Source organism: Tachyglossus aculeatus, chromosome 10, assembly GCF_015852505.1.
Source record: "Tachyglossus aculeatus isolate mTacAcu1 chromosome 10, mTacAcu1.pri, whole genome shotgun sequence".
Taxonomy (NCBI): Eukaryota; Metazoa; Chordata; class Mammalia; order Monotremata; family Tachyglossidae; genus Tachyglossus; species Tachyglossus aculeatus.
In genome coordinates, this window is record NC_052075.1 from 43,953,112 (window position 1) to 44,087,127 (window position 134,016).

General features: G+C 46.1%; 5 protein-coding genes across 5 annotated transcripts; 2 read left to right on the forward strand and 3 right to left on the reverse strand.

Annotated features, from left to right (window-relative positions):
- Window positions 1–2,858: 2,858 nt before the first annotated feature.
- Window positions 2,859–23,330, reverse strand: ZC3HC1 (zinc finger C3HC-type containing 1). Its single transcript, XM_038753192.1, has 10 exons — window positions 23,097–23,330; window positions 20,913–21,024; window positions 16,680–16,830; window positions 15,482–15,565; window positions 12,696–12,823; window positions 10,317–10,471; window positions 7,364–7,607; window positions 6,920–7,135; window positions 6,167–6,373; window positions 2,859–3,292 (listed from the first exon to the last, which is right to left on the reverse strand). Exons 1-10 carry the CDS (start codon window positions 23,255–23,257, stop codon window positions 3,224–3,226), a joined length of 1,527 nt encoding a protein of 508 aa, XP_038609120.1. The 5' UTR covers window positions 23,258–23,330; the 3' UTR covers window positions 2,859–3,223.
- Window positions 23,331–35,289: 11,959 nt separating this feature from the next.
- On the forward strand, window positions 35,290–78,011 carry KLHDC10 (kelch domain containing 10). The gene is made up of 9 exons (XM_038753136.1): window positions 35,290–35,455; window positions 66,128–66,349; window positions 66,982–67,136; window positions 68,254–68,402; window positions 69,836–69,920; window positions 71,385–71,451; window positions 72,169–72,216; window positions 73,804–73,943; window positions 75,299–78,011. The coding sequence occupies exons 1-9, from the start codon at window positions 35,323–35,325 to the stop codon at window positions 75,506–75,508; spliced, it is 1,209 nt and encodes a 402-aa protein (XP_038609064.1). The 5' UTR covers window positions 35,290–35,322; the 3' UTR covers window positions 75,509–78,011.
- Window positions 78,012–81,162: 3,151 nt separating this feature from the next.
- On the reverse strand, window positions 81,163–109,428 carry LOC119932862 (low affinity vacuolar monovalent cation/H(+) antiporter-like). The gene is made up of 26 exons (XM_038751985.1): window positions 109,353–109,428; window positions 106,080–106,146; window positions 105,934–105,986; window positions 100,254–100,397; window positions 98,566–98,693; window positions 97,789–97,897; window positions 97,536–97,652; window positions 97,306–97,367; window positions 96,437–96,550; window positions 96,125–96,280; window positions 94,521–94,706; window positions 94,316–94,320; window positions 93,360–93,584; window positions 91,893–92,070; window positions 90,986–91,121; window positions 90,460–90,601; window positions 89,862–90,045; window positions 87,934–88,033; window positions 87,418–87,536; window positions 87,238–87,275; window positions 86,897–87,003; window positions 86,375–86,523; window positions 85,938–86,032; window positions 83,014–83,092; window positions 81,877–81,985; window positions 81,163–81,437 (listed from the first exon to the last, which is right to left on the reverse strand). The coding sequence occupies exons 1-26, from the start codon at window positions 109,426–109,428 to the stop codon at window positions 81,364–81,366; spliced, it is 2,952 nt and encodes a 983-aa protein (XP_038607913.1). The 3' UTR covers window positions 81,163–81,363.
- Window positions 108,972–121,407, reverse strand: TMEM209 (transmembrane protein 209). Its single transcript, XM_038753135.1, has 15 exons — window positions 121,386–121,407; window positions 120,025–120,161; window positions 119,683–119,741; window positions 118,698–118,829; window positions 117,680–117,921; window positions 116,890–117,091; window positions 116,071–116,246; window positions 114,585–114,656; window positions 114,147–114,243; window positions 113,118–113,243; window positions 112,612–112,709; window positions 111,657–111,771; window positions 111,464–111,561; window positions 110,954–111,027; window positions 108,972–109,933 (listed from the first exon to the last, which is right to left on the reverse strand). The coding sequence occupies exons 2-15, from the start codon at window positions 120,159–120,161 to the stop codon at window positions 109,879–109,881; spliced, it is 1,683 nt and encodes a 560-aa protein (XP_038609063.1). The 5' UTR covers window positions 121,386–121,407; the 3' UTR covers window positions 108,972–109,878.
- Window positions 121,408–128,022: 6,615 nt separating this feature from the next.
- Window positions 128,023–132,063, forward strand: SSMEM1 (serine rich single-pass membrane protein 1). Its single transcript, XM_038753268.1, has 3 exons — window positions 128,023–128,244; window positions 129,744–129,810; window positions 131,525–132,063. Exons 1-3 carry the CDS (start codon window positions 128,062–128,064, stop codon window positions 131,989–131,991), a joined length of 717 nt encoding a protein of 238 aa, XP_038609196.1. The 5' UTR covers window positions 128,023–128,061; the 3' UTR covers window positions 131,992–132,063.
- Window positions 132,064–134,016: the final 1,953 nt, after the last annotated feature.

Below are 134,016 nucleotides of genomic sequence, written 5' to 3' on the forward strand. Positions count from 1 at the left end.
TCGAACAGCTGTTTGCCTTGTTTGGCTGGGAGGGGGAGTTGGGCTCCCAAGGCCCCGGATCAGTCTGGGTCTGTGACAGCCACAGCAGGAGTTGACAGGTCGGACAGAGAATCTACCCTAAGGGAGATGTGGCATCTTTAATAAGTCTATTAAAGGCAGTTAAGCTGCAAGCAAAGCCAGGAGATCTGGAGTTGAAAAACTGCACAGGTCCAGCAGCTAGCTAGGGCACTGGAGATTTCTGCAGGGATCCTTCCTTCGGCTAGGAGCGAGGCAGAGCTCCCTGCCTTCACCAGGAAGGAGAAGGCTGCGGGGTTAAGCTGTCTTGAGGCGGCTTAATTTAGAAGCAGCATGGCCTAATGGAAAAGGCACAGGGGAGTCAAAGGTCCTGGGTTCTAATCCTTGTTCCCTCACTTCATTCAATAGCATTTATTGAGCGCTGTGTGCAGAGCACTGTACTAAGCAAAGTACAAGTTGGCAACATATAGAGACGGTCCGTACCCAACAGCGGGCTCATTAATGTTTTTTTTTTTTTTAATGCTATGTGGTAAGCACTTACTATGCCCCAGGCACTGTATTAAGTTCTGGGGTGGATATAAACTAATTAGGTTGGAGCCCACATAAGGCTCACAGTTTTAATCCCTATTTTACAGATGAAGGAACTGGGGTACAGAGAAGTTAAATGAGTTGCCCAAGGTTACACAGCAGATAAGGGAGTGGAATTAGAACTCAGGTCCTGCTGGCTCCCGGGCCCGGGCTCCATCCAGCAGGCCACACTGCTTCTCACTTGGCTGTTCCAGAGAATTTGATAATCCCTTGGAATGCTGGTTTCTGGAAAACCCAGGTCACTTAAAATGCAGGTGGATGTAGGGCTCCTGAAAGTGTCATTCACTTTCTTGATGGCCCAAAGGAGAGTTCAAGTTAAGGACCAAATAAGGAAAGGAGGTTATTTTAGATGACCCCAGTTGATGGTGGGATAGCTAGGGTGGCCTGGGTACAGGCTGAATGGGTTCCTCCCTTCCCTCACAGGCTAATTTATTGATTGACTAGAGAATCAATCAATCAGTCCTATTTATTGAGTGCTTACCGTGCGCAGAACCCTGTACTAAGTGCTTGGGAGAGTACAATTGGGTAGACACGTTCCCTGAGCACGAGCTTACAGTCTAGAGGTGAAGAGGCCCAGAGGAAAGCACAGGCCCGGGAGTCAAAGGACCTGGGTTCTAATCCCAGCTCTGCTACATGCCTGCCGTTTGACTTTGGACAAGTCACTTTACTCTGTGCCCCTATTACCTCATCTGTAAAATGGAGATTAAGACAGTGAGCCCCATGTGGGACATAGTCTGTGTCCAACCTGATTAGCTTGTATATTCGCCAGCATTTAGTACACTGCCTGGCACGTAATAAACTTTTATAATCAATCAATCAATCGTATTTATTGAGCGCTTACTATGTGCAGAGCACTGTACTAAGCGCTTGGGAAGTACAAATTGGCATCACATAGAGACAGTCCCTACCCAACAGTGGGCTCACAGTCTAAAAGGGGCTCACAGTCTAAATTTGTTATTTTTATAACAAATACAATTTAACAAAAAAGAATAAGAGGGTTCTCCCACTGTCACCATTGTTTGTTTCTGAGCTGCCCAACAGGAGCTGAAGAGTTTGAAGTGGGACCAGAAGCAGCCCCTCCACCAGCCCTCCCCTCACCTTCCATCAGTCTCAGCGAGCTTCTACAGGCCCTAAAATACAGGACCTGGGGTAACAAGGACTCTTTCTGGTGCCGAGAGAGGCAGAGAATAAGCCCCATAAAATGAGGAAGATCGTTTCCAGTCTGGGAGCATCCCATATATTCCTGAAGCTGGTGGATTTGCTCCAGGACCTGCCAGGGACCCTCCCGTGACTTGATCTTCCTGGAATGTTCTGCTCAAGGGGTGGCAGGGATCCACGGAGGAGAAGCGTAAAGGAGCCCGGCTCACTAGTCACTAGACAGAGCCTGTCCGGGCTATCAGCCCTGCAACTAGATGTGACCCGAAGTGGCTTGGATCAGAACCTGATTAGAAGGTCACCTGGCCCTCACTTGTTTGGGTCTGTGGTACCTGGACAAAGGAAGCATGACTTAGGAATTGAGGAGTGGGTGGAAAGTGTGAATAGGGTGAGCTTCTGGGGTCCCTTCTGGCTTTCACAGGGAGAAGAAGCGTGGCCTAGTGGAAAGAACCCAGCCCTGGGAGCCAGAGAACCTGAGTTCTAATCCCAGCTCCGCCACTTACCTGCTGTGTGACCTTGGGCACTTAACGTCTCTGTGCCTCGGTTCCCTCATTTGCAAAACGGGAATTCCATACTTTCTCCTACTTATACTATGAGCCTCATATGGGACTCAATCTTGTATTTACCCCAGCGCTGGGTACAGTGCTTTGCTCAATATGTGCTTAATTACAAATGCTGAATTGTACTTTTCAAGCGCTTAGTACAGTGCTCTGCACAAAGTAAGTGCTCAATAAATACAATTGAATAAATGGATGAAATGCCAAAAATAATAACAGTAATAATAATTGTTATTATTATTTCAAATCTCTCTAGAATGTAAGATCAGGGAGAGTGGGACCAACAATCAGCTGAGAACTTCTTACATCAACCCTGACTCACCAGGAGTCTTTGGGAACCACTGACAGAATCTGGGATGGTCTCATGCCCTGAAGAAAAGTGACAAGCCCATATCCCTCACTGGAGCCAAAAACAACGCTTTTCAAGTTCAGGAGTCCGGACTCCCAAACTTGAAAACCACAATTTTGGCTTTGCTTCTTGTTCCCACGGTGTGTCCTCCATATCAGCCTCCAGAGCAGGGAAGTGAGCTGAACCCCCAGAAGTAAGAAAAACCCAATGAAATGTTTTATTATCTTCTACTGTCACAATTCTGGGATGGAACCATCAAGCAGTCCTGGTTGACAGGGCACTGGGAAAGGTGGTTAGGTCTTTGGTTCATAGTCAATGGTCCCACTCTTCAGCCAAACCAAAGCCCTCAGAGGATGCTATAACCTACCCCTTCCCCTCGGTCCACTGATATAGGTCTGCTCAGGAAGACGGAAGCAGGACGGACGGATGGGGACACACACACACACTCTCTCACTCTCTCTCTCTCTCGATAACTGGTGTTCCTCACGCTTACGGGCTTGGGATCTACACTTCTGCTGCCTGAGGAAACCTTGAATTTGAGAAGGGAATGGAAATATCTTCAAGAGGAGGACACAAATTCCCACTGTTGAAAGATCCGGAACACCTTCCGTGATTTCTGAGAGAGACTCTGCAGGCAGAAAAGATTGATATTGGACGTTAGTTCTTCCCCGAGGACAAATGGCAATTTAGCCTTCGGGCCAGGTGAGTGGGTTCCTGTCACAATGAAGGCGATTTATACGCTCAAAATGTAATACGGTAGAATCAGTTAAGCCTCAATAATTCTACACTATGCTAAGCGCTGGATGCAGGACTATTACCAGACCTATTACAAGCACAGGAGCATGTCTACCCACTCTGTTGTATTATGTTCTCCCAGGTACCTAGTACAGTGCTCTGTACCAAGTAAGTGCTCAATAAATAGCATTTATTGATTGCTGGCGAAAGCTACTTCCCCAGGGCTCTGCCTCGCACTACATTTAGTTTGTACTTCAATTTGTACTTCCCAAGCGCTTAGTACAGTGCTCTGCACATAGTAAGCGCTCAATAAATACGATTGACGATTGATGATTTAACAGGGAGAATCATAAACATCCCCTAGCCAGGACTGCTTCAGGAATGGGCGATCCCAAAGCAAGAACTGGTATCGAAGGACTATGTTGTTGGTGATTCAAAAATCTCCCGGCCCTCACCCTCAGAGAGGGAGAGGCAGAGGCTGCTGCTCTGTGAATATTATATATTATAAATTACATATTCATAATGTCTGTCTCCCCTCTAGACTATAAGCTCGTTACTGGCAGGGAACATGCCTGCTAATTCTGTTGCACTGTACTCTCCCAAGCACTTAGTACAGTGCTCAGCACACAGTAAGCACTCAATAATACAACTGAATGAACTACTGACTACCCCAGACAGGGCAGGAGGAGGAAACTGTCCTTCCTTAGGCTGCTTGTAATCAGCCCAACAGGTGTCCGTTCAGGGGACTTAGTTACCATGGTGCTAGGTATTCAGAAACACACCACTGCTAAGAAGGAGGAGGAACCTAAGCTAGAATAACAATATAAATTTTCATCTGAGCTCTCTGGTGCACAAGCGTGATTCAAACAAGAAAAAAGTAGTCCCTATCTTCACCTCCTCCACTGCAGACGGAGCGGCTAAGGAGTGGGAATTGTTGGAGGCCGAGAACAGCAGGTCTGTTGCTGTTCTGGATTCCAATTTCCAATTCTGAGCAACAGTTCAGTTTCCCTTACTATGGAATAATAACAATTATGGGAAGCATTGTGGTCTAGTGGAAAGGGCATGTGCCTGTGAGTCAGAGGACTTGGGTTCTAATCCTGAGTCCACCTGTCTGTGTGTCCTTGGGCAAATCACTTAACTTCTCTTTGCCTCAGTTACCTCATTTCTAAAATGGGGATTAAGACTGTGGGCCCCATGTGGGACACGGACTGTGTCCAAACTTTTATCTACCCCAACGCTTAGTTTAGTGCCTGGCACATGGTAAGCAAATAACAAATACCATTAAAAAAATCAATAATTTTTTTTAACACAAAACCCTTGGGTTGCTTCTTCTTAGGGTTCCAGAAGGTGGTTTCAATGAAAGTATCAGCAGCTGCAACCTTTCATTCATTTCATTCAATCGTAATTATTACTGGGTGCAGAGCACTGTACTGAGTGCTCGGGAAAAACCTCTTTGGGGTTCTGGGCAGTGCTCTTTGCAGGGGTCAGGGAAGAATAGCGTGATGTAGCCTTGCCTCTGGGGTTTGATGTTTGCACCGAAATTTTAGAAATTTCACCCAAAGAGCAGAGGAAACACTCTACCCCATTAAAAAGTAAAACACTCCTGGCTTTTGATATTTCTCTTCTTCCCGCTGAAACCTAAACGTGCGGTGTCATCCCAAAGGACCATTACCCTGAGCTCTGACTTACACCCTCTGATTCTCGGTTCTTCCCACCCACCCTTGGTCTCTGCAGCCCCACGGCACCTATCCTGGGCTGGAGATTCCATGGCTACATGACGTTTGGCCAGAGGAAGGCTCTTCCTCCACATACTGCCTCCGGGCGAATGTCATGCTCCCCTTTCTAAAGATGGGACGATCGGAATACAGAGTTTGGAAGTGGCTCGCCCCGGGCCGCACGGAGTCCGGGGGGCCGCGGGCGATGTGGCTCCATTCCGACTGGCTAGAAAGGGCTTAGAATATAACGTGGACCCCGATAACGGAAAACGCCAGCTGTGCAGCAACACAAGGCCGCAGCAGCTGAGACCGCGGCGGCTTCTGTGCTCTCCCCGTCACCCCATCCGTTTCACCGGCGGCGCAGAGAACTCGCCGAAGCCCTGATGGATGGCTGCTTGCTTGCCTTCCCTGAGGGAATTCAATCGGTTCTGTGTCTCTCCCAAGGTGAAACCAGATCCTAGGCGGCTTGGTTTACAAGAGCCCGAGGCAGGCATGGGGAAATCTGTAAACTCAGACTTTCTCCCCACGTAAAAAATAAGAGTAATAATGGTATTTGTTAAATGCTTCCTATGTGCCAGGCACCGCACTAAGCCCTGGGGTGGATACAAGCAAATCGGGTTGGACACAGTCCCTGTCCCACGTGAGGCTCACTGTCTCAGATGAGGTAACTGAGGCACAGAGAGGTAAAGTGACTAGCCCAAGGTCACAGAGCAGACACGTGGCGGAGCCGGAATTAGAACCCATGACCTTCTGATTTCCAGGCCCATGTTCTATCCACTACGCCACGCTGCTTCTCTAAACAGTAAACGGTACCTGCCCAGCTCCACAGACCTCTAGACCGCAAGCTTGTTGTGGGCAGGGACTGCTATATAATAATGATGGTATTTGTTAAGCGTTTACTACGTGCCAAGCACTGTTCTAAGCGCTGATATTGTTATATTGACCTCTCCCAAGCGCTTAGCACAGTGCTCTGCACATAAGATGCGCTCAGTAAGTACGACTGACTGACCGACTGCTGCTTCCTCAGCACAAATCGCCCCTGGTGCTCTCACCATAGAGTCTGCGTCTGCCGGCGGGTGAGACGACTTATGGGCCAGGAGAAGGTTTAGCACAGCCTTCCAGCCGGGTTCAGCTGCCATGCAGATGTCTGACTCGTCCCCGCTGCTCTCTTGGACGTCCCCGCCCTGAGCCCCGTTGACCCAAGGACACCAGTCTCTGTGCTGAGAGGCGGGGTCGAACATGCCGCGGGAAGATGTGTCCTGTGGGGGAAGAAAGGGAACGGGATTGGAAGATAGGGCTCGCCATATCATTTCAAGGAGCTACTGCCAAACCTGCAACAGAGGACGGAGCTTGCTGACCTGCAGGCTCGGCCCCGCGTCACGGTATTGCCCCGTCTTCCCATTTCCTACTTCCTCTTTGCACTCCTCCTATGTTTTCCCCCTCACCTCCCCGTGCCATCACTCTCCTCATGGCTGCAGGCAAACCACTTCACCAGTCCAGTCTTCTCTGGGCAGTTCCCCTTACGCATCCTTCCCTGCCGCCTAAATGTCGGAGACGACATCCCACCTGGTGAGCTCCCTTCCTTGGTCCTGGCCTCAAGACTCCTCCCTCAGAGCCTCCTGGGCCTCCATCCCTAAAGGATCGTGGTCCCGCCCTACCGCCCACAACTCTCGAGGGAGGACGTTTCCTTGTCCTCGATGCTGTTCGCCCAGGCGGGGGCCCAGGCCCATTTCTTCGGTGGTTTCCTATCTTTCCTGATGTGATGTTCCCCATCGCTGACCTCGAAATCACGCCCGTCGACTTACCGAGCTGCTAGAGGAGCAGAGGCGGGCCCGCTTGGCTTTCCGGAGCGGGCTGGAGGGCACTTCCACGCCGGTGGTATCTCCTTGCCCCATGCTGCGGGTCACAGGGCGGCTTCTGGTGGCCGGGCTCGTGGCCTCCGGCTCGGGCCGATCGATGGGGCTGGAGCAGTCCCAGCTCCGGGTGCGGGTGAGGACGAAGCCTGGGCTCTTTTCCGGCGCCTGCAGAGGAAGAGGGGGTGGAGGAAGTACGTGAAGCTTGCCACCTGCCACGGCTGGGAGCGGAGGTTAAGTCCGGCCTCTTGGTGGGGGATCCTCATCATTCCCAAGTAGGGAAAGTAAAGGTGAAGTCACCCAGGATCCCCAGGAAGGTCTCCAGCCTCCCCACTGGGTCCGCTCCCGGCCCAGAAGTACGGCAGCTAACAGACCGCCCGGGATCCGATGCCTCACCTGCTCGGGCCCAAAGGGGAACACGGTATCCTGGCTGCGGGTCATCATCCTCCGTGGCGACTCAGGGACCAGGGGAAAACGCTCGGGGTGCCCATCCGGGCCTGCCGGCTGGGGGCCGGTCAGGCCACAGGAGACTTCGAGGTCGGACAGGGAAGACTCGATCTGTTGGAAGCCCCAGAGCCCCACTTTCCTCACGCAGCGGGAGCACATAATAAGCGAGAGGTGCGTGGACTCCGAGGAAGAGCTGGGGCCGGGAGACAGGAAGGGGAAGGGCATCCGGTCAGTCCAAGAGTGAGGCTCTTTCCTAGCATGTCGCGCTAATACAGATCTCTGGGTTGGCTGGCTGCAAAGTCGTCATTTCTGTTTCGCTCAAAGGACTGGAACTTACTATTATCCGGTCAGGGATCTTAAGGGCAACTCCCCCCCCGAAGGCCCTCATTTTATTATCAAAAGCAGCATGGCTTAGTGGCCAGAGTACAGGTATGGAAGTCAGAAGGACCTGGGTTCTAATCCCGGCTTCATCACTTGTCTGCTGTGTGACCTTGAGCAAGTCACTTCACTTCTCTGGGCCTGTTACCTCATCTGTAAAATGGGGATTGAGACTGTGAGCACCATGTGGGACAGGTACTGAGTCCAACCCTGTTTGCTTGTATCCACCCCAGTGCTTAGTACGGTGCCTGGCATATAGTAAGTGCTTAATACCAAAATTATGAGCATTATTATGAATTCTCCAAGGGCTTATGGTGGGGCGGGGTGGGGAGATCTCTTAGGGCCTAAAGGCCCTAAAATCAGAGGCTGGGAACACAGGTGGAGGTGAGTTAGGAAGAACAGCATGGTCCAGTGGAAAGAGCTTGGGCCTGGGAGAAAGAGGACCTGGGTTCCAAACCAGGCTCTGCCACGCGCCTGCTGCGAGACCTTGAAAAAGCCACTACTTAACTTCTCTGTGCCTCAGTTGCCTCATCTGTAAAATGACGACTCAATATTTGTTCTCCTGCCTACTTAGTTTGTGAGCCCTGTGTGGGACAGGGACTATTTCTGACCTGATTGTGTCTTCCCCAGTGCTTATAAAAATGCTTGACACAGAGTGAGCACTTAAATACCACCACAATTATTATTATTATCATTGTCAAATTGCCTAAGATTCCAGCCCACTGAGGTGTCAACTCATTGTGGGGGGAAGGGGGATGGACAGGGAATTTGGGGATTCAGTCAGATTTACACCATGGGGGACACTTTTTCATTCCGAGCAAGGAGGCAAAAAGAGCATACAGATTTTTTAGGGGACGCGAAGACTTGGAGGGGACAGACTTCGAAATGTTAACAGGCCAAAAAGTCACCATTTTGGCCCCGAAACTCTCAGGTCTTACCACAATCTTGGGATGCGCAGATTTGGGGGTCCAGCTCACAACCCGTGGGGATGATCGCCCCAATGTAGGAGGAACCGAAGACTCACATCATACGAAGCCCCGGGACAAAGCAGAGTCTTATTTTGTACTTAAAAAAGTAGACCCAAGTGTCCTATAACGGGAGGGTTGCGTTCGACCACAATTTTGCATTAAAGAAAACCCGTACTGTCGTTACCCGTCCCGACACTGCACACGGGTAATTTCTCAGATAATCAGGCATGTTGAGCCCAAACAGGCTCGGGTTGTCGGAATAACGTCTCCTAATTCCCAAACAGTGTTCTAGCTAAAACAGGGAAGCGCACAGGCCCGGGAGTCAGAGGACCTGGGTTTTAATCCCGGCTCTGCCAATTGCCTGCTGTGTGACCTTGGGCAAGTCACGTAAGGCTCTGTGCCTGTTTCCTCATCTGTAAAATGGGGTTTAATACTGATTCATTTATTCATTCATTCAGTCGTATTTATCGAGTGCTTACTGTGTGCAGAGCACTGTACTAAGCGCTTGGAAAGTACAATTCAGCAGTAGAGACAATCCCTGCCCTCAATGGGCTTAATTCTACTTAGACTGTAAGACCCACAATAATAATGGCATTTATTAAGCGCTTACTATGTGCAAAGCACCGTTCTAAGCCCCGTATAGGACAAGAACCATATCCAACTTGATTACATTGTCCAATGCTTAGTATAGTGCTTGGCGCATTGTGCTTAAATACTACTACTAATAATAATTATTATGGTACTTGTTAAGTGCTTACTATGCGCCAAGTACTGTTCTAAATTATTATTAATAATAATAGCACACATTGAGCGTTATGGAAGAACTGGGGGCAAACTATCTGTGGGAGACAGTGATAAAAATAGAAAGTAGGGGAAGAGAGTCCTGTAAATTGAGCCAGATGCCAAAAGGAGGACGTAGGCACAAAGCCTGTGAACTATTTCACGGAAACTATTCTAATTCCACAGGCATTTTCTAATTCATAGGTCCCTTGTGTCCCTCTCGGATCCTTTTCTGCACAAATGAAAAAAACACTCCTTAAAATCTTGGAGTCGAAGAAAAGTGTGTTTTAAATACGCTGGGGCTGGAGCTGACAATCTCCCGTTTCAAAGGGAACCTTTGCCAAGCAGAGCAGCTGGAAAGGAAACACCAACACGGGAGCCCAGAGGACTCCAGCTGGTGTTTTGTTTGGTAGTTTTTTTTATCAATTAAACTGATTTTCCCCCACCCCCCCCAAGATTAGACAAGGAACTCCTCTGAATGCTACGTCTGTGGATTCGCTCACGCCCAGCTGGGCTGTCTCCGCTTCTGGCAGATGCCAGAACTGTGGCCTCAGTGTGGGAACTGGGAACTCCTGGGTTCTAATCCTGACTCCAGCTGTTCCACTTAACCCTCTCTGGGCCTCACTTTCAACACGGATTGCAATCGCTCCCTCCTTTAGGGTCCTCATAAGGATGAACAACGAGACCATTTCCACCAGGACAGTATTATTTGGGACTACTGACTTTCTGGAGGAGGTGTTGTGTGCGTGGGTTTGCCCGAACCTGCCGCCACTGACCTACATGCCCAGCCACAGAGAGCCAGGACACAAGCAGTGATGTGGACTTGGACGTCCGACCCCAGTTTGACGGCAGCTTTGTCCCCGTCAGTTCTGTGCTCCAACTCATCCTCAATCAGATGCAGAAGGCGGCTGATCTTGTCCTCAGTTAGGCCCTGCAAACAAGCCACAGTCAGAAACAGAAGGTAGCCCGGCCTCCTGTGAGCAGGACAGTCCTAGTTAGAGCCTCAGTCTACCTAGAGGTCTTCCATCTCAGCAGAGACAATGAAAAAAGCAGTTAAGACCATTCCCCCTCCCTCACCCTTGAGCCCAGTCGGATTCCTAGGGAGGGAGGGAGAGTCAAAGTAACCCTCCAGGGCAGGATTAAGAGACTGTTGAAAGGAAGGCTTTCCTTGCTGCAGGTGGGTTGAGAGGATTTTTGAAGGGCTCTTAAATTTTTCCTCCTAGCTGCAGGTGGGAAGAGAGGATTTCGGAGGGGCGGCTGAATCGTCCATCACCGTGAAATTCCTTCCTCGTCGGTGAAAACTGCAATCCCGGGTGCAGAAGGGAAGTGCAGGAATCTCAGCCCCTGACAGCAAATTCGTGGCCCTGGCAGGGCACCTGGATCTGTTCATTGTTAGAGGAACAATAGGCCTTGACTCTGGTCGGGATTTTTGTTACTAAGAATAATAAAGAACTGTGGCGGGACAAAAATTCCTCCTTGGCTGGGGAGCGAATGACATTTGCAATAAACGTCGGTTGCAAAGGTTAATGGTCTGGTGCTGAAACTCTTGACAACCTCTCAAAGAAGAGAAGTCATTAGCGGCTGTTTCCAGCATTGATGCTTGCCTTCGCGAGGGATCCCAGAAATGATCAGACGGGATGGCAAATATGTGGTTCAAAAACCAGATGGGCCAGAGCATTGTGCAGTCCCGTTCCTGGGGTCGACGGGGCCTCGCTGGCCCTTCGCCCGGGTCTGCCAATCTTCTCTTAGGGACTGTGCAAGGGGTCGTGTGAAATGGCTCCGCTGAAGCTACGTCCTCCGGTGCCCAACGGCTGTGGCCCTTTGGAGATGAAACCACGAAATGACGGGATCTGGGCTGAATTTTTAAGTAATGTGGCCATAATAATAATGATGATGATGATAGTAATGATTATGGTATTTGTTAAGCGTTTCCTATGTCCCAGCCACTGTACTAAGGGCTGGGGTGGTGTCTCTATCTGTTGCCGAACTGTACTTTCCAAGCGCTTAGTATAGTGCTCTGCACACAGTAGGAGCTCAATAAATACGATTGAATGAATGAATACAAGCCCATCGGGTTGGACACGGTCCCTACCCCAAGTGGGGCTCACAATCTCGAGCCCTGTTCTACAGGTGCGATAACTGAGGCTCAGAGAAGTGAAGTGACTTGCCCAAGGTCACAGAGCAGACAAGTAGCGGGCCGGGATTAGAACCCAAGACCATCTAACTCCCAGGACCCAAACTCTATCCACTGTGCCATTTATTTTACTCACTTATTTATTTTACTTGTACATATTTACTACTCTATTGTATTAATGTTGTGCACATAGCTATAACTCTATTTATTCTGACGGTTTTGACACCTGTCTACATGTTTCGTTTTGTTGTCTGTCTCCCCCTTCTAGACTGTGAGCCCGCTGTTGGGTAGGGACTGTCTCTATATATATGTTGCCAACTTGTACTTCCCAAGCGCTTAGTCCAGTGCTCTGCACACAGTAAGCGCTCAATAAATATGACTGAATGAATCATCATCATCATCATCAACTGTATTTATTGAGCGCTTACTATGTGCAGAGCACTGTAGTCTCTCTGAATGAATGAATGAATGTGCAGAGCACTGTACTCAATGAATGAAACTTCCCTCGCCATGAAATTCCTTCCTAATAAAGGATAAATACGACTGAATGAATGAATGACTTGTACTTCCCAAGCGCTTAGTCCCGTGCTCCGCACACAGGAAGCGCTCAATAAATGCGACTGAATGAATGAATCATCATCATCATCATCATCAATTGTATTTATTGAGCGCTTACTATGTGCAGAGCACTGTACTCTCTCTGAATGAATGAATGAATGTGCAGAGCACTGTACTCTGAATGAATGAATGAATGCCATGTTGCTTCTCTCAGACGGAGAATGGGGTCCAACCACCTCAACAGCCCAGTTCAGGGGCAACAGGTGATTTGGCTTTTTAAGAACAAGCTGCAATATTCCCTCTCCTGGGCCTGAGCCGTAAATTACGTCCACATGCTGTACATGCTGTACAGTGCTCTGCACATAGTAAGCGCTCAATAAATACGATTGATGATGCTGGGCAGAGGGAGGTGAGGAGTGGAGAAGACCACTTTGCCCCAGAGGAGGAGGAGAGAAAGACGTACCATGCTTTTCATGTCATCAGGCTTCAGGGCAGGCAGTTGGAGGTCCAGGTGACAGAGGCTTTGGAAACGTTCAAGGAACTCACTGAGCAGGGCATGAGGCTCATCCAACAGCAAAACTCCAAAACGATCTAGGGCAGAGAAGAAAACTGGATGCTTACCCGGTTCGGTTCTTAACGCGTCCCTTCTCTGCTGCTGGGAGAGCTCTGGCTTGGATCTCCCTGCCTCACCTGGCCAGCTATAAGCTACATTATAATAATAATAAATAATAATGGCATTTATTAAGCACTTACTATGTGCAAAGCACCGTTCTAAGCGCTGGATAATATTTGTGAAGCACTTACTAAGTGCCAAACACTGGGACAGATACAAGGTAATCAAGTTGGAAACAATCCCCGTCCCACATCATCATCATCAATCGTATTTATTGAGCGCTTACTGTGTGCAGAGCACTGGACTAAGCGCTTGGGAAGTACAAGTTGGCAACACACAGAGACAGTCCCTACTCAACAGTGGGCTCACAGTCTAAAAGGGGGAGACAGAGAACAGAAACAAACATATTAACAAAATAAAATAAATAGAATAGATATGTACAAGTAAAATAATAGAGTAATAAATATGTACAAACATATATACATATATACAGGTGCTGTGGGGAAGGGAAGGAGGTAAGATGGGGGGATGGAGAGGGGGACGAGGGGGGACACATGGGGCTCAATCTCCATTTTATAGATGAGGTAACTGAGGCACAGAGAAGTTAAGTGACTTGCCCAAGGTCACACAGCAGACGATTGGCAGAGCCAGGACTAGAACCCACGACATCTGACTCCAAAATCTTGCCACTAGCCCATGTTGCTTCTCGTTCCTATGCCAGTTAAAGGAATAGTATGGATTTTTAAGGGTTTTACCCAATTTAACCCCATTTCTACTGCCTATGCCTTTTTTCAAAACAGGGTGAACCTGAAAATTTTTAAAATGCATTTTTAATTGCTTTTTAATTTATCGAATGTTCTTTAACACTTTTACTGCCAAACTGACAAGTCAATTTCTGTGGCGTCCCAAATCGGTCAGGGTCAACTTAATTTAGAGCATTTATGGGATGAATCACTGCTATTCCACTGTCATCAGTAGAATCAATATCCACTGCATTTGGAAACGTGACCCCTGGAGGGTCTGGTCTATTCTAAATGCCTCAGGTATTTTTTTTCCCCAACTGATTTGCCCTTCTTCCTTCTCTATCAAATGTTTGGAGTTGCCTTGGGCTATTCTTGGGCTATCCTTTTTTCATTTCACAAGGCGTATGTTGTGCAGCTGGGTTTGTCGGGGAGTTGAGGGTGAATGAACGGACAGAGGTTAGACAAATAATCTGAGATTGGATCACACGAGCTACAGCAGCGTGGCTCAGTGGAAACAGCCCGGGCTTTGGAGTCAGAGGTCATGGGTACTTTGGGAAAATCATTTAACTTCTCTGTGCCTCAGTTACCTCATCTGTAAAATAGGGATTAAAATTGTGAGCCCCCCGTGGGACAACCTGATCACCTTGTAACCTCCCCAGGGTTTAGAACGGTGCTTTGCACATAGTAAGCGCTTAACAAATACTATTATTATTATTATTATCAACCCACTTTTGGAAGACTGCATGAGAACAAGACCTTTGGGCTAACGTTTGCACGTTCCTAAGGTGTGAACAAAGTGCAAACCCAGGTGGGCAGAAGAGAATGGGACAGAACTGGGGTTGAGTATTGGGTGAGTCTGTCTTAAATGGGATTAGAAATAGTTGAGATTGCCTTGGCTGTCCTTAGATGGAAAAAGTCATCATGCGTTTCCGCACTTGACAGTGCATTCCTTATACACTGTCATTACTTTGGATTTACAAGACTGGATCATCTAATAAGTTCTCAGAAGTCTGATCATCTATAAATTGGGCAGGGAAGCTGTGGCCATTCTAGGTTACCGTGACACCTCGGCTCTTGTTCAGAAGAGCCTGACAAATCTAGAGAAGGGAGAAATCGAGCGGACTCGACACTGAGACGACATTGACTCGACGTTGTCAGCTTGAAAAAGAGAACTGATTGATTGAATGATTGATTGAAAGGTTCCTTTGGTGGTTTCAGATAGGCATTAAAGATGGGATAAAGGCAAAGAACAGATACTCCTGCTGCAGATAATTGCCCAACTCTCTCTAAGAGGATTCTGTTGGTTGTGGGCATGTTGTCCCCAGAAATGGAACCGGGAATTCCGGCGTCCAGGAATTCCACAGAGTTCTATAAAGGGGAACTCTCCTGCAGATCCCCACAGTGCCCATCTCAATTGAGGAGACTCTCCCAGAAGCGGGAGGGGCATAATAATATTTGCGAAGCACTTACTGTGTGCCAGGCACTGTTCTAAACGCTGGGGTAGATACAAGCAAATCAAGATGGAGCCCCTTACACAGGGCTCCCACTTTTAACCCCCATTTTACAGATGAGGAAACTGAGGCCCAGAGAAGTTGCGTGACTTGCCCAAAGTCACACAAAAGGCAAGTGGCGGAGCTGGGATTAGAACCCAGGTCCTCTGATTCCCAGGCCTGTGCTCCTCCCACTAGGCTATGCTGCTCCTTTCTCTATAACTGGTGACTTACGGGGACCGGCCTGGCACCTGGAGAGGCTCTAGAAGAAAACTGGGTCAATTCTCTATATTCACGTTATTCATCGGACCATCCCTAAGAGAATGGCTTGCCAAAGGAGAAGGGGGAGATGAGAAGATGGCAGGAAAAGGCTGGGGGGCGGGGGGTCCTCAGGACTACATACCTGGGCACGGACTGTCTGGCCAGAAGCAGAACTTTTCGTGAGCTGTACACAGGGCTTTCTTCAGCTCCGTACACCGTTCCTTATCTGAAATTCATGCGGATAACACACATTTATACGATAAACAGCATACCAGTGGCATACAGTCTCCTACCTTAGGAGATTTTTGCAAAATTGTTCAATGCCCAGAGGCTTCTGGTACCAAGATCACACTATACTCATTCAAATGCTTCATCATCATCAATCGTATTTATTGAGCGCTTACTGTGTGCACAGCACGTACTAAGTGCTTGGGAAGGACAAGTTGGCACCATATAGAGACAGTCCCTACGCAACAGTGGGCTCACAGTCTAAAAGGGGGAGACAGAGAACAAAACCAAACATACTAACAAAATAAAATAAATAGAATAGATATGGACAAGTAAAAAACTGTTCAATGCCCAGAGGCTTCTGGTACCAAGATCAATCAATCAATCAATCATATTTATTGAGCGCTTACTGTGTGCAGAGCACTGTACTAAGCGCTTGGGAAGTACAAATTGGCAACATATAGAGACGGTCCCTACCCAACAGTGGGCTCACAGTCTAGAAGGGGGAGACAGAGAACAAAACCAAACATATTAACAAAATAAAATAAATAGAACAGATATGTACAAGTAAAATAAATAAACAGTAATAAATACGTACAAACATATATACACATATACAGGTGCTGTGGAGAAGGGAAGAAGGTAAGATGGGGGGATGGAGAGGGGGACAAGGGGGAGAGGAAGGAAGGTTGCCTTTAAGGCAACCACACTTAAGCAAATCTACCCTTAATGGGTAGCAATGTCACCACTAGAATCCCTGTGAGAATCAATCAATCAAACGTATTTATTGAGCGCTTACTGTGTGCAGAAGTACACAGTAAATAAAATAAAATAAAATAAATAAATAAAATAAAATAAATAGAATAGATATGTACAAGTAAAATAAATAGAGTAATAAATATGTACAAACATATATACAGGTGCTGTGGGGAAGGGAAGGAGGTAAGGCGGGGGGGGGGATGGGATGGAGAATGAAGGGAGGAGAGGAGAGGGGAATGTTCACAACCACCCCATCCCATTCCAGGCCTGGCTCGAATCTGGTGGTCGTGTGTTTCTCCCAAGCGGCATCTTCGAACGTACAGGACAAGAGAATCTCGATACTTTCCACTTACATTTGTCAAAGTCGAAAGCGGGCTGCAGACTCGCACAGAGGAAAGCCTGGCAGCTGGAGCACTTGAGCATGTCACACTCAATGGTCATCCAACCGTACTTGGCACAGACCAGCGGGGACAGCTCACGGGGTTTGCCTGCCCATTTTAGGGAGTTGCCATGTTAAGGATGGTAATCAATCAATCAATCAATCGTATTTATTGAGCGCTTACTGTGGGCAGAGCACTGCACTAAGCGCTTGGGAAGTCCAAGTTGGCAACATATAGAGACGGTCCCTACCCAACAGTGGGCTCACAGTCTAGAAGGGGGAGACGGAGAACAAAACCAAACATATTAAAAAAATAAAATAAATAGAATAGATTTGTACAAGTAAAATATATAGAGTAATAAATATGTATAAACATATATACATATATACAGGTGCTGTGGGGAAGGTAATGAGAAGAGAGTCAGCCCTCGCTGCTCACGGGACAAACTCGGAGAAAAAGGTTGGATGGGCATCACTCTGAAGAAATTTTGGGCAGCACTAATGTTATTTTGGGCCAATCAATGAGTCAATGGTATTTACTGAGGGCTCATAAAAATAATAATAATAATAATAATAATAATGGCATTTATTAAGCGCGTATTAAGAGCTGGGGAAGTTACAAGGTGATCAATTTGCCCCAAGTGGGGCTCACAGTCTTAATCCCCATTTTACAGATGAGGTAACTGAGGCACAGAGAAGTGACTTGTCCAAAGTCACACAGATGACGTGGTGGTGCCAGGATTTGAACCCATGACCTCCGACTCCAAAGCCCGTGGTCTTTCCACTGAGCCACGCTGCTTCTCTGTGCAGAGCACTGTAATAAGCACTTGGGAGAATACAATGCAACAGAATTAGCAGGCACGTTCCCTGCCCACGAGTTCAGGGGGAGCTAGTTTTATGTAGCATCAATGAGAGGAGAATGGATTCTTTTCTGAAGGGCTGTTGATTTGACTGATGTTTTGGGTGGGAATAATGCTCTCCATCAGATTGCTCCCTCTTATTTGGTCTCTTCTCCCACTCCACCCCAGTTTACAGTCTTCCTTGCTCTCAAGCCAACCTATTCACATCTTCCTCCCTCTGATGCCTTGCTCTCCCCTTTCCTCCTGCTTGGAACTCCCCCTTCCCTTCAGATAGGCAGTGTGGACTACTGGATAATAATAATAATAATAATAATAATAATAATAATAATAATAATAATAAATGATGGCATTTGTTAAGCACTTACTATGTACAAAGCACTGTTCTAAGCGCTGGGGGGATACAATGTGATCAAGTTGTCCCACGGGGGGGCTCACAGTCTTAATCCCCATTTTTACAGATGAGGTAACTGAGGCTCAGAGAAGTGAAGTGACTTGCCCAAGGTCACACAGCAGACTGGTGGTGGAGGCGGGATTCGAACCCATGACCTCTGACTCCAAAGCCCGGGCTCTTTCCACTGAGCCACGCTGCTTCTCTGGATTCTCTGGATAGAGCACAGGCTTAGGAGTCAGAAGGCTGGGTTTGAATCTCCGCTCTGCCACTTGTCTGCTGTGTGAACTTGGGCAAGTCTGTTCATTATGTCTGTTTCCTCTTCTGTGAAACGGGGATTAAGACTGTGGGCCCCACGTGGGACATGGACTGTGTCCGACCTGATTAGCGTGTACCTACCCCAGAGTAAGCGCTCAATAAATACCATAAAAAAAATCTGCCAGGTCACAACTTTCGCCATTTTCAAAGCCCTTCTGAGATCTCATTTTTAGACTGTGAGCCCACTGTTGGGTAGGGACTGTCCCTATATGTTGCCAATTTGTACTTCCCAAGCGCTTAGTACAGTGCTCTGCACATAGTAAGCGCTCAATAAATACGATTGATGATGACTGATGATCTCATCTACTCCAGGAAACCTTTCCCAGTTCCTTTTTCTTCTGTCAGGGTCAGGTCGTCTCAGTACCCACCTCTACACAGTCACCCACAGCTCTTTTGTATATTCTGACTTTTACTACATTCGACTATATGTTGCCAATTTGTACTTCCCAAGCGCTTAGTACAGTGCTCTGCACATAGTAAGCGCTCAATAAATACGATTGATGATGATTGATGATCTCATCTACTCCAGGAAACCTTTCCCAGTTCCTTTTCCTTCTGTCAGGGTCAGGTCGTCTCAGTACCCACCTCTACACAGTCACCCACAGCTCTTTTGTATATTCTGACTTTTACTACATTCGACTATATGTTGCCAATTTGTACTTCCCAAGCGCTTAGTACAGTGCTCTGCACATAGTAAGCGCTCAATAAATACGATTGATGATGATGATGACTACTTCAGCCCTTACTCATTCAAAGATCTATCTTTCTATTCTCATCTTCCTCCTACCTCATCCGCTAAATTGTGCAATCTTTGAGGGCAGGAATTGAGTCCTTAACTCGATTTTACCCTGTTAAGCTTCTAGGACGTAGTATGCCCTCAATAAATTCAACTGATTAACTGACTACGGCTGTGCTCAAAGACTGTTCCTGATAAAAACTAAGGAGAAATGAATGTTTCTTCGATCACAAAACCGGGGAGGTTTGTGCTTGAGTTGCAACACGTGTGGGGTGGGGCGGAGTGCTGCAGAAAAGCAAAATGGTGGATTATGTTAGGTCTTAAATATATAGCATTTTCTACTGTATATCAAGAGGAAACACGGTAGGACAATACAAGAAGCAATATTAACCCTCGGACAAACAAGTTCACAAACGTTAACGAACTGGGATTCAGTTGCGGGGCAGACCTCACCAGTATCCAGAAATTCACAGCAGGAAAGAAAATTACCGAAACTACTCAAAACAAACCCTAAGCCACTTCAACAGGATTAAGCCAACCCCGCAAACCAATCCAATACACCCAATTTTTAATTTCTAGTCCATCCTTCCCTCAAAAATGCACACGACTAGTAAAACACAATGCGTCATTCTTCTTTGTTATTTGCTTGGCAAAAGTTGTCATTTATCCTAGATGACTGGAGAAGCATGAAAGGCTGAAAGTACTCTGTAAATCTTACAGACATATCCTAATATATTTAGGGAATTTTTTTAACTATCCAATTTTTGGTATTCTTTGGGTTAGACACAGGAAGAGTTATAGGGGGATTCTTACCACTGGATGATTTGGGAAGGTTGCACAAATCCCATTCTTTGACTATTTCTGAAAAGAATTAGGTTTTGGGGAGTTTAAGTCAGAAGCGCTTGCAGGTGAAAGGCTAGTCTCAGGAAGGTTGAGAAGTGTAGAGTTTGGAGCACTGAAGTCGTTTAATGAAGATAATGGTGGCAGTTGCATTTTAGCTAATCTTCTACTCCTGTTCCACACACTCAAGTCTGTTCCCTTGCTCATCCCTCCAAATCCTTAAATCAGTCAACATTTCCTGAACATTCAAAGTGTACCACGCTAGACACCTTTCATCTCACCTCTCCTCTTAGAGAAGCGGATCGAGAGGGCATACACAGAGATGATCCCAATCGAATTTGGGAAAGCTGAAAGATTACCCCTTCTTCCCAACACCCCCCATGCCACCCAACACCCACCGCTGGCTGGCTCCACCGGCAAGGGGAAATGAATAAGAGCAAGATATATACACTTAAATGTCCTTTTTTCGTTTGAGCTCAGAATACTCAAGCCAAAAAACAAAGCAGGAAATTGAAATATTTACTCTGGCTGCTATAGTACTGGAACGGAGGCTCACAAGTCAGCAACCATTTAATGGAGTCTTGCAGGCATTTTTTTTTTTTTTTAATTTGGTGTTTGGCCCCAACAGACTTGAAGTTTTTCAATATGTGTCAGACTTGGGCTGGGTTGGTCCTTTAAAAAAAATAAATTGGCTTGGGCAGAGCTACACCTATCCTTAACTCTTCCCCTCCTGCTATACAAGGAGGAATGAAATTTCTACCACTTTTCCTATGTTAGCCCACCCTGGAAATCTTGCTGGAAGGAATATGTAGTATGACATAGGTGGAATGAAAATATCTGAGGATCCCTGCTCTTGAATGTGACTGCCTTTGACTTTTTATGATCAAAATCATCACCCCGCTGTTTTTCTTTTGAAGGAGGAGCGGGGGTCCAAAAAATAAGAAAAAAAACCAACAAACCACCACCACCACCAAACAGTGGAGGTTGATCTTTGAAGAATTTTGGGGGCATGTTGAGAAATTCGGGGCGCAGAAAGCTCACACTGATAAGGAACAAAAAGGATATAGTAAATGTTTCCACTCTGTTGAAGAAGGCGTCTTTGCTTGTAGCTTCAAACGGAGGTTGTTCCGCTTGGGGTGATCCATTAACTGATTCGGACACGGCAGTTGTGTCTTTCCTAAGAGAAAGTGGCATATCAATGAGCAATCCTCAGTGTGAAGGTGCGGGCTGTGCATTCTGCAATGAGAGCCCCAGCAATGCTTCAAACTTGTCAATGGCGAGAGAAAATCCCTATAATTCGAGTCTGTACCGTCCCCTGGTTGGGTTAGCTGGAAGGGATGGGTTCCTTTTCATTTTTTATCTGTTAAGCGCTCACTATGTGCCAGGCACCGTTCTAGGTGCTGGGGTAGACATAAGACAATCAGGTTGGACACAGTCCGCGTCCCACATGGGGTTTACAATCTTAAACCCCACTTTACGGATGAGGAAACTGAGGCACAGAAGTGACTTCCCCAAATTCACATAGCGGACAAGTGGCACAGCAGGGATCTCTCCGCGGACCAAACTCAACAGACCAGGTCCTTCCGACTCCCAAGTCTGTGCCCTACCCACTGGCCCACAGGGCTTCTCAAAAGGGAACCGAAGTCAGAGAAAACTGAAGGCAAAAAAAACCTTTAAGGGCCTTTTAAAGGATGCTGGAAAAATCCATTGGTGGCATTTACTGAGCGCTTACTGTGTGCTGAGCACGGCACCAGACACTTGGGAGAACACAATACAGAGTTGTTAGACACAACGTGGCTCAGTGGAAAGAGCCTGGGCTTTGGAGTCAGAGGTCGTGGGTTCGAATCTCGGCTCCGCCAACTGTCAGCTGTGTGACTTTACACTGTGTGATAATAATGATGATGGCATTTGTTAAGCGCTTACTATGTGCAAAGAGCACTGTTCTAAGCACTGGGGAGGTTACAGGGTAATCAGGTTGTCCCATGGGGGGCTCACAGTCTTAATCCCCATTTGACAGATGAGGGAACTGAGACCCAGAGAAGTTAAGTGACTTGCCCAAAGTCACACAGCTGACAATAATAAAAATAATAATAATGGCATTTACTAAGTGCTTGCTAGGTGCAAAGCACTGTTTTAAGCGCTGGGGAGGTTACAAGGTGATCAGGTGGTCCTACGGGGGGCTCACAGTCTTCATCCCCATTTGACAGATGAGGTAACTGAGGCCCAGAGAAGTGAAGTGACTTGGCCAAAGTCACAAAGCTGACAATTAATAATAATAGTAATAATAATGGCATTTATTAAGTGCTTACTATCTGCAAGGCACTGTTCTAGGTGCTGGGGAGGTTACAAGGTGATCAGGTGGTCCCATGGGGGGGCTCACAGTCTTCATCCCCATTTGACAGATGAGGTAACTGAGGCCCAGAGAAGTGAAGTGACTTGCCCAAAGTCATGCAGCTGACAATTAATAATAATAATAATAATAATGGCATTTATTAAGCGCTTACTATGTGCAAAGCACTGTTTTAGGAGCTGGGGAGGTTACAAGGTGATCAGGTGGTCCCACGTGGGGCTCACAGTCTTCATCCCCATCTTACAGACGAGGGAACTGAGGCCCAGAGAAGTGAAGTGACTTGCCCCAAGTCACCCAGCTGGCAATTGGCGGAGCCGGGATTTGAACCCAAGACCTCTGACTCCCCAGCCCGTGCTCTTTCAATCGTATTTATCATATTTACTGAGCGCTTACTGCGTGCAGAGCACTGTACTAAGCGCTTAGAGAAGCGGCGTGGCTCAGTGGAAAGGGTCAGAGGTCGTGGGTTCAAATCCCGGCTCCGCCACTCGTCTGCTGTGTGACCTGGGGCAAGTCACTTGGCTTCTCTGGGCTTCAGCTCCCTCACCTGTAAAATGGGGGTGGAGGCTGTGAGCCCCACGTGGGACCACCTGATCACCTTGTATCCCCCCCAGAGCTTAGAACAGTGCTTTGCACATAGTGAGCGCTTAACAAACGCCATCATCATTATTATTATCATTGTTACCTGGAGCCGGTTCCTACCGAGCGTTGGGCTCCCAGGGTTTCCCGGCTGGCAGGCTCCCCAGCGCTTAGAGCAGTGTTTTGCACGCAGTCAGCGGTTGCTAGGCGCTGTCACTGGTGCTATTATTGTTTCCCAATCGGGGCAAAGCGGTGAGGTGAGGTGAGGTGAGGCGGCTGGGTTGTCCTGCGCGCATGCGCCTTGGCCCCCGGGAGGCGCTCACCGGTCGGGGCCGCCGCCGCCGCCGCCGCCGCCGCCGGGCTCGGTCCGGGGCTCGGTCCGGGTCTCGGCCCCCGCCGCGATGCCCCCGCCGATGAGCAGGCGGACCTTCTGCGGGGCGCCCAGACCCACGGCGGCCGACGCTCCGCCGCCGGGCGCCGCCATCTTCGCCCCGCGCCGGAAGTGCGCCCCTGCGACACTTCCGGTCCGCCCGGTGACGTCACCGCGCACGCGACGCCGCGGCCGTCGACGACCGTTGGGGTTTGTTAAGCGCCTACTATTCATTCGTTCATCCACTCAGTCATTCGTTCACTCATTCGTTCATTCATTCATCCGTTCGTTCGTTTATTCGTTCATTCATTCATCCACTCACTCATTCATTCACTCATTCGTTCATTCATTCATCCACTCATTCGTTCATTCATCAATTCACTCATTCATTCAGTCATTCGTTCATTCATTCATCAGTTCACTCATTCATTCATCAATTCACTCATTCATTCAGTCATTCGTTCATTCATTCATCAGTTCACTCATTCATTCAGTCATTCGTTCATTCATTCATCCGTTCACTCATTCGTTCAGTCATTCGTTCATTCATTCATCAATTCACTCAGTCATTCGTTCATTCATTCATCAATTCACTCATTCGTTCAGTCATTCATTCATCAATTCACTCATTCATTCATTCATCAATTCGCTCATTCGTTCAGTCATTCGTTCATTCATTCATCAATTCACTCAGTCATTCGTTCAGTCATTCATCAATTCACTCATTCGTTCAGTCATTCATTCATCAATTCACTCATTCATTCATTCATCAATTCGCTCATTCGTTCAGTCATTCGTTCATTCATTCATCAATTCACTCAGTCATTCGTTCATTCGTTCATCAATTCACTCATTCGTTCAGTCATTCATTCATCAATTCACTCATTCATTCATTCATCAATTCGCTCATTCGTTCAGGCATTCGTTCATTCATTCATCAATTCACTCAGTCTTTCGTTCATTCGTTCATCCATTCACTCATTCATTCAGTCATTCGTTCATTCATTCATCAATTCACTCAGTCATTCGTTCATTCATTCATCAATTCACTGTCATTCGTTCATTCATTCGTTCATTCATTCATCAATTCACTCATTCATTCAGTCATTCGTTCGTTCACTCATGCGTTCATTCATTCATTCATCCATTCACTCATTCACTAATTCATTCATTCTTCCGCTTGTTCATTCATTCATTCATCAATCCATTCACTCATTCATTCATTCTCGTATTTATTGAGCACTTACTGTGTGCAGAGCACTGTACTAAGCGCTTGGGAAGTACAAGTGACTTAGTCATTCGTTCTTTCATTCGTTCATTCATTCATCCAGCGCTTAGAACAGTGCCTTGCACATAGTAAGCGCTTAAGAAATGCCATTATTATTATTATTATTATTCATTCATTCGTTCAATTGTTCATTCGTTCTTTCGTTCGTTCATTCATTCATTCATTCATTATTATTCATTCATTCGTTCATTCATTTGTTCATTCATTCGTTCATTCATTCATTCATATTTATTGAGCTCTTACTGTGTCCAGAGCACCGGACTAAGCGCTTGAGAAGAACAAGTTGGCAACATCTAGAGATGGTCCCTACCCAACAACGGGCTCACAGTCTAGAAGGGGGAGACAGACAACAAAACAAAACATATTAACAAAATAAAATAAAGAGAATAGTAAATACGTACAAGTAAAATAAACAGAGTAATACGAACATATATACAGGTGCTGTGGGGAGGGGAAGGAGGTAGTGCGGGGGGGATGGGGAAGGGGAGGAGTGAAAGAATGAATTAAGATCAGAAGGAGTGCTTCTAAGAATTCGCAGATTTGGAGATAAGAATTTTTCTTCTGGAACTCTGTTACTTCTGGTCCAACGTGATTGACCTTCAAAGTTCAGGGGTAAGAGTTTAACTTTTTTTATGGCATTTGTTAAGCACTTACTATGTGCCAGGCACTGTACTAAGCTCTGGAGCAGGTACAAGATATCAAGCAGGACACAGTCCACGTCCCAAAGTGGGCTCACAGTATTCATCCTTATTTTACAGCGGAGTTAACTGAGAAACAGAGACGTTAAGTGACTTACCCGAGGTCACACAGCAGACAAGTGGCAGAGCTGGGATTAGAATCCAGGTCCTTCTGACGCCCAGGCCTGTGCTGTATCCCCTAGGCCATGAAACTTTTCATGAAACTTTTTTATCTGGCATTCTTAAATGGATACAGTCTTTGGCATTTCCTTTCAATTTCTTGGATGGAAGTTCCAACTGCGACATTTAATTTAATTGCAGTATTTCTATCTAGCGTTGGTGCCCAGAGCCCTCAGGCAATGGATGTGTTTACAATTAAATCTAAAAAGTAAAGTAAATGTGCTTATTCGTATAAGAGGGAAAGGAATAAACCTGTTCATTTGGTATATGCAAAAGGATTATCTATTAGTAGTCATTTAGGACTTGGAAGTATGTTTTGTCTAGGAGTGGGGCGGAAAAGGGGAGATTTTAGGTAAACTTGCTAATCAGGTGAGGTATAACTCTGCGGTCCTGCTCCCTTGTAACTTGGCCAAATTCCAGCAGGGGAAATTCTATTCTCTGAATTTTCCAGGCTGTTTCCATTAGAAACAGCAGTACCCTAACATATCCTGAAGCATTTCTTCACAGCTTTTAAAAAGACCTCTAGACAAGATTGTATTTCTGTGGTTGTACACGCAGATTTCTCCAAGAGAAATCTCAAACTAACCACGCCTCGCTCCTCAAAATGCTCCAGTGATTGCCCATTCGCAGCCTCATCAAAAAACTCCTTACCATCGGCTTTAAAGCACTCAATCAGTTCGCACCCCTCCTATCTTACCTTCCTGATTTCCTACTGCAAACCAATCCACACACTTGGCTCCTCCAACGCCAACTTACTCCCTCTACCTCGATTTTATCTATCTTGTCCTCATCCATCCCCACCAATGGCCTGGAACTCCCCTTTCATATCCAACACATCACAACTCTTTCTATCTTCAAATCCTTATTAAAATCCCATCTCCTCCAAGAGGCCTCCCCCGAACTAAGCCCTCATCTCCCTTACTCCGTCTCCCTTCTATGTTGCCCTGGCATTTGGATCTGTCAGCACGTGCTCAATAAATATGATTGATTGAAACTGTTTCAGGACACCTTCCATAGACATAATGATAATGACGATGACGAAATCTTCAGCTAAGAACAACTGCGACTTCAGGACTGAGAATTTGTGTAAAGAAATAGACTGTGCTGATAATGGCTTGCCCAGCACCACTTTCACTCTCTCTCAACCGTGTCGGTTGTGTTTCCACTGCAGCTCTGAGTTTAACAAGCTTGCATCAATCTAGGCACCAGAGGATTACAAAGTAATCCTGGAGGAATTTACATGGATAAAGACAAGCGGACAGACAACTTACACATAGGCACAAGACTAGATAAGACATATGCATAAAACTAGATAAGACTATCAATCGGTCAATCAGTGGGATTTATCCAGTGCTTACTGCGTGTGCAGAGCACTGTGTTAAGCACTTGGGAGAGTACAGTACAATAGAGTCCGTAGTCATCATCCCTGCCCACAAGGAATTTAAGAATGAGTCTAGAAAGGGAGACATATTAAAATAGGTTACAGGCAGGGGAAATGGCAGAGTGTAAGGATATGTGAATAAATAATAGTAATTGTGGTATTTGTTAAGTGCTTACTATGTGCCAGGCACTGTACTAAGCGCTGGGGTGGATACAAGCGGGTTGGACACAGCCCCAGACCCATAGTCTCAATCCTTATTTTATAGACGAGGGAACCGAGGCCCAGAGAAGTGAAGTGTCTTGCCCAAGGTCACACAGCAGACAGGTGCTGGAGCTGGGATTAGAACCCATGACCTTCAGACTCCCAGGCGCCGCTTTTTCACTGGGAGTGGGGTGAGTCTCCATCAAAGTGCTTCAGGAAGAAAGTCTTATTCATTCATTCATTCATTCAATCGTATTTATTGAGCGCTTACTGTGTGCAGAGCACTGTACTAAGCGCTTGGGAAGTACAAGTCAGCAACATTTAGAGACGGTCCCTACCCAACAACAGGCTCACAGTCTAGAAGGGGGAGACAGACAACAAAACAAAACGTGTAGACAGGTGTCAAAACTGTCAGAGTAAATAGAACTATAGCTATATGCACATCATTAACAAAATATATAGAGTAGTAAATATGCACAAGTAAAATAACTAGAGTAATAAATCTGTACAGATATATATGCAAGTGCTGTGGGGAGGGGAAAGAGGTTGTTGTACGGCAATAATGATAATAACGGTATTTGTTAGGTGCTTACTATATGCCGGGCGCTGTTCTAAGCGCTGGGTGAGATGATAATAGTAATAATAATAATCATGGCATTTATTAAGCGCTTACTATGTGCAGAGCACTGCTCTAAGCGCCGGGGAGGTTACTTATAAAAGTCAAACTGAATAGACCAGATTGATACAGCAGATAATCGTGTGCTGTCCTAGGTGTGTAGGAGGGCCTAGGGAAAGGAACAGAGGTGAAGAGGATGATTATTACAAGGTAGATGCCTGACTGGAATAGATAATAATAATCATGACAATGGTATTTGTTAAGCGCTTACTTTGTGCCAGTCACAGGATGAGAAAAGGTCAGTGAGAGCTATTAGGAAGAGGGAGAGCAGGTGAAGAAGGATTTATGTCAGGCATTGGTGAGATTTTTTTTCCTTGAACGGGAGTGGGAGGATTGGTGGGGAAATGGGTGGAGTGGATGTCAGCTCAAGTTTGGTGTTCTTTAGTACTTCTGCTATAGCCTATGCCGCTTTCCTGCCTCCGCAGGTTCTTGTCTGGGGTCTGCACATTTTAGTGCCCTGCCAGTTGAGTGGAGGTTCAGGAGGGCATGGGAGAGTATTGGAGATTCCCACAACAGCAGGGGGGATCCAAAGATAGAGTGAGGGTAGTGCTAAATTTTTGGCAGGGCTTGGAGTAGGATGAGAAGTGACTGCCCTGGCAGGCTAGGCAGAATGGTTTGGTGTGCAACCTTTGGGCAGGCATGTTGGGTGCGGCTGACGTTCAGTTTAGCAGCTCAAGGTCAAGATTTTGGATTTGATCATCATCAATCGTATTTATTGAGCGCTTACTGTGTGCAGAGCACTGTACTGAGCACTTGGGAAGTACAAATTGGCAACATATAGAGACAGTCCCTACCCAACAGTGGGCTCACGGTCGGGGTGAGACGGCAGGGGTCTGAGAAGGAAAATGACGTCGGCAGAGAGGCACTCGTGGAAGGTGATCTTGATGGCGTGATTTACCATGGATGGGAGTTGGGTTGTTAATATGTTTTGTTGTCTGTCTCCCCCTTCTAGACTGTGAGCCCGCTGTGGGGTAGGGACCGTCTCTATATGTTGCTAACTTGGACTTCCCAAGCGCTTAGTACGGTGCTGTGCACACAGCAAGCGCTCAATAAATACGAATGCATGAGTGAATGAATGAGAGAGTGGAGGCGGCAAGCTCAGCAAAGGAGGAACTAGCAATCGCCTAGATTAGAGCGCTTGGAGTGAGGGAACTATTTCCAGCCCAAGGCCTTCAGACCTGACTGGATCTGAACTCATTTCTAGGGTCCCTTCTAATTCCAGTGGGAACATAGGGACTTCCACACATGTGATTCAACGTGCACAGAACAGTGGCCTAGCTTGGCCTTAGGAAGTCTGAAAAAAATAGAGAAACAAGGGGAGGAAGAGAATGGCAGGGTGAAGTTTGGTCACCCTATCCTGGCTTCAGTCAATCAGTGAATGCTATTTATTGGACATTTACTGTGTGTGGAGTACAGGACAAAATAAATGCTATTGATTTTATTTTGTTAGTATGTTTGGTTTTGTTCTCTGTCTCCCCCTTTTAGACTGTGAGCCCACTGTTGGGTAGGGACTGTCTCTATATGTTGCCATATATGATATGATATGATATGATATATGATATGATGATGATGATGATGGACAAAGTGCTTGGGAAAGTACAGTACAATTGAGCTGGTAGACACGGTCTCTGCCAACAAGAAGCTTATAATTTACCTGTATATATGTATATATGGTTGTACATATTTATTACTCTATTTATTTATTTATTTATTTATTTTACTTGTACATTTCTATCCTATTTATTTTATTTTGTTGGTATGTTTGGTTCTGTTCTCTGTCTCCCCCTTTTAGACTGTGAGCCCACTGTTGGGTAGGGACTGTCTCTATGTGTTGCCAATTTGTACTTCCCAAGCGCTTAGTACAGTGCTCTGCACATAGTAAGCGCTCAATAAATACGATTGATTGATTGATAGTGGGGCAAGGCCCCGCCTGCCTTCCTGCAGTGTGGATCTGATCGGCGAGGGGCTCGACGAAGAACCCCAACCCAGGATAAGGTGATTGATTCAGCGAGGGAGGGATGGCTTCCTCACCGGTACAGCTGTCAAAGAAAATAACAGCCTCCTTTGCTAATACCTTGGCATAAACTGTTTTTAATTCCAGGTAAGACGGCAAGCGCCTCAGTTGTCAGTAAAGCTGGTTTTTCCCCAAGAGGTTTTGAAAATCCGTGTGTATCGAGAGCAAAGACCAGCCTCAGTCCCGAGACTTCAGGACGAAGAACCCCCCAAAAAGCTCAACTTGGGCACCATGCTGCAACCGGTCACGGATTGTCCTTCATGTACAATCCTTTGTGTGCTTTTTCTTTGTGCTGCAGCCCTGTCCACCTCCGTACTTTCTGCTCTCCATGATTTAGTGGGAACACAAGCAAGCGTAAGACAAATCTATCATTTTTCAGGATTCCTGCTGGACGGGGCCGCTTAGTGGAACAGACTAGGTGATTCTTCACTCCTCTTAACGCCAACCTGCTCGCTGTATCTCCATCGCGTCTATCTCGCCGCCAACCTCTACCTCTGGCCTGGAACCGACAATCACTCTCTCTCCGGCTTCAAAACCTTATTAAAAGCACATCTCCTACAGCACCTGTATATATGTTTGTACATATTTTTTACTCTATTTATTTATTTATTTATTTTATTTGTACATATCTATTCTATTTATTTTATTTTGTTAGTATGTTTGGTTTTGTTCTCTGTCTCCCCCTTTTAGACTGTGAGCCCACTGTTGGGTAGGGACTGTCTCTAGATGTTGCCAATTTGTACTTCCCAAGCGCTTAGTACAGTGCTCTGCACACAGTAAGCGCTCAATAAGTACGATTGATGATGATGATGATGATTCTTAGATCAGAAACCTTCACCACGGGTGGCATAGCCTGAGCAGACGGAACTGGTACTAGAACCCAGGTCTCGTAATTCCCAGAGCAGAGCTCTTTCCTTTGGACCAACGGCAGGCCGCATCTGGATGGAGCCTCTCCGACAGATTTGGGATCAATCGATCAATCAATCGTATTTATTGAGCGCTTACTGTGTGCAGAGCACTGTACACAGTAAGCGCTCAATAAATACGATCGATTGAATGAATGAATAAATGGGTAGGGACCGTCTCTGTTGCCGATTTGTACTTCCCAAGCGCTTAGTCCAGTGCTCTGCACACAGTAAGCGCTCAATAAGTACGATTGATGATGATGATGATGATTCTTAGATCAGAAACCTTCACCACGGGTGGCATAGCCGGAGCAGACGGAACTGGTACTAGAACCCAGGTCTCGTAATTCCCAGAGCAGAGCTCTTTCTTTTGGACCAACGGCAGGCCGCATCTGGATGGAGCCTCTCCGACAGATTTGGGATCAATCAATCAATCAATCAATCGCATTTATTGAGCGCTTACTGTGTGCAGAGCACTGTACACAGTAAGCGCTCAATAAATACGATCGATTGAATGAATGAATAAATGGGTAGGGACCGTCTCTGTTGCCGATTTGTACTTCCCAAGCGCTTAGTCCAGTGCTCTGCACACAGTAAGCGCTCAATAAGTACGATTGATGATGATGATGATGATTCTTAGATCAGAAACCTTCACCACGGGTGGCATAGCCGGAGCAGACGGAACTGGTACTAGAACCCAGGTCTCGTAATTCCCAGAGCAGAGCTCTTTCCTTTGGACCAACGGCAGGCCGCATCTGGATGGAGCCTCTCCGACAGATTTGGGATCAATCGATCAATCAATCGTATTTATTGAGCGCTTACTGTGTGCAGAGCACTGTACACAGTAAGCACTCAATAAATACGATCGATTGAATGAATGAATAAATGGGTAGGGACCGTCTCTGTTGCCGATTTGTACTTCCCAAGCGCTTAGTCCAGTGCTCTGCACACAGTAAGCGCTCAATAAGTACGATTGAATGAATGAATAAATGGGGTAGGGACCATCTCTATATGTTGCCGATTTGTACTTCCCAAGCGCTTAGTACAGTGCTCTGCACACAGCAAGCGCTCAATAAATATGAATGAATGAATGAATAAATGGGGTAGGGACCATCTCTATATGTTGCCGATTTGTACTTCCCAAGCGCTTAGTCCAGTGCTCTGCACACAGTAAGCGCTCAATAAATACGAATAAATGAATGAATAAATGGGTAGGGACCGTCTCTATATGTTGCTGATTTGTACTTCCCAAGCGCTTAGTCCAGTGCTCTGCACACAGTAAGCGCTCAATAAGTACGATTGAATGAATGAATAAATGGGGTAGGGACCGTCTCTATATGTTGCCGATTTGTACTTCCCAAGCGCTTAGTCCAGTGCTCTGCACACAGTAAGCGCTCAATAAATACGACTGAATGAATGAATAAATGGGTAGGGACCGTCTCTGTTGCCGACTTGTACTTCCCAAGCGCTTAGTCCAGTGCTCTGCACACAGTAAGCGCTCAATAAGTACGATTGAATGAATGAATAAATGGGGTAGGGACCGTCTCTATATGTTGCCGATTTGTAATAATAATAATAATAATAATAATAATGGCATTTGTTAAGCGCTTACTATGTGCAAAGCAGTGTTCTAAGCGCTGTACTTCCCAAGCGCTTAGTCCAGTGCTCTGCACACAGTAAGCGCTCAATAAATACGACTGAATGAATGAATAAATGGGTAGGGACCGTCTCTGTTGCCGACTTGTACTTCCCAAGCACTTAGTACAGAGCTCTGCACACAGTAAGTGCTCAATAAATACGACTGAATGAATGAATGAATCAATCAATCAATCGTATTTATTGAGCGCTTACTGTGTGCAATCAATCGTATTTATTGAGCGCTTACTGTGTGCAGAGCACTGTACTAAGCGCTTGCGAAGTCCAAGTTGGCAGCATCTAGAGACAGTCCCTACCCAACAGTGGGCTCACAGTCTAGAAGGGGGAGACAGAGAACAAAACCAAACATACTAACAAAATAAAATCAATAGAGTAGATACGTACAAGTAAAATAAATAAATAAATAGACTAATAAATATGTACAAACATATATACATAATGAATAAATGGGGTAGGGACCGTCTCTGTTGCCGATTTGTACTTCCCAAGCGCTTAGTCCAGTGCTCTGCACACAGTAAGTGCTCAATAAATACGATTGAATGAATGAATAAATGGAGTAGGGACCGTCTCTATCTGTTGCCGACTTGTACTTCCCAAGCGCTTAGTCCAGTGCTGTGCACATAGTAAGCGCTTCACAGATGCCATCGTTATTATTATCAATACGATCGAATGAACGAATGAACAAATGAATGACTGGGAAGCAGCGTGGCTCAGTGGAAAGAGCCCGGGCTTTGGAGTCACAGGTCCTGGGTTCAAATCCCGACCCCGCCACATGTCCGCTGGAGGTTGAACTCACGCAGGAGTGTCCCAATACATATATTTATGTATATCACCTGTATATATGTTTGTACATATTTATTACTCTATTTATTTTACCTGTACATATCTATTCTATTTATTTTATTTTGTTAGTAAGTTTGGTTTTGCCCTCTGTCTCCCCCTTTTAGACTGTGAGCCCACTGTTGGGTAGGGACTGTCTCCATATCATCATCAATCGTATTTATTGAGCGCTTACTATGTGCAGAGCACTGGACTAAGCGCTTGGGAAGTACAAATTGGCAACATAGAGAGACAGTCCCTACCCCATACTCCATATACTCCACATACTCCATATGTTGCCAACTTGTACTTCTCAAGCGCTTAGTACAGTGCTCTGCACACAGTAAGCGCTCAATAAATACGATTGATTGACCTCGGGCAATCACTTCTCTGAGCCTCAGTTCCCTCATCTGTAAAATGGGGATGAAGACTGTGAGCCCCCCGTGGGACCACCTGATCACCTTGTATCCACCCCAGCGCTTAGAACAGTGCTTGGCACATAGTAAGCGCCTAATAAATGCTATCATTATTATTATTATTGTTCTATCCACCCCAACGCTTAGAACAGCGCTTGGCACATAGTAAGCGCTTAATAAATGCCATTAAAAAAATACCATCATGATGATTATTCTATGAGTGGATCGTCCAGCGCTTAGAACAGTGCTTGGCACATAGTAAGCGCTTAATAAATGCTATCATTATTATTATTATTATTATTGTTATATCCACCCCAACGCTTAGAACAGTGCTTGGCACATAGTAAGCGCTTAATAAATGCTATCATTATTATTATTGTTATATCCACCCCAACGCTTAGAACAGTGCTTTGCACATAGTAAGCGCTTAATAAATGCCACTGAAACTAATACCATCATGATGATTATTCTATGAGTGGATCGTCCAGCGCTTAGAACAGTGCTTGGCACATAGTAAGCGCTTAATAAATGCTATTATTATTATTATTATTATTATTGTTATATCCACCCCAACGCTTAGAACAGTGCTTGGCACATAGTAAGCGCTTAATAAATGCTATCATTATTATTATTGTTATATCCACCCCAACGCTTAGAACAGTGCTTTGCACATAGTAAGCGCTTAATAAATGCCATTGAAACTAATACCATCATGATGATTATTCTATGAGTGGATCGTCCAGCGCTTAGAACAGTGCTTGGCACATAGTAAGCGCTGAATAAATGCTATCATTATTATTATTATTATTATTGTCATATCCACCCCAACGCTTAGAACAGTGCTTGGCGCATAGTAAGCGCTTAATAAATGCTATCATTATTATTATTATTATTATTATTGTTCTATCCACCCCAACGCTTAGAACAGTGCTTGGCACATAGTAAGCGCTCAATAAATGCCATTAAAAAAAAATGCCATCATGATGATTATTCTATGAGTGGATCGTCCAGCGCTTAGAACAGTGCTTGGCACATAGTAAGCGCTTAATAAATGCTATCATTATCATTATTATTATTATTGTTCTATCCACCCCAACGCTTAGAACAGTGCTTGGCACATAGTAAGCGCTTAATAAATGCTATCATTATTATTATTATTATTATTGTTATATCCACCCCAACGCTTAGAACAGTGCTTGGCCCATAGTAAGCGCTTAATAAATGCTATCATTATTATTATTATTATTGTTCTATCCACCCCAACGCTTAGAACAGTGCTTGGCACATAGTAAGCGCTTAATAAAATGCTATCATTATTATTATTATTATTGTTCTATCCACCCCAACGCTTAGAACAGTGCTTGGCACATAGTAAGCGCTTAATAAATGCTATTATTATTATTATTATTATTGTTCTATCCACCCCAACGCTTAGAACAGTGCTTGGCACATAGTAAGCGCTTAATAAATGCTATCATTATTATTATTATTATTGTTATATCCACCCCAACGCTCAGAACAGTGCTTGGCGCATAGTAAGCGCTTAATAAATGCTATCATTATTATTATTATTATTGTCCTATCCACCCCAACGCTTAGAACAGTGCTTGGCACATAGTAAGCGCTTAATAAATGCCATTAAAAAAATACCATTATGATGATTATTCTCTGAGCGGATCGTTCGCGCTCGGCTATCGTCCCGTCCTGCCTGATCCCGCGGCGGCCCGTTCGATGGCTCCGGCGAGCGATTACTCCGGCCTTATTTCTTTGCGGAGGGGGCGGGGCAGGGGGAACCGCGTCTCCCCCGCCTTCCAAGACGGCGGCTTCCCATTGGTGGGTCGGGGCCGAGGCGGCCGCCCATTGGCTGTAGCCGGGGCGCTGCCTCCCGCCCCCTCGCGCATGCGCGGCCCTCGCGTCGCTCTCGGCCTCAGAGGCAGAAGGGGCTGGGAGGGGGAAGGAGGGCGACATGTCGGCCGGCAGGGGCTGCGACGGGCCCCGCCGGCGAGGAGGAGGAAGAGGAAGAGGAGGAGAAGGAGGAGGAAGGGGCACCGGGCTGCTCAACCGCTTCGCGCAGCTGCTTGGGCGGCCGCCCCTGCCAGGTCAGAGACGCGGCCCCCTCAGGCCGGGCGCGCATGCGCACTGCGGCCCCCGCCGACCGAGGGGGCGCGCGCGCTTTCATTTACCTCACGTTCTTCAAAAGCGCCATTTAACGATTATTAATAGTCATAACGTACTCACTCATTCAGTCGCATTTAGTGAGCGCTTCCTGTGGGCAGAGCACTGCACTAAGCGCTCGGGGGAGTACGGAGCGGCGACATATTCATTCACTCATTCAGTCGTACTTATTGAGCGCTTCCTGTGGGCAGAGCTCTGGACTAAGCGCTTGGGGCAGTACGGATCGGCAACATTTTCATTCATTCACTCATTCAGTCGTACTTACTGAGCGCTTCCTGTGGGCAGAGCACTGGACTAAGCGCTCGGGGGAGTACGGATCGGCAACATATTCATTCATTCAGTCGTACTTATTGAGCGCTTCCTGTGGGCAGAGCACTGGACTAAGCGCTCGGGGGAGTACGGAGCGGCAACATACTCATTCATTCATTCAGTCGTACTTATTGAGCGTTTCCTCTGGGCAGAGCACTGGACTAAACGCTCGGGGGAGTACGGATCGGCAACATTTTCATTCATTCATTCACTCATTTAGTCGTACTTATTGAGCGCTTCCTGTGGGCAGAGCACTGGACTAAGCGCTCGGGGGAGTACGGAGCGGCTACATATTCATTCACTCATTCATCCATTCAGTCGTACTTACTGAGCGCTTCCTGTGGGCAGAGCAGTGGACTAAGCGCTCGGGGGAGTACGGATCGGCTACATATTCATTCATTCACTCATTCAGTCGTACTTAGTGAGCGCTTCCTGTGGGCAGAGCAATGGACTAAGCGCTCGGGGGAGTACGGATCGGCTACATATTCATTCATTCACTCATTCAGTCGTACTGATTGAGCGCTTCCTGTGGGCAGAGCACTGGACTAGCGCTCGGGGGAGTACGGATCGGCAACATTTTCATTCATTCATTCACTCATTCGGTCGTACTTATTGAGCGCTTCCTGTGGGCAGAGCACTGGACTAAGCGCTTGGGGGAGTACGGATCGGCTACATATTCATTCACTCATTCACCCATTCAGTCGTACTTATTGAGCACTTCCTGTGGGCAGAGCAGTGGACTAAGCGCTCGGGGGAGTACGGATCGGTAACATGTTCATTCATTCACTCATTCAGTCGTACTTATTGAGCGCTTCCTGTGGGCAGAGCACTGGACTCAGCGCTCGGGGGAGTACGGATCGGCTACATATTCATTCACTCATTCATCCATTCAGTCGTACTTATTGAGTGCTTCCTGTGGGCAGAGCACTGGACTAAGCGCTTGGGGGACTACGGATCGGCAACATTTTCCTTCATTCATTCACTCATTCATTTGTGCTTAGTGAGCGCTTCCTGTGGGCAGAGCACTGGACGAAGCGCTCGGGGGAGTACGGAGCGGCAACATATTCATTCATTCACGTTCATTCACTCGTATTCACTCATTCAGTCGTACTTATTGAGCGTTTCCTCTGGGCAGAGCACTGGACTAAGCGCTTGGGGGAGTACGGATCGGCAACATATTCATTCATTCAGTCGTACTTATTGAGCGCTTCCTGTGGGCAGAGCACTGGACTAAGCGCTTGGGGGAGTACGGAGCGGCTACATATTCATTCACTCATTCATCCATTCAGTCGTACTTATTGAGCGCTTCCTGTGGGCAGAGCACTGGACTAAACGCTCGGGGGAGTACGGATCGGCTACATATTCATTCATTCACTCATTCAGTCGTACTTATTGAGCGCTTCCTGTGGGCAGAGCACTGGACTAAGCGCTCGGGGGAGTACGGATCGGCAACATTTTCATTCATTCATTCACTCATTCAGTCGTACTTATTGAGCGCTTCCTGTGGGCAGAGCACTGGACTAAGCGCTTGGGGGAGTACGGATCGGCTACATATTCATTCACTCATTCACCCATTCAGTCGTACTTATTGAGCGCTTCCTGTGGGCAGAGCAGTGGACTAAGCGCTCGGGGGAGTACGGATCGGCAACATGTTCATTCATTCACTCATTCAGTCGTACTTATTGAGCGCTTCCTGTGGGCAGAGCACTGGACTCAGCGCTCGGGGGAGTACAGATCGGCTACATATTCATTCACTCATTCATCCATTCAGTCGTACTTATTGAGTGCTTCCTGTGGGCAGAGCACTGGACTAAGCGCTTGGGGGAGTACGGATCGGCTACATATTCATTCACTCATTCATCCATTCAGTCGTACTTATTGAGTGCTTCCTGTGGGCAGAGCACTGGACTAAGCGCTTGGGGGAGTACGGATCGGCTACATATTCATTCACTCATTCATCCATTCAGTCGTACTTATTGAGTGCTTCCTGTGGGCAGAGCACTGGACTAAGCGCTTGGGGGAGTACGGATCGGCTACATATTCATTCACTCATTCATCCATTCAGTCGTACTTATTGAGTGCTTCCTGTGGGCAGAGCACTGGACTAAGCGCTTGGGGGAGTACGGATCGGCTACATATTCATTCACTCATTCATCCATTCAGTCGTACTTATTGAGTGCTTCCTGTGGGCAGAGCACTGGACTAAGCGCTTGGGGGACTACGGATCGGCTACATATTCATTCACTCATTCATCCATTCAGTCGTACTTATTGAGCGCTTCCTGTGGGCAGAGCACTGGACTAAGCGCTTGGGGGACTACGGATCGGCAACATTTTCATTCATTCGTTCACTCATTTAGTCGTACTTACTGAGCGCTTCCTGTGGGCAGAGCACTGGACTAAGCGTTCGGGGGAGTACAGAGTGGCAACATATTCATTCAATCGCATTCATTCGTTCAGTCGTACTTATTGAGCGCTTCCTGTGGGCAGAGCACTGGACTAAGCGCTCGGGGGAGTACGGATCGGCAACATATTCATTCATTCACATTCATGCAATTGTATTCACTCATTCAGTCGTACTTATTGAGCGTTTCCTCTGGGCAGAGCACTGGACTAAGCGCTTGGGGGAGTACGGAGCGGCAGCATATGCATTCATTCACTTTCATTCATTCTTTCAATCGAACCTATTGAGCGCTTCCTGTGGGCAGAGCACTGGACTAAGTACTTGGGGGAGTGCGGATCGGCAACATATTCACTCATTCATTCGTTTAATCGTATTCGTTCAGTCGTATTTATTGAGCGCTTCTTGTGGGCAGAGCACTGGACTAAGCGCTCGGGGGAGTACAGATCGGCAACATATTCATTCATTCAATCGCACTTAGTGAGCGCTTCCTGTGAGCAGAGCACTGGACTAAGCGCTCGGGGAGTACAGAGAGGCAACATATTCATTCATTCAATCGCATTCATTCGTTCAGTCGTACTTATTGAGCGCTTCCTGTGGGCAGAGCACTGGACTAAGCGCTCGGGGGAGTACGGATCGGCAACATATTCATTCACTCATTTAGTCATACTTATTGAGCGCTTCCTTTGGGCAGAGCACTGGACTAAGCGCTCGGGGAAGTACGGATCAGCAACATATTCATTCGTTCAATCGCATTCATTCAATCGTACTTAGTGAGCGCTTCCTGTGGGCAGAGCACTGGACTAAGCGCTTGGGGGAGTACGGATCGGCAACATATTCACTCATTCATCCATTCAATCGTACTTATTGAGTGCTTCCTGTGGGCAGAGCACTGGACTAAGCGCTTGGGGGAGTACAGATCGGCAACATATTCATTCAGTTGTACTTATTGAGCGCTTCCTGTGGGCAGAGCACTGGACTAGGCGCTCGGGGGAGTACGGATCGGCAACATATTCATTCAGTCGTACTTATTGAGCGCTTCCTGTGGGCAGAGCACTGGACTAACCGCTCGTGGGAGTACGGAGCGGCAACAGAGTCATTCATTCATTCAGTCGCATTCATTCGTTCAGTCGTACTTATTGAGCGCTTCCTGTGGGCAGAGCACTGGACTAAGCGCTTGGGGGACTACGGATCGGCAACATTTTCCTTCATTCATTCACTCATTCACTGCTTCTTTGAGGTGCAATGTATAGGAGAGGTCATCCCAAAGGAGGAGAAAGGGACTAATGTCTAGGTGTTGGAGGGAAAGATGGAGAACTTGTTTAGGGCTAATAGATTGAGGCGGGACTGTAAATTGGACCATTCTGCAGGAAGAGGTTGGCGGTGGAAGGGGACTTTGAGGGAGGTCACAACTTCGTTTTGGCTTTATTCTTGATAACCCTGCAGGTTTTACTTAAGTAATGTATTGTTAAAACAGTGAGGGCAGCCATAGACTTTCACTGACTCAAGGTATAAAAGTTGGTGCCAAATTAAAGTTGATAGGACCTGGTCAATGAGTTTTTCCGCTCATGGACCCTTTTTAAGGGAAGATGGTGGTTTTGCTTTGCAGAGAGAGAATAGAGACTTCTCGGCCCTTCACAGATTCTACCTAATGGCCTCTGGTAAAAGAAACGTGGCAATTACCAGTAGTGTGTATGGTACAATTTCAATATTTGCAGTTGGGAAGAGACTGCAAACCTTGGATTGTTGAGATCTAAGTATACTGGCCCACTAATGTTGGATGCACTGATTTTTGCAGGTGTTGCATTTTGCCTATTTCCACTGCTACTCTTCTGTCCTTTTCTCTTGTCTCTGCACATAGTAAGCGCTCAATAAATACGATTGATTGATTTTTCATTGTTTCCCTCCTAGTATCCACTTTTGCTGTTTCTCCTGCTGACTGATTTGCGATTAATGGTTCAAAAAGGGTTTAATGACGTTCATTATAGGAAAGTCCCACGTACAGTACAACACCTTGTCCTTCAAAGGCGAAGTGCTATATAAAGTTTGTGGAGAGAGTGCTAGTGCCAATGTGCACAACATCGTAACTGGAATTAATGTGCGTAGCTAGGTGTTGTCAACTTATATATGAGGACAGAATGTAAAGCGCTCATTTATCCATTCACCAGTGGTACAGTTAATCTGTTATAGAAAGGAAAGCAAATATACTGAAACCTGCACCTATCTCACATTTCAGTTTTGGTGAAAAGGGTAGGGTTAAGGCTTCAATAATGAGTCAGTTATTGTTGGACATAATTGTGTCCAAGCAGCATTTTAATTTACATCCCACCTTAAATCAAAGTGGTTCCTTAAGGAATATCCCATTTTAGCTGCTAATTCAGGGCTGTGGGAGTTTATTTGCAGCTTGATTCCTCCTTCATCTAGTCCATTGTATTTGTAATTTTAAGTTGACCCTATTTTTCAGGTCAGTTTTTATGATTTTAGAATGTTTATGGGGATAAGGTATATTGCATATCTGTGAAATAACCAGCTGAGTCAGATTTATCTTCAAGTGATGGATATATTTGGAGGCCTGCAAAGAAGAGTAGGAAACTTAATCATTTTTGCTGTATTCTGGACCAGGCATGTGTGTTGAAATTACAGTTCTGTCCTTTAGGTGAAAATGAAAAAATAAAGAAAGAAAAACCAACCGATTTCTTGAATTGGTCAGGTGAATGTCCTTTGTCTTTGTAAGGATTTGAACGGAGTAGTGGAGTAGTCAGAGTGTCTCTTCTGGTAACTTTCCACTTCAATTTTTCTTTTGAACAACAGCCAGAAAAAGTAAGAGTGTGTATTTTTGCCTTACTTCAAAACCCTAAGGGACCTCTACATTCAGATGATGTGGGTTGCTGACAAACATGCTCACTTCAAGCTGTGCTAATAGCCTCCAATGCTCTAAGCCGAATGTCACAGAAATTAGAGAGGATGAGGCACAGTAGGTCAACTAGTTTATTATTCAGCCACACTATATTCTTTTAAATAAATCCTGGGTATAATCTTCATTCTGGGGGAAAAAAATGAGGTGGAATACTGTCTTTTGGGGGTGAGAGGGAACCCAACATCCCTATCCTTGGTAGTGATAGCAACCCTTTCCAATAGAATGCCTTGTCCCAATTCAGTGCTTTTTTCCAGTTAAATGATAAAATTTTAATTAAAACCAGCCCCAACACTATCTTTTCTTGTGCATTTTATTAGACTCTTCTTTCAAACTCATGGTCACCAGGAATATCCTTTTGTTTAATTGTTTTATTTGGTGAAACCTATTGGGGAGACCATTTCTACTGGCGGCGAATGCCTAAAAAGCTGATTTTTTTTTTTTTTGGTCTGGACCGATTTTGAAGACTATATGTCAAAAGACCAATTTTTTGTGTTGGACTCCTTAAACTGGCTTCAGGATGCATAGTTTCCACCCCACCTGTTCTTTAATTTGAGTCAGTTGAAACACATTTTCAATGTGAAATTTCATGACCACGTAAAGTTCTGCAAGTCCACACCCATAACCTGTATCACATTACTTCATTTATCTGAATTGATTTCTAAAATATTCACTTTTCTTCCAACATCTGTAATTGTCAGATTTATCTTTCTTGCTCTTTTTCATTTTTATTGGGAAATTCTAAAAAAGATTAAATGCATTTTCTGTTTGATGTATTTATTTATTTTGGGGGGTTTGTATTTAACCCTAAAGGTTACAGTGGGATGGTCCTGAAAATCAGGATGAAGTGCCAGTTGCACAGGTCAAAAAATGATGCCACTTGTATAGAACTGGCAAACAAGAATATTAGAACATATTTTAGTTTGGAAGCTTTTCTTTTCCTGGGGTTACTTTAACAAATATAATATAGATATCAGCATGGTTGAATTTCCTAAGCGTGTCATTGCCAAATTGTCCTGCTCACAAGAGTTTTCAGTAAGTTAGGGTTCTTTGGCTTAAGTTCTCCCAAGAAGAAGTGGTGTTCTAGACCAATCTGGAAAATCGGTTCAAAACTTTTCATTTGTTTTGGCCTGCCATGTAATACCTTCTTTTTCCAAATCATTTTCTCTCAGTATCCTAAGCTAAGAAAGCATAAGCAACACACTCTAAAGAGTGCTTTTCAACATATAAATATTCATGAAAACATGGCAGGCAGTCCGTGGTATTTGAGCGCTTAATGTGTGCAGAGCACTGAACTAAGCGCCTGGGAGAGTACAATATAACAGACACATTTCCTGCTCACAGTGAGCTTATGCTCTAGAAGGGGAGACAAATTAATATAAATAAATAAATTATAAATATGTACATAAGTGCTGTGGGGCTACCTCCTAACTTTGGGTGTCCCTCAAGGTTCAGTTTTGGGTCCCCTTCTTTCCTCCACCTACACCCACGCCTTTGGAGAACTCATTCACTCATATGGACTTCAACTACCACCTCTATGCTGTTAATTCCCAAATTTTCATCTCCAGTTCTGATCTCTCTCCCTCTCTGCAGTTTCACATTTCCTCCTGCCCTCAAGACATCTGTACTTGGATGTCTTGCTGTCACCTCAAACTTAACATGTCCTAAACAGAATTCCTCCTCTTCCCACCCAAACCCTGTCTCTCTCCTGACTTTCCCATAATCCCATCACTGTAGACAGCACCTTCATCCTTCCTGTCTCACAAGATTGTAACCTTGACATTATCCTTGACTCCTCTCCCTCATTCAACCTGCATATTTGATCTATCACTAAGTCCTGTCAGGTTAACCTTCATAATATTACTAAAATCGACACTTTCCTCTCCATCCAAACTGCTGCCATGTTAATCCAAGCATTTATCCTGTCCCGCCTTGTTTACTGTATCTGCCTCCTGTCTCTCCCAACTCCAGTCCATTCTTCACTCTGCTACCTGGATCATTTTTCTACAAAAACGTTCAGTCCATGTTTCCCCACTCCTCCAGAATCTCCACTGGTTTTGCCCATCCACCTCCGCATCAAACAGAAACTCCATACCGTCGGCTTTAAAGCACTCAATCACCTTGCCCCCTCTTACCTCACCTCACTACTCTCCTAGTACAATCCAGCCACTTCACTCCTGTAATGCCAACCTTCTCACTGTTGTCTACCTCGCCACCAGCCTCTCACCGATGTCCTGCCTCTGGCCTGGAATGCCCTCCCTCTTCATATCTGACAGACAGTTGCTCTCCCCACCCTCAAAGCCATATCGAAGGCACATCTTAGCCCTCCTTTCCTTTTCTCTCACTCCCTTCTGTTTTGCCCGGACTTGCTCCTTGTATTCATCCCCCCTCCCAGCCCCACAGCACTTATGTACATATCTATAATTTTATTTATTTATAGTAAAGTCTACCTCCCCCTCTAGACTGTAAATTCATTGTGGGCAGGGAATGTGCTGGTTTTATTGTACTCTCTCAAGCTCTGCACAAAGTACATGCTCAGTAAATACGATCGATTGATCGTTAGAATGATGACGGAAGTGAGGCGTTAAATAACCACTGAAAAACGGTAACTGGGGAAGGTACCAAAAGGGTTCTCTCTTAATGCTATGCGTTTGGATGACTCTCCACATTTATACTGTAGATTTAATGAAGAATTAAATTTAATTTTATAATTAGTCTTGATAACATAGGCTTTAGGAGCTTCATTCAGTGTATTTGTTGGTTACCAAGCCCGTGGACCTTTTGAATGACAAGTGTATATGAATGATTTGGGTGTTGGATTGTAGAGGTTTGTTTAAAAACCAGGAGAGTTGCTTAGAGGTAGGACATGGGGCAAGTGGGCTAATACAGAAATAGCTATTTGCCTGCCAAAGTAAACTGCCTGGAGAGAAGCAGCAGTGGTTGGAGCTGATTAAAATACAAACTCCAGCTGCTGCGGCTATCGTGGTCGGAGTGCTTTTCACAGGGTATGCGAGCCCCATCTCTCCTTACGCAGATAACTTGCTCCCTTGTATGGTCCAGGGAGTTGATGTTCAGGTAGGATCATACATAATACATTGATAGTACATACTTCGTTGTCTCTCTATCTGTGATATAGCTTGGAAACAACATGTGTGGATATGGAAGTCTTGAAAATCTAATGATCCCTAATTCTTAGAATTAGAATTAGAATCCTGATTTGGAAGATTTGCGTTCTAGGTCTGGCTCCTCAACATTTGACCTTGAGCAAGCCACACGGCCCCAGAGTCTATTTTTCCATTGTCCCCATGCCTCTTTCTTAAGGTAATGTTTTGAGGATAAATAGCAGGATATGAGAGGCCTTTTGCTCTTCAGAGGAGAGACCTTATACAAGTCCGGGAAATATTATTTAGAGACTTCTAGCCGTCAGAGAAGAGGTAATTTTGGCCCACGATCAAAGTTAAGGACTCGATGTATCATTAGCTGACTGGGAATGTTAGTTCTATTTATAAATGCCTACTGGAATTGACATGTAGCAGCAGAGCAATTCAGATTCAAAGGCAGGGGGATTTCTCCTCGCATATTTCTCGTGTAGTGTTGATTGTGGAAGAGTGTACCAAGATGAAATCTCTCTGTAGTTTGGCCGATTCTTCCTCTTCTAATGGGTGACGGCTATTTCAGTGCTAGCAGCCGAGGTCCAGCCGAAACGCTGATTCACTGAAGAGCCACACAGATGTTTGTGAGTCCCTTATGGGAGTAGGTTAAGGAGGGAATGCTTATAAAAGAAAATTAAAATACCTCTGAGGAGATTTTCCTAATCCTTCTCTGTCGGTTCTCAATTATGAGTCAGGAATTCACTTTGTGCTAGGTCAGTCCATGAGAGATTATTATTCCAGTCAGTAACCCGTGACAGGGTTGTTCACCCTTTTGTTTTGTTTTCTATAGGGAGGGAATTTTTACTCAAATTATAGGTCCCACCCGGAGAATTGAGCAGCAGCTGTTCCCGAGTTACAAAATGGGAGTCTGGCTCTAGAAAAACAATGCTCTGTGCACTTCTGAATTTAAAATTCATCACCCCACCTGAAAAGCTCGATCTCTCGGTTGCTGTTTCTGCCAGGAGTCATTTGGATACACCGAAAGATTTAGGAGAGGGAAATTTTGTTTGTCTTCCGCCCACTGGCATAGAGGGCCGGCTTTAGAAGGTAAGCGAGATAAGCCAAGGTGTCCTGGAGCTGCCAAGTGGGACCCTCCAAAGATAATGACTGCACCACTGCTCTCCTCAAGGATGGCGGTGGGATGGACGAGATCCAGAAGTGAGGCATCAGGTGTGATCAATCAATCAATTGTATTTATTGAGCGCTTACTGTGTGCAGAGCACTGTACTAAGCACTTGGGAAGTACAAGTTGGCAATATATAGAGACAGTCCCTACCCAGCAGTGGGCTCACAGTCTAGAAGAGTGATCTCAGAGCCAGGCTGCCTAGGGCACTGCGTATAGGGGAGGCAAATTGCTGCCTATGATATCATTGTGTTATATTGCATGCAGCTGCAGCATGGCGTGTTGGCATGATGGGGAAGTGGAGTGGACAGTCCTTCGGTCCTTTTTCAATCAATCAGTTGACTGTACTGAATGCTTACTGTGTACAGAGCACTACACTAACTGCTTGGGAGAGTATAATATCACAGTGTAAGAGTTTTTAGGCACAGTTGCTTCCTTCTAAGAAGCAGGTGAGGCCTTGTGGAAAGAGCATGGACCTAGGAACCAGAGGACTTGGGTTCTGCTTCCAATTTTGCCACTTGCCCACTGTATGATTTAGGGCAAATTCACTTCTCTGTGCTTCAGTTTCCTCATCTGTATATTGTTCTCCCTCCCCTGTGCACCATGAACCCCAGGAGGGATAGGGAGAGTGTCCAACCTGATTATTTTGTGATATCTAACTTGACACTCTTGTACTTTCCCTAGTGCTTAGTACACTGCTTGACACAGAGTGAGTGCTAAACAAAAACCTCAGGGATTATTTTTATTATTATTTTGGTGGAGTGACTGGGACAATATCTGAAGCACCCTCCGCTGGGATATTCCTCATTGTCTTGGTCCCTGATCATTTACAAGTTTTAATCAGTCAATTGTGTTTATTGAGCTCTTACTGTGTGCAAAGCACTGTACTAAGTACTATGGAAAGTACAGTGTAACAGAGTTTATGGACACATTCCCTGCCCACAAGGAACTTTACAGTCTAGACAGGGAGACAGATATTAATATATGTATATATAAATTATGGATAATTTATTTATTTAATACATAAGGGCTTTGGGGCTGAGAGTGGTTTAATATCAAGGGTTTAAAAGGTACAGGTTCAAGTGCATAGATGACACAGACTGTAAACTCATTATGGGCAGGGAACGTGTCTGCCAATTTTGTTGTACTCTTCTAAGCTCTTGGTCCAGTGCTCTGCACATAGTGCTCAATAAATATCATTGATTGATTGATAAGGTAGCCTTAAAGTAATGTGTTCTACCTAGTGGTTAGTTAAAATGATGAAATTTTAAGACTAGATGTCCGTAGGTTTCAGAGCACATCTGAGTTGGTACTAACCCAACTAAGCCTTCATTTCCTCTTTTCCCACTCTCTTCTGTGTCACCCTTGCACTTGGATTTGTACTCATTTATTCACCCCTCCCTCAAGCCCTGTAGCACTTATGTACAGATCCCTAATTCATTTATATTCATGTCTAACACCTCTTCTAGATTGTAAACTCATTGTGGGCAGGGAATGGGTCTACAAACTGTTATATTGTACTCTCCCAAGCACTTAGTACAGTGCTCTACACAGTAAGCGTTCAATAAATGCCATCGATTGATTGATTACAGCTTGGAGTTCCAGCTCTCCTTTATACCGATGCTAGTTGCTTATTCTTCCCCCGACCCTCATGTTGATTGTTCTAGTGAAATAAGACTAGCTTGATATTTTTCACCCTTTGTACTGTGCATGTAGGCATATTGTCATAACTGATTAAAAAAGTATCATGTAATTGCAAGCACCTCCTACCCCAGTTTATACATTCTGCAAGAGAAAGTAAAATCTGAGGTAGGAGCTACTTCCCTTTTTAACCATCCCAGTAATGTCTGCAAGATTTCGGAAGCAGGTTCTCAGAATTGCCTTTGCTGATAAATTTCAAAATCTTTGGGTCTGAAGGTTTACAAAGGCACTCTCTACTTTCTTCCACAAATAAATTGTTTTTCTCCAAAGACACAGTCCTACAAACTGTAATTAAAAAAAAAAGTCAGTCTATAAATTTAGGGCCTCTGCCTTAAATCTTTGAAGCCCTTGAGACTTGTTAATGTGCTTGGTTGGCTCAAGGGCAGATAAAAGGAGTTTCATCCTAAAGTAGATGGAATTTATATATTGTCTGAGAATTTGGTTAGAAATGTTACCCTTTCTTTTTGGAATTTTAAAAGGATTATTCAGGCAACAGCCTGTCAATACGAGGAAGGTTTATCCCCCTGATGAGGCTGAGGTCTGGCAGACTTTTTTAGTACGGGCATGCCTTAACCTCACCCAACCATGAATCCCACTGCTCACATCTACCCAAGGAAGGGAACTTTCCAAGAATTCTAGAAGCTATGTTGATGTGGGGTCAGGTGGTGGAATTTTTTTTTTTTTTTGAGGAAATTTTTTCAGCTATAACTCAGTTTTGCCCCATAGGTGCACATCAACCCAACTCTAGCTAGCTTTGTGTGCTGCAGACTAGGGCTAACTTTTTTTGATGCCATGTATTCAACTTGACCTGTTGCCAGGCCCATTCATCAGCACATCTGTCTAATTAACAATTTCCATTTCAGAGTTTATCTTCCCCTTCACCCCAGAGCAGGCTAGATGGCGGGGAATGCAGAACTGCCAACGCGCTGGGGCAGTAACTGTGGAAAGGGAAGAATTCTGGGCCAATTAGAGGACTCAGAAAAGGAGAAAACCTGCATACAAAGCATCAACTTAAACTGTTTTCGGATGGAACCACTCCTAATGTTGGCCGGTTTAACGAGGCGGATAGCATTGGAGCTATTAAGAAGCCAGTCTCTCTTTTAAAAAAAAGATTTCATTCTAGTGTTGGATTTGCCCCGTATAGACTTGGCAGGTTAGTTACTTGAGGATCACGTTCAGTTCTTCCATAATGTGTGTTTTTAAGCTGTGTTTTGGCTAAAATGATTTGAGAGATTTAGGGAGCTTTCGTCTGACAAAGTAAGCCTTTTTGGTTAAAGCACGGTGATGAAAGGAATAGTTGGTGCATATATATGTGATATCGGTCATGGTACAGTGGAGTTTCCATAATGCTGAGTTCTGCAAGAATACAACCCCTGCCGTTGTAGGAGACTTGAAGGTTTTTAGAGGAAAGCTTGTCAAATTGACCGAATTCTGTTTTCCCTAAGGTGGCTTTACCAGAACTTCTTTCTCTTCAGTCGGTGTGCCCCTCAATTTTTGGATGTTATAGGACCTCCATCCCCCAGTGCCATTACCTCAGAATGAGGACAGGACCCCAAAAAGGAGGAATGGACCCCAGTTACATTTTTAAGGAACCCTTACCTTTGAATCTCTGTGTGCTGTGACCTACAGCTTACATGGCCCTCCCTTCCTTCACCTCCCACCAGCCCAGGGCAGCTCTGCAGGGGAGGAGCTCAACGGCTGTGGAATTGCTCCTCCAGCCTGGCCAGTTTCCACCTCTCACAAATGCAGGTTCCTGATGCCCAGGCCTCCTTCCCTGCCATCAGGGAGATGGCCAGGCAGGTGCCAAGTGATTAAGTTTTGAATTTATATTTTTCATTTGCAAAACTTAGGCTAAAAATCCCAACAGCTTAAATCATGGCAGGTTGTACTTTTTATTGGAAACCTAAATAGTCACCCGAGGGCATTCTGTCAAAGCTGTGGATTTTGAAATGAGTGAAGTCAACCTATAAGCAGCTGTAATGCTCTCAGGTGTAATTAGCTACTTTTAAAGCAGGTCTTACCATTTCACAGGTCCCTGCTGAAAAGAATCTTTCCCTGCATGCATTCTGATATTGATTTTTAGCATACTTCTTTCCGTTTTGGGGGATCTAAAGGAAATTATGGATTATGACATTGGAGTGGGTGTATTTCATATAAGACAAAACAGTCGAACTGCAGTACTTATTCTTAACTTTCTGTGAGTGGTTCAGCAGAAGATAGGAAGTTCGATGCTTTTATGGTCTTTTTCGTAAACCACCTTGTGCACTGAGCTCAAATAGAATTGTAAAATTCAGCTGCTTGCTGCTTCTTTGCAGTATAACAGCCAAGCTCAAAGATGAAAGTTTATGATTGCGTATATAGTATGGGCTCATGAAATAGCCTTTTATTTTCTCTCTAATTTAGTGGGATAACTTATTTATAAACATAAAAAACCCCAGACTTTTTTATTGACAAATGCCAGATTTTGAGGTAGGATTGATTTGAGATGGTATTTAAACCTTTCAGCGCTCTCTTAACCTCCACCCTTGCCATTATGGTGAAAGATGTCAGTTATAGATAGAGGTGTTTATGAACTGCCATCATGTGTCTACAGTGCCAATCTACAATGCAACAGGGTTATGTTCCTCAAAGGAGAGGCCGTATCGTGAAAGGCTGGCATTGTGGGGAACGTTTTCTCCCAGACAGGAGTTCCATTCCATAACCAGACCTCCTCACCCACCCCTTTGCTCCAGTCTGTATTTTCTTGGTTTGGAATGTTTATCCATAACCACAGCTCCCAGCAAGGGAGGATTGGGGAGGGAGGGGTCAAGTTTGACGTGTGGAAAGGAGGTCCGGAAGAGGGAGGGGAGGAAATTGTTTCACTTCCAGTGATCAGACATATTGTTGGGGGCTGAGTAAATTAGCAAATCATGAGATGTGGATCCCCAGGTTGTGTGTATTGTGGGGTGATTTTATCCCAGGTTACACCTCTATCATTAAGCTTAGGTGCTATGGGCAGATACAGAGGACAAGGCTTAGTCTCTGCCTTCAGAAAGTATATAGTCTCATAATAATGGCATTTGTTAAGCACTTACTATGTGCAAAGCACTGTTCTAAGCGCTGGGGAGGATACAAGGGGATCAGGTTGTCCCACTTGGGGCTCACAGTTTCAGTCCCCATTTTACAGATGAGGGAACTGAGGCATAGAGAAGTTAATTCTAGAGAGAATTATACCTGAACAGTCTTTAGATGAAGGCCCAAGGTGACTTAAAAGCTTAAGAAACATGGTGAAGTGAAATGCAGTTTAATGACCAGTGCCTTGCTAAGTAACTTGGGAATGAGTTTTCAACTCAGCTATATGGAATCATTTTACCACACAATTTGGAGATATTTAGGGCATTTCTTCCAAAGGTTAAAGAGTAACTCAGGGCCAAACAAGTGGCTTCATATGTTACAGAGTAAATTATTGGCTTAACATAGACCCAGCATCATGGCACCCAGGACTTGAAACCACTCTAGAAGTAATAATCATTTTTAATCCAAGATGGGGTCACTGAGTTGCCTGTATATCTAAAGAGAAAGTAACACCACAGGTAGAGTTAGCTACTTGCAAGATCTGAAATAAAAGCTGCTTTTAGTCAGAAAAGATAGCCTGGCTCTGGTACTTCTCTTTTCCATGAGCCCCTCCTCCTTTTTATATCCTCAGTAGCTCATGCCATATGGCTCAATCAACAAACTGTCAAGTGAATTAATTTGAAGCAGATGGGTAATAGATCAAAGGCAAACCACAAACATTTTTGTGTCAAGTAAAACAAATTCCTTAAAAAAAGCCCCAGCAATAATAACTGCTCACAGACTCCCATTCTAAGATCAAATTCATGAAGGTTGAGAGTGTGAGACTTCTAATGGGCAGTCCAGGCTTGGAACTTAAATTTCTGCAAAAATGAAATATTCAGCTTTGAATGTGCCAGGGGAAAAGGACCTCCTTAAATTTCTCAGGATATTTACCTTAAAGATTTATTTTAAGTCCAAACTCTTCTGCATTCAAAGGAATGGAGGCCTTATTATAAAATATTCTATTTAAAAATAAATTTCCATATACAGTAGAGCTGGTAATTTTGAAAGCAGTGGCTTAGGTAGCTGTTTAGCTGGAAAGTTATATTTGCTTTAGTAGTGAAGCTTACTGTCTCACTGGCTTTTTTTTTTCCATAGGAATGTCTTACAACTTTTCCTGAGCACAAAACCCTAAGCTTTTTTTTCCCAGTAGATATGACTCCTTTTAATTGTCATTCTTTTTGACAGAACTTTTAAAGTATGTCTGTTTAAAGATGTATTTAGGTATTTCATTGTTTTAAAATTTAGAAGTTGTTTTTTTCCTTGTGATTGCAGTATCCTGGTTGATAATCATCAGCTAGACCTTCCTCCCCACCCCCAAGTAGTAGGAGAGATGGAAATTTCCCCTGACCTCAACTTCATTAGAGCCATATGAGATAGGATGGTGGGGGTGGAGGAAATAAGGGACAGGAAATGTCAGGAAAATGAAGAATAACCCTTTGGGCTATCTAAAAAATAGCTCCTCTTCTGTCCTAACAGGAGAGAGAAAAATTGGCCATTATGCAGTATGTGTGAAATTGGTGTAATTTTTTGAAAAGAGCTGTGATTCGATCAAGGCATCTAAGTTTAGACTTAGTTATTGATATTTGTGGAAGGCTTACTGTGTTCAGAGCCCCAAAGTGGGTTTTGGAGATGAAAAGAAAGAGGCTAATAGATATTCATCAAGAAAGGCAATGCGCCTTCAACCCAACTAACATACATTTCAATTCTGGCACTTTGGCTGTGTCTCTGTGGAGCAAATGTATATTTTGAAGAGAATTAATTTACAATGAAGTCCATGTCCTACTGAATCTTGGAGAACAATTTTAGAGCGTGTCCCATTGATTGTGCCTCTAATACAACCGTGGAAACCCTGGTGTCAGCATGTCTATACAGTTGCCCACAGATGCTGCATTTCTGTTATCTGGACCAATTTGGAGGGTGCATTCTCAGAGCAGACATACCCTTTCTGTGGAAGCTTGCTTTTCAATCCTATTGCAGAATTAATGGTGGGGCGGGAGGCGGCAGAGTGTCAGTGGTATATTCCTCTTTCTTTAGGGGCAACCAAGAATCAGATGGGATTTTTGAAAAATTTCCAAGATGCCATTGCTAGGAGGATGGAATTTTACTGGCCAGGTGCATCTTTTGAAAGGAATTTTCTGTTGGAAAATTAGATAGCTTGCCATCAGTAGACTAGGACAAACCTAACCTCCGGTGCCGAGAAGCAGTGTGGCCTAGAAGATAGAGCATGGATCTGGAAGGTGGAGGACCTGGGTTCTAATTCTGACTCCAGTACTTGTCTGCTGAATGACCGTGGGCAAGTCTGTTAACTTCTCTGTACTTCAGTTGCCTCATCCGTAAAATGGGGATTGGTACTGTGAGTCTCATAGTGGGACATGGACTGTCCAACCTGATGATCTTGTAGCTACCCCAGCACTTAATACAGTGCCTGGTGTATAGTAAAGCACTTAAATGCCATAAAAAAAGTTGACATTTCCCACACTGGAAAAACATAAAATATATTTCAAGTCACGTACCTCTAATCCTGCCATCGTGACTTCTAGCCAATCTCAATATCCTATACAAGGTGATATGTGGATATAAAGTCACAGTACTACGAAGTAGGTATACTGATTGTGTAAATAGCTGTCCTTTGTTTTTGTTTTCTCCCCCTTCTAGACTGTGAGCCTGTTGTTGGATAGGGACTATCTCTATACGTTGCCAACTTGTACTTCCCAAGTGCTTAGTACAGTGCTCTGCACACAGTAAATGCTCAATAAATATGATTGAATGAATGAATGATGATAATCCTATGATTAGTGGTGTTTATTGAGTACTTACTGTATTCAGAGAAGTGTCCTAAGAATTTGGGAGCATACCCTATCCATATGTTGTGAGTTTGGTTCAAAAGACTGATGTTTCTTGCTTTCACGTAAGAACAGATACTGCTGTGCTTGGAGGTTTGTCCCGCACGGTGGTCCACCTCTGTTTTTGGCCCTTCCACTCGGCATCCCGATCTTCACGAAGACTTTGTTCACATAGAGCAGCCCCCCTCCCCAATAGCTACTCATCAGGCTGGTGTGCCTATTGCTGTGGTCTCCCAACAGCCCCACTGCTCTTTCACGTTGTTTCAGCTTGTGCCTCACTCTTCCTTTCTAGTCTTCCTGAATGAAAAATAAGTGAAACAAATATGCACACTCCTTGAGGCTGGGTTGGGTCTGCCAACTTTATTGTATTGGACTCTTCCAAGCACTTGATACTGTGCTGTGCACACAATAAGTGGTCAGATAGCTTTGATTAAGTTTAGAATTTTGCATTGCTATATGTATTGAAAGAAGGAAGGTCAGGGTGGGGAAAGGGTCTAAAGCTCCATCAGCAACCGCAGAAGTCCTGGGGAAATTAGAGCCATGCCTGAGAGTGCAATCTTAATCTATCTGCTGGGCTGTGGTCTATCTAATCCTTTCAAGATGAATCACAATAAAACAAAAAGTACTAGTAACAATCCCCAGTAGTTGGTAAATGAAGCAATTCTGTCAGGACCATTAAGCATGTGGATTCTGTGGCTTTTCTTTTCAGCAGATGCCTGTTTTGCCCCATGCAGTTTCAGCCTATGAATAGGTCTTTTCTTGGCATACACAGAAGGCAGACCACAGAAATCTTTTTTAAAAAAAATAAACTGATTTTGCCTTTTTTAAACAAGTAAACTGTTTAAAAAGTGGAAAGTATTATTGGGCCTCTGTATATTTGTGCTTTCCGTACACTTTGGGGGCAGAGGAATGCAAAGCCAAAGGAAAGGACATTGGAAGGGGCAGTGGGATGGGGAGAAGGTTCAGACAGAAAGGTTAGAAGAGGGAGGAAAGCATGGAAGATATGGATTAAAAATGTCTCGTCCCCTGTATGTTCTGTATAAACCCATTAAAATGAGGACTCAAGTCATGGTATTATATGTGTTTACGTAAGACACTCTTTTCCAAGCCTCTCGAGAAACATTTTTCGTGGGAAGCATGAAACTAAAAAAAACTAATCCCTTTCATTTCCCTCCTTTTCTGCCCCCATCTCTCTTCCTTTGGCAGTCCCACATTGCCCCTCCTGCCTTCAACAAATGCCCTGTAAGTAAAGAACCATTCTCTCTGTTATATCCAAGCCCCTTTCCCCTATAGCCCCCCAGGCCCCCTGCCTCAACCCACATTCACACATGGACATAGATCCTTTACCTCAAATTCTGCAGCTCTGCTATCAAGCCTGGAAAATAGGTTGGCTCTTTCCTCATTCAAGTAAGTTGTCCTTTGGGACCTTCCCCCAGGAGAGTGGTAGATGGGTGTTACCAGGTTGCAGGTGGATTGTTTACACAGCTCGGAGGTGTTTGCCAAGTTGGTGGGGATGATCTTTGGGAGCCGGGCAGAGAGTTGGCAGCCAGACTAGTGTTTCTCTGACTGTTGGGTGCATCGTCACCTAGAAGTTTATAAAAGGAGAAGATCACATCATCTGGTCATAGTAATAGTGAGGTTGGCCATCTCAAACATTAGGCTTAGAAACTTCAAGGGCAGTAGCCTATGATTCAGATTAATTCCTGGCCAAGGCGCCAGTGGGTTGGAGATCTAGTATCTTGAGTTATATTTCTAGTCTTCACTGATAAAGGAAAAGTGCTCTTTGTTACCTTAGCTGTAAATTGTGAAGGCTGAAGCCTGCCACCTCCTAGTGTTGGTAGAATACTTTTAGATCCACCACTCAGAAGGTCATCAGATGCGTAAAAATGTGAACCTTCATACTGCCGAGGTGAGCAAAAGGTGTGCTATTCATTTAAATTTAAGGGTCACATGCTCAGTCCTATTTGCCAGGGGTACTGTAACTGTATTTTAGAAGATGGTTTTCCTGGCCCCTCTGTAGTTATTAAAATCAGATTTTCAGGGTTGTTGCCAAGTGCTTTTGCTTTCTCTTGATGAGGGTAGTGAAACTGATCATTTGAACTCATGAGAGATAGCATTGTCTCCCTCTGAACTCTCCAATACTGAATTCTCCGTTTTGGAGCTCTTAAAATAGTTGCGTCATATTTTCCAAAGGAGCTTGGGAATGTGACTAATAGGGAGGATGAGCCATGGCTTAGGAAGGGAAGGACATAGGCAACTCGGACAAAACTTGTTAGGAGAACTGCTAGTCACCTATTGCTTGCTTTCTGGCTCATGGCAGAAGGCCTACACCACTTTTCCACAACCAAAATGCCAATTCCTTAGAATGTGGGTGAGCAGACTGTGAGCCCCATGTGGGACAGAGACCATATCTTACCTAATTAACTGGTATCTACCCCAGTGCTTGACGCATAGTAAGTGCATAACAAATACCATAAAAAAATGAAAAACAAAATAAAAAAAAAGAAAAAACAGAAAGGGCCGGTCATTTATATATCTCTTTAGCAGCCCCCTGGTAAAAGCCAGTGACCCTAACTTTTTACTTTTCCTGTGTGCAAGCCCATTGCTCCATTTAGTTTTACTAGGAACAAGAGAGAGTGTAGAGCCAGTGGTGTTTTCCCAGCGGGTTTGGTGACATTCTGATGCAGTGATTCGCAGCCATTTTGGGGTGGTAGCCCTGTGGGCCTGATTTTGACTTATGCTTTACATCCTCACGTCTTTTCCTTTGTGCTTCTGAAGGTCTTAATCTTGTTGGTTTTTGTAGTTCTTGACTCTGAGAGATTCTTTTCTCAGATTTTTTTCCCCCCTTATTTTCCAATTTCCTTGTTCCTAGAGTTTTGTGACTCACCTGGCTACAGAATCCAGTGTGCCAAGGCATTCCAGGTGATCTAGATGGAATAGTTTCTCTTTATTGCTGTATTGTACTTTCCAAGCGCTTTTTATAATGCTTCGCACACAGTAGGCACTCAGTAAATACGATTGAATCTGCCACGTGAGCCCCTCACCCTCACTTCTTATGTTTAAGTCACTGGAGGCTGGGTGTTTGGGTGCCCTCGCTCACATAAAAAGGCTCTTCTATGTGCGGGTGGGTTTCCACAACCAACAGCCAGATGTTGGAGGTACAACTAAAAAGCTAAAGTTTAATTTGCCTTTGTCCAGATATCTGTGTCCTGGTTGTACTGCCTTTCTGTGGGAGTTGTACTTAGCAGATTCCCAGTAACCCGAGTAAATGGAGAAGGGGGAGTTTTAGTATGTCTGTGGGAACTCATGACCAAGGACACCCCAGCCCGGAGTATGGTTTCATTTGTCCAAAATGGAAAAAATATCCTCTTTCTAGGGAATCTGAAAGTGCAGCATTAAAGGACATCTTATGGGTATTACCCGCAAGAGGAGAGGTGAGGCAAGGACTGCAGCATCCTGATTGTATTTAACTTTGGAAAGGGAGAAGTCATGTCCTTTTACAGGGAATGCCTTCCCAGAGTTTACATTTGCAGAGTGTAAGTGCCCAGGCCTACTGTAGTTACTCAAGATATCATGGAGCCAGCATGTAGGAATGAATAGATATTCTATTTGTAAATATTTTTATGTCTGTTCCCTAATAATAATAATAATGATATTTTTAAAACGCTTAAAACTACTGGCCAGGCATTGTACTACGTGCTATTGTAGATGCAGGATAATCAGGATGGACACAGTCCCTGTCCCACATAGGGCTCACAGTCTTCATCCCCATTTTACCGATGAGCTAACTGAGGCACAGAGAAGTTAAGTGACTTGCCCACGGTCACACAGCAGACATGGCAGAGCCAGGATTAGGCCCCAAGGCCCTTGCTCTTTCCATTAGGCCACACTCCTCACTTCTCCTAAACCCACTTCTAACTTCCCATCGCTGTTGATGACACAAATATCCTCCTTGTTTCAGAAGCCTGCAGCCCTGATGACATCCCTGACTTCTCACGGTCTTTCAACTCGTTCTTCCCACCCAACGTTTCCTGCTCCCACTCCTTCCTCCCCACCCAAGCTGCTACCACATTGGTCCGTCCTCTTGTCGTATCACAGCCAGGCTATTGAATTGCCCTCCTTGCTGGTCTCCCTGCCTCCCGCCTCAGCTCTGTACCAAATGCTGCATCACAGTTCATCTTCTGCTGTGTCGTTCAGCAAAACCACCCAGTGGCTTCCCATTTCCTCCCACACCATGCAGAAGTGCCTCGCAGTTGACTTGAAGGTTCTCTACCACTCTCCCTCATCTTTTTTAGTAGCTCTCCTTACCTGCTCGTCCCCAACTTGCTCTCTTGATTCCTCTCAAGCTAATAATAATAATAATTACGGCGTTAAGCACTTACTATGTGTCAAGCACTATTCTAAGCATTGGGGTAGATACAGAGTAATCAGGTTGTCCCACGTGGGGTTCACAGTCTTAATCCCATTTCACAGATGAGGTAACTGAGGCACAGAGAAGTTAAGTGGATTGCCCAAGGTCCCACAGCAAAGTGGTGGAGCCGGGATTAGAATCCGCGTCCTCTGACTCCCAAGCCCATGGTTTTTCCACTAAGCCATGGTGCTTCTCACCGAGCCTTTTAACCATACCTTATTCTCTTCTCTCCATTGTCCATCGCTTCACTCACACTGTTTTCCGGGCTTGTACTCTCTCCCCACCCTAATTGTGTAGATCCCAGCTCAAAACCTTCCTCAAATCCCACCTCCTCCAACAAACCTTCACCGATTAACTCCCAACACTGAGTCATCATCTCATTAGCCACCTTTAGCATGTCTGTATTTATTTATACCCTTTTTCAGTGCTTGTTTTTTGTGTGTGTCTATAATCAATTGTACTGTCAATTATTCTGATTGCTGTATTTGTAAATCTTTTTTATGTCTGTCTCCCCAGAAGAGAGTCTGAGAGCCTTGTGGGCAGGCAACAGTTTTTGTGCTTCTGTTGTTCTTTCCTGAGTGCTTAGTATAACCCAGTGGGCTCTCAAAAAATATTACTATCACTGTTTGGCCAGATAGCATCCACAGAAAGTAAGGGCCCAGTTTGCTTTTACTTGGTCTGGTGGATGTTGAAAACCATCACTGCTGTTATAAGCTTTCTTTTGTCTTGCCCCTTTTGCTAATTGCAGATTATCGCCCGCCCTGCAGATTATCTCCCGCCCCTGCTTCTTCTCCAGCGGTGGCGTGTTGGGGTTTTGTGTGTGGGCGGCAGTATTTTTTCTGTCACTGTCCTTGTAACTTGTATTAATGGCATGTGTTGTATGTGTCTGACTCACTGCTGGTAATTGTGGTGACAGGTGAGAAGAAAATACGGTGGGACCCAGTTAGGAGAAGCGTCACTCAGTCCTGCCCCATCCTAAGGATCCCTAAAAGGTTTTTGAGAGCAGGTGGGTGATAATTAGCTGAGGTGTCTATGCTTCATGTGGGTACAAGGGAACTCTTTCTTTTCTTGAACTTTTACACACTTGAAACTCAAAGCCGCATCTTTTGTCCATCCCGTAATAATAATAATAATAATGATATTTTTAAAAACGCTTTCTGTGGGCCAGGCATTGTACGAAGACTGGGGTAGATACAAGAAAATCAAGGTGGACGCAGTCCCTGTCCCACATAAGGCTCACAGTCTTAATCCCCATTTTACAGATGAAGTAACTGAGGCACTTAGAAGTTAAGCGATGTGACCTCGGGATCCAAAGAACAAAAATAGGGGTGAAGGGATTCTAAAAAGTCACTTCATTTTAAATTTGCAAAAGTAAATGATTTCATATCTTTAAAGTGATTTTATGAGTCTTGGGCTTGGTCTGCCTGGTACAAATTGAAGTGGAAAGTTGGCAATTTCTGTAGAACCTAGTTATACCAACACTCAAGGGACCAAGAAATCCCAGGTGTTCCCCAGAAAGAGAGAGAGGTGTTATCAATTCTTGTTACAGCTGCGGGCCCAACCTGTACCAGTTCCAAGGAAGTCATTTATGCACTTAGTCCCACTGTGAGACTGATCTCAGATTCATCGGGATTTTCCTTTTCCCCATGCCTAATAAATAGGCAGAGGTTCAATTTGCAGAACGGGGGGGAAATCAGAATCTGTCCTTGTAAAGTAAAATAATTACTTTCCTTACTCTGCCAGTGTATACAAAGGCCTTTTAACAGAGGCAAAATAGCATATGTCATGTGATACCTCCTATAATGTAGGGTTTATACGAAGCGGTGGTTTAAGCAAGGTGATCGTAGCTAAAGACAGTTCAGAAATTTAAGTCCTGATGTGGAATTTTGGCCCTGAGCTGTCCAGTTCCGCCATCTTCACGGACCAACGTTCAGCTCTCCCTTCTAGTTTCTGGGAGCGTAGACCTGGTCTTAGAGGACAGACAAGATCCAGTCCAATTAGTCACTTTCGGAAGACCGACCACTTTGATTGTGACACTGGTTCAGTGTGATCAGTGGTTTTGAGAGCCATGGAATCCCTCTGGCTATCTGGTCTCCCTAATCTGGAACCTTAAGAATTTGAATCTTTATTGCAGAACATATCATTCTAACAAGATGGCTACTTTTCCATTGCTTGAGGTCTCCTTGACATCTGTTAATGATTCCCAAGGGCAGAGATGCCCCACTTTTGGGGCCATATGTGGGATTCAGATGGTGTGAGCAGGAGCTGGCTCTTGCTTGCTCACTTAGTCGTAGAGCTGGAAGGGAACTTGAGAGGTCACCTGGTCCACGAGAATGGAGGGCACAGTGTCAGAAAACAAACCAGCTAAGGGAGCAGGGCCTTGGGGCTCTTTTTGACCACCAAAGGGCTCTAAAGTGGTCCTGACTCTAGGCTTCTCCAACTTTACCCCAGCGAATCAGCTGTTCACCCGGGGAGCAGGTTGGGGCCCCACTGCCATTTTATGTTCTTCAATCTGGGATTCTATCAACTCTGTTGTTTGATACTCTCCCAAGTGCTTCATACAGTTCTCTGCACACAGTAATCACTCAGTAAATACCACTGAATGATCCTCAGACCATGCGTGGTTGTTATTTTCTTAAAACTCACGGAGAATGGATAGTCCTAAAGTGGTCAAAAATTAGATTTGAAAACGCCAAACAAATGCACGTTTGTTCTTCAGTGGGGTTAAGAAATCATTACATTACTCACAAAGACCGTATGCCTGATTTTTGGTTTCAAAGAGCCAGAAAATACCCCAGCCTGGTCTCTTAAAGACTTCAGAGCCTGAGGACCACTAAATGGAGCAGGCAAGTGAACCTCCTTCTCCCCTCTCTCTCCCCCAGGATCAGGGAGTTTGTCTAATTCCCCCCTGTGTATTGTCTCCCAGCACTTAGTACAGTGCCCTACACACAGGAAGCACTTAATACATACCACTAGTACAGAGAATAAAATCAAATTTAGAAAGAAAGAGTTGAGGTTGAAGAATGAAGGCTGGTTAGCTTTATTTTTATCAGGGAAGGCCCCACTGATTTAATTGTCAGATCATTTTAATGCTCTATGACAGGGACACAATGTTTTAAGTCAGGTCAGAATGTCTGGCCTAATTCTTTACACTCTGTGTGGGTCAAGAAAAATAAGTTTCACCAAAATTGTTCCAAGCCATTTCATCACCAGGCCCTTGCTTTGTCGTCTATGCCTCCCTGACGGACAGAGGGATTCAGAGAGCATTTATTTTTAATGAAGGGAGTAGTAAAAGCTGTATCCTTTTGGTGAATCATGAGTAATAGCTTATGTCAGGGTTCTGAGTAAGACATCCCTAAAAAAGGGCAAATATTCTTTTCCACTCCTGCCCCACAATGGCACCTTCCTCTCAGGAATCTTTCCTCGTAATCTTTCCTCCCCACCTTCAAATCCTCATTAAAATCACATGTTTTCAAAAAAGCCTTCTGCGACTAAGCCCTCATTTCCCGTACTCTCTCTCCCTTCTCTGACATCTATGCACTTGGCTCTGTACCCTTTAGCACTTCATATTTCTCCCACCCTCAGCACCACAGCACTTGTGTACATAGTCATATTTCATTTTAATTTGTCTCCCTCTAGACTGGAAGCTCCTTGTGGTCAGGGAATGTGTCTTCCAACTCTTTTATATTGTACTTAAAGCAGTGCTCCACACACAGAAAGTGCTCACCAGATACCTTTGATTGAAATGCTAGGCCTCTAGGGTCACCTAGAGGATTATACTAAAATTCTTTGAGCTCCTTGGAAGGAGAGTACCACGAATTATCAAAATGAGAGCCAGTCATAATAAGATTAAGTGATTTGGGAGCAGAACGGTTTCATCAATTTAAAAAAATACGTTCAGGGAAACCTAGGAAAATTTTTTGAAGCGTAGTGCTCATACTAGGCAGTAATTGGATTCTTTAGGCTGGGTCTCTTTTAAAAACTATTTCCAAACATATTAAAGGGACCATTTCCATGCTATTTTCCTTTGATATTTGCCTTAAAATCACCGACTACCCCCACCTGCCCTCCCTTTTATAAATATATGGTACTTAATCAATCAATGGTTTTATTGAGCACTAGGTGCAGAGCACAGTACTAAGCGCTTGGAAGAGTACAGTACAATACAACAGAATTAGCAGACAGGTTCCCTTCCCATACCAACCTTGCAGTCTACTATGTGCCAAGCACTGTACTAAGCGCTGGGGTAGATACAAGCAAATCAGGTTGAACACAGTCCATGCCCCACATGGGGTTCACAATCTTAATCCCTGTTTTACGGATCGGGTGACTGGGGCACAGAGAAGTGAAGCGACTTGCCTGGGCTCACACAGCATCCAAGTGGTGGAGCCAGAATTGGAACTCAAATCCTTCTTACTCCCAGGCCCGTGCTCTTTCCAATAGGCCATGCTGCTTCTCCTGAGAAAAGAGTGACATTTATTAATAAGCACGTCACTGTGCTAAGCGCTGGGGCAGATACAAGGTAATCAGATCTCCTAAAGCTCTCCACTGGCTCACTGTGCCTCTTATCAAACAAAAGAAGACATCAAGGCTCTTCACCATCTGCTTCACCTCACCTGTCTTCCCTCTTCACTTGCTATTTCCCAGCCTAATAATAATAAGAATAATGGTGGTGTTAAGCGCTTACTATGCGCTAAGCACTGTTCTAAGCACTGGGGTCAGTACAAGGTAATCAGGTTGTCCCACGTGGGGCTCACAAGCCTACTTACTGCCTTCACTCCTTTCAAGCCAACCTTCTAGCTGCACCACTCTCTCTGCTGCTCCCATGCCCTTCATGCCCGCGTGCTCTTCCCCTGGCATGAACTCTTCCTTTCCCCCTGTTCTCCTCGCGTTCAGCTCCCTCCTAAAATTCCACCTCATCCAACAAGCTTTTCCCAGTACCCTGAGCCACTGTCAGCCACACTGTCTCCTTGAACAGAATATAGTTTCTCTTCCCCTCCCTTGCAGTGGGAGCTGGGAATATGGAGCAGTAGGCGACATTTTCCTTCCTCTCTAGTCCCATGTGTGCGTGGTTGGCCTTACGCTCAGAAGCCTGAAAGATTTTTCTTGCCCTTCTATCAGGGAATCAACCAATCGTATTCATTGAGCACTTACTGTGTGCAGAGCAGTGTACTAAGCGCTTGGGAAGTACAAGTTGGCAACATATAGAGACGGTCCCTACCCAACAGTGGGCTCACAGTCTAGAAGGGGGAGACAGAGAACAAAACAAAACATATTAACAAAATAAAATAAATAGAATAGGTATGTACAAGTGAAAAAATAGAGTAATAAATACATACAAACATTTGGTTTTCTCGGGAAGAATGCAGAGGAAGTGAGGGTCTAGGCAGGAGGGATCGAACTGTTCAAGATGAAAGGAGGAAAGGCTTGAGGTAGGAAGTGTTTGAGTTGGAACCCACATGTTTTTTTTTAATGGCATTTATTTAGCGCTAACTATATGCAAAGCACTTAGTACAGTGCTCTGCACACAGTAAGCGCTCAATAAATACGATTGATTTATTGATTTTACATTAACCCTGGGTTTGTCTGGAGGCCCAGCAGTCAGGTTGAGGAGCATGGACTTGAATTATAGTGGGAAAGATGGGAATTTAAATGCCTGTGTTGATACCAAAGAGTTAGGCTTGCTCTTCCCCTTTTCTAGTTATTTATATCGAGAGTTATTTTCTCTTAACAAGGAGAAGGTACAGAGTCAGATGACCATCCGGGAACCGTGCCGGCAATCTCAGTTTCAGGTTACACCTACCTAGGGGGAAGGAAATGAATCCGAATAAACCAGGACAGGCCCGAACATCCTCCTCTCCTTCCTGACCTCCACAGGAAGCTTTGGCAGGGGCTACGGAGTCCTTTGTTATTGAAAGGAAGAACAAGGCTGTTATCTAACATGAAGTCTTCCTGTAGACTTGAAAAATTATTTGATTTGGATGCTGGCTGCTTTCAAATTGTTCTAATAACAAGGGCAAAGCTACTGACGTACGTGTAGGCTCTAGGATGAGAGTTCATTAGTGTGAACCAGGAGGTAGGCCCCAGTCCATTTTGGTTTGACCGAACACTACCTGTGGTGTGGATAGAAAGTATTTGCACTGGGGGCTCTGGTTGTTTTGTAAAAGCATTTGCCGTCTTTCAAATTCTTCTGGTATATGTTGCCAACTTGTACTTCCCAAGCGCTTAGTACAGTGCTCTGCGTACAGTAAGCGCTCAATAAATACGATTGATTGATTCTGGGACAAGGGAGGTCCTGAGCACTGTACTGTGATTGCCAGGTGGAGTCCTCTCCCCCTGGCCACGCTGCTTCTCTAGTTAGGAAGAAAGAGCCCGGGCTTGGGAGTCAGAGGACCTGGATTCTAACTCCGATTCCTCCGCTTCTCTGCTCTGTGACCTCTGTGCCTGTTACCTCATCTGTAAAATGGGGATTAAGACTGAGCCCTATGTGGCACAGGGACGGTGTCCGACCCGATTATCCTTGTATCTACCCAACGCTTTGTACAGTGCCTGGTATGTAGTAAGCACTTAACACATACCACAATTATTATTTTTATTGTTGCTATTATCTTTCGCCCTAGAACCTGAGGCAGTTTTTGGAAATGGGGTAGTCTGGAGGGTCTCCAGGAGACAGGGTTGGTTCACAACAGTTGTGGAGTCTGGGTGGATCTGGGCAGACCTCTCCAGAGTGGGCAAACCCCTGGAGTGCTCCAGGATGAGGCTAGGCCACCCTTATCTGACCCCAAACTCAGAGAAGCAGCATGGCCTAGTGGATAGAGCCCAGGCTTGGAAGTCACAAGGACCTGGGTTGTTCTAATCCCAGCTCCACCACTTGTTTGCTGTGTGACCTCGGGCAAGTCACTTCACTTCTCTGGGCCTCAGTGTCCTCATCTGTAAAATGGGGATTAAGACTGGGAGCCCCATGAGGGACAGGGACTGAGCCCGACCTGCTATACTTGCATCTACCGCAGCACGTAGTATAGTGCCTGGCACAGAGTAAGTGCTTACCAAATACCCTTAGGAAAAAACAAAAACAAAACCTCAGAATCAACCCACCCTTTAGTGGGTAGGGTAAGTAATAGGGACATAGTTGACTTAACAGGAAATTTCATCGGAGGGATCCTTGCACTTCATTCCTGGTCATTTCCAGAACATTACAAGTTAAGGCACTCTCTTGCTTTCAGGGAAAGAGACAAGTGGAGCTGGTGAGCTTTAATGGTTCTTCCTGGATGCCTTGACTCCCTCCCATTCTGCTAAGTAAAATCATGCTTTCATAATGAGTTGGGTACAGTTTTCCTCCACATCTGACACGAGAACTTGCTACTCCGTCCCCTGTGCCTTCCACCTTTGGAAAAAAAAAATACGATGCTAGCTGACTGAGGAGGACAATAGGTGAAAGCTCGGCTCAAAGAATAGGGATGATACCAGATTCCAGCAGGAAAGCTTCAGCCATGTAAATGAGAAGTGGTGATGAGCTGGAATCAGCCAGTGGTATTTATTGAGTGCTTACTGTGTGCAGAGCACTGTACTAAGCACTTGGGAGAATACAGTTCAAAAGAGTTCATAGTCATGTTCCCTGCCCATGTCTAGTAGGTCCAATCCATTACCTGTTGGGTCCTCTCCTTTTGGAAGCAATCAGTAGTGTTGACAAAAGGTACACAAAAAATATTTTTGGATGATTTGAGCACCTACTGTGTTGTGCTTAGAGCACGCTTGCGAAAGGGTAGGAAAGCAAAGCCTGTATTGGTCCTTGTTTTTTTAAAAAAACGAACTGTAAGATGGGCATTTGGGTAATTTACCAAACCATTTGTGGAGGGATGCGTTTGACATAGTTCACAAACTTCAAAGCGCTTTTCACAGATCTGTGAGAACCGTTAATGTTAGAAAGTAAATCCCTTGAGGTTTTTGTTGGTCTGTTTTAACAGGATGATAGGTAAAACATAAATCTTATAGTCAAATAAAAGGCAGGCCTTTTTGTTAGTTGAAAATTTAATTGCTATTTTACCAAAGCCAGAGGAAATTTGTGTTTCTGTATACATATAAAAACACTCAGTGGCAATTTCACATGGGTTTATGTATAGATATACATATACACATATGTATGTCGTAGCATATGTTTTCGTGTGTCTGGGCACCTGTTAGTACAGTTCTTTTTAAAAAATCCCCATAATATGTGAACTTTATTTTCTGGAGAAAAAACCCATATGAACATAGGATCAGAATTAGAGAGCCTAGCCCCAACTTCGAGATCAACTATTAAATTCTCCCTTTCCCTACCCTCCAGATTTCATGCTGTGAGCTATTGGAAACTAGTTTCTCAGGAGGAGACTTTTTATATGCCCATGTTTTGGACCTTTGGGAAAGTCCCCGATCTGGTTATCAAGTTTTGAAAGCAAAGGCGTGGAATGCAAATGCTGACTGATTCCTTAAATCCAAATGTTCGCCATTCACAAAAGCTGTGTTTGAAAGTACCCAGGAAAAACGGAAAAGTCATCCAGCTTGTAAACCATCTCCGGTCCCTCCCCGGAGCCAGAGAGAGTGGAGGAGCCTACTTCTACTGGCTTTACGCTGCCAAGATCTGCTGAGCCATCTGTGCCCTCTCTCCTAGGCCACAGAGCCCCACCAGCACGAAGCGGGCATCGCTGTGTGGCAGATAACACCAACCTGTATGTGTTTGGAGGGTATAATCCAGACTACGATGAATCGGGAGGCCCAGAGAACGAAGACTACCCTCTCTTCAGGGAGCTTTGGAGGTACCACTTCGCGACAGGAATATGGCACCAAATGGGCACCGAGGGCTACATGCCCAGAGAGTTGGCATCTATGTCCCGTGAGTAGAAGAATTTGGTCCCTCTTTCAGATGTCCTGGGTTGGGGCTGGCTGTTTTCCTTGTGGCAGGGAGCTGTCATTTTGGCTGCTATTGAAATGTATGTCTAGGTAGATTGATGCTGTTAAAAGGGGCCTGGTTGCATTAGGTCAGACCAAGGGCTTCTGGTCATTATGCCCTCTGTCTCTCCTCTCTCCCCCAACCCCCCACACACCCTTTTATAAAGGACTAGAGTTTCCAGCGTACTAGCTTGGTTCTGTTTGCTCGTCTGTGAACTTAAGGGGGCTCGCTCCCAGGCCCCAGTATACCGAAACCATACAAGAGACTGCAGGAGCTAGGGCAAAAACTGTAGGATGCCCTTGGGCACAGCCACTAATCTTCTTTCCTCCATTGTCCTTTCTGGGTTGCTCCACGAAGCTGTGGTGCTTCGACTCGGTTCTGCATTACGGCACTATTTCCCCAGAACCCCAGGGACATGAACTAGACCCATATATACGTGTCTTCAGTGTTTTTCTGTGAGGGTGTTGTGGAACAGGCCATCTTCTGAGAACAACGGGGAAGTGGATTCCAAATTCTGGGGTTATCGTGTGGGCGGGTCTGACCAACTGCCAACGGGAATCTCCTCCTCTCTCCAGTGGTGCTGCACGGGAACAACCTGTTGGTCTTTGGCGGCACCGGCATTCCCTTTGGAGAAAGCAACGGCAACGACATCCACGTCTGTAATGTCAAGTACAAGCGGTGGGCGCTGCTCAGCTGTCGCGGGAAGAAACCCAACCGGATTTATGGACAGGTATGGATCGGCCGGTGGTCAGGCATCGGGGCTGGGGCAGATTACGTTTCCTCTGACGAAGGGAGCGCTGCCAGAAGTATTGGCTGTTAGGAGTCTGGGGAGAAAGTTTACCAGCTCGATAATTAGTGGGGAAATACAGGATGGCCAGGCCTGATTCTTTAACTTGCGCCTGGGACAGCAGGGCTTCCAACCCCAGCCCTGTATCCTTTTCACTGGTTGTCTGCCCGACATGGGTTGTCTGAAACCCAGTTTTTAGCAGTCATTGGGTGCTGGGAACTTACTGATTTGAGGCGGAACGAACCACCCGGAAAAATAACAAGCTGTCGAGGGCAGCAAGAGAAGGGCAAGTGGTGAGTGAGCAAAGTTGTGGAGGCCCATGACCTTGGGGGAGAAACCCCCAGCCTGCCCGTTTCTTATTCCCACCCAGCTGTGGAATGCTTTGGGTGGGTGAGGCGGAGGAGGAGGTGATCATCCTGCAGGTGGAAGCTGTCACTGATAATAGTGATGGCATTTATTAAGTGCTTACTACGTGCAAATCACTGTTCTAAGCACTAGGATGGTTACAGGGTGATCAGGTTGTCCCACGGGGGGCTCACAGTCTTCATCCCCATTTTACAGATGAGGTACCGGAGGCCCAGAGAAGTTAAGTGACTTGCCCAAAGTCACACAGCCGACAATTGGCGGAGCCGGGATTTGAACCCATGACCTCTGACTCCAAAGCCCGGGCTCTTTCCACTGAGCCACGCTGCTTCTCTGGCCTCCTGCCGTGCTCACTTCAGACGGCTTAGGGAGATGGGCGACAGTAAATGGGAAGGGCCACGCCCTCGGATTCAAGAATCCTGTGGTTGGATGTCGCCTTCTGGAATTCCCTTTCCACACCCGGGGAGGGCTCAGGAAAGCAAAGCTTTAAATTTCTTTCAGGCAGGGACCATGTCTACCAACTCTGTTGTATTCTCCCAAGCACTTAGTACAGCAGTGCTCAATAAATGCCTTTGATTGATTGGTACTCTCCTTGAAGTCTCCATCCTGGAGGACTGGGTGGGTAGCCAGTCCAACTGGCTTCACGTTTCTAAATCTAATGGCCTGTCTTCTCTGTCTTCCTGGTGTCTCTTTCCAGGCTATGGCAATCATCAATGGCTTCCTTTATGTCTTTGGAGGAACAACTGGTTATATCTACAGCACAGACCTGCACAGATTAGACCTTAATACCAGGGAGTGGGTACAGTTAAAGCCAAACAATTTACTCTGCGATCTGCCAGAAGAGAGGTGAGTTTTTAAAAATCAAACTTAAAGGGTACTCTGCGGCCCGAAGAAAAACTTTAGCTGGCGTTGAGTAGTAATCCGGCCAGATGCGCCAGATCAGGTGATGAAAGTCTTCCGATTGGTGGTTTCCCTGAAAGGAGAGGATCTCTCTCTTGAGGGGTTGTTCCCTTGGCTTTCTCTGACCAGGCGATGTTCTCAGATTCCAGCTTGGATTATTATTATTATTATTATGGTACTTGTTTAGATGCTTACTGTGTACCAAGCATTGTACTAAGGGCAGACACAGTCCCCATCCCACATGGGGATTGAGACTATGAACTTTTCTTTTTCTACTTCTGCCTCAACTCCGCTTCACCTGAAACGGCGAAGAAGCCAGCCATACAATCATGTCTGCTAAAGCAAGTTTTGTCTTTGGAGAACCTCGTGTTATGGGGAAACTGGGTTAGAATAGCCACAGATTCGCTGGGAATTAACGGGTAAAGAGGTAGTGGGCTTGAAGGTGCCACAGTGCCTGATACTTTTCGACTCCAATTTCTACATTATTGTGGTCCGCCATTAGCAGATTGCCTTAACACCCGTGTCACTCAATGTCATTTTATTGCATTAAATAGTATTACGTTGACAAAATGCAACATCCTAAGGGTTCAGTACCGTAAGGTCAAGGCCGAGGCTGAGAAGTGTGGCGGGATGAAATCGTGACTGGCTCATGCACACAACCCTTCCGAATTTACTTGCACCAACCTGTGGGTCCTGAATTCCCACAACACTCCTCAATACTTCATTCATTGTGTAGGAGAAATGACGGCTATGTATGGAGTTGACTCCCCAGTGGATCTCTGGCCTTAACATTCAGGAGCCTGGTGGGCTTCCATCCTTACCCCTCTGGGTTTGTGGAAGAGGTGAACGAGGAAGCGGGAGTTTGCTCCTCGCCACAAAAGTCACTTTCCCGCAACTGCTGCTTCCCACACGAAATCAGTCGGCCACTTTGGCCAAAAGCAGGAACAGAAGAGGCCTTCTGTGCAATAACCCCCCACGTTTGCGGGCAGTAGGCTGTTGCCCCAATAGTAGACTCACCCCACCCCCATTTGTTCATTGAGGACCAAAAGAGGAGCCCCAGCTGAGACTCTGACGAGTCGGCAAATTAAACGATCTCTCTTGGCAAAGGAACCGCCAGGGAAGGATAGAAAGTGGTTCCCTAGGAAACTGCGTGAGCATCTCGCTGCTCTCATCAGTTACACAATTCCTTCAGGTACTCCTCCTACGTGTGCCAGGCAGCTTTTTCTGGAGAGATCTAGACGTCACTGAGAAACCACCAAGAGATTGGGCTCTAAGCACCAGCACGTTATTTTCCAGCTGGGCTCATTTCATATGAATCCCCACCAGCTTTTGAAGTTGTTTTAGATTGACCATAAATGTGTTTGGTTTTGCATTTTCAGGTATAGGCATGAAATTGCACATGATGGGCAGCGAATATACATCTTGGGAGGTGGAACTTCCTGGACTGCTTACTCCTTAAACAAGGTAAAAACAAAACAAAACAAAAAACAACCACCAAAAAAGCACAGGGGCTTCATTCTGTGAGAATATAAGGAGGAAGGCTTTAGACAGTTCAGTATAACCACCCTTCCCAACAGTTTTGAGACTTTTAACATTGTCTTTCAATAATAATAATCACAATAAGGTCACCTCTGCCTTTATCCTGCCAGATGAGGCTCCGTGCTGTGGATTTGCACTCCTAACATCCCACCCCTTAGGGAGACCCTCCATGCATCAGCTAAGGGAAGGGGAAAGTTATGCAGTGAGTCGACAACTGAGCTAGACTCGGCCCTTGTAGTAGAGATCTCTCGGAAAGGTGCAAACCAGTGGTGCCAGCTTAGTTCCATGGACCTTTCAACCCCCAGATTATGCAAGTCCTCCCAACAGTGCACAAATGTTGTAACTAATGACGATTGGGTCAGTGTTTCCAGAATGAAGTGTCCATCCCCATGGCCCATTCTGAGGACGTTTGCAAAAGCCTCTGAGGTCACGAGTGCAAGGTGGAAGAGCATCATCCCCCAAACCTTTAATGTTTTCCAGGACACCTTGGTGTTCCAACATCCTACATGGGGTAAAATCTGAAACGGGCACAGAAGAGCAACATTTCACTGCCCTTTTGATGTGAAATGAAAAGCAACAGTGGGCCTTGCTCTTTGTTTTTCTGTTTCTCAAACTGTTGGCAGGCAGCGTGAGAGAGAAATGGAAAATAGGGTCCAACTCTGCACAACGTTTCTTTCTAACATAACCGCCCCAGACCATTGGATTATCCGAGTCAGGAGGTTCTCATACTGTGTGGAACTGACTCGTGTATAGGAGCCACCCGACCGCATTAGTCTTTCCACTGGTCCATGGGGAAGGGTTTTCTTTCCTCTACTTCGTGTTTTGAGAGAGAGGTTGTAGGGAGGGATCAAAGCAAACTGAGAGGTCCAAAAAGGCCAAACATATGTGGGAATGCTTTGGCTGGGGGATGAGAAGCCTCCGGGGAAGAGTGGAACCCAGATGGGCTTTCAGCTGCCGTTCCTTGGCCCGCTTCTGAAATGTGAGTCAGCCCTGGGAAAATTGGGAGAACTGTAAAACAAGGTAAAAAATGTTGGCCGAGGTACTGGCTGTGGAGTGGGGCTTTCTGCCCCTTCACCCCAAACCCTCTAATTTTATTGCTTCCATCGCACTTCCCTTTCTAGCCAGTGCTACTGTCTGTTTCCCGGCAAGTTGAATGCGGAGGTACAGAGTCGAACGCCTTGCCGTGTTACAGAATCAGGCCAGGTTTAGTTAGGGAAAAGACGACACAAAGGAGAGCATCTGTTTGTGTGCACTGGGCTTTCAGAAGATGGCCTGCAACCCAGCTTTCTGGCAGGCTGAGGGAGCAGGGGGCATACCTCGATCTCTTTCCACCGGGTGTTTTTGTTGTTGTTGTTGTCTGGTTTTTTTCATTTTTTCTTTTCTCCTAAGATCCACGCGTACAACCTCGAAACGAACACATGGGAAGAGATCACGACAAGACCCCATGAAAAAATAGGTAAAATTTGCCAGCGGTGATTCTTCAGCACTTCCTTCGCGTGAACGGGTATTCCACTTTTTCCTATCTCGGTGGCATAGGATGGGAATGTCTGGCTTTAGTCAGGCCAACGTGGGGCAGGCCACACACAGCTGAGTCCGGCTGAGACCTACTCCTTAGCTTGGCCACCTTTTCGTTAAATCCAGCGCCAGGAGGCCTTACGTTTACCTGCATCCTAATTCTAATTATCCAACCCAACCTGCAGTTTTGTTACAGGTACTCTCGGGTCAGGTAAAGTGCAAGTGTGCCAGTCTCTTGCTGGGTTTCTTCACCTCAAAGGGATTCATATATGTCTGTGATATAGGGGAGCTGCTTAAACCCCCGTGTAAGTTAAATTGACCTATTCTTGGGGATATTCCTAACAGTAATAATAATAATTATCGTAATATTTAAGTGCTCACTATGCACTTTGTTAGCACTGGGGGCGGGGAGGTGGTCAGACCCACTCCCTTTCCCACACAGGGCTCACATTCCAAGTAAGAGGGAGAACAGGTATTGCATCCCCATTTTACAGATGAGGAGACTTGAGGCATGGAGAAGTTAAGTGACGTGCCCAAGTTCACATAGCAGGCAAATAGAAGAGCCAGGAGCAGAACCCAGGACCTCAGACTCCTAGGCCCCTAGGAAGAGTCCCACCGCACTTGTTAGGAATAACTTGGATCTTTTTGTGTCTGGCAGGTTTTCCCGCAGCTAGAAGATGTCACAGTTGTGTGCAAATAAAAAATGGTAAGGCTCCAGAATGAAAACTCCTGCCCGGTGGGTGACCGAAATCGAGATGGAAGGGGGTCGATCAGAGGAGCGGCAGTCATTCATTCATTCAATCGTATTTATTGAGCGCTTACTGTGTGCAGAGCACTGTACTAAGCGCTTGGGCAGTACAAGTTGGCAAAATATAGAGACGGTCCCTACCCGACAGCGGGCTCACAGTCCTGCAGCAGCTTGGTGTGATAATGACAAGAAAGGCGATGAAAAGGCTTCTGAAAATGGACTGCCCTCTCTTTACAGTCCTTGATCAGATGTTCCAGAGGGTTGCATATTTGCTGTGTAATTGAAATTGTAATTAACCTGAGCTGAAGCGGGGCTTGCATTTGTTTCCAGGAGGCCCTACCGCTTGCGTGGAGGAAGGTTTATGCCTTCCTGCTCCATAGTCTGGGTTCCCTGAGGACCAGACTAAAGAGTCATTCTTGGTTGCTTATATTTGTTTGTTTTTTTTTTAAATTAGAACATCACCCGACACTTTCCCACTTGTAGTAACCATGATGAAATGTCATTTTGTAAAGGTTATTTTGCTTGCTGGCCGTTGCCCGTCCACACTGTCATCTCCCCTTTGGGCCAGTCAACAAGAGCAGTGGGCGGATCAGAAAATAGTTAATAATACTTTACGAAATGCTTTATCCCAGTTTGCTAAATGACGGCTCTCAGATAATGCCTGCTTTCATCCTTCTCACAACTTACAGCTCACTGGAAAGCCCAATTCAGACTTCAGTGAGATTTAAGGGGCTGCCTCTGATGCACAGACTCCTCCTAGCAGACTTAAACTCTGTCTGGAAGAGATTTCTAGACAACGGCAAAGTTTAGCTTGGGACTACCAGGTTTTTGGGTTTGTTTCAAATGGTATTTGTTAAGCCCTTACTATAGATACAAGCCAGTCAGGTTGAACACAGTCCCCGTCGCACAGAGGGCTCCCAGTCTTAATCTCCGTTTTACAGATGGAGGCACAGAGAAGTGAAGTGACTCACCCAAGGTCACACAGCAGACAAGGGGTGGAGCCAGGATTAGAACCAGGTCTTCAGATTCCCCGGCCTGGGCTTTATCCAGTAGGCCACACTGCTTCCCCCAGGGACCAGGAAGCTTCAATCCAATAATCCTTCTTGCTCACGGTTCCCTCGGCTGAGCTGTTCCTTGTCAGGATCTCACTGACCCACAACCCTGCAAGGAGTTGCCAAAGAAGCTCTCATCAGGGGACTGCTTGAAACCGTTATCAGCTGGTCCTGGCTTGGGTTTGGTCCGACCTGAACCCAATCAATCAATCGTATTTATTGAGCGCTTACTGTGTGCAGAGCACTGTGCTAAGCGCTTGGGAAGTACAAGTTGGCAACATATAACAAATCAAAGAGGGACAAAGATGTTTCAGGCCAGGTTTTAGCTGACTGCGTGTGGCAGGTAATTGAAGCCGTCAGTCACCCCAACTGCGGGGCCCCTGCCCCCCACCCGCCCCGCTCGGTTGCTTGCAGTGGGTCCCAGCTCCTATCGGCACCCCTCGGCTCGCTGGCTGGCCATAACTCACGCCGTCTTCCTCTCCTCCATTCGTAGACGTGTTCGTTTGTGGTGGGTATAACGGGGAAGTGATTCTGGGAGACATCTGGAAGCTGAGTCTGCAGACCTTCCAGTGGGTGAAGCTTCCAGCCGTCATGCCGGAGCCAGTTTATTTCCACTGTGCTGCTGTTACACCAGTAAGTCCTCGTGGGCCTGGGGGGTGTGTGTGTGCATACCCCTCCTCCCCCCTGCCTTACCTCCTTCCCCTCCCCACAGCACCTGTACATATGTATATATGTTTGTATGGAAGCCTCTCCCCCCTCCCTCCCGAGCCCCTGGATACTGAAGCTGCGAGGACATCTTTTAGACTGTGAGCCCACTGTTGGGTAGGGACCGTCTCTATCTGTTGCCAACTTGTACTTCCCAAGCGCTTAGTACAGTGCTCTGCACACAGTAAGCGCTCAGTAAATACGATTGATGATAATTTATTTGTCTATTTTATTTGTACATATTCTATTTTACTTTGTTAATATGTTTTGTTGTCTGTCTCCCCCTTCTAGACTGTGAGCCCGCTGTTAGGTAGGGACCGCCTCTATACGTTGCCAACTTGTACTTCCCAAGCGCTTAGTACAGTGCTCTGCACACAGTAAGCGCTCAATAAATACGATTGAATGAATGAATACCCACACACACATGCGCCTGCACTTACACAAAAACCTCCAGCTAGGAACAGACCTGGTGCCGACCCAGTCGAGGGCAAGAATCCATTTTCTGGGGCAGATCAGCGAGTCCGCCCAGACCAGTTGTGTCTTCAGACAGCGGCCCCGGGACAGTTGGAGGAGCTGGGTGGTGGCTGCTTTCTAGACCATTCATTCATTCAGTCGTATTTATTGAGCGCTTACTGTGTGCAGAGCACCGTACTAAGCGCTTGAATAATGATGGCATTTATTGAGCACTTACTGTGTGCAGAGCACCGTACTAAGCGCTTGAATAATGATGGCATTTATTAAGCGCTTACTATGTGCAAAGTACCGTTCTAAGCGCTGGGGAGGTTACAAGGTGATCAGGTTGTCCCACTGCGGGACAGTCTTAATCCCCATTTTATAGATGAAGTTACCGAGGCCCAGAGAAGGTAAGTGACTTGCCTAAAGTCACACAGCTGACAGTTGGCAGAGCCAGGATTTGAACCCATGACCTCTGACTCCAAAGCCCGTGCTCTTTCCACTGAGCCACGCTGCTTCTCTCCTGAGGCTCAGTCACAGCCCTGTGGTCTCCTCCCTCCGCGCCTGGCAGGCCGCGTGGGTATGACCCAGTCCTTTTAGACTGTTGGGTAGGGACTGTCTCTATATGTTGCCAATTTGTACTTCCCAAGCGCTTAGTCCAGTGCTCTGCACACAGTAAGCGCTCAATAAATACGATTGATGACGATGACCCCCTGCGAGACCCTTGGCAGAGGGTCCATCTTCCCGGGATCGGCCGAGCCCGAGTCTCTCCCCTCCCGCCCCCCGACAAGGTGGGTCTTTAACAGAGCCCTTTCCTGTCCCCCCGACAGGCCGGCTGCATGTACGTCCACGGAGGCGTGGTGAACATCCACGAAAACAAACGGACCGGGTCGCTCTTTAAGATGTGGCTGGTGGTTCCCAGCCTCCTGGAACTGGCGTGGGAGACGCTGCTCGGCGCCTTCCCTCACTTAGCAAACCTCTCCCGGACACAGCTGCTGCACCTGGGACTCACGCGGGGGCTGATTGAGCGCTTGAAATGAGGATTTCTCGCCCGTCCTTCCCCCTCCGGAAATGTTAATTTAAAGAGGCTATTTATGGGCAGCAGGGCGAGTGCGGACGGAGAGGATCGGGGACCCCGGTCGAGGCCTTACCCAGAAAATACAGCAGATGCCTTTCTGTCCGTGCCGTCGAAGTCTGTGGAGACGTGACTCTCCTCCGGGGCTGCCGCTGCACCTCCTGCTTCCCTCCCAGTCTTCCTCCCGTCTCTGTTTTTTTTTTTTTTTGGAGGGGAGGGAGACGGAGGTGATCTCCGCGGAGACCTCGTACTCTGGGCAATCGAGGTAATGGAGCAAGTTCTCTTTCAGGAGACTACAGAACGTGCCGGCAGCTGGGGCCTCGTCGTTTTAAAGAGTGCGTTTGGGAGGGTAGGGGAGAGGAGGAAAATGTTGTTATAGCCTTGCAGCGTATGCTTTTAACCCTGGTGTTTAACTTATCGCTCTAGAGATGTACTTTCCCAAGTAGGCACGGCTCAGCGCAGCAGTCTCTGAGCGCCCGCCGGCTGCGCCGGGACTTCGGCGGGTCCCAAAGCTGAATGTTCAGGGCCGTCCGCTCTTGGCCATCCTCATCTCTTCATGCCCCCTCACCGGGCCGGGCCCAACAAGGGCCTGAACCAAGATGCTTCAAATCCCCAGGGCTGGGGGCAGGGAAGGGGAATGGCCTCATCGATCCTGCCACTTTCTTGGGGTGAGGGGGTGGCTAGGGGAAGTTTCCTTCCCCTTTGGGCATGGGAGTGGCTTCACCTGCCATATTCAGAGCATCTTCCAGCCCTCAGGACCTCTGCCACTCGTTCTTAGTAACCTCCCCACCTCCTATGTGGTGTCTGGCCCAGATACAGCCTCTCCTGCACCCAGGCAGTGAGTTTTAGCTCTGGAACGGCGGTACTTGTTTTATGTCCCGCGCTTGTTTCCCCCACCTCCCTCTCTGGTTTTCCCCCCACATCTCCTAGTCAGCACCCCCCCAACACACAAACCCCGGCTGCCCCTCCCCAGGGAACGAAGCCTCACTTACAGCGCCGGGTGGGGGAGGAAGTAAGATTGAGTGCTGGCATCATTCCCGGGAGGAAGAATGGCCACAGATAACGATCTTACTTCCAGTACGGTTTCTGGGGCTGCCGCGGCTCCATCTTGGCAGAACGGTCCCCCGGGTGGCTCACGGGCCGACGGACCCGGATCTCCCAGCAGTGATCGGCACAGTGCACTTAGGCCAGTGGGTTTAAGCCGGACACTTTTCTTTTAAGTGCCTTTTTCTTTTAAAATAACTTGCCAAAAGAGTTTGCCCATCGCCACCACAGAAAAGCGTAGAGAGGGGGTTGCCTTTGTCCGCTGGGCTCTGAGCTACGGCACCAACCCAGCTGGGGAAGCACAGGGTGGGGCCACGTGGGCGGCCCGTTTGTCCCAACATGAAGATTCCCAGAACTTTGTTTTGGCTTCAACCCTATCTACTTCCCTAGCCTGTTAACTCTTCCATCCAGTTGGTCCAGAGCGGGGGAGCCACTTCTTGTCGTGGCTCGGCCTTCAGAAGTCCCTAAATGCTCCCCCTGCCCATCTCAGATTTCCAAGGAAAAGGTTGGGAAAAACTGGTGGCTCGTTCGGTGTGCTTTTTTTTTTGGAGGGACTAGAACCCGGTTTTTATAGTTTGAGGACAAGGGCGTTGGGGCCCAGGTCTGCCTAGTCCTGGATCAGCCCTTTTAGGGCCAGCCACTCACCTTGGCCACAAGCCGAGTTAATAGGATTTGCTGAAAGCCGGAGTCTGGATCAGAGCATCTGGAGGGATAGAGGAGAGGGAAGGGCCTGTTTTAGGAGCGGGTGAGGGGACCAGAGAAGGAGCTTTCAGCTGCTGCTCTGCTGTTGCCTTATGCAGTCGTGGGACTGTGGTGCTGGAGATCATCTCGGACGCGGGGCGTTCTGGCTCTGCGTGGCATCTGCTTGCTTTCATCCTCTCCAAGCCTTTTTGAGGCTCCCTTCCTCTGTACCCTGAAAAGACACAACATCAGCTGCAGCCCCCGGGGTCGCAGCGGGTGCCCTGACTGGAGCCACAGGCCAACCTCAAATCTTTTAATCTAGATTTCTCCTGGGGTGGTGAAACCATGCACCCTTCCCCGTCCCCCAGCAATGCAAGAAGTTAGGCCAGATGCTGGAGGACTCCCTTAGGGGCACCTCACAAGTTTCAGGCTATTAACCAGCCAGCAACAGGTGCTTCTGTTTTCTGGGCCATTTGCACACCTGCTTCTCCGCCTTACAACTGGCTGCCTCAGCTGTCTGCGTCTAGATCCAGTCACACCCATTTTCACTGTAAAAAACTTTGGCTTAGTTGATTTCAACTCCCACTGCCCTTTCTCCGCCCCTCATGGGGTAGCAGTGGTGACCAGAGAACAGCCGGCAAGGCCTGGTGTCATTCCTCCCTCCTGCCCTGCTGCTCCCTGCTCTAACTCACTACCTTCCAACAAGCTACTGCAGAGCTGGATTGGCAGGAAGGTACAGTGGTCGCCCAACAGAATCGAGCTGTTCGATGGGCACGAGCCCGCCGCCTTCTTGCAGCGTTTCAGCCTTAGTGACGGCATGAAAGCAGGCTCATGAGATTGCGACTTGCTAATTAAATTGTTCAATAAGGAAATGATGGGGGGTGGCGGGGGTGAGCAGCCCCCCTCCCCAGTGTACACAGAACTGGATGTAAGGGGTTAAAATAAACCCCCAACTAGGGACCTAAGGGTTCTAACACCTCACTTACCCTGCTCTCCAACTAGCTGAGGTGACAGCAGTCCTGCAGATAGGTGGGCTGCAGGAGGGAAAGAAAGTAGCCAAGAGCTTGGATAGCCAGCCCACTGCCTGGCTGACCAGCACCAGGGGAAGAAACTGAAGAGGGTGCTGGGCCAGTTTCTCCAGTTAAATTGCGTGGGCAGGTTCCATCCCTCTGGTGAGGGAGAGAGACTAGATTAGAGTCCTAGCATCCTGCAAGAATAAGGAGTAGCCCACCTGTACCTGCTGTGTTAGCTACCCCTTAAGGGGAAGACCTCAACTCCAGGAGGAGCGGGGAAAAAAAATTCAACTTTTGAAATCTGTCACTGATTGAAAGAATTCTGTAGATTGCAGTTGTAGGTGATGGTGTGGTGCTTATTAACTCCATTAGGTGAAGCTGATTCTCAAGGTCATCGGGGCTGGGGCTGGTTCTCTCGGATGGGCCCGGCCCTTTCCGTTCGTTCACCTCTCCAACCCCTCGTCTTGACTCACGCTCGTGGGTCCAGTTAGCTTGCTCCTCTGTGAGAAGTTTTGTTACCCTGGTGCTCATTAACTCCATTAGGTAAAGCTGATTCTCAAGGTCATCGGGGCTGGGGTTGGTTCTCTCAGATGGGCCCGGCCCTTTCTGTTCGCTAACCTCTCCAACCCCTTGTCTTGACTCACGCTCGTGGGTCCAGTTAGCTTGCTCCTCTGTAAGTTTTGCTACCCTTCAGATTTTTCATTCCCATATCCTGTTTGTAAAGCTGTTGAGGGGGTTTTCCTCTCTGGAAAGGCCCAGGCTTTTGGGCAGAGCCATCCCTTGGAAGCTTCAACACTAAGAGTCAGTGGCAAGATGCTTGTACTTTTACCACTCCCCAGCTTTCAGAGGTGGTGGCCGTAGCCCATGGCCTGAAGGCTTGGTTGTCTTTTCCGAGGTGGCCGTAGCCTAGGGCCGAAAGGCTTGGTTGTCTTTTCCTCTATGGCTGCTGTGGGGAGGGAGCGGCAAAGAGCATCAATTCTAGCACCTGTTGTGACCACCACGTGGAGCTGGGAAGATGCCAAAACCTCACCCCCACAGAGGCCAGGATCGTCCCGGGCAGGGTGGTATCTGGTGTTCTGGCCCCATCCCAACTCAGGTTCCCCCTCGGGCTCAGATTTTAAGCAGACCGCCTCACCATCCCCTCCCAGGTAAGGCTGTAGGAGCTGTGGCCCAGGGTCTTGGTGTCTCATGGGGGATTAGCACCGCCGCTGTGGCGGGGGGCCCAGCTTTGCAGAAGCTCCATTTCAGGTAATCCTGTGACTTCTCCGTTTGCAGTCCCCTCCCAGCCTGCAGAAAGGAATGGTGTGCAGCCCCTCCCGGCGAGGCACAATTTTTTCCCAGCGATGGGCTGCCTCTGCCCCGGACCTGGGGCTCGCAGCCTCCGGCGCTTGCCTTACCCCCAACGCTGAACGGCGGAGTCCTTTTCGCGGTCAGCGTGCATGTGATGAGCTGAGGCCACCCTCTCCGTGCTGCCGGTCCCCATTCCCTCCCCTGTCACCACTTGGAGACAGAGAGCTGGTTCTGAAGTGTCTGGCTGATATTTATGTACCTTATCAGTGTTCTCCAGTTTGGATTTTTTTTTTTTTTTAAAGAGTTCTGATCAATAAACCTAATCAAGACTCCAGTTTGTTCATGCCCTATCCCTTTACTTTAAAGAGGAAACTGTCTGTTCAGGTCGGGGGGTGGGGGTTAGGTTAGTGTCTGACCCAATCAGGAGACTGTGAGCCCACTGTTGGGTAGGGATTGTCTCTATATGTTGCCAATTTGTACTTCCCAAGCGCTTAGTACAGTGCTCTGCACATAGTAAGCACTCAATAAATATGATTGATGATTGATGATGACAGGGGATCAGCATTTGTTCAGTAGAAGCAGCGTGGCTCAGTGGAAAGAGCACGGGCTTTGGAGTCAGAGGTCGTGGGCTCCAATCCCAGCTCCGCCAATTGTCAGCTGTGTGACTTTGGGCAAGTCACTTAACTTCTCTGTGCCTCAGTTCCCTCATCTGTAAAATGGGGATTAAAACTGAGCCCCCATGGGACAACCTGATCACCTTATAACCACCCCAGCGCTTAGCACAGTGCTTTGCACATAGTAAGCGCTTAATAAATGCCATTATTATTATTATTATTAGGATGGACCACCGACTGTAACCAGCCCCAAAGAGACTGAAAAGCCCGGGCCTGGCATTCAGTAGGACCTGCGTTCTAATGCCAATTTTTGCCACTTGTCTGCTCTGTGACCTTGGGCAAGTCACGTAACTTCTCTGTACCTCAGTTACCTCATCTGTAAAATTGGGATTAAGACTGAACACCATGTGGGAAGGGGACTGTGCCTAACCTGATTAGCCTGTAGCTACTCCAGCAGAGTGTCTGGCATCTTGTAAGTGCTTAAATACCATTTATATATGTTAAAAAAAAAAGGCAGAAACAAGTGCCAGGGAGGGACTGTACTGAGCTCTCGAATTGAAGCAAGTCATTAATCCCCCACTGCTAATGAAAGAGGGTCCACTGGCCCCAGAGAAAGCCAGGGTGGGACTGACCTGATCCCAACTGGGCCGCAGGGCTGAAGCAGGCCGAACATTTCTCCGAGGGTGGGATGGCCGAGCTGGAGAGGCTCCTAATCGGATCAGGTTGGCGGGGCTCCAGCGTTCAACTCTTCCTCCTCATTACCGGGGCTAGGTCCCTCAACCTCCACCTGCGAATCCAGCTGACATCTCCCTGAAGGAAAGGCCAGAAGAGACCCCCCAGCCTCAAGGAAGCAAGGGTCTCCCTCACAACCCTCCCCCTTGCTCCCTCCCCTCTTCCTTCTCTCCTGCACTCACGATATCAACAGTAGGTTTCAGTGCAAAAGAGTTCGTTTAATAATTTCCACAGTATAAAAAGAGGGGCGGGGTGGGGTGGGGGGAGAAAGAGACCCAGATTAGACATATTGAGCTTCCCGCTGCAGCCTATAGGATTCAGAACCAGATGGGCCTATGACCAGCCTCACACCACACACTTTCTCTTCTTTCCGTTTCTCTCTCCCCCTGAGGCAAAAAAGGGACAATTTTCTTCTTCTCCTCTCTCCAATCCAGCAGAGGCAGAGGTCAGCAGCCAGCTGGAGAAGGGGCAAAGAAATACACAGCCAGAAGGATGAGGTAAACCATGACCAGCACAGTGCCTGGAGGATGAGAAGAAGAGGGCAAGCTTGCGTGAGCTGGATGTCAGTCCTTACACAGCACTGCCACCTCCCAGACTGAAAAGAACTAGGTCAGCCTTGCAACTATCCACACGCCCGGGGATTACTTATTAGGGAAGTAAGAGTCCATTTTTGAGGGGACGTAGATAAATTTTTCGTGCTTACTCTCAAGTCTACTTTATAATGAGAGGCTGATTCTGAAAAGTTTTGTACACTTCAACTCGAAACCTTTTCTAGAGTCCTCAGAGCAACTTACACCAATCCTAGCCCTTGTCCATGCAGCTGGGGGTGGGAGAAGAGACCCCCTAGCTGAAGCCTGCGTGGCTGGACCTGGGTGACGGGTAATTCGTCAGGCCAAAGACGTCCCCTGGCCCGCCAACACCGGGACCTGCCCTGTCCCGGGGAGGCTCGGGCCCTCTACCTTGGAAGTAGTCACATTTGCCATCCATGAAGATGTAGTTCATGAGAACGACGCTGAACATGCTGGCGTAGACGTGGAGGTCACTGAAGAGGAGCTTGAACCCCGTCGGCTGCAGAGACAGTACCCCCCTAGGCCACCTAAAATCGACCCCTTCCCCCTGACACAAATCAAAACCCTCCCCACCCCCTGCAGCAACGGCAACCCCGTCCCCTGACTTGCTGGTGCTCTCCCGTCGGGAGCTGGACTGCCCTAGCTCCACAGGGGCCGGCTAAGAGTTGAGATGAATCATTTGGGGGTCCAGGTTCCTGGCCCATCATCATCATCAATCGTATTTATTGAGCGCTTACTGTGGGCAGAGCACCGTACTAAGCGCTTGGGAAGTACAAGTTGGCAACATATAGAGACAGTCCTTACCCAACAGTGGGCTCACAGTCTAAAAGGGGGCTCAGGGAAGCCTCCCTACCTCCCCAGCAGTTACCTGTCCCCATCTTCTCCCCTCAGGGTCAGAAGACTTGTAACCAGGGTCCTCTCTTTAATCTGCCCCGACCCCACATTGGGATGGGCCCAGTGAGCTCCGGGGCCTCCAAATCCAATAGCAGAGGTGGTCTGGGTGGGTTTACTTATTTAGTTTATTTAGTTGTACTCTCCCAAGTACTTAGTACAGTTCCTTGCACACAGTCAGCACTCAAATACAAGTCAATGAACGTATGAACAAGAGCTCCAGGGGTCAGGGCGGGAGTGGCACAACTTAAAGCCGCCAACCCCGGCTGACAGCCTCGCTCTGAATGACACTCCCAGAGCCTCTAGAGAGTCTTGCCCAGGATCTAGGGTCGACTAGACTAGTCTTTTAGACTGTGAGCCCACTGTTGGGTAGGGACTGTCTCTAGATGTTGCCAACTTGTACTTCCCAAGCGCTTAGTGCAGTGCTCTAGCACACAGTAAGCTCTCAATAAATACGATTGATTAAAGAGGAGCTCTTGCTTGCGGGCTGGGTCTTGGGGACTGTGTGACCCGAGGTCAGAACAACCCTACTGCTATAGGGGGGGCCCCCGTGGAAAATGGTGCCAGACCCCCTGCAGGTTCCTGTCCAAGACGGGGGCCGACCCCCTGAGCTCAGCAGCCCCCAGCCGGACTTACGTAGAAGATGGAGAAGAGCACCAAGATGGGGATCTGCAGCATACACACCTGCACTGCAATGCAGTTGCCAATCTCGATGCTGGGGAGAGGAGGACAGAGGAGAGAGAGCTGGGTGAGTCCGTGGGAGCGGAAGGGAAGGCTGCCCGATGGAGAATATCCACAGCTGCCTCTCCCTTTTATGGAAGACTTGGCCCCAATTCCCGCTCTACTAGGAGGAGGGAGGAAGAGGCAGTTGATGTCTCGCCTAGGCTCTTCAGGGAGCTCAGGGTCCCAGACACTTAGGGGCAGGTACACAGCAGATAATCAATCACTCAATCGTATTTATTGAGCGCTTACTGTGTGCAGAGCACTGTACTAAGCGCTTGGGAAGTACAAGTCCTGGGGCCAAACAGGGGCAGCTAGGAGTCAGGCTCCCCTCTGTTATATTGTACCTTCCCAAGCACTCAGGCTCTGCATACAGTAAGCGCCCAAAAAATTCCCGGGTCACAGGGTAATGACCCGAGTCCCGTGGCTCTGTGAGGGAGGGAGCTCAGCTTCACGTCAGCCCAGGATCCTGGTTTTAGAGTAGCACCGGACTCGGCTGCTAGGGCCCCCTCCTCCCCCCAACAGAGCGAGTTCATTCATTCAGTCGTATTTATTGAGCGCTTACTGTGTGCAGAGCACTGTACTAAGCGCTTGGGAAGTACAAGCTGGCAACATCTAGAGACAGTCCCTACTCAACAGTGGGCTCACAGTCTAGAAATAATAATGGCATTTATTAAGCGCTTGCTATGTGCAAAGCACTGTTCTAAGCGCTGGGGAGGATACAAGGTGATCAGGTTGTCCCATGGGGGGCTCACAGTCTTCATCCCCCTTTTACAGATGAGGTAACTGAGGCACAGAGAAGTTAAGTGATTTGCCCAAAGTCACACAGCTGACAGTTGGCGGAGCGGGGATTTGATCCAATGACCTCTGACTCGAAAGCCCGGGCTCTTTCCACTGAGCCATACACTTCAATTCAATCGTATTTATTGAGCGCTTACTGTGTGCAGAGCACTGTACTAAGCGCTTGGAAAGTACAATTCGGGAACAGATAGAGGCAATCCTTACCCAACAACGGGCTCAGTCTAGAATACTCTTAAACTGGCTACCAATGAATGGTATTTATTGAGCACTTACTAGGTGCAGAGCGCTGTACTAAATGCTTGGGAAAGTACATGTACAATCTGTACAATGTCAGCTGTGTGACTTTGGGCAAGTCACTTCACTTCTCTGTGCCTCAGTTACCTCATCTGTAAATTGGGGATTAAGATTGTGAGCCCCACGTGGGACAACTTGATCGCTTTGTATCCCCCGCCCAGTGCTTAGGACAGTGCTTTGCGCATAGTAAGTGCTTAACAAATACCATTATCATTATTATTATTATTACATAGTAAGTGCTTAACAAGTACCATAGTTATTATTATTACAATGTAACAAATAGCAGACATTCACTCAGCTCTCCAGCTGTGCCTTAGGACAGCTTGTTCTGTGGCTGCCCAGCATTCATATGATAATGATAATATTGGTATTTTTTAAGCGCTTACTATGTGCAAAGCACTGTTCTAAGCGCTGGGGTAGATACAAGGTAATCAGGTTGTCCCATGTGGGGCTCACAGTCTTCATCCCCATTTCACAGATGAGGGAACTGAGGCCCAGAGAAGTTAAGTGACTTGCCCAAAGTCACCCAGCTGACAGGTGGAGGAGCTGGGATTGGAACCCACGACCTCTGACTCCAAAGCCCGGGCTCTTTCCACTGAGCCACGCTGCTTCCCAAGTTGGCAACATATAGTGACGGTCCCTACCCAACAGCGGGCTCACAGTCTAGAAGGGGGAGACAGACAACAAAACAAAACATATTAACAAAGTAAAATAAATAGAATATGTACAACTAAAATAGGGTAATAAATACTGATCACCTTGTATCCCCCCCAGCGCTTAGAACAGTGCTCTGCACATAGTAAGCGCTTAACAAATGCCAACATTATTCATATGACAAGCCCACTAAAAGGCCAAGAAGCCGGGGGATCCCCTAGTTTCATTCCCAGTGGCAATAGATGACCTTCACCAGGCCCTTGCCTTCTCCTCCTCCCTCCTTGCCATTGTCAACTGGATATGAGCATCTACTACATGCAAAGCACTGCGCTAGATACTCGGGAACATATGAAGTGAGAGACACCATTCCAGAGAGTTGGAGCCTAACAGGGGAAATGGGCAGATGCAAACTGCCAGTAATTTAATACGTAGGAGAGTGAGAGACTAGCTACCAATGAGACCCCAATAAACAAAAAAAACCTTTAATCTTTGAGCGTTGAGAAGGCTGGGAGGGCAGGGGTTAATCGGGGGGGCCCTCCTGCAAGAAGGGGCCCACCCTCCCCCCCCTTCAACTCCTTCCTTAGGGAAGCGGCGTGGCTCAGTGGAAAGAGCCCGGGCTTTGGAGTCAAAGGTCATGGGTTCGAATCCCGGCTCCACCACGTCTGCTGTGTGACCTTGGGCAAGTCACTTAACTTCTCGGAGCCTCAATTACCTCATCTGCAAAATGCTGATGAAGACTGTGAGCCCCACATGGGACAACCTGATTCATTCGATTCATTCAATCGTATTTATTGAGCGCTTACTGTGTGCAGAGCACTGTACTAAGCGCTTGGGAAGTACAAGTTGGCAACATATAGTGACGGTCCCTACCCAACAGTGGGCTCACAGTCTAGAAGGGGGAGACAGACAACAAAACAAAACATATTAACAAAATAACATAAATAGAATATGTACAACTAAAATAGAATAATAAATACTGATCACCTTGTATCCCCCCAGCGCTTACAACAGTGCTCTGCACATAGTAAGCGCTTAACAAATGCCATCATCATTATTATTATTATTATTATTCAACAGCCACAGCATCTGACCTGAGGCTGAGGTTGTTCTGCAGGGCAAACTGGATGCCGTTCACGATCTCGGGGAGCTCGGGCACCATGGCCAGCACTGACACCCCTATAAAATACTGGAGAGAAGAGGAGAGTCATCTCGGTCTGCACGTTTCCGGGGCATCGGCTCCCCTGAAGCCTTCCTCTCCCCCGACCCCCCCCAGTGCAGGATTCACACCTCCAGCCCCAGCCGCGGGGCCCGACAGCCCCGCTGCCTTCCAAAAGAAGAGCTCTTCCTCCCACACGAACCACGATGGCCCTCGGGGCCCCAGATGCAGGGAGAAGCGGCTCCAAGAGGCGGGTGAGAGGGGAGGGGGAAGTGAGATGTGTGGGTCGATGCGAAAGGGACCTTGGCAAGCCCAGCTCAGCCTCGGGGGGTGAGGAGGGGCCGGGCCCCCTGAAGCCACCGGCCCGCTCACCTGGGACACGGTGGAGCTCCCCAGAATGGGGCTGATGTGCTCAGTGGCCAGGTCAGCGCAGGCGGACATGCACAGGGTGGACAGGAGCAGCAGCAGTAGTGCCCGCCAGCGGGGCCAGTGGACCACGGCGTCACGGTGGTGCCCGGGCACTGGGATGCGAGGAGGGGCAAGAAGGTGAGGTAGAGGCCGGACGCGAGTAGCCATTCCCCACTGGGGGTCGGGGAGGAGGAAGGGGCGAAATGGGACGAATCCACTGTCCCGCCCGGGGCTGCGGGCGCCTGGCCCATCGGGGACCGAGCCAGTGACCAGGCCACCACGCTCCCTCCGGGGCACAAGCAGCTACAGGCCTCCCAGTTTGCTTGCTGTGATTCGGAACTCAAGCTGGGGCAAGGTGCACGCAGTCCCAGGGCCCCGCTCTTGGCTCTTCCTGCCTCCGTGGATCCCCCCCACGCTGGGATTTCCTGCCCACGGGGCTGCCGGGGAGGTGACCGCCCCATCCCACGGCATCCCACGGCAACTCACAATCGCTGACGTGAATGTCGTAGATGTGGGAGTGTGTCTTCAGGGTGAAGAGGAGGCCAATGAGGTAGGCGAAAGGGAGCAGCAGGGACACTGTGTACACCAACGGCCTGGGGCACAACAGAGACTGGGTGTGGGTGGGCCCAAACACACCGACACACGTGATGTGTGTGCAAGCAACAACCCTGAGGATAGGGCTGGAAAGGAGCTTGGGACTCTACTCCCAGGGACACATCCCCCAGCTTAGGTCGGGGCTGGGGGCGGAGGTGCAATAGCCAAAGTATTTTTGGCAGCCCCCAGCCCCAAGATTGCCCCCCTGCTCCCTCCGCCATCCACAGACTTACTGGACATGGCTGTAGTACAGCGTGCCATTGTTCCCCATCTGTGAATAAACACGAGGTCAGTGGGGGCCTGAGGGTGGTCCTGAGAGGCACTCCACCTCCCCTCCTTTCCCACCCCTCTTCCGGAGCCTCCAACCCCGCCCCGGACGGAGCCCGGTAGCCGAGCGACACAGTGGCTCCTACCAAGTCCAAGTGGCAAGTCTGGCACAGGTAGTGCCCTGGGGGGTTCCGGGTGACGTTGTGGCACTCGTCACAGATCAGCCGCCCGTAGACTTTGGAGAAGAGGGTTGGGGCGAACACACCTGCCACAGCCAGGAAAGGGGAGAGAGGTGAGGGGGGGCAAGGAAGGGGGCAGGGAGCTGGAACGGACGATGGGAAACAGTTCCCCACACACAGGCCCTCCTCACCCAGTCTCCTGGCTGTCCACCTGGAGTGGGGGCCCACCCTCTCTCAATCAATCGTATTTATTGAGAGCTTACTGTGTGCAGAGCACTGTACTAAGCGCTTGGGAAGTACAAGTTGGCAACATATAGAGACAGTCCCTACCCAACAGTGGGCTCACAGTCTAAAAGACTCAACGTTATTCAGCTCCGGAGTTTCACAAGCACCATGCTTCCAACTCCTATTCCAAGTCATTCCTTTCATAACCTCCCCGGAGGCAGGATCCCCCCACCCCGTCCACCCCGCCCCACCGCTCACCTCCCACGGACAGGAAGAGCAGCGCGGAGCTGACGCCCGCCGAGCGGCTGTTGAAGCGCTGCTCCGGGTGGCGGATCCCACCTATCACCATACACAAGCCCTGGGAGCAAGCGGACACCCGGACGCTTCAGCCATCACGGGACCCGGGCGCTCTCATGGGCCAGGGGCGATTTGGCCTGGGTGAAAAGCTAGAGAGGGCACTGCCCGGCCCGGGCGGGGAGGGAGAAGGGCAACGATACTACCAATAAAAAATGCCTCCACTCCTCCCCACGTGCTAATTGCGTGGTCTCCTTTCTGGCCAGGTAAGACTGCTGGGCCCCGACCCTAGATGGTTGCAAATGCCACTCTAGGTGCCAACCCTTCTCCCACCATGCCTATAGACACAGGGCGCATCCTCCTCATCGAATAGTTCGCTCCCGGACCAGGTCTCTTTCCTTCTCTAGAAGGGGAAGTCCCAAGGCCAAGCTCTGGCAGAGATAATAATAATAATAATAATAATAATAATAATAATAATAATAATAATGTTGGTATTTGTTAAGCGCTTACTATGTGCCAAGCACTGTTCTAAGTGCTGGGGAGGTTACAAGGGGATCAGGTTGTCCCATGGGGGGCTCACAGTTTTAATCCCCATTTTCCAGATGAGGCAACTGAGGCCCAGGGAAGTTAAGTGACTTGCCCAAAGTCACAAAGCTGACAGTTGGCAGGGCTGGGATTTGAACCTCTGACCCCAAAGCCCGGGCTCTTTCCACAAAGCCACAGCAGCTTCTCCAGAGATCCCAGAGGACTCCCCCCCGCCCCAGCCCCCCCCCCATTTTTTATGGTATTTGTTAAGCGCTTATTATGTTCCAGGCACTGTACTAACTGTTGGGGTGGATATAAGCTTATCAGATTGGTTACGGTCCTTGTCCCGCATGGGGTTCCCGGTCTTATTATTTCCCATTTTACACGTGAGGTAACAGACACAGAGAAGTGAAATGACTTGCCCAAGGTCACCCTCAGACAAGTGGCAGAGCCGGGATTAGAAACCAGGTCCTTCTAACTCCCAGGCCTGTGTCTCTACTCTATCCACTAGGCCACACTGCTTCCCCTGAACCCAAAGAGCCAGCTGGGAGGGAAGCTCCTTCGGCAGGAACCTTGGGCCCTTCCATCTCGCTGGTCTTGGGAGAGCAGAGGAGGGAGGGAAGGAGGGAAAGAGGAGGGCATCCTCTCAACTCTATCCCGCCTGGATTCTTGTTTGGGAAGAGCAGCGCTGCCCAGTGGAAAGAGCACGGGCTCTGGAGTCAGAGGTCATGGGTTCAAATCCCAACTCTGCCAACTGTCAGCTGTGTGACTCTGGGCAAGTCACTTCACTTCTCTGTGCCCCAGTTCCCTCATCTGTAAAATGGGGATGAAGGCTGTGAGCCCCCCATGGGACAACCTGATCACCTTGTAAACTCCCCAGTGCTTTGCACATAATAAGCGCTTAATAAATGCCATTGTTATGATTATTATTAAGAGCAGGCCCAGTTTAGATTGTTCAGAAGCAGTTTCCCAGGCTCACCCAGCTCTCCACCTCTCTGTGGCACTTCATCTGTAAAATGGGGATGAAGGCTGTGAGCCCCCCATGGGACAACCTGATCACCTTGTAACCTCCCCAGTGCTTTGCACATAATAAGCGCTTAATAAATGCCATTATTATTATTATTATTATTATTATCATTATTATTATTATTAAGAGCAGGCCCAGTTTAGATTGTTTAGAAGCAGTTTCCCAGGCTCACCCGCTCTCCACCTCTCTGCGGCACTTCTGTATTTGCCCCTGCTGCTTTCACGGATCGTCCAGGAATTTCATCCTTTCCCTTCCTAGCCCCGGGACAATGAAGGGAAGCCCTGGAGGGGAGGCCGGAAGGAAGCAGGGACGGGGACGCGGCAAGCCTAAGCAGACTCACCGGGACCAGGAGGGTGCAGCCCAGCATGGTGCCCGTCAGTGCCGCCTTCACCACCTCCTCGTAGCACCCGTTCCCCTCACGAGCCCCCTTGATGAGCGCCGTGACGTAGAAGGTGAGCTCGACGACGGAGCCAAATGTGGCATTCACCACGGCGCCCACTGCAAAGGTGCTCTGGGCAGAAATGCTGGGGGCCGAGACGAGGCCCAGGCAGTGAGGGGTGCAGACCGCTTCCCCCGGCGTCTCCCCCGTCATCGGTTCTGAGCCGGACATCCCCTCGGGGCACACCCGCTCAATGATGCCAGACACGAACCCCTCAGAGGGGGCTGGGGAAGCCCACATTTCATTCGATAGCGCCGTCCCCACCAGTGCCCCCCCACTAGCCCACGAAAGAGGCGAGCAGGGGGAGCCCCCAAGTTCACAATAAGACACCCCACCTCGTTGCCCCCAATCTGGCACCCCTGGGACTCCCCACCTCTCCAGAGCCCCGAGGAGGAGAGGGAAGGAATTCAAGAAAGCGCTGTAGCTGCCAAGCAAGCCCCCCAGACACCCCCCGGCATCACTCCCCCTCTGAACACCGAACAGCCCCTCTCTCCCTTACCTGGCGATGGCCATGCCGATGTAGTAGGAGAGAGGCACGATGGAGAGCAGAGAGAGGGTGAACTTGACTGGGGAGCTGGTGTACTGGTTCTGGCTGTCCATGTAGCCCAAGACCAGCGTCACGATGACCAGAGGCAACAGGTCTGGGGGCGGAGGGTTAAAGGACAGAGCTCCTGGCTCACCCCCCCAGGCTTCCATCCCCAAAAGGCCCTCAGAGACCCCGGGAGGGGTCACCTTCCCACGCCCAGGGAGGCGGACCTCCCGGATTCTCTTTCTCCTTTGGTTCCTTCAGGGTTTCGGGCTGTCTGGCGCCCAAACTGGCAGGGGAGCTTGTTTCCAGCTGCTTTCCAGAGGTCTGGTCCCTCCGGCCCGAGGCTCAAAACACAAGGCCGTGGGCCCCTACTCCAACTCCCTCCCCCGAGGCCCAGCTTGGTCTCTCCCCACATTAGGGGCTGGGAGGTTCCTGGAAGGACAGCTGGGGCCTTGACCCCCCAAGGCCAAACCAGCCCTGCCACGGTGAAGGATACTGACGGCAAAGACATTGATGCCATCCACCGAGTACTTGTAGTAATAGACGTTGGCGGCCTGGTGACAGCACAAGAGGACGTCTCCTTCTGGAGAGATCTCTGTCTGATGGAACAGGGAGAGGAAAGGGGGTTGGGGCTGGTGGGAATTGAGGAGAAGGGTCTCCGGACTGCAAGGCATCCAGAATATAGTAAGTGCTTAAGAGAAGCAGCGCGGCTCAGTGGAAACAGCCCGGGCTTTGGAGTCAGAAGTCATGGGTTCAAATCCCGGCTCCGCCACTTGTCAGCTGTGTGACTTTGGGCAAGGCACTCCAGAACCCAACATGGGACATGTTGAGGACCCAACGGTTCTATTCTTTATCCCACCCTCCCCTTTCTGCTCCCATTTCCTCGCTGGATGCACAGACAGGAGAAACGGTGGTGGAGGAGCAGCTGGAGAACCTGGTTAGGCCTGGAATGCCCTCCCTCTGCCCATCCCGCCAAGCTAGCTCTCTTCCTCCCTTCAAGGCCCTACTGAGAGCTCACCTCCTCCAGGAGGCCTTCCCAGACTGAGCCCCTTCCTTCCTCTCTCCCTCGTCCCCCTCTGCATCCCCCTCATCTTACCTCCTTCCCTTCCCCACAGCACCTGTATATATGGATATATGTTTGTACATATTTATTACTCTATTTATTTATTTTACTTGTACATATCTATTCTATTTATTTTATTTTGTTAGTATGTTTGGTATTGTTCTCTGTCTCCCCCTTTTAGACTGTGAGCCCACTGTTGGGTAGGGACTGTCTCTATATGTTGCCAATTTGGACTTCCCAAGCGCTTAGTACAGTGCTCTGCATATAGTAAGCGCTCAATAAATACGATTGATGATGATGGGGCAAGGTGTGTGTGTGGAGGAGGAGTGGGTTCCTCTACCGGTGGGGTTTGTTCAGGGGACCTCGCCCCAGCCCTCGAGGCGACAGGAGCCAAAGGCAGGAGTTGCTCAGTAGTAAACTTAACTGGCATAAGAGACCTCATTTCTCCTTCAGCCCAGCCTGCCATCCACCATACAAACCCAGTTGATTTTTCCACTCGCCTCCCAGAAAGCGGAGGCCTCCCAAAACAGGAGGACAAGGATGTAGGAAGCGGCAAGGCCTGGGTGTTCTAATTCTGACTCCTCCACTTGTCTGCTGTGTGACCTTGGGCAAGTCACTTAACTTCTCTGTGCCTCATTTCTCTCATCTGCCAAATGGGGATTCGATACCTTTTCTCTCTCCTACTTAAGACTGTGAGCCCCAGGCGGAACCTGATCATCTTGTATCTACCCCAGCACTTAGTACAGTGCCTAGAATATAGTAAGCGCTTAAGGGAAGCAGCGTGGCTCGGTGGAAAGAGCCCGGGCTTTGGAGTCAGAGGTCATGGGTTCAAATCCCGGCGCCGCCACTTGTCAGCTGTGTGACTTTGGGCAATCAATCAATCAATCAATCGTATTTATTGAGCGCTTACTATGTGCAGAGCACTGTACTAAGCACTTGGGAAGTACAAATTGGCAACACATAAAGACAGTCCCTACCCAACAGTGGGTTCACAGTCTAAAAGGGGGAGACAGAGAACAAAATCAAACATACCAACAAAATAAAATAAATAGGATAGAAATGTACAAGTAAAATAAATAAATAGAGTAATAAATATGTACAACCATATATACATATATATATACCATATATACCATATATACATATATACAAGTCACTTCACTTCTCTGCGCCTCAGTTACCTCATCTGTAAAATGGGGATTAAGACTGTAAACTCCACGTGGGACAACCTGATAACCTTGTAACCTCCCCAGCGCTTAAAACAGTGCTTTGCACATAGTAAGTGCTTAATAAATGCCATCACTATTATTATTATTAATACCACAATTATTATTATTATTACTGAGGGTCCCTCCAGCCCAACACCAGCAGCCTGCTTAAGGTACAGGTACTCCCCCTCATTCATTCATTCGCATTTATTGAGCGCTTACTGTGTGCAGAGCACTGTACTAAGCGCTTGGGAAGTACAAGCTGGCAACATCTAGAGACGGTCCCTACCCAACAAGGGGCTCACAGTCTAGAAGGGGGAGACAGACAACAAAACAAAACATGTGGACAGGTGTCATCAGAATAAATAGAAATAAAGCTAGATGCACATCATTAAGAAAATAAATAGAATAGTATACTCCCCCTCATTGCTCTCCCCACTCCCCTTCTGCCCCCAAGAAGGCTGTCAATGCTAAAGGAAGAGAGGTGGGTTGTATATAAAAACAAAAGCTTTGGTCCATTCTCTCATTGGCTTCAGTGAATCAAAGGCAAGTTCCAATAATCCTACAGAATTGGCTTGAGATGCACCCACAAACCCAACCTGGACTGGTTATCCAAAACGGAATGGCCTAACTGGGCTTTTTGGGCAGCTGCCCCGAGACCCCCAACTCTCCCCAGCACCTTCTGAAAACTGGCAGCTGCTGGCTGACCCTGGCAGGGGGGTGAAAGCAGCTTAGGTGACGGTCCCTGCTCCTGCTGGGTGGAGAGGTGGGCATGGGGCAGCACGTCCAGGTGAAGGGCTGAGGGCATTACCGGTGGAGGCTGGCTGGACGGAGAATGCCAAAAATGCCAGCCCATTTGGGGGCTGCGGTACGTGGCCCGGGATCATTTGCTCTGCCACCTTGGGAGCCAAGTCTTCTGTATGGGCATGGGAGTTAGAGGATCTGGGTTCTAATCCCGTCTCTGCCACTTTCCTGCTGCCTGACCTTGGGCGAAGTCACTTCTCTGGGCCTCAGTTCCCTCACCTGTAAAACGGCGATTAAGACGTGAGCTGGGGACTGTGTCCAACCCGATCACCTCGTATCTACCTCGGTGCTTAGAACAGCGCTTGGCACATAGTAAGCACTTAACAAGCACCATAATTATTAGCAGGAGGAGCAGCGTGGCCCAGTGGGTAGAGCACGGCCCTGGGAGCCAGAAGGCCAGGAGGCCTTCCCAGACTGAGCCCCTTCCTTCCTCTCCTCCTCGTCCCCCTCTCCATCCCCCCGATCTTACCTCCTTCCCTTCCCCATAGCACCTGTATATATGGATATATGTTTGTACATATATATTACTCTATTTATTTATTTATTTTACTTGTACCTATCTATTCTATTTATTTTATTTTGTTAGTATGTTTGGTTTTGTTCTCTGTCTCCCCCTTTTAGACCGTGAGCCCACTGTTGGGTAGGGACTGTCTCCATATGTTGCCAATTTGCACTTCCCAAGCGCTTAGTACAGTGCTCTGCACATAGTAAGCGCTCAATAAATACGATTGATGATGACGAACCACCTCACCAGTACTAGAGGAAGGGGAAAGGGGCAAGATGGACTCGCAGAAAGCGGAACAGAAGAAGGACCAGAGGGGAGCATACCTCCACGGGTGCCCCACCCCAGCCCTGGGAGGCTTCAAGAGGATTCCCAGAGTCTCTCCTCTTCCTCCTCAAACACAGTAAGCGCTTCACCGATACTATCGTTATTATTAAACACCAAGCCCCCTTACCTCCTCGGCATGTTGCACGTGTACCCGCTCCGGGGCCTCAAGCAGGACTCTGGTCACCGTCCTCACACTCATCTTGGCAATGGGGATGATGATCACCAGGAGCCAGGAGCAGCAGCAGACCAGGCCGTGGGTCACCACCAGGATGGGGAATCCCAGGAAGAGCCAGATGTAGGTGCTGAGCCGGTGCTGCCGGTGAGAGGACACCCCAGGCTTAGTCTAGGCCAAGCAACGCTTGCTTCTGGGGCTCTGCTGTAGGCCCTGTTAACTCCAGAGCCCAAAGGGACTTACTCTTGGCAAGAGTGAAAATGCCCAAACTCCCTGGGGCGTGTTAGCCCTCCCCTAACAATCCAGGTTGACTTAGCCCTCATCCCTGAAGCTCAGGCCCACTCCAACACCTCTTCCCAGAAGAGGAACGAGGCCTTCAAGCCCAGAAACCGCCCGCAATCCCAAAAACTCCAATGGGAGAGGAGGAAAGGGTGCTTTTCCCAAAAGGGACCCAGCTAATAATAATTGTGGTATTTGTTAAGCGCTTACTAGGTGACACACACTGTACTAAGTGCTGGGGTAGAAACAAGTTAATCAGGTTGGACACAGTCCCTGCCCCACATGGGGTTCACAGTCTTGATCCCCATTTTACAGATGAGGTAACTGAGGCAAAGCGAAGTTAAGTGAGGTGCCCAAGGTCACACAGCAGACAAGTGGCAGAGCCAGGATTAGAACCCAGTTCCTTCTGACTCCCATGCCTGTGCTCTATCCACTAAGCCATGCTGCTTCTCCGTCTATCTGCTACGCTCCCAGCTGCCCGGTATCCAGGCATAAGCCCTCATCCCGCAGAGGGGCCTGGTTCACTTGCCGCAAGTGGGCTGGCAGAAAAAGAGAAGCAGTGTGGTCTAGTGGAAAAAACTAAAGGACAGAGAGTCGAGACTCCGGTTCTAGTCCCAGCTCTTTCACAGACCTGCTGTGGGACCTCGGACAAATCACTCAACCGCTCTACGCCTCAGTTTTCCCATCTGTAAAATGGGGCTAATCCCCATTTAGATGTGAACCCCGGGAGGGAGAGGGACTGTGTCCAATCGGATTATCTTTTATCAACCCCGATGCGGCCCACATTAAGTGCTTAATAAATCTGATTACGATCATCATTTGGAGAGTTATCAATCAATCGTATTTATTGAGCGCCTACTATGTGCAGAGCACTGTACTAAGCGCTTGGGAAGTACAAGTTGGCAACATACAGAGACGGTCCCTACCCAACAGTGGGCTCACGGTCTAAAAGGAGTGTTGCAGCCAGAGGGATGTGGGAGGGCATGCTTGATATGTAAGGCTGTTAAAAACGAAAGGGGTTAGGCTGACTGATAGAGGAAAACTGAGGGTTCAGCCTCCCATCTCCAGAATAGCACTGGTCCCAATTCACAGATGGGGAAAACGATTTGGCCAAAGACAAGAGAGGGGAAGCGAGAAACCTGAAAGTAAGGAGCCCTCCTTCCCCAATTATTGGTGGTCTAGCCTGCAGAGGGGAAGCTGGGGGCAACAGTGCCTCAGCGCTTAGAACAGTGCCTTGCACATAGTAAGCGCTTAATAAATGCCAATATTATTATTATTACCCAGTGGCTGGCAGGAAGGTTTGAGGTGCAGCCCTCTGCAGGCTCTCTGCTCGGGTTGGAGTGGCAGAGGAGAGGACTCGTTTCCTTGACAGCATTCAATTCAGGGAAGACTTCAGCCTTTCCCAACTTCCTGATGGTCCTGGGGGAGAGTGAGACCTGGAACGGAGAAGGGAGAAAACAAAGAGAAGGCACCTGCCCATCCCTCCAAAGAAGTGAGGAACCTCAAGAATCAGAAAGACTGCAAAGGCCGGGGCAGAGATTTGGATTTTCTTGGCATTTTTCTAGCTAGGGACCAAGCCAGACACCCAGTACTTGGTCCCAGACAACTCCCCCAACTGCCCCGGGAGAGGAGGGGAACCATTCGCTCCAGGCCACAGGTAAGGAAACCGTCAGGGAGGAAGAGAAAAGAGACCTGGATCCAGCAGGCTGCTCAGAAGATGAGAGAGATGAGGTGGGGGAGACTGGCGATTAACCAAGGAAGGTCTCCTGGTGGAGACGTGATTTCAGAAAAGCCTTGAAGATGGCAAGAGCAGCGGTCTGCTGGATGTGAAAGGTGAGGCAGTTTCAGGCAGGAGGGAGGGGGTGAACAAGCGGTCGGCAGTGAGAGATGAAATTGAGGCACTTGTGGAGGAGACTGGCTTGAGGGGAGCAAAGCATGCGAGCTGGGGCATAGTGGGAGAGGGGTGGGGGAAGAGAGCTGATTGAGTGTTTTAAAGCTGATGGACAAAGAGTTTCTTTTTGATGAAGAAAGGAATGGACAAAATGATATTTTAGAAAAATGACCTGAGCACCAGAGTGAAGTATGCACCAATACAGGGCAGCAGGAGGAGAAGCTCTTTCGGGACAGGAAATGTTTTCTGACTATGCCCTTATCTCCCCACCCTATTTAATCCCTCCCTTGTGTGTCACGGCTACACTTAAGTCCATACCCCCTTTGATATTCACCTCACCCCCACAATATTTACATGCATATCTTTATACTCCGTTGCTTCCCCTACCTGTAATTTATTTTAATGTCGGTCTCCTCCTTGAGGTCAGGAATTGTGTCTATCTACTCTACTGCACTTCTCCAAGGGCTTAGAACAGTGCTCTGCAATTACTGCGTGCAAGTGCTCAGTAAATTGACTGATTGAATAGGAATGATCTAAAGTGGCCGTGGGCCAGAACACACTACCCCATACCTTCTGGATCACTTTCCCAAATGGCCACAGGAAATACCCAGCCAGGCTCCAGCTCAGCTTCCCTGCACATGGAAAAGGGAGACTGATCAGGAGGCTGTGGATGGAAGGGACTGGTTGGGTTGGGGGAGATTTCCCCCAAAGAAATGTTAAGACCAGGTGTGGCCAAAAATCCCCACACCGCGGCACCCCGCCATCCCCCTTTCCCGCGCTCTCCTCTGAGAATGACGCACCATAAGGAGCTCCCAGAACAGAGAGGAACATCACCACAGACACCAGGAGGTAGACCAAGGAGACCCACCAGCCGAACAGCAGCAGGTAGAAAACATTCCCACAGGTCACCGTGGAGCCTGGGGGAAAAAGCCAGCACCATCAGGCCCCACAGCATCCACGCGGGGCTCCGTCTAGGAGCCCGGAGCGCCCCAGACACCCCCATATGGCATCTTCCATGCCCTCTTTTCAGCTGCCCCACTACAGGTTTCCTACCCAATGGGCTCTGGACAACACACAGGTCTGAGTAGAGCTCCTTCGTGATCTCTGAGCGGTCCTCCCAGGGCCGGGCGGTCACGTGGCTCTTCCATTTCTTGAAGCCGAACTGTAAGGGCCGAAAGCAGGACCGGCATCGAAAGCCACCCGGGTGGACCCTCCCCGCTGCCCTCGCGCCAGCCTGGGAAGGGTCGGGGGACTCCAAGGCTACACTAGGTTCCTCCCAAAGTCAACCCAACACAATCCATCCTCTCTCAGCCCTCCTCGGCCCTGGGACCCTGCACTGGCCTAATGGGATCCTTCAACTGGATCGTAGAATCTCTTGCTTTCATCCCAGGTTGCCCATCGCCTCTGCTGCCCTTTGGCCACGGTTCTGGCCGCCGTACCAGAGTTGTCCAAGAACCACACAAAGGGTGGAAAAGCAACTTTGCCATCACCCAAGAGGACCCAGGTGTGTCTGGCATGGAAAACCTCAGAAGGAGATGGGGGTGGGGGGGCACCTGACTTTCAGTCCCCTCCACCCCTGCCCCTATATTGCCAACTGGTGGACCGAGTACCCGAGGTCAGCCATATTCTGCAGAAGACTGGATGGGGTTGTCGACAGAATCAAGCGTGGCCCCTCGAAACCCTTCCCAATTCCTGTCAGGTGAGCATCTCGGCCTCAAATCCCTTGTGGAGAGCTGTGATGGCTCCAAACCCTCTCCATGCTACCATGGTGATTTAGGAGGTACGGGGACATCCCGGTGAGCTTCCAGGACGGAGGGCGAGAACACCAACCTTGTAGTTATTGGAGAGCTTGTTGGCTTCCACCTCATTCTCCGCCAGGATGGTGGTTTTGAGCCGGTAGCTGGCACTCTCCAAATTCTCATCCGACTGATGATGACAGCAGACAGGAGAAGCCAAAGCTGCGTGGGAGGACAGCAGAGTGAGAGAGAAACCACCCGAGTCAGCAGAACACCATGCCCAGCCACGTCTCCGCCGCACCCCAATCAAAACTTCAAGCACCTCAGAAGCAGGAACCCTTGATCAAAGTGCAGAGCGTCTGAGTGCTATGCAAACATATCAGCTCCCCGCCTGCCAGAAGAGGAAGGTGGGTGAATTCTCTAAGAGTTTCAGGCAACTGGTCCCGCGTTTTGGACCGCAGCAACCAAGCTTCAGTTAGAATTCGTAATTCTCACATCGCCCCTTTCCTAGCCTTGTGATGTCATCATCAGAACCTTATGGCTCTGTGTACACCCAGGCCTACCAGGCAAGAGAACAGAAGTCAGTGGACGGGTGGATGACAACATAACTAAGTCCACTGGGCCAGTACCGGGGCAGGCAGGGTGAGGTCCAGGGTGCAAGGACCATTTTGGGGCACGCTCTGGGGCCCGGGTGACCCACCAACAGCTGGAATGAGAAGCCAAACACGACTCAAGCTGCCAACAGATCAGCCTAATTGTACGAAGGAGCATAGAGCCTGTGCTTTGAGATTTTAAGGGCCTCAGGAAAGTGCTGGGTGAGAGAAGCGGGTGGAGGAAGAGGAGTGTGGCCTAGTGGATAGAGCACATGCCTAGGAATCGGAAGGACATGGGTTCTAATCTTGTTTCTCTCACCGCCGACCACTCACCCACATCCTGCCTCTTGCCTGGAACACCCTCCCTCTTCATATCTGACGGATGATCACTCTCCCCACATTCAAAGCCTTACTGAAGGAATATCTCATCCAAGAGGCCTTCCCCATCTAGACCCTCATCTCCTCTTCTCCAACTCCCTTCTGCATCGCCCTGGCACTTGGATTTGCACCCTTTATTCTCCCCTCCCGCGGCCCCACAGCACCTACGTATATATCCATAATTTATTTACATTAACGTCTATCTCCCCCTCTAGACTGTAATCTCGGTGTGGACAGGTACTGTGTCTACCAACCCTGTTATACTGAATTCTTCCAAGATCTTAGTACAGTACTGTACTTAGCACAGTGCTCTGCACATAATGAGTGCTCAATCATCATCATCATCATCATCAATCGTATTTATTGAGCGCTTACTATATGCAGAGCACTGTACTAAGCGCTTGGGAAGTACAAATTGGCAACATATAGAGACAGTCCCTACCCAACACTGGGCTCACAGTCTAAAAGAGGGAGACAGAGAACAAAACCAAACAAAATCAATAAACACGACTGGCTGATATGGTATTATAGAGACCATAATCAAACAGACAGAAAGTGATAGCCTTCCAATACTTTCTCTGAGTGAAACTTCAGAAAACATTGAGAACATACAGCTAAGACTAGGTGGAAGACCCCAGGCCAAATAGGTAGAATCTCTCCGGACCTCTTAATCAATGGAATTTATTGAGTGCGCAGCACTGTACTAAGTACAACGCGAGAGAGTTGGTAGACATGAACCCAGACCTCTGTATCCCATCCTGCTCGGTCAACGACGGATTGCTTTCTAGGGGCCAGCTGACCCCTGACTCACCTGGCAGGATCCTAGGTGTCAGGATGCCACATTGGTGCCCGCTGGAATGGACGAACCTGGCCTGAGCGTTGTCTATGGCACGACGCTGGTCACACAGTGACCCGCAGCGGTGGCGGACCTTGAGGGGACACTCCTGGTGGAAATCTACAAACCCCAGAAAAGCTACATGAGTCAGCTGGAAGGGAAAACCAATAGTTCCAGAGATGGCGCTCTCATTCACCCCTCACATCCAAGCCGTCACCAAAACCTGCCGGTCTCAGCTCCACAACATTGCCAAGATCCGCCCTTTCCTCTCCATCCCAACCGCTACCCTGCTCATTCAAGCTCTCATCCTATCCCGTCTGGACTACTGCATCAGCCTTCTCTCTGATCTCCCATCCTCGTGTCTCTCTCCACTTCAATCCGTACTTCATGCTGCTGCCCGGATTATCTTTGTCCAGAAACGCTCTGGGCATATTACTCCCCTCCTCTAAAATCTCCAGTGGCTACCAATCAATCTGCGCATCAGGCAGAAACTCCTCACTCTGGGCTTCAAGGCTCTCCATCACCTCACCCCCTCCTACCTCACCCCCTCCTACCTCACCTCCCTTCTCTCCTTCTACATCCCACCCCACACACTCCACTCTTCTGCTGCTAATCTCCTCACCATACCTCGTTCTCGCCTGTCCCGCCATCGACCCCCGGCCCACGTCATCCCCCGGGCCTGGAACGCCCTCCCTCTGCCCACCCGCCAAGCTAGCTCTCTTCCTCCCTTCAAGGCCCTGCTGAGAGCTCAGCTCCTCAAGGAGGCCTTCCCAGACTGAGCCCCTTCCTTCCTCTCCCCCTCGCCCCCCTCTCCATCCCCCCATCTTACCTCCTTCCCTTCCCCACAGCACCTGTATATATGTATATATGTTTGTACATATTTATTACTCTATTTATTTATTGATTTATTTTATTTGTACATATCTATTCTATTTATTTTATTTTGTTAGTATGTTTGGTTTTGTTCTCTGTCTCCCCCTTTTAGACTGTGAGCCCACTGTTGGGTAGGGACTGTCTCTATATGTTGCCAATTTGTACTTCCCAAGCGCTTAGTACAGTGCTCTGCACATAGTAAGCGCACAATAAATACGATTGATGATGATGATGATGGAAGAGCTCCTCAGAGGTCATCCCGTCCAACCCCCTACATCCCATCCAGGCAGGTAAAAGATTAAGTCACTAGGGAGAAAGGATTATCTATCCTTTTCTTGGGCTGCTCCAGGATTGCCTCGAACCCTCAACCCCACAGTCATCAAATTCTTCCCTTTGTCCATCTAAACTCTGTCCTGCGGCAACTGAAGCAACCGATCAACAGATTCATGAAAATCCTTCTTCTAAAGTATCTGCATCTGAAACTAACGAACTACCTCAGCCTTGCTCACGTTAAGCAGAGACCTTGGAGCCCAGGCTACTGGTGTAAGGCAAACTGCCTTCTTTAGGTGGGGCACGGGCTGGAGTTTGGTTGATTTTTGCCTGGTCAATCAATCAGTGGCATTTATCAAGTGCTTACTGTTAGCAAAACTGTGCCAAGCATTCAGAAGAGTACAAAACAACAGAGTTGGTAGACACAGTCCCTGCTCATAATGAAGTCCTACCTATCCTGCCTCTAGAAACCAGAGTCCTAGACAGATTACCTGAGACAGGGTGTGGATGTGGGGATGTGATCCCAGGAACTGGAAGCACTGTCGCATAGTGTGGGCCTGGGAGCCAGAGGGCGTGGGTTCTAATCCCACCATTTGCCTGCTGTGAGACCTTGGGCAACTCGCTTAACTGCTCTGTGCCTGTTTCATCAGCTGCAAAATTCAGTACCTGTTCTTATTCACTCAATCGTATTTATTAAGCACATACTGTGTGCAGAGCACTGAACTGCCTATTTAATAATGATAGCATTTATTAAGCGCTTCCTATGTGCAAAGCACTGTTCTAAGCGCTGGAGAGGTTACAAGGTGATCAGGTTGTCCCACGGGGGGCTCACAGTCTTAATCCCCATTTTCCAGATGAGGTAACTGAGGCCCAGAGAAGTTAAGTGATTTGCCCAAAGTCACACAGCTGGCAATTGGCAGAGCTGGGATTTGAATTCATGATCTCTGACTCCAAAGCCCGGGCTCTTTCCACTGAGCCATGCTGTTTCTACTTGACTGTGAGCCTTATGTGGGATGGGGATTGCACCCGGCCTGACTGAATTGTATCTACCTCAGTTCTCAGAACAGTGCTAGACACATAATAAACCCTTAACAAATACCCCTGTAATTACTATCATCATTAAATACCATAAAAAAATCCAGATACTCAAATGACTGACCTCGGGAACAGACAAGGGCCTGCTGGTTTAATTCAGAGAAGGATTGCTCTCCGCCGAGCCTGCCCACAGCACTTTGATTTGCAGCTTTTCCTGGCACCATTCTTGAGCACGAATGCCCCCTGCCCCAACCAGCCTACAGAAACAGGCTCTGAGAGACTTGCAAGAGTGACAGTGTTTGCAGGCAGAAGCTTCAAGAGCGGGTGTGAAGGAGGTGAGGGAGCGAGGTGATAGAAAATAGCTATCATATTGTTTCCTGCTTGTTTCCACAACAGGATATCAACAGCAATCTAGTCAGCAATAGCATTTTTTTGACAGCTATTTATTTGTTTTTGTTTCAGTCATCTTCCAACATAGCATAGTGTTCTCGCTTCAAAGTCTCTGCCGACATTTGTCTAGCTCTCCACTCCTTTTAATCCAGAGAGTGTCAAAGAAGGCTAATGAAAACGTAATGCTGAGCAAGCCATATACTAAACTAAGAAAGAAAGATATGATAATATTTTAAAGTTATAGTACTTTTTTTGGAGAGAGATTGAACTATTGGAAACTGACGCTTTCTGTCACCCACCCTCCACCAGAATCACCTGCATACAATTCGATTTTGGGCTGGCTAACGTGGGCTCCAAAACATTTCCTCCATGAGCTAGATTATATTATGCTTTTCTAAATCCTTTTATACTCTCAGTAGTAGCGGTGGTAGTAGAAACACTTACTGAGTGCCTATCTAGTGCTCAGTCTCCCAGCACTTACGGCCATATCCTTACACTGCCATTTCCCAAAAATGTAATATCTTTTATCTTTGATGCTTGTCTCCTCCTCTAGGCTCTTTAGGCTCCTTGTGCACAAGGATCGTATCTACCAACAATATATTCCCAAACACACAGAACAGTGCTCTAAAATAAGTACTCAATAAATTCCACTGATTGATGGGGAAGTACCAAATAATGGAGTGACACATCCCCTTTTCATGAGGAGCTTACACTGTGACAGGGAAAACAAACATAAAAAATATTTACAGGGGAAGGTTGCAGCCCACTCCCTTCTTGCCCATATATGCCAGACCACCACTCTCCCCACCTTCAAAACCTGGTCACAACTCTTCCAAGAAGCCTTTCCAATTAAGCCCCCTTCTTCTCCTCGTCTCCTTCTCCTTTCTGCATTGCCTATGCACTTGGATCTGCACCATTAAGCACTTGATATTCACCCTCAGCACTTATGTACATAACTATAATTTATTTATATTGATGTTTCTCTCCCCCTCTAGACCGTGATAGTAAGCACTTAACAAACGCCATCATTATTGAGAAGCAGCGTGGCTCAGCGGAAAGAGCACGGGCTTTGGAGTCAGAGGTCATGGGTTGCCAGCTGGGTGACTTTGGGCAAGTCACTTCACTTCTCTGTGCCTCAGTTACCTCATCTGTAAAATGGGGATGAAGGCTGGGAACCCCACCATGGGACAACCTGATCACCTTTTGTTCGTTCAATCGTATTTATTGAGCGCTTACTGTGTGCAGAGCACAGTACTAAGTGCTTGTGAAGTACAGGTTGGCAACATATAGAGACAGTCCTTACCCAACAACGGGCTCACAGTCTAGAAGGGGGAGACAGACAACAAAACATGTGGACAGGTGTCAGGTCATCAGAATAAATAGAAGTAAAGCTAGATGCACAGCATTAACAAAATAAAGAGAATAGTAAATATGTACAAGTAAAATAGAGTAATAATCTGTACAAACATATATATAGGTGCTCTGGGGCAGGGAAGGTGGTAGGGTGGGGGGGATGGGGAGGGGGAGAGGAAAAAGGGGGCTCAGTCTGGGCCTTGTAACCTCCCCAGCACTCAGAACAGTGCTTTGCACATAGTAAGCGCTTAATAAATACCTTCCTTAAGACAGAGAAGTAAAGTGATTTGCCCGAAGTCACCCAGCTGACAAGTGGTGGAGCCGGGATTTCAACCCATGACCTGACTCCAAAGCTCCGGGCTCTTTCCACCGAGCCGTGCTGCTTCTCAATAAGGATGGCATTTGTTAAGCGCTTACTATGACGGTCTATCACTATCAGGTGGGTTAGAACCCACGAGGCCTGGGCTCTTGCCAGTCCGTGCCCTTAGCGGGCTCACAGCCCAGCAGGGCCCCCCGTAGGCGCTCTTTGTTTCTTTTTCTATCCTTTCTTTCTTTCTCTTTTCTTTCTTTCCTTTCATTTTTATTTTTTTCCTTCCTTCCTTCCTTTCATTCTTTCCTTTTCCTTTCCTGCTTTCCTTTCTTTTCTTTCCTTTTTTCTTCTTTCTTTCCTTTCTTTCTCTTTCCTTTTCCTTTCTTTCCTTCCTTTTTCTTTCTTTCCTTCTTTTTTTCTTTTTCTTTCCTTTTCCTTTCTTTCCTTCCTTTTCCTTTCTTTCTCTTTCCTTTTCCTTTCTTTCCTTCCTTTTTCTTTCCTTTTTTTCTCTCTTTTCTTTCCTCTCCTTTCTTTCTTTCTTTTTCTTTTCTTTTTCTTTCTTTTCTTCCTTTTCCTTTCTTTTCTTCCTTTTCCTTTCTTTCTTTCCTTTTTTCTTTCCTTTCTTTCTCTTTCCTTTTCCTTTCTTTTCTGTCTTTCTTTACTTTTCATTTCCTTCTTTTTATTTTCTTTTTCTTTCTTTTCCCTTTCTTTCTTTCCTTTTTTCTTTTCTTTCCTTTCTTTTCTTCCTTCTCCTTTCTTTCTTTCCTTTTTTCTTTCCTTTCTTTCTCTTTCCTTTTCTTTTCTTTCCTTTCTTTTTCTTTCCTTCCTTTCTTTTTCTTTCTTTTCTTCCTTTTCCTTGCTTTCTTTCCTTTCTTTCTCTTTCCTTTTCCTTTCTTTTTCTTTCCTTTTCCTTTCTTTCCTTCCTTTTTCTTTCCTTTTTTCCCTCTCTTTTCTTTCCTCTTCTTTCTTTCTTTTTCTTTTCTTTTTCTTTCTTTTCTTCCTTTTCCTTTTTCTTTCCTTTTTTCTTTCCTTTCTTTCTCTTTCCTTTTCCTTTCTTTTCTGTCTTTCTTTCCTTTTCCTTTCCTTCTTTTTCTTTTCTTTTTCTTTCTTTTCCCTTTCTTTCTTTCCTTTTTTCTTTTCTTTCCTTTTTCTTCTTTTTCTTTCTTTTCCCTTTCTTTCTTTTCCCTTTCTTTCTTTCCTTTCCTTTCTTCTTTTCTTTCTTTCTCTTTCCTTTTCATTTCTTTCTTTCCTTTCTCTCCCTCTTCTCTCCTCTCCCTCCCTCCCTCCCTCTGCAGCAGCTGAAGCGTCGACGGCCCGAGGCAGCGCTTCCCCCATCCCTCCAAAAACTCCCCACCCCGCCCCGCCCTGGCAGGCACAAGGGGGTTCTTCTGCCGCCCTTGCCCTTGCCCTTACCCTTACCCTTACCCATGGTGGGGGGTGAGGAGGCCCGGAGGCGGCTCCTCTCCCTCTCCCTCCTCCTGGGGCCCAGAGCGCAGTGAGGCCGCCTGTCACTCACTCAGTCAGTCACTCAGTCGGTCCGCCGCGCGCACGCGCGCCGCGCGCCCCCCGACCGAGCCTCCCCGCCGCGCCTGCGCCGTCCGGCCCGGGGCGCGCGCGCTGAAGGCCGCCTCAGCGCACCTGGCGGGACAGGCGGAGCCTCACGCGAAGGGCGCTCAGTCGAGGCTCATTCAGTCGTACTTACTGAGCGCTTACCGTGGGCAGGGCACTGTACTAGGCGCCTTGGGAACGACAAGCTGGCAACAGAGACTTTGCCACTTATCAGCTGGGTGACTTTGGGCAAGTCACTTCACTTTTAGTGAAGTGGAAACGAGAACGGGCTCATTCAAACAGGGCCTGACACATAGTAAGCGCTTAACAAATTCACTCACTCTTTCATTCATTCAAACAGGGCCTGACACATAGTAAGCGCTTAACAAATTCACTCACTCTTTCATTCATTCAAACAGGGCCTGACACATAGTAAGCGCTTAACAAGTTAAGTCACTCATTCATTCATTCATTCCCAGACTGAGCCCCTTCCTTCCTCTCCCCCTCGTCCCCCTCTCCATCCCCCCGTCTTACCTCCTTCCCTTCCCCACAGCACCTGTATATATGGATATATGCTTGTACATATTTATTACTCTTTTTATTTATTTTACTTGTACATATCTATTCTATTTATTTTATTTTGTTAGTATGTTTGGTTTTGTTCTCCATCTCCCCCTTTTAGACTGTGAGCCCACTGTTGGGTAGGGACTGTCTCTAGTTGCTGCCAACTTGTACTTCCCAAGCGCTTAGTACAGTGCTCTGCACACAGTAAGCGCTCAATAAATGATTGATTGATTGATTCATTCATTCATTCAAACAGGGCCTGACACATAGTAAGCGCTTAACAAATTCACTCACTCATTCATTCATTCAAACACATAGCTTAACAAATTATGAGGAGCATGACAATGGAAAGAGCATGGGCTTTGGAGTCAAAGGTCAAGGGTTCGAATCCCAGCTTCCTTGTCTGCTGTGTGACCTTGGGCAAGTCACGTCTCTGTGCCTCAGTTACCTCATCTGTAAGATGGGGATGAAGACTGTGTGCGCCACGTGGGACAACCTGATCACCTTGTATCCCCCCAGGACTTAGAACAGTGCTTAGTACATAGTAAGCACTTAACAAATGCCATCATTATTATTCTCTGTGCCTCAGTTACCTCATCTGTAAAATGGGGATTCATTCAATCGTATTTATTGAGCACTTACTCTGTGCAGAGCACTGTACTAAGCACTTGCGAAGTACAAGTTGGCAACATATAGAGATGGTTCCTACCCAACAGCAGGCTCACAGTGTAGAGGGGGGAGACACGGGATGAAGTCTGAGCCCCACATGGGATTCATTCATTGTCATATTTATTGATCACATTTATTCTCTCCTTCTCTACCCTGTTGACCCCAACTCCTAAATTACTCTATAAATTAACTATTCAGGCCCATTCTAGCTATCCGTGGTATGTGTTAAGTGCATACTATATGCCAAGTATTGTTCTAAGTGCTGGGGTAGATACAAGGTGAGCAGGTTGTCCCACGTGGGGCTCACAGTCTTAATCCCCATTTACAGATGAGGTAACTGAGGCCCAGAGAAATTAAGTGGCTTGCCCAAGGTCACACAGCAGACAAGTGGCGGGGGTCAGGATTAAAACCCACGACCTCTGACTCCCAAGCCCGGGCTCTTTCCACCAGGTCTGGCCCCTCACTTTCTACCCAATATTATAATCCATTCCATTTCTGAACTCTAATTTTTGTTCAGGCACCAACTCAAACATGTCAAAAATTATACTGGCTTCCTAAACATTTTCCAAAACCATTATCCTTTCAGGTCCCCTTTAATACTGTTTGGAGTCTTTGACTTATTTCTCTTATTTGATAGCAATGCACAGTCCATCACCAAGTCCTGCGGATGCCTCCTCGGAAATACTTCACAGACATGTCCCTTTTTTTCCCACTGTCAGATCTCCACCCTCTTTAATCTCATGCTGATTTTTTATTTTTTAAATCAACAGGCACCTTGCTTGTCTCCATCACCAATCTGATGTTATTCCCCTAGTTTTAGGTTTTCCATCAAATGGCTCCTCCTTGACTACTCTCTTGTCCCCTCAGCTGAAGATGACTCTCCCAAGTCCTTCCCTTCTTCAAAGATTCACCAAAATCCAAATCTTCCCAGACTAGTCCTCAAACCCCAACCTTTTTCAGCTACCCCAACACTTTCTATAATTGCTCCTTTCCTGGAACTTTCTATTTTTCACAATGTTGGGATTGCCTGGCTTCCTCGACTGGCTTTTAGCACCCCTCTATGCCTAAAATAGTGCTCACCATCATCACTGTATTTATTGCACGATCACTTTATGGAAAGAAAAAAAAAATCAAGTCTGGAGCAAGCATATCTAAAAAACTGTTTTATGACAAATATTACAAAAGAGGTATCACAAAAATACAAATAAAACTTTCCTGTTGAATTCAGACTCCAAGGGATGCGCCATTATTCTCATGAGCCCACTGTTGGGTAGGGACTGTCTCTATATGTTGCCAATTTGTACTTCCCAAGCGCTTAGTACAGTGCTCTGCACATAGTAAGCGCTCAATAAATACGATTCATGATGATGGCTCATCCCCTGGACCTAAATTATAAGAGATCAACAAACATGGTAAAGTGAGCACATGTCAGTGTTTAGTTTACTTTTAGAACAGAAACTTTGAACAAAAGCTAAAAAAAAATCATGGAACTACCTTAATATCTTAAATTGCTTAACAAAATATCTGAACAAAAATACACCTTGTTATTCAAGTATATATGTCAAGCCAGTCTTTTTTAAATCTTACCATTCAAATAGCGATATGTTCAATCAAATTCATATTTCTTGCCAAATGCCATAGACAATACACATAGCTTACTGTGTATATATGGAAAAGCTTGGAAATTGACACTTCCCCTGACTTGGAAATGAAATTTTAAAAAGAACAGAGAACACAAATCCTTATATATCAATTTCTCTAAAAAGTAATACAAAACATCCTGGCTTGGCATATGCTATTGCCTCAACTGTGGCACGTAGTTATTCTTAAATACAATGTCTACAGGAGATAATGAAGCACAAAGATTCAATCTAAGGCTTGATCACATTTCCAAGAATTGTATAAAAGGGCTAAACATCTTAGACTTAAAAGAAGTTTGATATAAAATGGTGCTATATAAATGATTTTAAAAGATCATACTTTTTTGTTTTCCATCAAATCCTGGGCCCACTAAAGCTCAACTTTAAGGGGCTTAGGTTTTTACTAAAGATCTAAAAGAATACCTGATTTTCTTATGTATGGAATTGCAAGTTCTAATATAGGTGTTGGCTCTTTAGGATCAGTATAAGAAAATCTCATGTAGTCTATTTAAAAATGGACATGGCCACTGTCCTTAAAGCAATAAAGTATTACAAGTAAATCAAACTTTTGACCTTGAGCCATTGGGAAAACTGGGATTCAGTTAAGTTACCATTAGCACCTAAAATTCCTCATTCCCTCAGGTGATTCCCAAAGCAGGACAGGGCAGGGTATGGTCCATAGGGTGGTTCTCAATTCCTTGCCTGTAAACAAACAGAAGTTCTTCTAGATGATTAACAGTCTATTTTTTTCCAATATGGTCAAGGAGAAAATGTTTTTCCAGGAAGAGCTTCTTAATGCACAAATTTTCATTCTGTCTTCAGAGTCTGCCATACTTATGACTGAGATGGTATTCAGTATCTTCTCCAAGCAAAGCAATGTTTTGAGTCTTCTTTTTTTTATTCCAGTCAAATTGGAGACCAAGCAAGTGGGGAAATCACATATGATCTTCTAATCTCCAAAAATCCACAAAACGTTCACTCCTGATAAACCAAGATTAACTCTCCTATAAAGGAAAAAAAAATTTATCCCCCCAAAGTAAATGTAATTCCAGCAATCCAACCCTTTCCAGGTGAGTGTCATACTTAATTGGTAATTTTTTGTCTCCACACCTCTGAGTTGTGTCACTACACTGTGTTTACTCAACTGATTCCAAGACAAATAATCACTACTCTGATTTCATAAGAAATAGATTTGCAAGGCTTTGAAAATCAGTTAATAGAAACAGTCACAAAATTAAGTTAAATGCCTCTGATACAAAATGAATTAACTTTATAAAATATTTAACAGGAGGATACTTAAGGTATTACTCATTCTGCAATGACTAATTACAGTAATTCTGAAATGCAGTGGTTTCATTCTGGGCCTCAACATTTTTACAAACCCCTGACATTATTGTGCTAAAGGAGAACATGGAGGTTAACAATTCTTGAATTCATTTAATTTCCCAATTACTGGGACTCCTAGTAATCCTTATTGAACAAGAAGACTAAGTTTACCTTCTGTAACATTCTGGAGTTTTATACATACGATACACGATTCACTGCTCCCTTCAAAATGCCTTTGCCCTGTTCCTGTATCTTGATTCTTTTTTATAATGGCATTTATTAAGCGCTTAGGGCAAGAACTTTATTTTCTATGCAAATACAAGAATTTAGGAGTGCAGTAACAATGAGGAGATGCCACAGTGTGGCCATTTCTTAACCACACAGTCAGTAGTGATGAACTTAATTGAACAAGCCCTAACTTGGCCCTTTTGGGGATGTAAAAAGATTGCAAACACCACTGCATTTACAAGAGAACTGAAGGTGTTGAATGATGAAAATGAAAAGCAGAGTGTGGCATAAATTGTTGGGAAGAATTAATTGGGCATCAAGTGAGTCACTGCTGTATTCTCCATTAAGTGAAGAAAATGGTGGTTTAAACACAAGAAAAGGGAAGGGGAGAGATAAGGATGCTTTCAATATGAGGGCTTATGTTCTTCAAGTAGCAAATGCAGGAACACACATTGTTTTCCTTTACTTACCCAAGCATTCCTGATTCTTTAGTCTTTATGATGAACAGGAACATTAACAGTGTATGAAACATATTATTTCTGCCCTGGATAGGAAACCATACAAAGTAAACAAGGTTAAAATAGGAAGGTTAGGTTTGAGGCTGAACAGTCTATAAATGAATTTGTGGGAAAGGAGTTTAGTTTGAAGCATACTGTTCTGTGAGAAGCGTTGCTATTTAAAGGTTGCCTACTGCAATAAATCACAAATTGTAGTGAGTTATTCAATCAAGCTGATCTGCGTGAATGTATTTCTTTCATGAGTCATTTTGGGTAGAATGCTATGGCCAATTAAGAAACATTCATTTCCTAATAACAGTAGCAAAAAGTAGCCCCAAAGACCAATGATATTGCTGGCTTGTAATGTATTGTGAAATGCATTTTCCTTAAAGGGAGCCCCCAGTTCTAGTAACTTCAAGGAATCTAATTATTGAAGTAGAGACAACTGTAACAATCTCACGATACACAGATGAGCCTTTATACCTTGGGAAGGTTGTAGACGTGTCGCTGGTAGATTAGTTCATAGTGGGGAGGATTGATGCTGCTCTGGTATATGCAGAAAACATTCTCATTTGAAACATCTGCAAAGAATCAAGAAGAAAAAAAAAACAAATTAAAATGTACAGACATTCCAATTGTAAACTCCAAAGCATTTCTTATTAAAGAGGTTCCTTACCTGGCTTATCTGGTGTCTGAACAAAGTGCTGAGATGTGAAAGTTTTTCCATCTGGATATTTAGGGTGAGGAGGTAGCCTGGAATCAAGGTAAGTGCAAAACACATGCACAATTATCTGCAGAGAAACAAGACACTGAAATGTAGAAACCAATTATTGCCACCAAAATGGAAAAGTACCGATCGGTTCCGCCTAGGATTAGAGCAAAGTGATTCTGTACAGGCTTTTCAACTATCTTTTGAAATATAGGATGGAATTCTTCATCTATCGCCTTCTCCATTAAGAATGCAAGACGACTCAGTTGTACTTGAGTAAAAAATAGACGTACTATCTTTTTTAAAAAAATTATATTTGTTAAGTTCTTACTATGTGCCAGACACTGTACTGTGTTTTGGGGTAGAAACAAACTAATCAGGTTGGACACAGTCCCATTTTAATTCCCATTTTACAGATGAGGTAACCGAGGCACAGAAAAACTAAGTGACTTGCCCAAGGTCACACAGCAGACAGCAGACTCCCAAGCCACTTAAGATGTGCAGATCATCTTCCAATTTTTACGACTTCAAATACTGCCATTTTTTACACGGTTTTACAACACCCTGAAAAGAGCTAACTGCATTTTGTCCAGCACTAAAAGATCAACCGAAGTATTTTTTTATCTTAGAATGTGCTTGACTGTCTTTTTCCATGTTTCCTAACAACTATCTCAGGAGGCGGAATGCTGAGCACGCTACCTAAATGACAGGTTCCGGGCTAAGCACTGCTCCCTTCGAAATGCCTTTGCCCTAGTTCCTGAATCTTGATTCTTGAGGGCAAGAATTATTTATTTTCTATGCAAATACAAGAACTGAGGAGCGCAGTAACAATGAGGAGATGCCACAGTGTGGCCGTATCTTATCCACACAGTCAGTAGTGATGAATTTAATTGAACGAGCCCTAACTTGGCCCGCAGAGTACCGCAGAGTCAGTAGGCAGGTCTGTATCCCATTTCCGCCCTTTGAAGTCTCCTCCTCTGTTCCAGCGGAATGAGCTCATGCACCCTCCTTGTGACAGTTCTGTAAGGGATGAAAGGTTTTACATGAAATCACCTGAAAACAAGTTAGCAGGCGTAAGTAGTAGTAGCATTATGAAGCGCTTACTGAGTGCAGAGCACTGTACCAAGCAATGGGAGAGAATATACAGGTAGGAATTAGCCACCGTCCCTGTCCCAGATCTGACATAAATTTCAATGAGGAGACTAAAAGGTGGCTTTCAATAGAAGATTTGGGCTAGTTAAAGACCATTTCTAAAACTTTATTTTCCAAGTTATAATATTTTGTAGGGCAACTCATATCCAATTATTTAAAAAGCTGTACACCTTTCTTGATTAAAGATTCCATTTTCTCCCCAGAAACAATCTGCAAGGGCAAAAGGGACCTGGAGGAGCAGATTTAAGCATTTAAAGACCTGAAAAATGAGCTTACCTTTCATCCTCTCAAACAAGTACTCTTGGTTTGGTGTGAGGTCTAGATACTGCACGATAGTATTCAGTGTTGGAATGAGTGGAGCTTTCACCAAGGCAGCCTGCTTCAAACTGGTAATACTAGCTTCTGTAATAAAGCAAAACTGGTGTAATAAAAACTGGTGACAACTGATTTCGGTAAGCTCACATCATTGGAAACCAAAGACCCGACCACAACTACTGCTAATAAACCATTCTCATGTATAAAAAATACAGATTTTTAAAAATCTGGTAAGGGAAGTTGAAGAATAGCTTTTAAGGGAAACTGGGCTCAATAACATCCATCATTTACAACTACTAGTGTCTTTAGAAGAGTAAAAAAAGAATTAGATGTACACCGTACTGTTTAAAGTTGTAAAATGCTTTTGAAGGAAGAGGCATAAACGTATAAAAGAACAGGCATGGTTTCAGAGTATGTTATTTGTTGAAAGTATGTTAAGATTGATATGCTAATAAACTACTGCTTCATACAATAGCTGTCTCTGCCATGGTGCCTAGCAGTTTTTCAATAAAGATCACTAACTGAAGAAACAGCGTGGCTCACTGGAAAGAGCCCGGGCTTTGGAGTCAGAGGTCAGGGGTTCAAATCCCAGCTCTGCCAATTGTCAGCTGTGTGACTTTGGGCAAGCCACTTAACTTCTCTGGGCCTCAGTGACCTCATCTGTAAAATGGGGATTAAGACTGAGACCCCGGGGGACAACCTGATCACCTTGTAACCTCCCCAGTGCTTAGAACAGTGCTTTGCACACAGTAAGCACTTAATAAATACCATCATTGTTATTATTATTATTACTATTTACTTCTCTCAAGTTCTAAAGACTTAAAATAATGTTCGTGTTTTTAACTAGAAAAGCCTAAAACTAGACACCATTTCTACCTAGAGCTGGCAGTGCAATTCAAAAGAAGGAAATTCATTCACCATCAGGGAATTCTCCTCTATACAGATGCACCCAGGAAAACAAAAAAATAAGCCGTATAAATTTCTCCTTACCGCCTATTTGTAGCTCTGGGCAGCCCATTCTTCTCATCTGTGTACTGACAGAATCAATTTCCTGCACAAGCGGAACTAATATTGTCTCGTTGATCCACTAAGAAAAAGGGAAACACGACGTAAGCACAAATTATCACCATTAAGTAATTCATTTCGACCTCAAACTGTAGAGTTTTCTCCTTTCCCACTGTAAATGTTTGAGATTTTATTTCGTCATCATCATCATCAATAGTATTTATTGAGCACTTACTGTGTATACAGCTAAATGCTTTGGAGAGTACAAAAGAGTTGGCAGACAGGTTCCCTGCCCACAACAAGCTTACAGTGTAGGAGTCATTACCACTGTTTTTTTGCCAGGAATGAGAAGCTCTTTTGAAAGCAGCTCTCAGTTACGAGCCAAGGTCTCACCATTCCCCAAAGAGCAAAGATTGAACTTACGTATCTGAATTTGGCTGTCCACGAGTCCATATGATCGAGGAGTTGTCGATTCATGGTCACTCTCGCCCAAACCTAAGGGAAAAAGCCCCCCACAACATTTAAAAATGTCCATCTATGTAGAAACAGTTAAGAAATCAGTGTAATACGCCCTCAACCTCAAATGTGCCTCAGAAATTTCTTAGATTGGAATTATTTTGTTTATTGTACAACTGCTTAAGTATAAATGTGTACATTACATTAATTAAAAAAAAACTTATCATATGCACAGAACAAGAATAGCTTTTGTGATGGATTAAAGCTAAGCTGAAAGGATTCAGTGCAGAATCCTTTAGTGGGAAACTGAAGTTATCAAAATAATGACTGCTGCAAATTGTGAGTGGCTGTATACCAATCAATCAATGGTATTGATCAATCAATGGTACCATCAATCAATGGTATTTACTGAGCACTTACTATGTGCAGAGCACCGTTCTAAGCGCTTGAGAGAGTACAAGAGAATTAGTTCCCTGTTCCTAGTGAGATTACAGTCTAGGAGGAGACAGTCATTAATATGGAGATAACACAGTAAATAATTTAAAGATATGTACTGTGTAGAAGTCAAAACAGCATAGTCATACAAATTTAAATATAATTGGAAATTTGTTTTAGTTCATCAAGACATGCCAGAAAGTGATTCTACTGGTACCCAATTAAACATGAAATAATGTAGCATAAGGCAATAACATATAGATGGCATGTATTAGATCTAGTGATACCATAATAATACCGTATTTAAATTTTTTTAAATGATCAGAAGTCTTGATTATCATGGAATTCATCTGTGAATGTATCCAATTCCAACCATACTTTGCAAATATTCTCTGCCTCCACAACTTCCTCCATTGATTACTTCTACAGGCTTGTCATGGTTAAAAAGCCTTTGGCTTCTGTTTTGAAGACACCATTCAAGTTTCAATGGGTGTCCTCAAACTGGTGAGGAATCCTGTTTGCCCATGTTTACTTTTTCTTAAAGGTTCAGCATTTACTAATCAATCAATCGTATTTATTGAGCGCTTACTGTGTGCACAGCACTGTACTAAGAGCTTGGGAAGTACAAGTTGGCAACATATACAACATATACTATATGCCAGACACTGTACTAAGTGCTGGCGCAGATACAAGCTAATCAAGTTGGACATAGCCTGTAACCCTTATGGGCCTCACAGTCTTAATCGCCATTTCACAAGTAACTGAGGAGCAGAGAAGTTAAGTAACTTGTCCAGGGTCACACAGCAGAGAAGTGGCAGAGATAGGGTACACACCCAGCTCTCAAACCGCAGGCCTTCTCAACCTTAACCTTTCCAGACTGGGAGAACGCAAGCCTTTTTGGCCAATAATCAAAAAGAATTTGCTCCACCCCTCATGGTAGTGGTTGCCCTTCTGTGCTTTTTTTTTTAAACTCTCAAGTCAACACACTTTTTATAGGTAGTATTTACTTTTCATTTACCTCTTCTGCAGCCTGTTTAGAACTCAAGTCAGCTTCATCCTTGTGAGCAGATGGAGCTTGGGATCTGCAGGCCAGCTGGTACTGAAATTTCTTCAGAGTCTGTGCGTAATCTCCCATGGATCTACTGTAGTTCCAGAACGTTGGACTGCTGGAAGGTGAGTTGGAGTCCGTACCACCTACAATTACCAATTCAATAATAACTTGCTCTGCGTAAAAACTACAGATCCATGAGGTTATACTTCTATATTTATAAAGCAGGTGATCTGAACATTAAACTAGTGAAATCTTCTTCTCTCGAGGTCTTCAAACACAGATTCTTGTCTGTTTGGCATGATTTAAGAGAAGGAAGAGGAATGGACTAACTGACCCTTGAGGATACCTGAATAAGTTGAAATGTAGAGCCATCCTGGAGGTTTCAACAAATATAATTCCTACAGTCATTAGAGTGCTAAACCAAAACAAGGTAGCAAGGGTAGTCACAATTTTTCTGTTATTCAGGAAAAACCCTTGAATGGGACACAGATGATATTTCAGGTTATTCTGGGCTTCTGTCCGGGAAACTTGAACTTATTATGAAAGACCTTCACTCCAAAAATCTGAGCTTCCATAATATAAAATAGTTGTATCACCGATTCGAAGGGAAAAACCCTTGAACGGGACACAGATGATATTTCAGGTTATTCTGGGCTTCTGTCCAGGAAACTTGAACTTATTATAAAAGATTTTCACTCCAAAAATCTGAACTTCCACAATATAAAATAGTTGTATCACTGATTCGAAGGGAAAAAAGGATTAAAAAAAACAGAAATGCAATCTTACTCAGATGAACTCTATGCTGCTTCTCTTCTTCACCTCGAAGGAAGTTGTCCAAAGTCCGGAGGTCGGTCATGTAATCTTCCTTACCAGTTGGGGTGTTATAGACAGTGGGTGAGGACCGGAACCGAGACCTCAATCCACTGCCTTCCAGTGGACCGATACTGGTTGGATAAGGAGAAGAGCCGGGAGGACTATACCCTGACACCTGTAGAATAAAGAAGTGCGCTGTTCAAAAAAATTACCGAATGCTTCCACAAAATAGTTTTCTAAGTATGGTCAAGTCACTAGAGCTAGCTGCTAAGGGAAAAAAAAATGTGATGTGGGCTAAGACTAGTTATTTATTGTTTATTCTTTATCCTGGAAATGCAAGCACAACCCCAACCCCAACTGCAACTCTCCTAGAGATTTTCTATCATTCTATCTATCATGCTCCATCCCTCAGTCCCCTACTCCCTGCTCGAGGGCCCAAACCTGGCTGGGTAACTTTTGGGTCTAGTTTCCAGATTTGGGCTGCTTCAGTTGTCCTGTTTTAAAGCCGGCGAGCTCTGGAAAGCAGTTAGCTCCCTGCTACAGTTTCTCCCTTAATCTTAATCTCTTAAGATTTATTTTGTCCTCTTTGCTGCTCCTCCAATTATTAGCAACAACAGGAGAACAGTTCTTTGAGCTAACACCGAAAACCCCCCACAGTGTACTGTATTAAAAGAAGCACCAACTCCCTTTCAGAGGCACAGTTTTCAGCTACCAAGGTCCTTGGACAATGAGAGGCCTTGTAGGGCAACTGAAATGGTCTTACCTTACTATAACCACTCCCGGGTGAGTAGGTCACTGCGGTGCCATAGGAACTACTGCTACTTGATGGTAGACCTTGCATCTGAGGGCTGTAGCCAGTCATACAAGTTGAAGCGAACTTGGGGCTGGTACTCGGTGAACGAGATGGGCTATAACTCAACACACTCTGTCCCGGGATTGGAGGAGAAGGAGAAGACGGAGGGGCTTTGTTTGCTACCAACTCCCGTGGAGGGGTAGCCTGTACAGCTGAAATGAAAAGAAAAAGCAAAGTATTAGTATACAGCCTGAAGAACACCTTAGTTTTCTACGCCTACCAGCAACAGTGTTGTTTAGGAGTCAAGGGACCCGGGTTCTAATCCCAGTTCTGCCACATATCTGCTGTGCCTCTTCCCCCAACTGTGAAATGTCTGTTTTCCCTCCTATTAAGACTGTGAGCCCCATGTGGGACATGATTATCTTGCATCTACCCCAGCACTTAGTACAGCACATAGTAAACACTTAAATACCACAGTTATAATTACTATAATGGGACACAGATGATATTTCAGGTTATTCTGGGCTTCTGTCCAGGAAACTTGAACTTATTATAAAAGACTTTCACTCCAAAAATCTGAACTTCCATAATATAAAATAGTTGTACCACCGATTCGAAGGGAAAAAAGGAAAAAAAATAATTACTATGCTTGAAACTATAAGACTAGGAAAGGACTGTTCAATCTAGAAAAGTCTAAGCTCTAAATTACAGTTAGAGAAGTTGTTGGTCTAAGAAAGAAAATATCCAACTACAGTATAAGACTAATCAGTAAGTATACTGATTACAATAAGTATACAGTATAAGACTAATCAATATGATCAGGAAAGGGCTACCGTGGAATGGGATCTTTGACCCTGGAGTTTTCTAATACTCTAATCTATCTTAGACGTACAGCTCCCTGAGGCAAATGGCTAGACCTTCTTGAGTTCTACTTCAGTTCTGTTACTATGCTTCTTATTACTACCATTCTTTTCATACAAAAACTTACCTCCTGTTTTCAAACCCAAAAGCATTTGCTGTCCAGGACTCATCACCAGACTTGTCTGTGCCACAGTATATTTGAAATACTTCCAGAAATCAAACAAGGCATTCAGGCTGAAAAGTACTGCAAACACAAGTTCTAGAGTAGAACATCAATTAAAAAAAATTAATAAAAAATTCTGAATTTGCACTTTCAGAGTTAGAATCATAAGACAAATGCCATCATTATTATTATAAGACTGAAAATCATTTTTCCCAACCACACACTTCTTTTAAAACATTTAATAACTGACATGTATTACACATAGAGATAGACTATTTCCTTTTGGAGTAACTGTGTAAATACCAGTTCACATTGGTCCTGAAAAATACACATTAACTCTGGATCTGTGTTTGAGAGGGAGGTAGATGAGAGGATCATCATTATCATCATCAATCGTATTTATTGAGCACTTACTATGTGCAGAGCACTGTACTAAGCGCTTGGGAAGTACAAATTGCCAACATATAGAGACAGTCCCTACCCAACAGTGGGCTCACAGCCTAAAAGGGGGAGACAGAGAACAAAACCAAACATACTAACAAAATAAAATAAATAGAATAGCTATGTACAAGTAAAATAAATAAATAAATAAATAAATAGAGTAATAGGATAAAAGACAGAGTCAGGTAACTGGCAAAAAAAAAAAAAAAAAAAAAACACCAGGGCAGCAGGAGGGAAGTAAAGGAAGGAAGAAACGGGAGTAAGTGGTGAGAGGGGAACAGACTGATCAAACAGAAAGAAGCAAAGAGGATGGGAAAACACAATCGTATGAATACTGTGAGGGGTATCAGCTATTCTACTTTGTTATTCACATGACTAACTCAAAAGCAAATACACCATTAAAAATGCATGCATTAACGAATTTTTATAATTACATACCATTCAGAGAGCAATAGTTTGAAATGACAGCCAGATCAAATTCTGCTATAAATTCAAAAAAATTACTCACCGATATACCAGAGTGGCCAGTATGTAATGTTGTAGTATGAACTTATCAATTTCCCAGTCCTGAAAATAAAGACAAAATGCACGGTGAGGTATTTTCAAAAGCAATATTACGGGGGTGGGGGCTGAGGGAGGTGGGAGGGGATGACAGATGTGACGGTAGAAGGGACATGACAAAATCAACCAGGGGAGTTTAGGAGTTGTCAGACAGTTTTGAGGATTTGGGAGAGGTAGGAGGGTCGGTCATCCTAAAATTATTTTTGACCATTCTCTTCCCAGCTTTTCTCCTGCCCCTCAAGAAAAACTGAAGGATCAATTGGAGGATGACGAGAATAAAGGAACGTACATTTCCGTATAGACCATGCCTGCCATGGACACGTTGAGGAGCCCCCAGGCTAAAACCACTTTTCGAGCTTCTGTCTCTTTCCTCATCTTGATGGTTCTGTCGATGAGTGAGGTACTCGGACTCTGTTCACCCTGCATCTACTCAGAGACAAATGCACAAGAATTAAGGAGAAAATCACTACCACAAAACTCAGGCATAGGGTTGGTCTACATCAATCTTCATCAAAATGATTTATTAATGAATTAGATCCCTGTATCCTACACGCACACAATAATAATAATAATAATTCATTAAGTGCTTATTATGTGCACTCTCCCCCTTTTAGACTGTGAGCCCACTGTTGGGTAGGGACTGTCTCTATATGTTGCCAATTTGTACTTCCCAAGCGCTTAGTACAGTGCTCTGCACACAGTAAGCGCTCAATAAATATGATTGATGATGATGATGTGCAGCGCTCAATAAATACGATTGAATGAATATGAATCAATCAATCGTATTTATTGAGCGCATACTGTGTGCAGAGCACTGTACTAAGCGCTTCGGAAGTACAAGTTGGCAACATATAGAGACAGTCAATCAATCAATTAATCAATCGCATTTATTGAGTGCTTACTGTGTGCAGAGCACTGTACTAAGCGCTTCGGAAGTACAAGTTGGCAACATATAGAGACAGTCAATCAATCAATTAATCAATCGTATTTATTGAGCGCTTACTGTGTGCAGAGCACTGTACTAAGCGCTTCGGAAGTACAAGTTGGCAACATATAGACAATCAATCAATTAATCAATCGTATTTATTGAGCGCTTACTGTGTGCAGAGCACTGTACTAATCAATCAATCATATTTATTGAGCGCTTCCTATGTGCAGAGCACTGTACTAAGCGCCTGGGAAGTACAAATTGGCAACATCTAGAGACAGTCCCTACCCAACATTGGGCTCACAGTCTAAAAGGGGGAGACAGGGAACCAAACCAAACATACTAGCAAAATAAAATAAATAGAATAGATATGTACAAGTAAAATAAATATTTACTTATGGATGGGGAGCAGGGAGGAGAAAGGGGGCAGTTGGCGGGATTTGAACCCATGACCTCTGACTCCAAAGACAGGGCTCTTTCCACTGAGCCACAGTGCCTCTCTACAACATTCATAAAATAGAAGCTGGTTTGCTCACTTTGCAAGGCTCAGTGTCCTTATCTGTATCATGGGGATTAAGCACCGGCTCTATTCCGGCCCCTAGGCGCTCAATAAATACGATTTATTGATTGATTGATTGATTGGGGGGTTTGGGGGGGGGTTTGAGGGGTTCTCAGCCTTGGAGGAAAAAGGCCAGATCCAGGCCCAAACTGGGGAAACTCACCCTGCCACCATGGAAACCAAAGTAGGGCCAAGGCCCAGGCCAAAGCCGGAAGTCTCGCGTCTTCTCGCGAGAGTTCGCCCGGCCCGGCCCGCGAACTTGGAAAGTTGGAGAGCGCTGGTTGCCCGCGGCGCATGCGCACACCCCCTTCAATCAATCAATCAATAATCGTATTTATTGAGCGCTTACTGTGTCAGAGCACCGTACTAAGCGCTTGGGAAGTACAAGTTGGCAACAGTCCCTACCCAACAGCGGGCTCACAGTCTAGAAGGGGGAGACGGAGAACAAAACCAAACATACTAACAAAATAAAATAAATAGAATAGATATGTACAAGTAAGATAAATAGAGTAATAAATATGTAAAAAAAAATCACAGTCTAGAATTAAAGCTAAATGCATATCATTAACAAAATATATACCTGTATATATGTATGTATGTATTTATTTATTTATTTATTTTACCTGTACATATCTATTCTATTCTATTTTGTTAGTATGTTTGGTTTTGTTCTCTGTCTCCCCCTTTTAGACTGTGAGCCCACTGTTGGGTAGGGACTGTCTCTAGATGTTGCCAACTTGGACTTCCCAAGTGCTTAGTACAGTGCTCTGCACACAGTAAGCGCTCAATAAATACGATTGATTGATTGATGGAAAATGAATAGAATAGTAAATACGTACAAGTAAAATAAATAGAGTAATAAGTATGTGCAAACATATATACAGGTGCTGTGGGGAAGGGAAGGAGGTAAGATGGGGGGGAATGGAGAGGGGGACGAGGGGGCCTCGCCAAGATTTATGTCAGAAGAAATGGCGCCTCATTCCTTCATTCTTTCAATCGTATTTATTGAGCGCTTACTCTGTGCAGAGCACTGTACTAAGCGCTTGGGAAGTCCAAGTTGGCAACATAGAGAGACGGTCCCTCCTCAAAAACGGGCTCACCGTCTAGAAGAGGGGAGACAGACAACAACTGTCTGTTGGGTAGGGTCCGCCTCTAGACGTTGCCAACTTGTTGGCATTTGTTAAGCACTTGCTCTGTGCAAAGCACTGTTCTAAGCACTGGGGTCGATACAAAGTGATCAGGTTGTCCCATGTGGGGCTCACAATCTTAATCCCCATTTTACAGATGAGGTAACTGAGGCTCAGAGAAGTTAAGTAACTTGCCCAAGGTCACACAGCAGACATGTGGTAGAGTCAGGATTCGAACCCATGACCTCTGCCTCCAAAGCCCGTGCTCTTTCCACTGAGCCACGCTGCTTCATCCCAAGTGCTTAGTACAGTGCTCTGCACACCATAAGTGCTCAATAAATATGATTGAATGAATGAATGAATGAATGAACATAATGTGAGCCCGCTGCTGGGTAGGGACTGTCTCCAGATGTTGCCAACTTGTAATAATAATAATGGCATTTATAAAGCGCTTACTATGTGCAAAGCACTGTTCTTAGTACAGTGCTGTGCACACAGTAAGTGCCCAATAAATACGATTGAATGAATGAAGGAATGAAAATAAAACATGTGGGCAGGTGTCATGTACTCTTCCAAGCTCTTAGAACAGTGCTCCACACATAGTAATAATAATAACGATGCCATTTATTAAGTGCTTACTATGTGCAAAGCACTGTACTAAGCGCTGGGGAAGTTACAAGGTGATCAGGTTGCCCCGCAGGGGGGCTCACAGTCTTAATCCCCATTTTACAGATGCGGTAACTGAGGCCCAGAGAAGTGAAGTGACTTGCCCGAAGTCACACAGCTGACAATTGGTGGAGCCGACATTTGAACCCATGACCCCTGACTCCAAAGCCCGAGCTCTTTCCACTGCGCCACGCTGCTTCTCTAGTAAGTGCTCAGTAAATACCAATGATACATGTAACAGACACACACCGTCTGCACTTAACAAATTCATTACAATAAAAACAATTGGCAGACACATTCCCTAGCCACAACAAGCCAAGTGAAAATCCAGGGTAAAGCAGACCTACCCATTCAGCGCTTAGAACAGTGCTTTGCACATAGTAAGTGCTTAATAAATGCCATTATTGTTATTATTATTATTATTCCTCTCATCTGAACTAACCCGACCCCCGGCCCACGTCCTCTCCCTGGCCAGGAATGCCCTCCCTCCACACATCTGCCAAGTTAGCTTTCTTCCTCCCTTCATAGCCCTACTGAGAGCTCACCTCCTCCAGGAGGCCTTCCCACACTGAGTCCCCTCCTTCCTCTCCCCTTCCTTCCCCTCTCCATCCCCCCCGCCTTACCTCCTTCCCCTCCCCACAGCATCTGTATATATGTATATATGTACATATTTATTACTCTATTTTACGTGCACATATTTATTTTGTTAATATGTTTTGTTTTGCTATCTGTCTCCCCCTTCTAGACAGCAAGCCCGCTGTTGGGTAGGGACCGTCTCTATATGTTGCCAATTTGTACTTCCCAAGCGCTTAGTACAGTGCTCTGCACACAGTAAGCGCTCAATAAATACAATTGAATGAATGAATCTGGAAGCTAAAAGAAAAAGAATAAAGAAAAGACTAGAGAGCTCACCTTGTTTTCTCCTCCGCTGCCTAAGCTCAGGCTGGGTTCATAGTGGATTTCCACTGTTATTTATAGCCAGACCCAACTTACTTCTCCACTCTCCTCCAAGGTGAGAATGCACTGCTAAATTCATTGTGAACTCGGCAACTTCATACTCCTCTCCAAGTTAGGCAGGGGGAGGTATTGGATAAGTATTGGGAGGTCTTGGAGCTTCCTTAGAAACTGTCCCCCAGATGTGAAAATCAAAAGAAAAGCCACAGAGAAAGTATTGACTCTGCCACCCTAATCAAATAATAATATATACGAACACAAACTGCAGTTCATATTAGGTCAACTTTTTGTTACATGTGAGCAATCATTTAATCACCGAAGTTAGAAATGAGATATTTGTGGAGTCCAATTCATTCATTCAATTGTATAAATTGGGCATTTACTGTGTGCAAAGCATTGTACTAAGCACTTGGGAGAGTACACTATAACAGTAAGAGTGTCTGTGGACCACAGCGTAGAAGGATAGTATCTTTCTCATGAGCTGCTCCAACGTTTATCAAATTAAAATGATGTTTTCTCTTCCTTATCCACTAGGAACTCACAATCTAGTTACAATAAGAAAGGAGAGACAAAATTCAGGGGCCTAAGGTGGGACAGTAAAACACAAGTCATCATTGTGGAAGCCTATCTAGTAGTAATAGTAATAGTATGTATTAAGTGGTTCCTGGGGGCACAGCACTGTACCAACCACTGGGAGAGAATAGCCAGGTGGGAATTGTAGTTAAGGGTGTTTTTTAATGTTAAAATTGGGGAAGTAGACGGGTAGAAGTGACAGGTAAAGAAATTAACAAGGAGGAATAGGAGAGAAAGTTTGTGTGTGTATGGCTGCTCTATTTACCAGCCTCTGCCTTAACCTAAGTATGCTGTACCATACAGTAATTGCTATTTCTGCCACTTTCAAGTATTTAATATAGTAAAATAATAATGAGTGGTGTGTATGCATTTTGCTGGTGGTAAACATAGCAATAGTACAATAATTTGAGTCCACAAATTTCAGTCATGGTGGTTTCTTCACCCCATAACATATTTTTAGACTGTGAGCCCACTGTTGGGTAGGGACTGTCTCTATGTGTTGCCAATTTGTACTTCCCAAGCGCTTAGTACAGTGCTCGGCACATAGTAAGCACTCAATAAATACGATTGATGATGATTAATTTTAACTGGATCAGTGGTTGCTGAAATACAGTCTTCAAGGACCCAACACCCGGGTTATTGTAGAAATCCCTGTACCTCAGCAGCAAAATGAGAAAGATTGAAGATGAAATGTGGTCACCAGTAAACTCTGTTGGTTGAATCAAAGTGTATTTTTGCCTTTCTGTGTTTCATTTAATTACACATCTAGAAACAGCATTATGGTATTCAAAAAGAGTGCATTAATCCCAGTTTTACCTTTCTTGAAATTTTTCATGGCTTTAAATTATCCTAGTCACTCTCCTCTGTCTTATTCAAAGTAAGGAGATCTAAAGCACTGAGAACAGTGCTGCAGCGCTTAGAACAGTGCTTTGCACATAGTAAGCGCTTAACAAATGCCATCATTAATTGAAAAGAAGGTGTGAACCATGCCAATACTTCCCAGGTTTTCCTTGTTAAACCTGTGTTAATACTCCCCAGGACTCTTTTAGATTTTGAATAATGTCATTTTATTGTCAGTTGTGCTCTGATGTAGTGAGTAGTTGTCTGGATTTATACCAGGTAGAATAATTCTCAGCTGGCCTGTCACCTGTCTAGAACTGAGGGCATTTCTGTTCATTTAAAAATTTATGGTGCCCAAACTCCCTCCAATACAGCTTATACCGCCAAGTTTTTCAGCTCATATCCTATATCACAACGACACGAGAGGGGAATGCAAAGGCTGTGGAGCAAGTGAAAGTTTCAGGTCCCTACCTCGGAGGGTTGTGGGGAATTTGCGTTCTCCTGAAAAATGGCCCCATCATCATATCTTTATCCTATGAAGCTCATGTGACATCAGCAGCGTGGCTCAGTGGAAAGAGCACAGGCTTTGGAGTCGGAGGTCATGGGTTTGAATCCCGGCTCTGCCACATGTCTGCTGTGTGACTTTGCGCAAGTCACTTAATTTCTCTGAGCCTCAGTTACCTCATCTGTAAAATGGGGATTAAGACTAAGAGCCCCCACGTGGGACAACCTGATCACCTTGTATCTCCCCCAGTGCTTAGAACAGTGCTTTGCACATAGTAAGCGCTTAACAAATGCTATTATTATTATTATTATTCTTACAAGTATCTCCTCTCTTGGTATTGGCAAAGACCATCAGGAACTGTCCTACGTGCTATCTGGACCTAGTCCTGAGCTAAGATCTCCAGTTCTTTTCCTGCTATTTTTGTGCCTAGCCCCATATCATACTTGTGGAATTTGGTATTCTGAAGATACTATTTTGTGGCTGACACTCTTGAATTTCATCATGTTTCTGTAGGCCCATTTTTCCAACACGATAAGGAAGTCATTTTGAATCTTGTTTTGGTTTTTCAAAGTGTGTGAAATCTTGCCTAATACAGTAATTTAAAACTTCATCTCATCTTGCGCTTGCTTCACTTTTTACCACGTAGCAAAATGGACTGATATATCTCTTTATCTTTCCTCTCCTTCCGGACCTTTTCATGGGCTGGGCTTGGTCATTACAGAATCAAACCCAGCTGGGCCTGGATTAGGTTTGGAAGGTCTCTCTATGGCCCTCATTTTTCAAGTGAAAGGTCAAGGCATTTCTGAACCAGATGTAAATGGGTCCAAAACGGACGAGTCCCGAAACTCTTTTTGGTGGACTCTATGGAGCAAGGGAAATAGCCTAGTCGGAGATTTACAGCCTACAAAAAGGCTCTGTTTCCTCACCCAATCAATCAACGGCATTTATTGAGCGCTTACTGTGTGCAGAACAGTATACTAGGTGCCTGGGAATGTACAATGCAACAAAGTCTGTAGATGTGATCCCTGCCTACAAAGAGCTTACAATCTACGGGACCAGTGGAGGGTCTATTGAACCAGCCAACGAGCAACTCTGAAGAAGGAAGAAGAGCAAAGGGCGGTGATAATCCAGAAACATTTATTTGCCTTCTAAAAAATGAAAAATTGAGGCCTTATGATTTCAATACAACACACTATGACACAATATGCTAGTGATTATGGTTGATGCCAACAGGTCCAATAATGAAGTGTAAATTCATTTAAAGGGACCTCTTAGCCAAGGAGAGTTTTCAGGTGACCTTAAAAAGCAGTTCTTGTAATTCATAATAATGATATTTTGCAAGTACACGTGCCCTTCCTCAGAAGACATCAAGGCACTTGAAAAATCTGTGGGCAAGAAGCATTTTTCTGAATTTGTTAGCTCTGTACCATTAACTGCAATACTTTTTAACATATTCAAATATGACTCTCTGCAAAGTCTTTCTACCTCTGGATGTTGGTTGGCCAGAAATTTAGCTTATATTCAAGAGTTTTAGATAACTTTTGCATCTCTTTGCTGCATTAATAGATTAATCTACTTTTCTACTCATAACTGCTACTTTTTGAATCTGTCAAAATTTGGGGCCTCTGAATTTATGAGAGGTTCCTGAAACAGAAACAGTATTTACAAGGGACTATTAAGAAAAATAAAAACCTAAATGTTTTTTATAGAGAGAATCATGAGACTATGTAAGCTCGCTGTAGGCAGGAAATGTATCTGTTTATTGCTATATTTGTACTCTCCTAAGTGCTTAGTACAGTGCTTTGCACACAGTAAGCACTCAGTAAATACAATTGGAAGAATATGCTGTTTTAACAAAAATGAGGTAGACTGTGAGAAGAAAAGACCATACTTCAAACAATGTGTGCAACTAGAAAATAAAGTATGGACGGGTATATTCCATCCATCTGCAATCCCTCCAGCTGTGCTCTATTTGTGCAGTAATTACTGAGATCTTTGCGTTTCTAAAGATTTTCAGAAATCTATGGAGAACTCACCACTTCCTGTAGGCAGATAGTAACATATGTCACAATGGGTTGCCAAGGAAGTTGTCATCTTGAACTGACATAATCTCCTTCTCCCCAAGTCCTCCCTAAAGATAGCATGCTTTATTATTATGCAAGAAAGTAGTTTTCATGTCTCTCCCATTTTCCCTTTTTTGGAGCATGGATCCTCCTAGGAAACCCATGGGATTGTCCGCCTCAAGTTTAGATTACGAGTGTGGAAAGGAAGATACCTGTAGGATCATGGGGACCTTCCTTCTTGGGTACTTTATCATCATGATGGTCATTATGGTCTTCTTTCGGGCTTCTGAATGGGTATGATATTTTTCTTATTAATATAGGAACAAGGAATTTTCTAGGGAAAATGTCCCTTCATACTGTTACACTCTCCCAAGCACGTAGTACAGTGTCTTGCAATCAGCAGGCACTCAGTAAGTGCCACTGTTGATAAAAAATGAATTTTACTTACTATTTGAGGCCTCATGGATACCAGAATTTCTTTCAGGATTCCAGGAATTCCAATTAGAGACCTGGGTGGTACTTTGTGGCTGTTTAAGGAAGGGCAAAGTTGTCTAAGAGAGTCAGGACTCCAAAATGCCAGGCCTGAGGGTTAGAATCATCACAGGCCACCATCTACAGAAAAGGTGGGGCCTATGGGAGAAGCGGATAATGATAATAAGGGTAATAATGATAATAATAGTGTATGTTAAGAGCTTACTATGTGCAAAGCATAGCACTAAACACTGGGGGAGATACAAGATAATCAGGTAAAACACAGTCCTAGTCCCACATGGGGCTTGTAGTCTAGATGAGAGGAAGAATGGGTATTACTGAATCCTCATTTTGCAGATGAGAAAACTGAGGCACAGAGAAATTAAATGACTTGCTCAAGCCTCACTCAGCAGACAAATGTCAAAGCCAGCATTTGAACCCAGCTCCTCTGATGCCGGACCCGTGTCCTTTCCACTAGGCCACACTGCTTCTCTGAAAGACTCTTTGACAAGTCAGACACCTCTCCATTCTGCCACCCCACTCCAACAAGCCTGAGATGGGGAAGAGAGTGGGAGTGCGGAGGATGGGTGCAAACAAGTACAAGAGTGGTTGAGGGGGCTGTTGATGCAACTCGGGGTATAAGGACTGTAACTTTTGCAACATTCTCTGCTATTCTTGAGACTTGCATAATCACCCACTTGAGTTCATCAAGAATATTTTCTCTTGGACCATCAGGCTGCGCCTGGTTTGAACTATCTAACATTATTGAGGATCCTGCAGCCTCCATAGTCCAGAGTGAGGGGGATGGCCGATTCAGTTAAGATACCAAATTCTCCCAAATTGGACAAAGCTTAAGAGCTCAATGCAATGGAGATCCCAACCCTCTTGTTCCGCAGGCTTGTGATGGAGAAGTCCAGCCCACTTTGCTGTGACCACAAGGACTTCTGATAGGGAAGTGTGACCGCCTATAGTTTGTGGCAGAGGTGGTCGGTGTGGGTAGCCTCAGGAAAATTATGATATTACAAGTCCTCTCCTCCCATTTCTGATAACTTTCCTGAAACAGGCATCTTGAAGGGTTGCAGAGTGGGTCCAAGCACAAAGCACTTTTGGCAGAAAATAAAGGAGGGATGAAGGAAGATTATTCTTTCCTCTGCAACTCCTGAAGATGCATTGACACCTTCAATGTCAGTTGAGTGTCGGGAAGTGTCCTTTAAGTACTTGGATAGAAGAATAGTCCCCCATTTTCCTTAAGGAGTTGTTATTGATCAAAAGCTTCTCAGTAATACAATCCACGTGACTAAACTGTATTTCTCACCTCCCAGATGTCCAAGAAAGGAAAAAATAAGGAGCTATCAACAGATAGTGAGAAAAGCAATACCATAAATAAAGGTGAGCTCTCATGTACCTTCAGCTTCACAGAGAGAGATGGTGAGAAGAGAGGTCTTGAATGAAAATAGAATATCTTGGATGGTGGAAAGAATCACCAGGTGGGGGAAAGATTAGGGCTGGTTTAAGATGGTAAGCACAGTAAACCACTGCCTTAAGGACTGCGCATGGGACCTTCTTAAAGATGGTAGCCATGTCATTGCTCTGCTCTAAGATGGCAGTGGAATTCATTCATTCATATTTATTTAGTGCTTACTGTGTGCAGAGCACTGTACTAAGCGCTCGGGAAGTACAAGTCGGGGAATGAAAGTAAATTGTTTGGTGGTATAAGCTGCCCAGGGCGCTTTGGACCTAAGCTGCCCAGGGAGCTCTGTTGAGGATTGGGGGAGGTGGGAACAGCAGCAGGAAATACTCTTCCACTAAATGCAGTCCTCGGAGTCAGAAGGACCTGGGTTCTAATCCTGGCTCCACCACTTGTCCGCTCTGTAATTTTGGGAAGTCACTTCACTTCTCTGGACCTCACTTACCTCATCTGTAAAATGGGGCTTAAGACTGTGGGCCTCAAGTGGAACATGAACTGTGCCCAACCTAATTAACTTGTATCTACACCTGAACTTAGAAGAGTGCCTGGAACATAGCGCTGAAAAAATACCATAAAAAACTGTCGCATATGGTGTCATTGTGTTGTGTTGCATGACCTGAGCGCTTAGTACAGTGCTCTGCACACAGTAAGCGCTCAACAAATACGATTGATGATGACCTGATGTCATCATTTGATGGCTGCCCTTTTGGCCCTACTTCAGAATGGCCAAATAGCTGCAGCTCTACCTAACAGGCTATTATTATTATTATTATGGTATTTGTTAAGCGCTTACTATATGCCAAGCACTAGTATAAGCACTGGAGTAGATACAAGGTAATCAGATTGTCCCACGTGGGGCTCACAGTCTCGATCCCCATTTGACAGATGAGGTAACTGAGGCACAGAGAAGTGAAGCGACTTGCCCAAGGTCACACAGCAGACAAGTGGCAGAGCAGGGATTAGAACCCATGACCTTCTGACTCCAAGGCTCGTGCTCTATCCACTATGCCATGCTGCTTCCCTTAGTGAATCCTCATGAAGAAACCAGCTCAGGGTACCAGCCTTAGAATTCACAGTAGAAAAAATGATTTCAGGTTTTGAACTTGCTTTTTCATGTTTAGGATGTATATAGACTTCGCAAAGTTTTTTGGTCGGTTTAATGCTGTAAAAATCCATAATATTTAAAGGAGGGGAAGAAAAAAGCCAGCCTTCCAGCTATGCTGCATATTAGATAAGATAAATTAAAAATATATTCTGGACACTATGTTCAGAAATCCAGCAAGCTAGGACTTTGTTGGGATGGTTCTCAAACTTTCATCTCTGAACCCGCTAAGGGGCACATAGGGAATCACCCTTTGGGAAAAAAAATGTGACATAGGTTTCCATGTTTCTAAACCCTGAAAACATAAAACCACCGGTTATATACCTTAAGGGAATGATTAGCGTTTGTACTTTTGTCCACTCCTGGCATAATTAGAATGAGCTCTCCAGATGTCATCTTTAATATTCCTGTAACAATCATTATAGTAATGATGGTATTTGTTAACCGCTTACAATATGCCAAGCCCTGTTCATTAATGGTGCGTAGCTACCCCATGCGCTTAACTTGGGGATCCATTCTGCGTTTATTGTCAGCTTTCAGAGACCCCACTTGTAAATGGCACAGCAAATTCGGCATCTTGGACCCTCAGAGGAAAACCCCCAAACACTCCCAGCTTTCTCCTGAAACCGACTCCGAGGTGGCCCTGGTCAACGCTTACCTCGGAAGACGACGAGCCAGGCTGTTATCTCAGTGGGTCCTGCACCAAGAGATCACAAATGACAATAACTCGATAGCCTTGGCCAACGAGGATTCAGTCTCTCAAGCATCTTCGTGGAAGGAGAGCGAGTCGGAGGGTCGCCCGACCCCAGCCGGCCTCCGTCAGAGGAAGATAGCAATGAGGCAACAGAACCTGGGGAGCTGCCAAATTAGAGAACGACCCTGCCTCCAGTGCAAAGCCCAGAGGACCAGGGAGTGGCTAGTTCGTCACTTCTTCCAGCCCGAGCAGGCTCCTCCAGGGAACGGGGAAACCTTCGGGAGAGAACTCGTAAATGTGGATTAGCAGGCCGACCGCTATCTTCTGAACCCAGCCTGACTTCAGTTGGGTTTCCAAGACAAACGAATGAGATGAATAAAACTGTATAAAATCCTAAGAGTTCCAAGTGTTGAGGCTCTGTAGGCAAGTCTTTCCACAAACAACAGATATACAGTACTTGGTGCATGGGGGGAAACATTTTAAGGCATCCTCCCATCACAAAGTGAACTATACTTTGGGCATAAGTAACCCCCCCCTCCAAGTCAATATTTTCTTCCTTGTAATCTGAATAGAAATGGGAGTTGCCAAATATCTGATTCTAGCCCACAAATAGCCCACTGATTTTATTCTCCATTTTTCAGTCCTTGGTTTTATCTTAAACCATTTATCTGAATGAATGATGTGAAATGAATTTTAAAGAAAATATTAATCAGGAGAGTTATTAAGGAAATTTTGAGCACGAACTCTGTAAACGCGCCTTCACTTCAGGTATGACCCCTGAATACTTCAGGTGAATGAGAGATAACTATGCAAAAGTTCCTATAGACCACAATGCTATTTGCTTGCACTGTGCCCAAGAGAGTGTGCTAAATTACCTCTTCTGGGGTCTTTGCATTGCTCAATCAATCAATCAATCAATCAATCAATCATATTTATTGAGCGCTTACTGTGTGCAGAGCACTGTACTAAGCGCTTGGGAAGGACAAGTTGGCAACATATAGAGACAGTTCCTACCCAACAGTGGGCTCACAGTCTAAAAGGGGATATTGCTCAGATATTGAGTGCTGTTGAAAGGCACTGCTCTCTCTCTCTTTTTCTCCCTCCTTCCCTCCCTCCCTCAGCAAGAGGCCAGACAGGGGCTGGCTCTGTTTCCCAAGACTTTAGTCTAAGGAGGGAGGAGAAAAGGAAATTAGCTGTAGTAATAATATTTATGAAGTGCTTATTGTGTGCAGAGCACTGTACTAAGTGCTGGGAAAGAATACACAAGTGGAAATTGGTCACGGTCCCTATTGTCTCTCAGTTTAAAAGAAGATTTATCCCAATACCATCAGGGCATGCCGTTGAAGTGCTCCGACAACTGCCGTGGTACTAGTTTGTGTCCGCTTTCCTCTTTGCCCATCGGCGCCTGCATTGGTAAGATGACTGGCAGGGAAAACAAGTGCAGTCTGCGGTCATGTTTTTGAGAATGCAGCAGCAGCAGCAGCAGACACCACTGTGCCATTTCATAAAACTATCCCTGAAAGAATGAAACACAGAGTGGTCAAGTAAAGGATAGGGGTATCTTTTCCACTTTCATCCGTAAAACAGGGGGAGAAGCAAAATGGAAAACAAAACCGTCTTTTGTACAACTAGAAAGAGCAGAGCCCGGATACGTCAGGCTCTGTTGTTTCAAGGTAGAGAGCAACAACCCTAGATGGTCCTCAAAGGAGAAGCAGTGTAGCCTCGTGGAAAGAGCACAGGTCTCGGAGTCAGAGGACCTTGGTTCTAAACTCAGCTCCACCATGTACCTGTTGTGTGACTTTGGGCAAATCACTTAAATTCTCTGTATCTCGGTTCCCTCATTTGCAAAATGAGGATTCAATACCTGTTCTTCCTCCTACTTAGAAAGTGAGCCCCTTGCTGTTTATCTTGTATTTACTCCAGCACTTAGTACAGTACCTGGCACTTAGTAAGTGCTTAACAAATACCATTATTACTATTAGGATCCCTTCTACTTCTGTTCCTATAATCTGTTAGGATAGACTGTTGACATGACATCTTCTAGCTCTGCAGCCCTGTACATGAAAGCAGAAGTCAAGTAGGTGATCTTATTGACAGAATTCAATGGTGATATGAGCTTGAAAATATATAATACTTCACCTCCAAATAAAATAACTAAAAGCTGTCAGTTGTACTTTTCAGGCCTTTATACAAATGTCATCTTATTCTCAGATGGCAATGTAAGTGTCACCAAAGAATCCAGACTATCCCTATGCATAGACATAGTTCTGTGCATCCTGGATAATGGAGTATGGTCAAATGTCTGAATAAATACATCGAAGAAGGCTTGGG

Excerpts from the sequence above, each read along its gene's own strand:
- ZC3HC1 (XM_038753192.1), bottom strand. The coding sequence starts at position 23,257 with ATGGCGGCGCCCGGCGGCGGAGCGTCGGCCGCCGTGGGTCTGGGCGCC. Across the intron at positions 12,824-15,481 it reads GCCAGACAGTCCGTGCCCAG|ATCGTTTTGGAGTTTTGCTG; the intron begins GTATGTAGTCCT and ends TCTCTGCCCTAG. Across the intron at positions 3,293-6,166 it reads CGGCAGACGCAGACTCTATG|AGTCTCTCTCAGAAATCACG; the intron begins GTGAGAGCACCA and ends TTCTGCCTGCAG.
- LOC119932862 (XM_038751985.1), bottom strand. The coding sequence starts at position 109,428 with ATGAGATTTTCTTATACTGATCCTAAAGAGCCAACACCTATATTAGAA. Across the intron at positions 105,987-106,079 it reads AGGCGCGGCGGGGAGGCTCG|GAGGAGGGAGAGGGAGAGGA; the intron begins GTCGGGGGGCGC and ends TCTGGGCCCCAG. Across the intron at positions 97,653-97,788 it reads TGTTGTCCAGAGCCCATTGG|GCTCCACGGTGACCTGTGGG; the intron begins GTAGGAAACCTG and ends TTTTTCCCCCAG.
- SSMEM1 (XM_038753268.1), top strand. The coding sequence starts at position 128,062 with ATGTCTCTCCCATTTTCCCTTTTTTGGAGCATGGATCCTCCTAGGAAA. Across the intron at positions 128,245-129,743 it reads TCTTTCGGGCTTCTGAATGG|ATGTCCAAGAAAGGAAAAAA; the intron begins GTATGATATTTT and ends CTCACCTCCCAG. Across the intron at positions 129,811-131,524 it reads AAGCAATACCATAAATAAAG|CTTTCAGAGACCCCACTTGT; the intron begins GTGAGCTCTCAT and ends GTTTATTGTCAG.
- KLHDC10 (XM_038753136.1), top strand. The coding sequence starts at position 35,323 with ATGTCGGCCGGCAGGGGCTGCGACGGGCCCCGCCGGCGAGGAGGAGGA. Across the intron at positions 69,921-71,384 it reads CTGCTTACTCCTTAAACAAG|ATCCACGCGTACAACCTCGA; the intron begins GTAAAAACAAAA and ends TTTTCTCCTAAG. Across the intron at positions 71,452-72,168 it reads AAGACCCCATGAAAAAATAG|GTTTTCCCGCAGCTAGAAGA; the intron begins GTAAAATTTGCC and ends TGTGTCTGGCAG.
- TMEM209 (XM_038753135.1), bottom strand. The coding sequence starts at position 120,161 with ATGCAGGGTGAACAGAGTCCGAGTACCTCACTCATCGACAGAACCATC. Across the intron at positions 112,710-113,117 it reads CTTGTTTGAGAGGATGAAAG|AACTGTCACAAGGAGGGTGC; the intron begins GTAAGCTCATTT and ends CATCCCTTACAG. Across the intron at positions 109,934-110,953 it reads AAAGAATCAGGAATGCTTGG|GAGAGTTAATCTTGGTTTAT; the intron begins GTAAGTAAAGGA and ends TTTCCTTTATAG.